At 40.1% G+C, this 115,210-nt stretch overlaps 11 protein-coding genes across 17 annotated transcripts; 5 read left to right on the plus strand and 6 right to left on the minus strand.

The window, feature by feature from the left end:
- Positions 1 to 9,313: 9,313 nt before the first annotated feature.
- LOC133153311 (SHC-transforming protein 3-like) lies at positions 9,314 to 18,733 on the minus strand. Its single transcript, XM_061277526.1, has 13 exons — positions 18,565 to 18,733; positions 18,051 to 18,473; positions 16,753 to 16,823; positions 15,007 to 15,067; positions 14,386 to 14,502; positions 14,245 to 14,298; positions 12,842 to 12,893; positions 12,636 to 12,762; positions 12,182 to 12,365; positions 11,701 to 11,773; positions 11,365 to 11,461; positions 10,334 to 10,481; positions 9,314 to 10,264 (listed from the first exon to the last, which is right to left on the minus strand). The coding sequence occupies exons 2-13, from the start codon at positions 18,390 to 18,392 to the stop codon at positions 10,136 to 10,138; spliced, it is 1,455 nt and encodes a 484-aa protein (XP_061133510.1). The 5' UTR covers positions 18,393 to 18,473; positions 18,565 to 18,733; the 3' UTR covers positions 9,314 to 10,135.
- Positions 18,734 to 20,025: 1,292 nt separating this feature from the next.
- secisbp2l (SECIS binding protein 2-like) lies at positions 20,026 to 35,640 on the minus strand. 2 transcript variants are annotated; one of them, XM_061276072.1, is made up of 18 exons: positions 35,364 to 35,640; positions 31,706 to 31,887; positions 30,130 to 30,454; positions 29,614 to 29,752; positions 28,284 to 28,507; positions 28,042 to 28,066; positions 27,842 to 27,906; positions 27,609 to 27,719; positions 27,406 to 27,522; positions 26,550 to 26,717; positions 26,316 to 26,457; positions 26,047 to 26,216; positions 25,576 to 25,708; positions 25,339 to 25,501; positions 24,583 to 24,803; positions 24,214 to 24,368; positions 23,912 to 24,128; positions 20,026 to 23,689 (listed from the first exon to the last, which is right to left on the minus strand). In XM_061276072.1, the coding sequence occupies exons 1-18, from the start codon at positions 35,382 to 35,384 to the stop codon at positions 23,049 to 23,051; spliced, it is 3,219 nt and encodes a 1,072-aa protein (XP_061132056.1). In that variant the 5' UTR covers positions 35,385 to 35,640; the 3' UTR covers positions 20,026 to 23,048. The 2 variants fall into 2 exon arrangements, with proteins under 2 accessions (XP_061132056.1, XP_061132055.1); XM_061276071.1 differs by having other exon boundaries at positions 27,842 to 27,909.
- An 837-nt stretch (positions 35,641 to 36,477) lies between these two features.
- cops2 (COP9 signalosome subunit 2) lies at positions 36,478 to 41,431 on the minus strand. Of its 3 annotated transcripts, none has more exons than XM_061277013.1 (13): positions 41,080 to 41,431; positions 40,561 to 40,674; positions 40,396 to 40,473; positions 40,189 to 40,314; positions 39,532 to 39,621; positions 39,330 to 39,443; positions 39,059 to 39,233; positions 38,790 to 38,968; positions 38,612 to 38,664; positions 37,681 to 37,778; positions 37,521 to 37,603; positions 37,367 to 37,425; positions 36,478 to 36,928 (listed from the first exon to the last, which is right to left on the minus strand). In XM_061277013.1, exons 1-13 carry the CDS (start codon positions 41,131 to 41,133, stop codon positions 36,784 to 36,786), a joined length of 1,368 nt encoding a protein of 455 aa, XP_061132997.1. In that variant the 5' UTR covers positions 41,134 to 41,431; the 3' UTR covers positions 36,478 to 36,783. The 3 variants fall into 3 exon arrangements, with proteins under 3 accessions (XP_061132997.1, XP_061132996.1, XP_061132998.1); XM_061277012.1 differs by having other exon boundaries at positions 39,327 to 39,443; XM_061277014.1 differs by having other exon boundaries at positions 39,366 to 39,443; positions 41,080 to 41,427.
- A 13,643-nt stretch (positions 41,432 to 55,074) lies between these two features.
- Positions 55,075 to 61,458, plus strand: fgf7 (fibroblast growth factor 7). The gene is made up of 4 exons (XM_061277306.1): positions 55,075 to 55,563; positions 55,732 to 56,312; positions 60,598 to 60,704; positions 60,794 to 61,458. The coding sequence occupies exons 2-4, from the start codon at positions 56,027 to 56,029 to the stop codon at positions 61,007 to 61,009; spliced, it is 609 nt and encodes a 202-aa protein (XP_061133290.1). The 5' UTR covers positions 55,075 to 55,563; positions 55,732 to 56,026; the 3' UTR covers positions 61,010 to 61,458.
- A 3,009-nt stretch (positions 61,459 to 64,467) lies between these two features.
- dtwd1 (DTW domain containing 1) lies at positions 64,468 to 67,687 on the plus strand. Its single transcript, XM_061277496.1, has 5 exons — positions 64,468 to 64,613; positions 65,071 to 65,348; positions 65,461 to 65,598; positions 66,166 to 66,442; positions 66,506 to 67,687. Exons 2-5 carry the CDS (start codon positions 65,130 to 65,132, stop codon positions 66,775 to 66,777), a joined length of 906 nt encoding a protein of 301 aa, XP_061133480.1. The 5' UTR covers positions 64,468 to 64,613; positions 65,071 to 65,129; the 3' UTR covers positions 66,778 to 67,687.
- On the minus strand, positions 67,233 to 81,464 carry nnt2 (nicotinamide nucleotide transhydrogenase 2). Of its 3 annotated transcripts, none has more exons than XM_061277492.1 (22): positions 81,441 to 81,464; positions 78,934 to 79,099; positions 77,576 to 77,805; positions 77,303 to 77,502; positions 76,390 to 76,477; positions 76,210 to 76,298; positions 75,236 to 75,423; positions 74,968 to 75,101; positions 73,803 to 73,994; positions 73,253 to 73,403; positions 72,991 to 73,152; positions 72,790 to 72,900; positions 72,552 to 72,697; positions 72,092 to 72,287; positions 70,739 to 70,972; positions 69,925 to 70,085; positions 69,590 to 69,769; positions 69,065 to 69,224; positions 68,461 to 68,542; positions 68,267 to 68,385; positions 67,898 to 68,013; positions 67,233 to 67,586 (listed from the first exon to the last, which is right to left on the minus strand). In XM_061277492.1, the coding sequence occupies exons 2-22, from the start codon at positions 79,061 to 79,063 to the stop codon at positions 67,440 to 67,442; spliced, it is 3,216 nt and encodes a 1,071-aa protein (XP_061133476.1). In that variant the 5' UTR covers positions 79,064 to 79,099; positions 81,441 to 81,464; the 3' UTR covers positions 67,233 to 67,439. The 3 variants fall into 3 exon arrangements, with proteins under 3 accessions (XP_061133476.1, XP_061133475.1, XP_061133474.1); XM_061277491.1 differs by lacking the exon at positions 81,441 to 81,464 and adding an exon at positions 80,233 to 80,393; XM_061277490.1 differs by lacking the exon at positions 81,441 to 81,464 and adding an exon at positions 79,173 to 79,292.
- On the plus strand, positions 81,447 to 85,154 carry afg2b (AFG2 AAA ATPase homolog B). The gene is made up of 10 exons (XM_061277493.1): positions 81,447 to 82,040; positions 82,137 to 82,322; positions 82,389 to 82,673; positions 82,741 to 82,926; positions 83,081 to 83,239; positions 83,487 to 83,696; positions 83,769 to 83,996; positions 84,201 to 84,335; positions 84,757 to 84,882; positions 84,958 to 85,154. The coding sequence occupies exons 1-10, from the start codon at positions 81,447 to 81,449 to the stop codon at positions 85,087 to 85,089; spliced, it is 2,241 nt and encodes a 746-aa protein (XP_061133477.1). The 3' UTR covers positions 85,090 to 85,154.
- A 111-nt stretch (positions 85,155 to 85,265) lies between these two features.
- lg4h15orf48 (linkage group 4 C15orf48 homolog) lies at positions 85,266 to 86,877 on the plus strand. Its single transcript, XM_061277499.1, has 5 exons — positions 85,266 to 85,398; positions 85,569 to 85,628; positions 85,765 to 85,853; positions 85,930 to 85,990; positions 86,524 to 86,877. The coding sequence occupies exons 1-5, from the start codon at positions 85,354 to 85,356 to the stop codon at positions 86,590 to 86,592; spliced, it is 324 nt and encodes a 107-aa protein (XP_061133483.1). The 5' UTR covers positions 85,266 to 85,353; the 3' UTR covers positions 86,593 to 86,877.
- A 1,670-nt stretch (positions 86,878 to 88,547) lies between these two features.
- slc30a4 (solute carrier family 30 member 4) lies at positions 88,548 to 95,856 on the minus strand. Its single transcript, XM_061277494.1, has 9 exons — positions 95,719 to 95,856; positions 93,638 to 93,888; positions 92,821 to 93,085; positions 92,562 to 92,708; positions 92,321 to 92,474; positions 91,999 to 92,236; positions 91,260 to 91,365; positions 91,038 to 91,172; positions 88,548 to 89,721 (listed from the first exon to the last, which is right to left on the minus strand). Exons 2-9 carry the CDS (start codon positions 93,779 to 93,781, stop codon positions 89,567 to 89,569), a joined length of 1,344 nt encoding a protein of 447 aa, XP_061133478.1. The 5' UTR covers positions 93,782 to 93,888; positions 95,719 to 95,856; the 3' UTR covers positions 88,548 to 89,566.
- On the plus strand, positions 95,837 to 99,547 carry bloc1s6 (biogenesis of lysosomal organelles complex-1, subunit 6, pallidin). 2 transcript variants are annotated; one of them, XM_061277497.1, is made up of 6 exons: positions 95,837 to 95,971; positions 96,805 to 96,882; positions 97,154 to 97,313; positions 97,461 to 97,548; positions 97,619 to 97,705; positions 97,930 to 99,547. In XM_061277497.1, exons 2-6 carry the CDS (start codon positions 96,825 to 96,827, stop codon positions 98,047 to 98,049), a joined length of 513 nt encoding a protein of 170 aa, XP_061133481.1. In that variant the 5' UTR covers positions 95,837 to 95,971; positions 96,805 to 96,824; the 3' UTR covers positions 98,050 to 99,547. The 2 variants fall into 2 exon arrangements, with proteins under 2 accessions (XP_061133481.1, XP_061133482.1); XM_061277498.1 differs by having other exon boundaries at positions 95,876 to 96,055.
- Positions 99,548 to 107,616: 8,069 nt separating this feature from the next.
- Positions 107,617 to 110,089, minus strand: mibp2 (muscle-specific beta 1 integrin binding protein 2). The gene is made up of 8 exons (XM_061277080.1): positions 109,825 to 110,089; positions 109,230 to 109,320; positions 109,008 to 109,053; positions 108,676 to 108,859; positions 108,519 to 108,590; positions 108,167 to 108,273; positions 107,978 to 108,068; positions 107,617 to 107,889 (listed from the first exon to the last, which is right to left on the minus strand). The coding sequence occupies exons 1-7, from the start codon at positions 109,848 to 109,850 to the stop codon at positions 107,983 to 107,985; spliced, it is 612 nt and encodes a 203-aa protein (XP_061133064.1). The 5' UTR covers positions 109,851 to 110,089; the 3' UTR covers positions 107,617 to 107,889; positions 107,978 to 107,982.
- Between the last annotated feature and the right edge of the window lie 5,121 nt (positions 110,090 to 115,210).

Below are 115,210 nucleotides of genomic sequence, written 5' to 3' on the forward strand. Positions count from 1 at the left end.
CCGGGCGCTCACTGTCGCATTGCTTTAAGAGCGTCTTTGTGTTTTAAGATGGCTTTACTGATCCCACTTGCTTTCTTTGGAGGCATGATTAGGGGTTAATACAATCCTCAAAGTAACGAAAATACAATAACAACGGAGTCAGTCGGCATCCGGGCCGCGCGGTCGGGTTTTGTCGGGTCCTCTCGGCTCATCTTGCGAGGTTCGACCGCGAAATTTGTTCGACCACCAAAGCATAAAAATCTCGAATTGTTTGTTCGAATTCCGATTTGTTCGAGAACCGGGACGTTCGAAAACCGAGGTTGGACTGTATATTATTGGTTCTTCACAGAGGATATATAAGATATCCCTATGAGTAATTTATATTGTCTGTCTTTATGTGTTGAGTCACCATTTGTGTTCTAATATCTGTCTTATATCTTTACCTACAGTTTCCTGAGGCACAAGAAGTCGGCCATAGTAAAAGTGAGTATAATCGTGCCATTCACTCAGTATTGATTTATATGCTGTTAATATTTACTGTGTGCGTACAGTATGTTTTGAGGAATTTGGTCCAGGCAAGTGATAGTTTTCACACAAACGGCTTCATGTCTGCCGCCCCACCCAGCAAATAAAGAGCCCGCCCGGCTGTGCTTGAGTGTCCTGTCATTCTAAAAGTGAGTGAGACCTGCTCACACACTCCTACCGCTCCTGGCCACGTTTCCTCTTTTTGCTCAAATGTTAGTTTCTGCACCTACATAACTATCCCGCCTCGTGGACTTCTTCAATGACTATGAGAGCTGGGTTCGATCGAGATAAGATATGAGGATTACCAATGAAGTGGTCGAACATTTCGTGCTGTGTGGCGGTTTTACATGAAAAAAAAAATGGTGGAAAAGCAACCACTTTAATTATAGACCACCTACCACTCACTGCAGAATACACTACTCTCTTCCTGTTTGCTGTGCTTTTGTTTTCAATTAGAACTTTCAATGTCAGTGTTAAAATCAGTGCAGGCTCTGATCCTTAAGCGGAAGAGTTGAAAAAACATTTCCAACATCAATATAGTTGCTCCAATAGTTTGTTCTATACACGTCACACATTTGGTTGGTGCTGGCCGAACTCCTTGCGCTGTATTAGACATAAACGTGCATGTGGAGTGAAAAACAAGGCCATTTGCTATTACAGTATCTTCTCTACCACTAATACTAATAATCATAGTTGAGAAAAGACTAGTAGGTGGAAGAAAAAAAAAGACACCTCAGGTTTCTTAAAGCCGCTTACCTGCTCTTCTTTTCAGACACTCAAACGGAGGGCCGCGTCCGTCGCACTTCCATTTGGTTGTCTTCCCGCCCTGTCAAGCCTAGCCTCAACAATACTGCACTACTTTCTTTCCCTCACTCTGGAAAGTCCTGCCCTCTGCAAGGCCTCTCCATCACGCCTCTAGTGCCAAGAGTTTTTGTTTGCCTCAACGTGGCCAACTGTCAGTTCAGGCGGCTTCTGATAGCAAAATAACTACCAGCTTTTTTGCATCAATGTCTCAAAGATTTCTGATATTTACTTTATTTACAGTATGGCTTGTTTGAACACCTGCAACTCCCAGACACACGTCCTCCCAAAAATACCCCAAGACCATTCCCACAAAATATAGAGGGGCAGCTCTGTACGTTCATAAATCTCAACGGCCTTCCTTAGATGTTCTCTGTATGAGTAAATCCAGTGCGGGTCAGGTGATCCTTACATACTGTTCGAGTCAAATTTGACTTATTTTGACAGCGATAAATATATTCTAAATGTCATTCGTTCACTTTAAAAAGTCCAAGTCATCTATAGGACAGTGTGAACAGTGGGTATATTTGAATTAGTCCCGGAAAGTGTCACCACATTTCACACAGTATCATGCACCTGTTGGACTTTGAAGGGTCATGGGGTGTCCTAAAACCATGAAAGAAAACAAATGATCATACAGTGCATACTACACCTAGGAAACCGAAGTCATACAGAGGTCAGAGGGTGTCTTGGCACCAGTGTAAGAAGTGCACCTGCAAAAACAAGTCTCCTGTAATGTTTTCTCTGAATTGTTGACAAAGGATTAAGCCATTTATTCGTGTCGGACATGAAAAGATCTGTAGTTCACAACTTGATACGGACAATAGTTGTGAGGATGCTTGTGTCAAAATTGACTGTCAACGTGCTTTGAAAATTAAAAGTATGGAAGGATTAGCAGGTGGTCAGGTCAAGTCAAACATTTGGAGGTATTCAGATGCCTCACCTTGTTTTTGATTTAAAATATTCCACAGAATGTTCCTAATCCACTACACATTCTGTTCTTTGGATTTGCCAAAAAAACATTCAAATTTTTTTACTATGTAAAACGTTTCATCCAGATCCACTGGAACCAAGACAATTATAGTATGATCCCACTTCAACGTTATAAATTACAGCTTGATTTGACAGATGTTGGCTTACAGAAAATACCCATTTTAACATGCTCATGCATCACTTGAGCATGTTAAAATGGATTTTTCATGATCAATTGTACTTGCGGTCAAATATGATATGATTGTGTTTCTCACATTTGAAACAGCCAGAGGGAAAACAAATCACCAGTGTTGGAATTTTACGAATCATGCACTGGAAATAAGTAATGCGGATCATCCTTGGACGAATGCATAACCATCGTTTGTAAGTTTGGCTTTCAGGGAGGGGCAGAGATACAACACTAAATTAATGCTGACTTTAGAGTCTGTGCTAATAGAGAGCAGCAATAAAACACAAATGATTGGATTTTCTTGATGGCTAAACAATATGCGAGGAGGCAGATGTGCCTCATGAAATTTAACTTGCATCCATCTTTTCAACGTGTCGACAGCTTTACGCTGACTCGCGCTCATTAAGCACATTGTTGTGCTGATGATTCATGGTCCTCATCCACGAGAAGATGTGCTCACGTAGAAGCAAATAAGACGCTAAGCAGGCCAGACGTGGCCTCTGTGCTTCCTCAGCGCAGGAAGAAAGCAGCTCCCCCCACCCCATCGTCATTCTTCCACCCCCACTCCCTTGTTTTCTCACTCCTGTTTAGTAGCTTAAGCGTGGGTGTCATTTTTTTCTTTTTTTTTTCCTCCCTAAAATGGCTGATCTTAGAATCCCGATTTAGCAAGAATGTCGCAGAGCTTTGCTGAATACTTTTATTTGAGTGCTAAAACTAAAGGTCTCCTCGCGCCAGGTTCCCGCTGGACCGTTTGAGTGTAATAAGCCAACACATTCCAAACATCCTCCTTCATCAACAAAACTTTGCATACGCTTTGCAGTCATTCTCGGCTTAATCTCCGCTCTCGCCTGTGTGGTTCTTATTTCCCAAGGCTGATCTTAATAGCTGAGATGGAGATAGTCTCTCACTGGGCTGTGGGCTGTAACCTAGCGAGACTTTCTCACACTGCGTGTTGTCTTTGGCTCGGGCCGCCGCGGTTCATTTCCTTTTGTCTTGTGCAGCACAACTTTTGCCAATATTCATGTGCAATGTTTGAAGAAAACGATCTGCAGCAGCCATCATCGTGTTTGGGCTGAGTTTCATCTGCGGTTTGTTATACCATCTCTTTCACGTACACACCCAAACACATACAGTTTTAATGTGGCAGCGCACAATCAAATATAGAAGCAGACATTTTTCTTTTGCATGCTCCTTGGAAAGCTGCTTCCTAGAAGTTATGGGAGACTACAACCAGTGACCTTCGACATACCCTTAATGATGAAGATGCTCTTTGGAGAGGGGGAGAGACAGGAGCCTCAGCGTGAGTCATCAGTCGTTTAACGAGCGTTTCTCAGCCACACTCTGCCTCTGACGTCAGCCCTGATTGGGAAACTCACAGATGGCGTTGCCTCAGAACATCTCAGACCAGTGGCAAAAGTCCTCGTGCTCTAAAATGGAGTAGAAGTACATATATATATATATTTTTTTTTTTACTTTTGTTATCCATGATGAGTATATTCATAGGAATGATGAACCGTAGACTATTAGTTTATGGTCCTCAAAGGACCATGAATGGAGGGAATGAAATATTGACGCAATAGGCAGCTGAAGCTACAAATGTTGACCTTATGGGGAAAATGACCTATAGATGCATAAACCCCTTGGCTAATGTATTAAATCTCTTCATAAACGTCTGAGAAGAAACGATTAGTGGTGTAATGAATGACACTATTTTGGGTCAGAAGCAGTCACTTCCTGTTTGTTGTAATGGTGGGAACGGATGATAAAAAAGTTAATTCACGTGAGATAGTGTTCACGTCACACAGCATTTTTATGGAAGGCATCATTTTTTCCCTACCAAAGCAACAATATGCACACATATAATCGAGATAGTAATGAAATTTTAAGGACATCCGATAATTGTCGTTATATATCATTTGTGTTATAGAACTGCACTCCATCATACTCAATAGACAGATAGATGGGTTATCTGAGCGATGGCAAGCTCGTCTCATGTCTCTTGTGTGCTGTATGCAGACAAAAGTCGCGCACACAAAGTCCGTCACCTGTTGGGCCCAGCAGACGGTCGATCTGGCTTCCATCCAGCCACATCTTCCCTCCACGTGTGATTTATGCAGCGTTCCCCCCACACAAATCTGACCATTTTAGGCATGGAAAACATTCCTTGTCGAGTTTTGTCGTCAGGGGTTTGCCGCCACCATCTGTGAGAGACACTCAGGTACAGATGTAGAGGTCCATAAACATGGAAATAGACACATGGAGCTCTTAATATACCACACACGATTCGTCAATTTGTCAGATTTGTTTGTGTGGCACTGATAATGAATGTATTGTACATTAAATGTTTGAGAAAGTCACACCAGAAAAGAAGAAACATGGGTTTGGCAAGCGCACTGAACTATAGTCTCTGAGAAATGTGTGTCAAACAAAAAAAGTGTACAGAGCATACGCAACATCATCATTGCAAAATCCATCATATTTAAGCATATTTTACATCTAACGTCATTCGAAAGGAAGAAATGCGCAAGTATGATTCGCAGCACCTGCTTTCCTTTGACATTTGACAAAAGACAGTTTTGGAAGCATAAAAGAGGTCAAACTTAAACAGAAAATCCATTTTGCCTCGATTTAATGTTTGCGCCTTACCGTGACCCAGATAACACAGAAAATCACAAAATCTTTGTTAGCATTTTGGTCATTTTTAATGATAATAATGATAGTAAGTTCAAATTGACTTCGACAGTTAAGACATTATTTGCTTCAAAATAGCAAATAATCCTGTGAGTTAGTATATAACAATTAACATTTACCAAAAAAACAAACAAAATTAACTAAGAAATTAGGGGAAAAGTAGGACTTTGTTCAGTTGTGTTGAACTTTTCAGATGGCAAATTTGTATTTATTATATATAATATAATATATAATATATATAATCTTACTGTTGGCATAAAATGTTTTTTAAAATTATCTTGTCCATGGCTACCGTATTTCCAGTACATGATGGTTATTAAGATGGTACACAGAAAGCTATTTATTGGTGGTTGCTGGCGTAATACAGTTCCTCTTTCCAACTACAACTCACAGAAAGGTGGAAGAGAAGATGGCAAAGAAAAATGAACTCGTGCAGAGAAGCAGCCAATGGAGAATTGGAACTTTGATATCTTGAGTCCGTCTGTTGCCTCGTGCTGCAACTTTCCACTCCCTTACTATCCTTCATCATACATTACGTGTCACACACACACACACACGCACGCACGCACGCGCACACACACACACACACACACACACACACAAGCACAGACACACAAAGCAGAAGCTAATGACTTCGACCTATTTTCCATTGGTGGAGCGATAAAAAAAAAAAAGACAGTGGAAAGATGGAGATTTGGACGAGGTGAAAGAACTGCGTGTGCAAGTGTGTATGTGTGTGTGTGTGTGTGTGTATATGTGTGTGTGTGTGTATGTGTGTGTGTGTGCATAAGTGTGTGTGTGCATATGTGTGCATATGTGTGTGTGTGTGTTCCCATTCCCAAGCCAAAAGTCCCTATATTGATCAGAAAATATTTCTCATGCTAGGGTGGAGCATAGAGTATGATACACACATGACACACAATGCTGAATAACACGACCAGAACATGCACGATTGATTTTTTAGATGATTCACAATCAGAAAGTGTGGACCGATTCTCTTTCAAAATATCTGTCACATCTGAAATGCACGCACACGGACGCACGCACGCACGCAACAGGCTGTCTTTGTTTTTGTGTTTGCAAAGTCTCATATGACTCCTCCTCCTCCTGTTCTCGCAGGAACCTGAGCGGGTTTGTGCCATGAGAGTTAGTGTTGCCACTGTTGTTTCGTTTCCTTCGAGATGTGAACTCTGTACGACTCTGATAACATTCAGCCGAGGAACAATTTCATGCTCTTGTACGCTGGGTCCTTTTATGACTCAAATAATTCCATGAAGGTACTGTAGAGTCTGGTAACGCTTTGTGATATTTGTAAATAAAGTGAAGGCCTCAAGTCAGTACTGCAAAAGAATCAGAGCGCAACACACCCACACGCACGCACAGTGTCATAAATTTAAGTCGGGTTTGGAGGGCGGTGAGGGTACATGTGTATTACCGTTGACATTAACAAGAGGAAATATATTCCATCACTGCTGTTTTTACTGGAGACTGTCCATCATAGTAAGTATTCTTGCGTCATGTGATTTAAAACACTAAGTAAACTCAAACCAAAAAAGTACTTCCAAGTACCATCATGACCAGCAATATTCAGTTATTTTAATGGGTCATAGATGAATGAAAGCCTATTGCGCTATTTATTATCAGTACCGTATTGGCCCGAATATAAGAGTGGGGGTCGTCTTATATTCGCCGTCGAGACATTATACCCATTCACATTGCTAGATGGCGGCAGATATCTTTAAAGCGAATGCCGAACTTAACTCCCCAGGCAAAAGCGAACCCCTGTCACAAAGAAGAAAAATCAAAATAGCGGTAACAAGGAGAAGAAAAATAAAAAATAGTAGTAAGAAAGAAAAGAGAAGAGATAACAGAAAATGTGAGGACAGTGACACTGAGCACAGTGAGGCAAAGGATGTTTGTGAGGAGTAATGTTCTGACATGACAGATCCCAGCTACTCTCAAGATTAAACCAGTTTGCATTATTTTATTGCAGTGTTTTTCCTTATTCAGATTTGTTTCAAGACTACAGTTACAGTTAGACTTCACTTTAATGGTTAATGCAGTTATTGCAATTTGCAAAGAAATTATTGCAAAAAAAACAGAAGCCATTCATTTACAAATGTGATCGCACGTTAGTTTACATATTTAAATGTTTAGATATTAACATGTAATAGACAGTTTTTGCATGATTTGAATGAGGCAAAATAGAATGCTTTTTCTCTCTAATATATTATTATAACCATTTGTTTCAGATGTGCTGTATTTATTTTCTGTATAAAAATTAAATTTGATGTTCAAAAAGTCTTTATTCAAACTTGAGTCTTGAAAAAGAGGGGGTTGTCTTATAATCAGGGTTGTCTTATATTCGGGCCAATACAGTACTATATGTAGCTTTGACATGTGGGTCCCAAGAAACAGCATTGCTAATTTGGGTATTGAGCTGAGAGTTTTGCTAAACTCTGACCTTCACTGACTCGCACTGCGCAGAAAATGGTAACATGGCAGACATCCTACTATGCAAACTATATTTTGACATGACTTCAAATTGGGAAGGGTTTTCTTATGTTTGTCTAAGACTCTTTTAGAAGAAGTTTTTTAGGTAACCCATAAATTCTTCCATATTGTTAACGAGGCTTTTTCCTGTTTTTCTTATTATTAAATTAGAGAGCTTTTGAAACAGATTTGGCACAGACACCGCATTGTTCATGAAACAATGTCAATCACACAAGTTGTTCCCCACAAGCAATGTTAAAAATGCAGCTCTTCAGTTCAAACAAGCTGTTAAAGAAAAAAAGCATACGTTTTTAATAAAGTTTGTGTCTTATAAATGGTATTAAAATTATGAGGCCAAAATGTAAAAAAAAAAAAAACTCGGGCCTAGCAGATTATAAAACCAGACGTCCAAGACAGTACTAGTAAACCTGTACATACGTAAGTAAGACATTAGCCACGTTTGCCAATACTTTTAATAGGCTTCACCAGCTTTTCTTGTTGCAAAGACATTTTTGACATGTTCAAAATTTCGTTGTGACAAGAAAAATGGTTTACAACTGTTTGCAACCTTTTGGGAATCTGAACATGCACATCTTACATGCGCAAAACCAAAACAAATACTAGGCTGGGACTTTTACATGGACCTTATTCTGGATATCAGTGATATGGAACAAATGCTCATGAGGGTTTTCCATATTGATACCCTGACGTGTTTGTGGTGACCTCCCAGTGCGTGATTTAAAAAAACATACCTGACACGCAAGCACACTGTTGTTCCTGGTGAGCGGAGCTTCGGGCGAGGTCCCTGTGACTCAGAGAGAATCCGCAGGGATGTCACAAAGCTGGGAAAGCACTGGGAGTGGAAAGAAAGAGGAGTGGGGGGGGGGGGGGGAGTAGTGAAATGCACATGTTCAGTGTTGATTGTTTTTGGATTTCTGAGTCTTAGTTTGGCAAGGACACAATCAGATAAGGCGCGGATACTATTATTGTGTTTAACCTTTGCATGACGTGAAGGACCCAGCAGAGGATACACTGCAAAGTATTGTGGGGAGTTTAGCGGGCATGTAAATCTTGTGATAATATCACAAGTCCTCAGTGGCTCTCTTTTGAGGGGCCCAAAAATAATGAACTCCATAGTTTTTGCTCCCAGTTATCTTTTACTTAAAAATGGGGGGAAATTTTGAAAATGACCGAGAGAATAGCAACGTCAGGGTTATATGGTCGCAACAAGCTCACCTGTGAAATCCCAAGGAGGGTCAAGGAAGGAAGATTTCACCCTGTTGAATTTAAAAAGAAAGACGTTAGCGCCATCCTGTGGCTGAATGAGACCTCAATAAAATTTCCCTTTGAACCACCCATTTTAACCATTTTAACCATATTAACCACCCATATTAACATGGTTGCTTAGGGACAACTTCATAGCGTAATTACTGCTATTCAAAATATGTCTATGATCAAACAAAAAAAAAACTGTTCTATCGGTCATATTTGATAAGTAAATTGGTCATCTGGGTGGGGGTAAATGTAAGGGGTGCATAAGTGATATTTAGTATTCCACTTCAAATAATATTTAGGAATCACTTTTAACACAACGGCAGTCACGTTTCGCTGTGGGACAAATATAATTCACATGACTGCATGCTGCTGTACTTCGTGCAAAGATTATTTATTTTATTCTACATAATGATGACTTTTCTATAAGACAAAAAGTATCATCAAATGAATGTTATACAAAAGACAAAGGGTGTTACAAATACAGAAATTGTGAAGATAATAAGATTAGAATCACAATACTGAATGAAGGCTATACTATTTTTAAAGGTTCTTTTTAAAAATAGAACTGTGTAAAAATGAGCTCAACTAGATAAAGTATGTTTTTAAAGATTTGCAAACTTCCTTATCCTTTGATATGTACTCAATTATAGTAAATCACCATCTTATAGTTTTTAATGGCAATCAGGCTTGCCTTCAAAAAATTTAAATTCCGTTTTACTTTCTTAATTTCATCCATCCATTCATTTTCTATACTGCTTTTTGTAATGAAATGAAAAACCAAACTAGCATGCATTTTGAATACCCAGTGAAAAAAAACGAAAAACAAATCACTGGCGAATGTGCTTAGAAAGTCAGACAGGCACAAAGTGGATGTGAGAAATACTCGACGGAGAAAGGCACATTGTACCCAATGGAGTTCCAAATTGCCCATGAGTAGAACACAAATGAATAAAGTAAACTTGCCATTTGTAGAATTACATGCAACGTTCAATTTACAAATACAATTAACATTTGAAGTAATTATGATGTAATTGGATTGTAATGGGGATTAAAACTGTGTCTAAATACTAGTACACTAAACTGTCCTACTCATGAGGACAAATGGCGTCCTAGTTCATGGACCTTGCTCTGGATATGAAGGATATGGAATAAATGTTCAATCCGCTGTCCATAGAAGTTACAGATGTAATGAGTGCCTCTGTGTTCATGTTAATGTCTCTGCAGGACTGGCTGTTTGAGGCAAAGCTGGTTGCTCCCCGTCACAATAGGTATCTGGCTGTGCATGTGGAATTGGACCAGATGACTCACATTACGAAAGACCTGGTCACAGGTTCGAACCTGTTGACACACACACAAAATCAATGAAGGTGCTGATTCAAGCTTGCGTGCCATGTTTGCGATGCCAACCTGGCCGTGTGGATCAACCAGTAGCAGGTGTCGCACCGTGGTTCCGTCCATCCCACTAAGTACATACTGACCGCAGGCCGAGCTGCTTTCTCGGACAAGGAAGTCTCCATTACAAGAGAGAAGTGACTCGGCCTGCTCTCTTCCTAACCTGAGTAAAGGATCACCATATTAAAGGAAAGCTGACCTTGATCACAGGGGAGTAAGAGTCGACAAGAGTCGATTTCAAATTGCTATTGAGAAATATAAAATCAGTATGAAAGCCTTGTAAAATATATGCTACGTAAAAACTACAATGATAAATCGACAACTAATTAGAAAATTACTTATTTTATATTATTTTATAATTACTAGCTAGAAAAATTAATCAATAGCCATTTCTGATAATTGATTAGGAAAATAATTGACTTTAAAATTGTCCGAATTTCTCACCAGTAAATATTTTGCTATTTCTGTATAGTCCTTCATTTATGCAGACTTATCTTTGTGTTGAATCAAAATAAAAATATTCCCAAATATTGATTTTACTTTAGAAAATAAATCAACATTTTTGCCCTTTTTTTCTGACAATACAGACCAAACGTATCATTGAATTTTAGTTTATTTGTGTTTTTTCAAATATCCTGTTTTTAAATAGAGATGCAAACTTGTTTGTTTTTTTAATCTGATTATTCAACAAAATAACCGGCAGATTAATCAATAATTAAAATCGTTTGTTGCAGCCTTATGCTCCATACATATTGAGCTACCCTCAAATAATGTTTCTCCACTAAATTGAACAAAAATGCCATTCATCCATTTCAGCCTACCCCCAAAACAATAATTTTGTGTTTGTTTTTAACAAGGAAAAGAACTCAATATAAGCACATTTCATACAAACAGTGCAATGTAACATTCAAATATAATTAATATAATCAATTCAATCCCCCTTCTGCTGCTCTTCTTGGTGTGTCTGCCTTGGCCACATGGAGGCACAATCATACAGTTATGTAGACAAAGCAAAGACAAAATATGTTACAAATGCCATGACCCACCTGCCATGAAACCAACCCTCCTCCTGGATCAGGTGCTGGATGTGATTTTTACAAGGAGGAGAACATTGTTTACTCCTCATCTCAGACTCCAAAGGCTCTAAAGTAGAAGGTTGAAGGAAATCAATAACAATCAGTGGTAAAAATTGATGAAGAAGTGATACAAATACATTTGTTACTGCACTTTAATAGGTTTTCAAGTCCAGTGTACTTGACTTAAATATTTATTTTTGACAACTTCAGCATGACAAGAATAACGGAATTTTGAAATTTTTGAAAGCATTATGGGCAACATGTTGATTGAAAGGAATATTTGTCGTGTATGTGGAAGAGGTGCACCTGTTGTTGGCGCATCCGTATCCTGTGATATGGAACAATTCTCATAGAGTGAAATAGAAGGAGAGGACCCAATCTAAAACAACAAAAAAGTCATTCAGACAAACAATATTCAAGATATAATAGGCATTCGTTGAATATTAATTTGTAACTTTTTTAGCTGGGTGTCATCTGAATGGTAATGGGTAGACAACAATACATTGCATAAGAGGAAATCTTATTTCATTATTTATCTTTTTTAACGATCTGTTTCTCCATGCAACATTGAATTAATCATCTACAAAGGAAATAGAATAGTCAACTTTCCAAAATAGAATTACTATTCAATTACAATTGTTATCTAAGAAGTCAACTGTTCTCACAAGTCTTTCACTCAACAGAGCTTTATTTGCTGTCAATGGTTGTAGAGAGACCAAAGAGCCCCATTGGGGGGGTTTGGTTCACCACACTCCTGTACAGCCCACCTCTGAATCGTTTCTCTTACCCTTTCCTTCTCTGCTTTTGTGACCCACAAGTTCTCTACTCCACCAAAGGGTGACATCGTCCCCGGAGTCACGTTGTAGTAGTCATGACGCTCACTGGTCACATCAACATTATCATCATCGGCATCTTTCGGGTCTGTTAAAGTTTCCTTTGGTTTCCATTTGTTGCATAATATTTGCGTTGATCTGCACGCACAAGATGAAATGAATTTCTTAGAACTAACAAGGGCAAACTAGTTTGTAAATATCAAGTTATCGTTTATGACTGTGAAATAAAAGCATCTGATTGTTTAATCTGATTAGTGTGTTTGTCATTTCATTTTCTTGGAAGAAATATTTGTCTAAGTAGCATGAGTTTAATTTTTCTTTTACTGCAGGGATAAATACACAAATTGAAAAACCAAGCAACCGACAACAGCAGCAAACAGAATCTTTCCCTTGACTCATGACGCATACCTGGGATCAGCTGAGACGAGTAACGGCGTGTGACAAAGAACCTGTTTGAACCTCGATTCAAAGGCCCAACCGATGCTACGGATCACCTCTGCTGCTCGGCCGTGAGGACACTCCAGGATGTGACATGCTTACATGCAGACCAAAAAAACAGTTAGGATACAAAGTGCAATGTTGTGATTGGAGACAAAAACAAGGAGCTGCTGTACCTCTTTGATTGACTTGATCTTTGGCTACATATGCAATGTAGTCTTCCATGTCCTGCAAACACATATGAATCTCAATGATCTCTATGATATGAACATCAAGCTATATGAATACTTGAGTGTAGTGCTTCTTAAACTCTATGCACCGCGTACCATCTCAAATTATATATATAATGACCAATATAGAGATATGGACCAGCATAGTAAGCCTATTTCATTACAAACGAGGCTATTCCTAAATAAATGTGCTGATTAATTATAAATACATCAAAAAACATATTCATCTACATAAATAATGAGTCAATTTGAGCGTATTGCACAATAAAGTGAAGTCAAAATCGGACCAAAATAAATTAGAAATCAAACGATTTTAGAAGAATAAATACAAATGTATTGTCCCTTTCGTGGGAGGTAACTTGCCTCTAAGTGTGAGTACACTAACTCACTAACACTACCAATATTATAATATCATTATTATTATCATCATACAGATTATTTTGTAGTCAACAATAACGTGACAAAAGTCGAGTCAAATTCAGTGAAGCGATAACATCCCTGATATTTTTTCAACACAGTTATTAAGATATTAAGTTGAGTGTTACAGCAACATCAACAGTACAGTCTGATGACGGCAGCAGTCAGGCGAGTAGTAATGTTCTATTAATTGGCTGATTGGAAAGCAAGATGCCAACAACATGTGATTAGTGGTTAGTCGACCTCAAGCTTTCAATCCTCATGATCAGTAGTCGAGCGGACTCGTCAGCTATTCAGCTAAACCTCTAACTCGTAAAACAATTATATGGATAAAGCTTCTTTTTTTTTTTTTTTAATTAGACCTTAAAGCTGTTTGAGATTGTGGATGTAATATAACACAACATATAAAAAGGTTAATTACATTTTTAACACTGCAAAACTCCAGCGGAAAATTCAGAGGGCCCCATCTTCTGCACTTGCTTGTCGATTTTGAAAAGACCATTTGACCGAGAAATCAATAAGCAGGCTGCATTCTCATTTGACTGAGTATTTGATAGCTGAATCCAGAAGCATTAAGCAAAATAATTACAAATACGTTCATCAAGCAGAATTTGAGCCACATGGCATGCCGCTGCTGATGAGCCATTTCGATTTGTGCTTCCAACAATCGGCCTACAGTGTAGGAAACTCGGGCTCTCCAATTTGACTCATTTGTAAATAATGTTGACTCGGACGGAACCCGCAGGATGATAGATACGAGTAATTGCTTTAAATATGAACTTTGAAAGGTGAAGACACTGCAGCTTGCACTGTTGACCTTGCAGCACCAATTAAAGGATTTAGCCAGGAAAAATCATTCAAAAGGCAGCAACATTGCATATATCAATCCAAGTAGCGCAAACTCGATATCACACGTGAAAATGAACACGTACCGAGTCTCCTCCTGAGGCGAACGAAATCGCCTGGATGGCGTGTTGGGTGATTCTCTGCAAAAGTGAGAGAAAGAGAAGGGCAATGTTTGTATGACATAAGTTCTCATGTGGGTGTACTGTGTGTCTAGTTCAAACGCTCACCTGTGAGGACGCGGCGATGAGAGTGAGCGTGTCTGGGGAGACGCTGAGGATGACTCGCCTGCCGAAAAACTGCAGGTTGCTGCGACCCAGAACACAGAACAGCTGCTTGTGTTCAGGCTGACAACAACACAGAAAAGGGGCTCATTTGTGCAAAGCTCTTTGGAAACACATTGCCAACACAATCTCACAATAGTGACACTGCCACACACACACTACATAAACACTAACACACAGCAGTAAGACGCTCACAGGTTATACTGAAACACGCTGATAGTCGATGGAAATGCTCTCACACATGAGTACCTTCGTGACTGTCTCACACACACACAAACACAACAGATACACTATGAAATCTCTGTTGCTCTCAATGCTTTCAAACTAGTGATTGAAAGTTTATGTGGTCACTACGTACAATTGCAATGCTCTCAGACATCACTAAATGTTTCTGGTTGTATACTCGGAAATGTTCTCTCGTGCTACTAAAAAACACACGTACACACAACTTAAATGTTCTCACACACAGTATACTAATGACACTCTTACTGGAAAATATCTGGATTTTCACTTCAGTATATTACGTGAATGAATTTCAGTATGATGCATGAAATCCTTGTTTCTTACACTTTTTGTTTTCACTGTGGTCTTGGTGGTGTTTCTCTTGCAAAGTCTGTTGATTGCCTCTCTGCATGACACACACACAAACAAGACATGAACACAGCCAGGCCTTGGAAGAACAAACTGTTTTTCATGAAAATGTAACATTTAAAAAATGCTACTCTAAAATATTGTTTTGGTTTCAGAAACAAACAAAAAGTCTTCAATGTTACGCAATACAATTTATGAAATAAGGCCTAGGATGACAGACAACTATAACATGATTTAACAGTGAGAGTCTGAACAATCATTTGAGTATAAGCTAAATTTGCTTCCGTTCAGATCTTTGAGCATGTTAACATTCTCGCTACGCTGTCACAAGTCATCAGATGAGTTATCATGAGGTTCCCATCCATTCCGAGAATCCGGCTCAGTCAAGAAGTTCAATCGTTTTCACATATTGTGAACTCTTAGTTTTAATGCAGACGTTTTTCCATGCAACACATTATCAGAGTATACGTTTGACTTCCCACAAGTGGACCACGTGGTACAAAGCTCCACCTTGCTCCGTTGGAAAATTCAATTCAACAGTCATGAGCCTGCAAATGTAACTCAATAATATAATCATATTACAATATAATACAGCAGAGAGAAGCCACATCTTGCTGTTAAATAATAGCCTTCACTGATAATTATTTAACATTGACAAAATGAAATTGCCTGTTCAAATAGCTTCACAACTATATAAAGTGTACACAGTAAGGACAAAACTATCCTAGTTCTTAGAATTAAATATTTTGTTTCAGTGTAGTATTTACTCTCAATATTTTACTTCCAAGAGGTCATTTATTACTCTGAGCAAGACCAAATAGACTCGCTTCCTCGAAAGAAAGTTACTCTACAAAATACACTGTGACTTGTAAGAAGGAGCAGCAGCAATTAAAGGACAGTAGATACCCCCTGACAAAAAAATCACCCAGATTTTAAGGCCCTCAGTTGGATCGTATTTTTTGAGGATGGGAGGGATGAATAGGTGGCACGGCGAAGCACTGGTTAGCACGTCCACCTCACAGTTCAGTTTCAGCGGGTTCGATTCCACTTCCTGTGTGGAGTTTGCATGTTCTCCCCACGCCTGAGTGGGTTTTCTCCGGGCACTCCGGTTTCCTCCCACATCCCAAAATCATGCTTAGTAGGCCAATTGACAGGTGGATGGGTGGGGTGAATGATTTCTGTCCATCGAGGCAATACTGTATTGTGCCTATTATCATACTCAACAAACAAGCGTTACAATTACAGATTTGTTCATTTATTTATTTATTTTTAACAAACTTGACAATTCAGCAGGGGATCAAGTCATGATTATCCCCCACTGTACGCTTTCGATTCTACTGTCAGTGTCTGGCTTTTTATGGGAAGAGATTTTCTACCCCTTGAAGACAAGTTGTACATAATGGATTTAAGTTTCTCTCTTGCTCAAACCCCCCCCCCCCTCCCTCCCTACTTCCTCTTTCGTAATAAGTGTATGCGAGATCATTAGGAGGAAATTCCCTTAATTGGATTTGCCGGCCAATTCCTTGTGCAATAATCTAGCAAACAGAGGTTGCTATGGTCATGTCAACTGATAAAACGTCACCAGGAAATAGCGAGGAAAAAGATGTCACGCATTTCATTTACTGTTACTGAAAAACATGTTTTTGTAAGAGTGCACATATGGAAATAAAAATAATGTTCTTTGTATTATTCAACATGTAGCAGTGGAGCGGGAGAAACTACCGTGTTACTTGCTTCCTTGTATCAAAGTCGAGGGTTCTCATGGATTGGGTCACCTCCACGCTACCCATATACTGAGAGAGGGAGAGAGTAAGAAAAACACAGAGTAACTGAGTCTTCTAAAACATGCAGGAAAGGGGCCCTCAAGGATTGGATTTGTACACCAGTGCCCTACAGTGTTAACATGGCTTTATATTAGTTGTTCTAGACAGAGGATAAAAAATATCTGATTGTGATTGAGGATAAATTGTCTGTCTACGTGTTTTTGTACACCGTTTGTATTCAAGCCATCGCCTAAACAATGTAACATAGATGATTAAGCTAGAGGAGTGAAAGGTGGACACTAGATGGTATACTTATACTGGACGTGGCAATAAACAGTTTGAAGCCTCTTTCTGACGGATTCTTCACTTTTTGATCAGATGCTGCGCACTGTTGCACTCACTGCCGCTAAACCACTGGTGTCAAACTCAAGGCCCGGGGGTCAGATATGCCCCGCCACATTATTTTATGTGGCCCGCAAAGACAAATTGTACGTTGAATTCATGTGTCAATACTGAAATAGCAGATTGTTTACACTATTAAATATTATTACATTATTTAGTTTTTAATATTCGAGCAGTTTTTATTAGTCTCCGTTTGTTGTGTAGGTGATACTATAAAGAATATGAGACGTTCATACATTTATTTGGGTTGGCAATTTTAATGACCCTCCGAAGGAAACGATGACTACGATGCGGGCCGCGATAAAAATAAGTTTGACACCCCTGCGAGTCTACACGGATCGCGCACCTCAAGACTGTGCTTGCATTCAAAGCAAAAGTCACCATTAAGTCAAGTCATCACTTCTACTAGTGCATGACCTTTTCTGACCTTAATCGGTGTTCACACGTACGCTTGTATTTCTATTGGCTAAAGGTAACAGAACAAACTCACCTTCACACAAACACCAGAATGTTGAATTAACGTGTGCGAATGTGTAAGTTGTGAGTGGGTGGGAGAGTTAAGGACACTAGGTGTGCTTGTTGGCAGCTGTGAGACCCACACCTAATCATTTAGTTCTTGGTTACCAGTTTCACACACACACACACACACACACACACACACACACACATGCATGCATGCGCACTAGCAGTCGAGATGTGGGGGTGAGCGCCGAGCCAGGATGAGTCACTACTGCCTACACAGAAAGCTGACTGGAAGGAGGGAGTGAAGCGTGTGAGATAGTGACTACGGAGTATAGCACAACCCCAATAGACACAATGGCCAAATAAACAGAATGGTCATGTCATGTACCTTACCCTGATGTGATGGTGGACCACTCTATGGACCACTGAAGAGCACTGCTTGCATTTGTGTCGAGTGCAAGGAGGAGAGATGGCCGTCCCGGGAAAGCTACACATGCAATGGAAGGCGATTGGTCGTTTTGGGTGATTGGTCACACTCCCCTCAGCCTGTCGATCAACACTTCCGGCCCCGGGTGGTCCAAGCGGAGGACTTTGGTGTAGGGCTTCATCAGGTATGAAGTCCCTTGACACGGATGGTGTATCGTGGAGGAAATCAGAATCCGAGCAAAGAGACCAGTTGTCCAAGGAAGTTTTTGAATCGTTGTGCAGACGGCTGTATTTAGTGCGCTTTAGCATACTCGGACTGTTGATGCATCAAACACATGCAGGACAAATAGAACGTTGGGCTGACTGCATGAGCTATACCTGGTTACTGTTCTGTTGTGTGATGACCAGTGCATGGGACACAAAAATGAACTAGAGTTAGACACAATTCAATGGGTTATACTGCAAGAGAAATGGTACTCACCAGCATGCAACTGGGACATCCCATGTAGTTTCAAGTCCAGTCAGCCTCACACCAAGTCCAAAATTTACAATTTGAAGTCACCTGTCCTTCTCTTGACAACTTTCCTTCCTCTGCAGCTTTTATGAATGAACTGGAAGCTCGAGCTCATCAATGAGTCTCTATGTGAGGATGAGCGTATGAATTGAGCAAAGGAGATTGACAGGGAGCCCCCAGGCCCTCCTCTTTCTCCGCCCCTCCCGTACCGAAAACTGCCGTCCAATCACAGCAAGGCTGAGTGACTCATGCTGTACGCGCGCACACGTATACAGACGCAACGGGACTTAATACCCAGTTACATGTTCTTTTTTTGTTTATAAAGCCAATCTTTTAATCTACTCCTTCACGTCAAGCACAACAAATAATTATTCTGGCTTCTACAGAATGCGTCCGTGTAGTATGACGCAGGGTCACAAAAGAACGTCACGATGAAATAAAACGCTTTCAATAACTTTTCATCTAAAATATGTTCTGAGACATTTTCACTGTCATCTAAAATAATATCCTGTTTTGAAATATATGGACGGAAATTAAAAGTTGTATTTACACCAGAATAGTCCTTTGGTCGTTTGCATAATCATTAGTTTATAGATACATTTGTCGCAAACACTTGCTGTGAATTTGGCGATTCATGTCCTCAAAAAAGTGCAGAAATGTTGAATAGTTGGACATTAAAATGTTGTTTTAAATTAAGTTCACTTTTAAATTGAAGATTTGTCCTGTCACCATAAAGTGCAAAACGCCCAACGTTTTAAATACTTCATGTATGATCTTATTTCTATTTCTGTCGCGTGCAAGACATTGAGCGTAGCTGAAATTAAAAATGTATTCAAATTTATGTTCTGTAAAGGGCTTTGTTACAGCGACAGCGTTTGTGAAAGACCTATATAAAAATGTATTATTGTATTGTACTGAACAGTCTCAATTCTCAACACTATACAATGGGGCCTTAGCGGCGCTTGACCTCCCTCTAGTGGCCACTCTATAAAACTACTCAAGGCCGACAATGCGAGGAGGAATCAAAACAGTCACCACAGTCGCCCTTTCATTATGTTTAAATCCTTGAATATCTGCTATAACTACACTTTAGCGTGTTTGTATTGAATTAATTTAGATAATCAAACTTTCCCCAGTCAATCCAATTCAATTAAGTCATTTAATAAGCAAATTATGTCAAGTATTCAGAGCCTGTAAAATATCCAATGCATAGCAACAATAGAAAAAAGTGAACTGTCAATGGGAAAGTGATTGGAATTGTTCCCGATGTGGGGTGTTGTGTTTCCGTGTAACATGCACACGTTTGCAGCAATCACTTAATCGTTTCAGGGTTCTGTGCAAAAGGCAAAGGTGCAGAATATTTGCGTTCCGGCCGGCTCTGATGCAACTAAAAAATCTAATTGTACATAAATGAACACAACATCCATATGAATTACTTAAACATTTTAATTATGTTAATCAACAGTCCATGTATTTTAGAGATTATGAGAAACAGCCTCTTACAATGTTGCTAATGAAGTTGTGAAAGATTCATAAATATTCATATAAAGACATCACACTGAAAAAGTACTTCATCGAACCGTTTTTTGTTCAGTTTTGTTTTTTTTGCTCATTTTAAATCACAAGACCTTTTTCTTAGTACTGAATTTACATAGTGCAAAAAATACACGCTTGTTGTCGATTAACACTTTGATGGATGTGGCAACAAAAAGGTCCACGTGGACAAAGTACCTTTTATTAAGCTACAAATACATTCCGGATCCAAAAGTGTGACACTTAAGCACGTGACTGACTTAATGCAATTCTACTTCTGACATTTTAAAATGGCTTTACAAAGTGGTTGGTTGTTTTTTACTCGAATACTTGTCGTTAAAAGGCATTAGTAGTCTGAACGACAGCCGTGCTGTCGTAAACACGGGTCTTCTGGGTGATAGTCGTAATGGAACAATTTAAACACCGGTGTTAACTGCTTTTTAACAAAACAAAAACTTTGCAATGGATTGCAAATGAGACAACTGTGGCGTATTAAAATATCATTACCCAGCCACGACAAGGCTGGGTAAAAAGGCCCAAAGCATGATCGTGACTGTTTCTACCGACATGACAGCAACACAGCAAATTCAATCTGACAACCAAGTACTGTACAGACGCTACTGTTCTGCTTCTTAGAAGTTAAATCATCTGAATGAAAAATGGGGGGGGAAACACTTATTCAACGATAATAAAACACTTCCTGCCACAGTTGCGAGAATGCTGTTGGGGAAACTACACAGCGGTTAAGCAATCCAGACAGTGTCTCCTTTCTTTCCTTCCTTCCTTTAGGGGGAAGTGCTAGCATGAACACAGTATGTACAAAAAAGGTAAAGCTCAAACACAGCAAAGTAAATGTAAGCTATGTGCATGTAAACAAACACTCACCCCCACATAGAGCTGTAAATGCGCTCCATGAATTTGGGAGCAGAGTAATCACATGCTCTCTGAAGCTTTTCGGAACACTTGCCCCCAAAATTGGAGACTGTCAACTTGGGATGAGGACACATGGAAACAAAGGTTTATTCCAAATTCAAGTTTTACAGGTTAGGGGTTGAATTGTTTTTTTTTTTTTTTTAGATAAACCTGCTGCCGCTTGGTCCTCGAGCCTCTCCGTTGCGTGCGAGTGGTCTGCACTGACAGATGCCTGAGATTAAGGGCCTGATTTACTAAGATGCCAAATGGCGTGTTGACTCACTAGTAACACAGCACATGAGCAAGCTCCGAAAAAGCTTGGTATCTATCCTGGTCCTCGAGAATCGAGTTTGGACACCCCCTGCACAGGTCAAGTGCGCTGTGAACAAAAGGGGCTGATCAAGCCCCCTGTAGACAAGAAAGGTTTTCACCTAAATTTGGGAAAGCACCACAACAAGTGCAAAATGAAGTGGTGGAATTAGAAGTGTAAGTAGACGAGGCAAACAAATGTATTAGTGAATGGTATGTATCTGCCATCCTGTCGAACATGGTGCTTAAAACGCAAAACAACGCACCACAGAATTGCTTTAGGAGAGCCCAGAACAAATTGTCACATTGTATTTTTTTGCATTGGAGTCATTTTAGCAGAGATGAACTGAGCTTTGTCATAGGTGATATGGCATGACGCCACCTTAGTGGTACGTGGGCTTCCTCTAGCGGTATGTAAACAAACACTGAATTAAATGTTGAAATAATAACTCAGTTACAATTGCTTCAACCTTTTTTTTAAATTAGTACATTTGTTTAGTGGGAGTCAGGTGTAACTTTTAAACACATTTTCATTGAATCTTTTGTAACGCTTTACTTTCAAACACAGGTACAATGTTTTATTTCCTATTTAAGTGGTCACAGATGGCATAATGTTACGGCTTACACCAATCTATCGTTGCGGTCAGGCGGAACCCTCGTTTGTGTTCACTTACCGTAATTTTTGGACTATAAGTCGCGTTTTTTTTCATAGTTTGGGTGGGGGGGGGTTGACTTATATACATATATGGGTTTTTTCACTTTTTTGGGCATTTTAAGGCTGGTGCGACTTATACTCCGGTGCGACTTATATTCCGAAAATTACGGTACATATTTTCCCACAATTTATATTATTGGTCTGTCCCCGTGCATTTTTTTTTTTTCTTCAAAAAAAAATATCATTCTTAAACGCAGTATTGTTTAAGTCCACCGTTTCTATATGAGGCATGCGGCATTGTTGCCTCAGGACTGAAAGTTTGCATTCTTTTTTTAAAGACAATAACAAGAGGCATATCACGCTAAATCAATTTTTTGAAGGTTTTATCCATGTTAAAATGCTAATTCCTCACCAAAGGGGAGACATCCGCATTCCACCCTTGCAGACTAAAGAGACAGACATTTTCTCAGAGTTATTCTGTGTATGTAAAATGACAAGAGACCATTGCTAGTATTCAGGTTTTGAAAAGGTTATTGACTGCATGAAAATGCATTGATGTTGGTGCACACGTGTACATGACCGCAAAGGTAAAATACCAAGTTGAACAATGCGGTGTTCAAGTAAGATGGCAGTTATTCGTTTCGTGGAAAACTAATGATTTGGGAATGCAAGGATTTCGCCTGACAACAATGATACTTTTCAGGAATAAAATCACGGCTTCTTCTGTTTGAATAAAAACTTTGGATCTCACACTACGTGTATATTATGTTGCTCAATCAGGATGCTTTGTGTAAAACGTTTGAGAATCATTACGTTGCTGAATAGCCAATATGCTGCATTAAATTTTGTTGCTGGTATTCAAGCATGTGGGAAAAGACATCAGGTTCTATTTGCCTGCGTTTGCACACGCAAATCTTAAGTAAATCAGGCCATACGTGTAAGATTACGTCTGGTGTAGAGTCATGGAGATGCAAGGAGAACAGCTGCTGGTTTTATGGGATGAGACAAGAGAGAAGAGGAAGACGAGGAGGAGGAGGAAAGGTCAGGCCGTGACCTCCTTGGCCACCACCTGCTCTCTGCTCTCTACGTTGGTATCTGCGATGGCGTCTGAAACAAGGCCTGACTCATCCTCGCTCTGCACTTTCTCCTCCTCCTCCTCCTCCTCTTCTTCTTCTTCCTCATCATCTTCTTCTTCTTCTTCTTCTTCTTCTTCCTCTTCCTCGTCTGTACTGTCCTGGCTCTTTCCCAGCTGCATGTTCTCCAAGGTCTTTGACACCCACGACTCAATGCGGCTGTTGAGAGTGGGTACCTCTACGGAAATGGGTTCTGGCGTGTCATCCTCCTCTTCCTCATCTTCTTCCTCTGCCTCCTCCAACATGCCGGGGACCAAGGTGGAGGTGGTGGAGGTGATGGAAGAGTTGAGCGGCCCCCTGCAGCTGCCATCCAGCGACCCTGTCTCGGTGCTCTGCTGGGAGGCCAGCTCCAGGCGGTCGTCGGCGCGGACCTCATCTCGCTCGCCGTGAGCCTGTGTCGGGAGCGGCGCCCTCTGCGGGGCAGCAGTTGTCGGGACTGCTGGGGTCTCATTGTCTCTGGGGGGAGCAATAGAAGGGGAAGGGACACTTTTTTCGGCCTCCACTGGCTCCGGAGCATCTGAAGTTTCAACCATACTTCTCCAGTTGGTTTCTGCGGGAAGCGGGTAAGGCTTGATGAACATTTTTGTATGATAAGCACGTATAGAAAACTATTACTCTGAGTAGCGGAATGAAGTACGCATGCATTATTGAGCACAAATGAAAGCGAAAATAACATGAACACACTAAAAAGAAATCATTATATTCAAGTTAGGCGTGCTTAACGGTGACTAACAAGCAGAATAATATAAGGAAAAGACACGAGGGATCTCACCATACTCCTTCTCATTGACCTCCGAGATGGGCTCAGAGATGACTGAGCAAAAAGACGTAGCGGAAGCTGCAGAGTGGTTGCGTGAATGTCCCATGTGCGAAACTTTCTTAACGTGTTTCAAAGCCTCCTCTGCCTGCTCTTGTTCCAGAGATGAGACCATGTCCTTGTAGGCCTGCCTGGCCTGTTCTGTTAGTGACACCAGGTGGTCAAATAGACTCTGAAAGAAGCAGATAAGATGCACTCTATTCTATGAAGAACAATCATAAGAAAAAGTAATAAAGGTAAAAACCAAGGTAGTGTACCTCAGCTCCAGAATAGTTAAAGATGCCAACCAGACTGACGGCCACAAGTTTGTTGACGCAGCGTCCGAGAGCTTTTCTGCCCAATGCAAACACAAACGGGATCCCCTGCTCTCTGGCCATGGCAATTACATTGTACAGAGCTTCATCCAAACCACCTGGAAGCAAAAGTCACAAAAATGCTTCAAATTCGAAAAAATAAACGAGCTTTCAAAAGTGAAATGACACTTGGGGGCACAGTTCTACTTGATCTATCTGGAGTACAGCACTGTATCAAACATTGTCCCTCACTAACAAAATGGATAACTGACTGACAATGTAAATTCATAATTGTGGTTGTATGCTACAGTGAGGGCACAGCTTGGTCCCTACCTTTGGCTTGGATCTTTTCACAGTTAGGAGAGATGATGACGCATTTGATCTTTCGCAACTTCATGTGCTTGGTAACCTCCCGGAGGCCCATGACGAGGCGGCGTTTGGATTTGGCCTTGTTGGGGTCCTTGTGGTAGAAACGGTCTTGGAAACGGACCAGCTCCTGTAGCAACAGTGTCGCACTCTCGTCAATCTCCTTGTTTAGGACTTGGCTACAGTACCTGAGGAGGGCAAAAACATGACATGGAAGAATGGCAAGGTTAAGGAAAGAAGAAATGTCGTTAAGAAATTTTGCAAAACACTGACAACTTGAAGCCTAGTATAAGATGTGATGTTTTATTCATTTACTTTGATGTTTGGGATGATCATTGGTGGGTTTGAACAATGCTAAAAAGAAGTCAAAACAGGATGCAGGCTTTAAGCTGTTGTTGTGATGACGTAGGGAGCTGGTGGTCACAGGAGAGGAAGGCAAGGAGCTTAGCTGCAAGGGCCATTTGGAGGCTATCAATGCAAAATGTGTTAGAGAAGGCTGGGCAAGTACAATAGGCCTACAGCGGAAGACACAAAGATAGCTTTGTGGCTACTTGCATACATTTTTGCTGAGGAGGCACAATGTATCAGACATCTGTGCCCTCCTCTACAATTCCGTATTGTACAAGGGCCCCCTGAGAAAAAAGACCCGCTAATTTCTAGACGTTTCTCCCATCCAAGGCTATTTTTGGGTGGGATAACTATTCGCAAGAGTGAGTCACTTACTCTCTGAAACGTCGACTGTGGATTATTGTGAGTGCGTTTGAGGCCATTGGACTCCCAATGCCGGAGCTCGAAGGAGAACCCTGTGAAACGGGGGTGATGCTGTATGGAGAGTTCTGACTGGCTGGGGAGAGGGATGTGTCACTGGGCACACACAGGCCATTTTCTGTGACGTAAAGTGAAGGAAGAACTGTTAACAGGGATTTGATTTGGGGAGTACTTGTATTTAATTGATCCCACCTTCTTGAGAGGCAGGCTCTTGTGAAAGATCTTCAGTAAAATGTAAACAATCATCCCTATGCTCTTCTTGGCTAGGCAACTCTGGTGCCGAGCTTATTTTACCCATTTTGCCTTCTCTCTCCTTGAGAATAATCTAAAAAAAAAGCAGATAAAAACAGTCAAAACAATGACAACAAAGCATTACAGTGATCGATTTTAACAAATCAAGCAACCAAAACCAATCCAGGTGTCAAGTACACCCCACGGCATCCATTAAACAAGAAAATAGATGGTAGTTTCACAAACTTTTCAAGGTTATTTTCACCCCTTTAAATTGATTATGTTAAAAATAACACTATGTAGAGACAGATTATTGTCATTCAAAGATTACATATTTCGTTATAGGGCGTGTCGCCGGACAGCGACAATAAAATGCAATGTAAGGCTTTAGTGTCCCCGCTTCTCTTGAACAATTATCATCAACCCATTAACCTTCTTGAGAGCCGTTGGTCGCTTGACTTTGGGTATCTCCCGCTCCTTCCCTCGTTTTATACGTGGAGCAGTGGAATCCAAAGTGTTAGGGGAGCCCAAGTAAGGTTGAGGATGACCCTTCAACATATCTGTCAAGCTGCCTGTGCTGTGGAATGGCATAGTTGTTCCAACTGCGGAGGAACAGAACTACGTGAGTAGATGTGTAGAGGAGAAAAAAAAAGTGCAGAATTCCAAAAGAATATTAAAAGTGAGCGGTGGTGTTGGAGAACCTGCAAAAGATAGTGGCTTGGTATTGGTGATTTGTTTGGCCTTCAGTGCCAGCTGCTGTTTGGCCAAATCTGCCAGCATGTCTCCTAAGTCCAGCGTGACGGGAGTTTTACTCTTCTTGCCTGCTGCCTTGGTGAGTGCCTCCTGTTAAGAGGGAAAAGAAAAGAGAACAGGATCACTTGACTAAAACAGTTGACTCCAGATAAACATTAAGTCTTGAGTTCCTAACACAATACCTGTAATTTCTGCTGTTCCATACTAATCTCCGAGTATTCCTGAGCAGTGGCCACGGCAGCAGCCAGGGCCTTCTTCCTCTGGCTTTTGGCCCTCTTGGGAACCGATGTGGTAATGGGGATCGGTGTCTGCACAATGCTGATCGGGGAGTTGTCTGCTACGTTTTCTAGCTGAAATAAGGAATAAAACATGAACTGTTCAGTTGCTTTGCAAAAGAATCAGCACAGAGCCAGTTTTTCACCAAGTGGAATACTTTGGTTCAGTTGTAGAACACTTTTTTTTTCCCTGTTAAGAGGTACTCTTTTATTGGAGTACCACCTACTGCTTTTGTATTTGGCGCCGGATAGTCATTATAGGAAACAACAGCTTAGGAATAATAAAACAACGTTACAACTGCAACCACTATTCTAAGGAATCCTGAATGGCGGCCAGAGCATGTTGTCATTTGGAATTCCCATATTCACGCAAGAATATTCTATTGAAAATAACATCTAGCAAGATGCTGTAAAAATGTTAGATGTTTTCCACATCAAACAAATTTGGAGAGTTTACCAAACAGGAATAACCTGTGAACATTTTTGAGAAAAATGTTGCAACATCCTTTCAGTTTAAATATCCAATACACATTCCTGGTTGCATGCACACTGTAGCCTATACAATGTAGACTGTCTACATGATGATTTTGAGAATACCGTCAACCTTTTGGAAATTAACTGTAAACCCCTTTGCATCCGCTACATGTGGCAAAATAAACAACATTGTTTAACGCTCCAAATCTATTACAACCAGGCTGAACCTTAGCTGAAAGTAACTTAAGATATGTTCTGATAACGGTCTACAAATATGCATTTGGCCTACCAGATTTCGACACAGTTTTGGCTGCATTTGAGTCTGAGATGGCGCGTTTGCTTTGGCGCAGCGCTGGACACCATTTCCAGTGGGTAAGTCTGGGAACTCATCTCTCTCATCTTCATCCTTGTGTGTATAAAGTATATTTTATCGTAAGAAATAAAAAGGGGAAAAAGTGTAATAGTACATCAATAAGACAATCGCTTTCCCACTTCAAAGTAAAGGGGCTCCGTTGTGATCTCGTCACGTGTGACCAGTACTGGCTGCAATCTCTGTTCCGACTGGTTTGGACAACCACGCCCTGGACAGGAACTGTGAAAATCCTACAGAGAAAAAAAGCAAACGTTGACAAAGACACCATTGGGGAATTTACCGGATATTCTGTTAATCTTATTATTATCTATTAATAAAGGCAAGTAATCAACTCCAGTAGTCTTTACTGCACCTGTGAGAAGTTACTCTGTTCAGGATTCTTCCTCTGGTCTGCTCTGTGGAAATTTACCCATGTACCTGCTAGAAGAGACCAAGTGCATTCATTGTAAATTTCAGTTCATAATTGAGGCCATGCAAAGATAAAGCTTCACCACTACAGACATAGTAAGTACTAAAAAGAAATGGACTCATAAGAGCAGCATTTAAACTTACTTGTCATTACTCCAGTCTCAACCACCTAAAGACAAAAGAAAAATTGCAGTTAACATCAGTTGATTTGACAGTTGGAAATGTGTCTAATGAAATTGCGACACTTGAACTTAAATAAAAACTTTAGATTAATGGATACATCTGAAACGTTTAATGCCTGTTCTGCCGAACAGAACAATATGGGCAGCCAAGTCAACAGCGTTAAAGAAATAAAATAAAATTTAAAAAAAAGCCTGTTGCCATACGGTGCATGATGTGGACGTCTCTACTGTTCGATGTGTTAGTCCTGCTGCCTGTTTATGTTTGGGGCTACAGTATCCACTGTCGCTGTCAATGTCAGCTTCGCTGGTTCCCTGATCGCTGTAGCTTTCAGCTGCATTGGATGTCTGTTGCCTCTTTGTTCGGTTCTTCCAAAGTAGCGGACTGGCAGGCTCCCCAAAACACCGCCCAGATACCTCACCTGGAAAATCTAACAAAGAGGGATCAGATTAGACACATACATTGATACAATATTGTCATACATGTACCATCACAGAACACTTCATTACCGGTAGTTATTTCATCATTATGACAAATGTGATATTTAATTAAAAGCATAGTCAAAACAGCAACAACTGTCAGATTCAAGTTCTTACTTATCACCCTTCATGATGTGAGGCGTAGACTGCCAATTAAGCCACCTACTAGTGTTAACAGCTCATCTGTGCTTTGATGCTTTTCTAGTACATCAATAAATATATTTAACATCCCTGTAAACTACCTTTGGGGTACTCATCAGAATGACACAGTCATGAAAATATAGCAAACAGGTAATCCTCAATTTATTAGGACAATAGCTTCCAACAGGCTGTAAGTCGATTTATTTGTAAGTCAAGACACATTAGATTTTAAGAAATAAAAACAGATAAAAACATTTTTTTTAAATGTATGAAATAATCTATATACAGTGTATGCTGTTGACACATATCTCTTAACAAAATCGATGAGTTTTTGAATGAAAACAAAACAAGTTTTTAGAAATGTCCCAAATTGTTCAGAAAACGCTGATAAAGTATCTGTTCCTTACAGTGGACTAGGGGAAATGCAGGAATAAAAAAATCCTGAAAAAACTTGACATTATTCAAAAGTCATTTATTTGGCCTGGAACCTGGGGTGGCCACAGCATATTTCATAGGAGTTTTTATCTTGATCCTACTGAAGTGGGGGGGGGGGGGGGGGGCATTCATGTTGATGGAACTGTCTATGTTTTCAAAGGCATACAATGGTCATTTATTTTACTAAAACCAGACTCAGTTCATGTGACATCATGACTTGCACAAAAGTAAATACCCCAACTGGAATCTCTACATTCTCTTTTTGTTCAGGAGCCCAATCATTTGCATCATCAACCAGTACAACCAGAAGGTGCGGTTATTGGCTATTGGCAGTAGGCTTAACTTCCTCACTAAAATGAAAGTAACATACTTTCAAATAAATATTTTGTTAAACATTACCATCTTTTACTGCTCTGATAAACACCTAAGATAAGAGTTTTAAAGTTACATCCCTAAAGCAATGAAGGAGGAAGATGCTTACCTGTCTGCTGGGCAGCATCCACCAGTAGTACTTTCTTGGTCCAACCATCATAACCATTGTTGCAGACTTCCTTCTGCACAGCCAAAGTCCTGCTTGGGGGACGGCGACCCCTCTGTGGCTGGCAAACACCTAAATGTTGCTGTTTTATATTAAAATGAGGGAAAGACAGTTTATTATTATTTGGAAAAAACAACATCACAAAAAGGAGGGCAGATTTGGAATCGACAGGAAAAAAATCTCATAAGGTTTTCATGCATCTCTGATTAACAAAATTAGCAAAAATGTGTTGACCAGTATTTTCAATATTTTCTAGGGTTTACCATCATTTTTGTCCTGGTATTTTATTTTTTTTTTTTAATAATTCTGTTGAACCACAATTTCAAAGCAATGTCTGTTTTTGTTTTATTTACTTATTACTATTAATATGTTTCTTTTATTATTAGTATGTTATTCATTAAGACAGGGTTTTCAACACTTATCTGTGTATGTGCCAAGTGAAAGAGCTGACAATTTTACCTTTGGCATATTAGATCGGACCATGCCTCTTCCTCTGGGATTCGCTATCCCATATGCCGGCCCAACAGGCAGAGGCCTTTCGCCAACATCTGTCGAGACTGGGTTAACAACTCCAGGCTGCACTGGTCCTGCGTAGGTGCCAGGGAATGGCTGGTAAAAGCCCATCATAGGTGGGCATGGGGCAGGCATTATCTGGTAGTAGGTATAGTCATTGGAAACAGGGGGCTGAGGGGAAGACATGATTGGGTAGGCCAAGTAAGGACCACCGGGGCCAGGGTTGGGCTGATGCCAGCGCAGATCCCCGCCATTGTACACTGGATGCTGCCTGTAAATAAAAAATGTTAAAAAGCACAGGATTATTTTGTTGTCTTGATCTTTGGGAACCCTGGAAAACTCACCACTACCACTTAACGGACCGAGTTGGCCAAAAGGTTCTGTTACCAGAATTACTAACAAACCAATTTAGACTTTTACCACCCAGTTCATATAACTGTCATTAATATACAATCATTAAGGTAACACAGCACAGAAACCGTTACACAGAAATCTACTATCAAAATGTAATTGTTTTTTATCCTATTGCTTAGAGAAAAAGGAAATAACATTACAATGATCCCTGGCATAAACGCAAAGCAATACCTTGGCGCCATCTGTGGCAACTTGTGCATGGGAACAGTAAAGTAAAAGTATGACTTTTCGCTTCTCTTTATGCGGCTACTAAAAGCACAAGTAGTCTTAAGTTACTTTTTGTTATTGAACATGTAAGCAACTTTTTTTGAACAGTCACAAGAGGGATTGGAGAAGTCTCTAAAAAAAAAACCACTGAGGCATACTTTTGTGAAGTAGTTCCTCTCTGTTCACAGCCATGTTATTAGTGTTAGCAGTGCATGTCAACGAGGATGCAGAAAATCCACAAGTTGCTAAAAAAAAAGATGACAAATCCAGTCAACTCGATTAATAAAACTGATTGATCACGTAGCTATATTCTCTGATCTGATTCTGAACATGAAATGCATATCTTGAAAACAACCTCAACAAACACAAGATGTTGCTAAGGGCTTTGGAAAGGCCTTTAGAGGAAGGAAGATGATTGCATCGGTGGCATCACAATGAAGTAGATGGTGCTGGTGTGGTCATGCTACAGAATGGTTGACGTTTTCACAACCAAACCGTTATAGGAGTCATTTCCTTGCATTGAAATAGCACGGAAGGCAACAAGTGCGGATGTTTGCAGGATACGGAAGATCACTAGTGTGAACAAAGAGGACCTCCTGGAAACTGGCTATGGTGCCATGTCTTTTTCTCATGGAGGCACTTAACTAGAGAAGTGGGGACAACGGACGTCATCACGCTCATGGAGAGGTCTGCTCACACTGGTGCCGTACAGTGATGGGAGGGGACAAGTCAGTAAACGAAGCAAGGCTATTTTACACGAGAGGCTTCTTCCATTCAAAAGGTGTTGTCTCGACATGAGATTTAAACTTAAGAGTGAGAAAACCATGCACTCCACATAATCACTCTAATGCGGTGTGCCGTATTAATTAGCGGCGACATTTCCCAGCCTGTGACACAGTACCTGTTGGGTTGGTTCTCTTGAACAAAAGGGTAGCAGGTGATGAGGTAACTCGGAATGGGAGCAGTTTCCACTCCTCCGTTGCCCCCTCCCGGCTCTCCAGATAGACTCATGCTGACCAGGGATCCCTCAAGACCTTTCGTCTGTGGGATGAACGGTTCAACTTCAGCTGAAAGTTTTACATCCTGTAAAAAAAACAAAGCATGATTACTGGTGGAATGTGAGGAAGGGAACCAAATTAAGGGATTAAAATGACCAAACTAACTGTGAAGGCTGGGGTATTCAGATCTATATACAGTATGGTGGACCGTGGGCTGACCTCACGCCAAAATAGTTGTATGCCACCAAAATGGTGCCTGAACAGCAAATGGCAAATATGTGGTGGTGGAACAATTATCTTATTAGCTCAAACATAAAAACGAGCCACATTCAACAGTTAAATGTGTAGGAATGATCATACTAAAATTAGGGTTAGATATTCAAGATCTACATCTGCTCCACCAGGTAATCACCAACATGCAACAGTAGGAAATACTACATTACATTGACATGTAGTTACCCCACAAAAACTCCCACAGACATAATAAAAGGTTTTCGTGGGAAAACTAACATCATGTGTGTAATAACAGCCCATTAAATGGCTGACATTAATTGGTCCAACCCAAAAAACAAACACTTGTGGTATGATTGCAACACATCTAGAACTTTTACCTGCTACACTGGCTCGTTGTTTTTCCGTGAAGGCAAACGTCACCCCTTTATTTTGTGTGTGTGATTACATTGCCAAGGCATTCGGGGAAACTACTGCTGTTGACATTTTCAAGAATTGGCCCCCCAAAAATGTAATCAACTAATCAACTATCATCAAGTCATTTGTTTGTTGGAAATACTTTAAAACCAGTCCTTGTTGTCATCTTTAAGATGTGTCCAAGATAGCCAATTAAAAAAAGAGGGGTGAGCAAGTTCAGCAAACAAAGAAGACAGTGCCGCCTGTAACACAGACAATCCACTGTGTCCCACTACCATTGGCGGTGGGTGGTTCCCACCGTCACACACTTTTCCTTCATACATCAACAAACGTCATCTTGTCTGAATAGAAATGTAGCAGATTAAGCCTATTTAACCAATTCACAGAAACTAAACAGCAATGTTGACTCTCAAGATGTGGTTGCAAGTGATTGTTTTGTAGCGGTGAAAAAGCCTGTGGTTACAATTAAAAATGAAAAAAAAAAACTAGACCCTATAAATGCACATAATGCACATAATGTAAAATAAACACGGATCCAAAGTTTCCCACTTAGTAGGATTAGTAGATCTTAAAAGGGCAAGTCAACCCCCAATTTTTCTTTGTCATATATTCTGTGCAGCCCAACTAGTCAAAACACAGTGTTAGGGTTATTTTATTTCTTTTTGGGAGTATGAATTAAACAGGCAAATTCCGCCTATTTTTATTCATCTCATGGTGCGATCATTTTGCCACTTGCTGTCGACTGAAAATGACATCACAGTTTCTCAGGTCTGAGGTCAAAACCTTTCATGCATGGCTCAGTTTAAAAAAACTGGTGAGCTGCAATTGGTTGTGACCTGAGGACTTAGCAACGGTGAAGTCATTTTCAGTCGACAGCAAGTGGCAAAATGGTGTTTGTCTAGTGGGGACACATACAACATATTGTGAAGACTTTTTGGGGGTTGACTTCCCCTTTAAAACACTGCAATCGCCCTTGATAGGAAAAAGGCTCCGATAGCAGGCTGTGACAGGATTAAGCCTGAGAGGATAACTAAGACAGCGACACAAGATAAGCTAATTACAATGCAAGGAACAGCGTGGAGAGACTGACTTTGTGCATGTGCGTGGAGAATAGCTGCAATTGTTAAAGTTGCATTGAGGTCACAGACCGATGAGCATCCTTTGGTGATGGTAGAGCCAACACTTAGATAGGGATCCCTTGAAGCTTTTGTTTTGCTAGGATTAAGCATCTTTGTGTCAAACCACTGTCATTTATCATTTGAATCATTAGTAAATGTCACTTTTCAACATTACATACATGTCGTGTGTCTGTGCTGAGTGTAGTGGGTGGACTGAAGCGACTATGGAAAGCCATTCAAGAGTCATGTTTGTCATGCAGAGCAAAACCACTACCACTGCATTGCAATATATCAGATCAATATCTGATCAAAGGCCACATATGAAAATGACACTGGTCGCATTTGAGAGAGAAAAAAAAATCTGATCCAAATATAAACGTACAATTCCATTAGGAAATTAATGCATGTCTATCAGATAGGCATAATGTGACTGAAATTAGAAGATTTTGACAACTTTAACACAAAAGCACTAAATGGTTACCTTTATTAAAACGACCATTTGATAAGAGATTACGCATTCATTCATCTTCCGACCCGCTTATCCGGGGTGCTGGAGCCTATCCCAGCAGTCTGAAGGCGGTAGGGCAAGGCACACCCTGAACTGGTTGCCAGCCAATCGCAGGCCACACAAACATCATTCAAACTAACAATCAAACCTCTGGCAAGATCAGGTACATCTTTAGTTAAACAGACCATTTGATTCCCTATTCCTGAAATTATTATTAAATATGATATAACCAGCATTTGGTTCAGTTTTATTTATTTTTTTGCATTTTCTGAAAAAAATAAAAACAATGACAACCATTATTTTAGGAGGGTGAATCTATTTTAATCAATTTTATTTTGTTTTAATGAAGGACTAAATCAGAGAATATTACTGTGGAGATGTTGCAATAAAACCAGTTGTTCATTTGATGATTAGTTGACGGTTAATTGATCAATTTTGAAAATTGTAAATTGATGGGATAATCGGTCAAATAATGAATTTTAAAAATATTTCGATGGTTGCAGCCCTACATTACATATCCAGTGCATATCCATGACACAGAAGAAGTGCTCCAACTGAAAGCTGTTTGCACAGTTATCAAAGTTGTGACGTAGGATGTTATGGCAGTTGTTTTGTTTGTTGTGTGTGTTTTTGATATTCACCCTTTAACGATCGCCACACCTTATGACGACACATGCCAAAACACCGTCACGCCGAATGTCTTTGCAGTCGTCACAGACACACATACACGCACGGAGAGGCGGTGGAATGTCAGAAATGCTGAAGAACCAGACATATTCCTCTCCACAATACCTCTTAAAGCCTAACCTAAAAGCACTCGTACGAATCCCTAGGAATGGCTGCATGAGAGTTTATTGACTTTTTTTCTGCAAACATCGATCGGGACTGACCAAGTGAACTCAGCTCAGCTGTTGCTGCTTCTAACCAGTGACAGCTGAGATGTTTTGGCTCATGTAGCCAAGTTAGCATCAACATAGACGTCGTTTCTCATTGTATAAGAAAATGATGACGAAATATGGAGCATAACACCCTCAACTGGCGACAAAACCAATGTTAACTTGTCAAATAGATTTTATTTTTTTAAAAGAGACAGAAAAACAAAACCAATATCAATGCATGATTGCCGTTATGTGACAAAAGCCCTTGCCGTTAGCTCTCCAGACGATGCTAGGCAAGAACTGCTGAGCCTCCCATCTCAAAACAAAGTGTGCTTTAAACGTGATCAACTACACATATAAGTTGAGTAACTTGCAACATTACAAGGCAAAATTAAGAAAAGCCTATTACCTTAATGTCACTTGCATCCATGTCAGTCACCGACACAGCGTCTGTCCGTCACTGACCCCACAGTGGACGTCAGGATGTAGGCCTTTTTAATTTCTTCATGGTAAATATTAATACCAACGATCCCTTAAGCTTGATATGTACACTCGGTTTCTGACTGGGTATACTAACCGGCTTAGAGACGGAGATACGTCCCCTTGCAGTGCGTTAGCTCCAAACGTTGGTCACTGGCACACTGCGATTGAAGCCAAGTTGACTCTCGAGTGAGAAACGGGAGTCACCTGAGCGGAAGTAGTTGAGGCCCAGCGACGCTCCTATTGGCTGGATTGTGCTGTTTCGTCCAATCGCGTCATTTAGACACAGTCTCTTTAATAAGTGACGTCAGCGACGGTAGGTATGGTGAAAGTAAACACTCCCTGTTCAAATGATTTTGTGATATACTTTCCACCAACCAGTACTTTCTTTTAAAGAGGGGCAAATAGACGTGAAATTAAAACGTGCACACCTTCCTACCTATAACTGTATTTGGAATGAATCAAGCACATTCAAACTCAGGTCAAATGGGAGTCAGCTCTAAGCAACAGTTAGTCATTAACCTCAAATAAAGTTCATTTTTTCTGGTAGGCTTTTCCACTGTGAATAGATACTTTATTCATTCAGAAGGGAAATCCACAATATCCGTAGGATAGAAAAGCAGAAGAGGAAGATCTAAGAAACCTACATTTAACCTACGTACATTTAAATTAAACTAAACGCTTGGGGTGACTGGAAAGGCTGCCAGCATTGAGGATCAATACCATTGATTGATGTATAGGACATACCTCAATATACTTAATATCCAGCTGAAAGTCCATATAAGAAACTTTTTGCCAACACTGGCAGGACAACGTTACAAGATTATTGACGATGATTGTGTTTGACTCAAACTATTCCCAGTTGAATTTTAACATCAGTGGTAGTACTAGAAGCATGCAGCTGTCAGCTGGTATGCCAACATTGTACTACTAGTGAGAACAAAAGGCATACATGGAACTTGAGCTGGATGTCAAGATGAAATCATTTCCATAGCTAGGTGTCTCTTGTCATGATGAAAACACTCCATTCCAAATTGAAACCATTAAGTGCTGACAGGCCTTTATTACCAGGTGGCAACAGTATACATTAAAATACTGCATATGTCTTCTCATACACATTTATACAACCAATATATCTGCACATGGAAGGATCTGCCAATCTGGTATATGAAAAACAACAGTGTCAGTGATTTCCTCTCGCCAGGACAAGTCAAAACATTCTCAGGGCTCTTCTTGAACATCGGTGGCGTTTTTCAAAGCGTGTGGCGTCTCGCTCGTCTCCGAAGCACGGAAGCATACTTGATGTATTCAAACATGCCATTTTCTTGTCTCTTGATTTTTCAGTGGCATCATGTGAGCTTGCTCACAATGGCCTGGTTGAGAGAGTTCAGCTGATTAGTCCATTTGTCTAAAGCTGTGTAGCGAGCACCTCCCCGTTTCTGGTAGTCGAGTTCTAGTAGCTGGTTGACTTGGTCGATTCGCCCGTGGATTGTGCTGCGAACACCACAAAAGTAGTTCAAGAACGGCTGTACGCAGCAGTAAAATACAATACACTCTCGGCCACGAGGATATTAATCCTCATAAGTAGTTTATACTACGTGCTTATCGTTGTTATGATTTTATAATTGGCATAACCTCAGGTACCTGGATCGAGTCTATTAAAAAAAGAAACAATTCTAATTGGGGTTTGCAGATAACGGATGGATGGAGGCTATCTTCATAGGATTTTGTCACCTGTAATAGTAAATCACTTGGGTACACTTTTTTTCTTGCTAAAATCTGCATCCAAAATTGTATCTTCTCTTTAAATAATGTTGAAATAGAAATTGCAAGTCATAGTTGAACACGCCATTTTCCTTGACATCTAATTTCAAAACCAGTTATCCATCAATTTATTGTGTGGCGAGGTAATGCTATATGGTTGACACATACTTATCCAGAATACACTGCACCAGTAGACTCTCCACATCACAAACATCGATATTCAGCTCCTGAAACGCAAAGCAAACAGACAGTTGGAGATTATACTTGGCTGGCTAAAACATAAAACATGAACCTCCCCAAAGTTGTGATCCGATAGTCTTACCTTAGAAATGAAGGGGATGTGTATTCTTGTATACGGTTTGATGAGTTTGATAAGTACTTGAGTTCTAATATTGCGCAGCAACTCTGCAATAAATAAACAGAAGGTGCATTTACAAGACATTCTTGGTGCACCACCAGCAGTCACAGTCACCACCACTCACCCTCTATGTGCTCTCGGATAAAGGGGTCGTCCATTATGTTACTGTGATTTGTTTTTAAGATTTTCTCAAATTCAGTGATGTCATTATTCTGGTAGGCGCTGGGGAGGGGGACAAACAATCAATGTTATTAAAATGCCACACTTGATGGTTAAATATCTGATGAAAACAATTCTAGATAGCTGTCAATGTTGATGCAAAACTGATAAAAAAAACTATTTCACGCTAAGTGAATTTTCTCTTTTTGTTTATACAACAGATACACGTGTATTACATCGCACATCTCTGGTGAACCATTTCTACAATTTTCAGGACGTACGTATGTATGCTTCTGCAATAAAAATAGATTTTACTTTAAGGTTTTAACACCTCTTGGCCAAGTGGGTAGATAGATATTAAAATAAGCCTACCAGAGCCTTTGCAAATTGAAAATTCCATTCTAATTCATTGCAATGTCAATTTGCTTAATTTTTTTGGCCCTACAGTCATCTTCCTCTGCAAAACAAAGTCAACGTTGTGTCGTAGTGCAGCTTACTGAGTCACTTTGTTGTGAAACTCTGTGTGTCTGCATGTCTGTATTATAATGGCCCCCGGTGAATAAGCCACGCACACCAAGAGGTGCACAATGTGGAGTTGGAATGGATTAACGGCATTGCCATTCATTTTAAAAAGGAAGACAATTTGCAATACAAGCATTTTAAGTTAAGAGCGCGGACATGAAAGGAATTAAACTTTTAAATGAAGGCGTCTTGATAACAAGATGTCACCAGATGACCTTTTGAGATAACAGAAAAAAATCTGCAAATCTCTAACTGCAAATGTGAGGGATTCATTGTTAAATGCATTGCGTATTTCACTAAACTATGTGAACATAGTGCAGTTGTATTTTAGAGGTGATGAACGAGGATTGACTCCAATAACAAAACAGTCTTACCTTACTAAATTTGTCATTGCTAATATCTCTGGATCATTTTTGTATGGTTTGGCCTTTGAAGGGTAAAGAAAAGGAAACATTAGTGTTTTAAAAACAAACTCTTCCAGACAAAAAAAAAATGAATCAAGAACATTAGGTAACATCAATTATGAGATATGAGTTAAGTAAAACATGGCACCTCTTGTGAGTCAAAGGGATTGATTCCAGACTTCATTAGCATATTGGCGAGTACTAGGTACTTCAGACACGTCGTTCTTCTCGGACTTCCAGATTCGTCATAATTTTTAAAGGCCTCGAAGAAGTCTGTGTGAGCTTTCTCAAACTCCCCCTCTCTCAGGTGCATTTTCCCGCCGCATTCTGTACAGGACCAAACAAGCACCCCGCTTTCATCAGGAAGAAGCTTTGGCCACACGCGATGGAGAAGTTGCTGAATACGCGAGCGCTTACCTCGGATAACGCCCATTATAAGTGGATGAGGAATGGCAGATTTAATGTGGAGCGACTGCTCGTACAGGGCTTTCAATTTTTTGTTGTTTTTCTGTGCTGTGTACATCTGGATTTCCAGAGCATAGATCTCCAACAACTGCGTGCCTTTCTTCAGGTCATCCTCCCCATCATCGGTCTATGACAAACAAGAAAAGAAGCGAGGACACTATGATTATGGGTGCAATTCATATTCGGAGAAGGAATTTCTATTCAATTACAAAGGACGTACAACCATAGCATTTGACTCATGTGCTGGGAGTCTTGTTACCTGGCAAGACTGGTGTAATTGCCTCAGGATCTTCTGCAGCTTACCATACTCTTCTCGCTCCAGGTACAACTTTCCCAACTAACGTGACATAAAGCATTACAATTGACTTATTTTAGTGCAAGTATAAAGTGTGTTGATGTTGAGCACCAGAATAACCTTAAGGTACCTTTGTGTTGGTTTTAAACCAAAGTCTGTCATTTTTTGCATCTTTTAAAGCATCCAGAGTAGTTTCATAGAACTCTTGTAGAAGGTCCATCTGGAAACATAGCAAATAGAATATTAATGGGTTATTTGTTTATTATTTATTCATCACTCATTTTATTTATTTATTATTTAGTAGTTATTGTTTGTGCCTTCTTGTTTTTATTTTGTCTCGTCTACTTGTATGTTTATCGTGTACTGTGTCTCGTCACCGTGGGATGGAGGAAACGGAATTTCGGTTTCTTTGTGTGTCTTGACATATGAAGGGATTGACAATAAAGCTGACTTTGACTTTGATATGACACACATACAGCGGTGGCTTGGAAATTTCCCATGGTTAGTTTTGTATTGCATTCTTTGATGGCATTTAGCTAAAAGGGCTTTTGAAAGCCTGTGGCTATTATACATACAAACACTCTCTTGCAATTAATTTGACCGCAAACATCAACTTGAAGCCACCTTTTAAACAATTGCCAAATTGCTGCTTGCTACCATACTGCAAACACACACACACACACACTCAAAAGCCTAACAACAATTCACATAATTGTCAGTTGGGTGACTCATATCTCGAGAAAAACAGCATATTCAAATGTAAGATAAAGTGGTTTCCATACTGCACCTGTTTGGACGTTGAGATGTAGTCCAGAATGGAGTTGATGGACTTTTCTGAGTAGTTCCTCGTTACTGCACTTCTTATGTACGTCAGCAACTGTTTGTATCTGTTCATCATCTCTGGGAAATTAGTCTGCAATAAGACATGTAACACTTAATCAGAGTGGTCATGATAATATCAGCTACATGTTACAAGTCAGTGTTGGTTATTTACCAGCTTAAAGTTGATTTTAATCATTTGTTTCAATGCCTTGAACCCCCATTCGCCTTTCTCGCCTTCTAATTCCAAGACCTGATGATGAAAACAGGACAGTGAATACTATGAATAAAATAATGTGTGTGAAACTAGCACACAACTTTGAGTTGAGGAGCATCTTACCTTCTGGAAACTGCTGAGCGCTGCTTTGGGATCATCCTCCTTCAATGCTTTGGAGTTGTAGTACTGATTCTCCAGGTCAACATTTGGCTCTGAATTGCTGTCTTCAGAGTATTCCTGAAAGTTCCAATAGTTCAAGTTGCGAGCATGACACAAGTTTAGTAGTTCAAGTTGCGAACATGACACAAGTTTAGGGAAGCAAAGCACATGATCTCTTCCTGTGGTATTCGTAGCTTCTGCTAAAGTTAGCCAACCTATTGCTTAACTAGTCTGCAATGTAATGCAAAGATCGAGTCAGAGGAGCTTGCATGCAAGTTTCACTAAACTATCCTACAAGGTTGTTGTTTATTTTTGTTAATCAGCTCTGTGGGAATGTGTGTATCCATGCGCGTGGCCAGCTATTAAACTATATTAGCCCAACACGCTAACTACGAGGCTAACGCTAGCTAGCTCTCATTATCGCTGCTTTCCAGTTCTGCTAAAGATAAGAGGTGGGAGTTGGGTCGTTTTAGATAGAAATACCAGGTCGTAGTCCTCTTCATCGTCACACATGAAATCGTCCTCCATGTCAGACATTATGATAGTCCTTGTTGTCCTTGTTTAGAGACGAATAGTTGGCCCGGCCTGCGCTGTGTTTTGCGGCGATGGGAAGGAGATGGTGTGTCAGGGTGGCAAAGAGATGCCACGGCCGACCTCTCGTCACTAGATGGCGCTATTGGATAGCCTATCCAATGTATTTTCTGTGTGTATTATGCCCCATTTCTCCCCGACGGTATCTACGCTGCTCCACTCTGCTTCTGCTCTACTCGACTCAGCTCTACACCCAAATACAAAGTTTCCACAGCCACTGCGACTAATCCGCCTCACCATGCTGGTGACGTCATCTTACAGCGACCGTCGCTTGTGCGCAATGCACGCACACACCGAAATAATCGAGTGCAATGGGTTGTTGTACCCGGCGCTTGGTTTGTGGCTGTTTATTTCAGCCAGAAGACATTAAAGGGATGAATGAACGAAATAATTAAAATGCAAAAGAATACATGCTTAAGTACCGCAGACCTTTTTGTTTTGTTTTTGAAAACACGGAACACGAGACATTGTTTACATGGCTATTATTAACTTTGCAGATTCTAACTTAAAATCATTTGTTTGTGTATGCAAGTAAACTATTGTCTCTGACCAATCTTTGGCCTTACGCTACGTTTTAGATAGTGGTTACGTTTTTGGAAGCAGAATGTAGGCAGTATCGAAAAAAGCGAGAACAGTAGAGGTCTAAAACCGGTGGAGATACCAGATCGGGTCGGGGGGCTGCGACTGTGTATGACGTCACGCTACGGCAACTGCATTAAGACAAACTACACTAAACCCAAATATTTTAGTCAAGATGCACTCGGGTTTTGTGTCATTTATCATTATAATACAGAGATTGACGGTACTATAACATCGGCTGCAATATTGATAACTGAAATGTAATACTGAGCCTCAGTAAATGATAGTCATGCTGTTTTCTTGACATAATTGTTAATACAGATACAATACAACATAAAATGTAAGAAATGTTATTTTTTTCTATCTAAAAAATGTACTCAGGAAAGACCTTTATCATTAGAAAAAAGCAAATATATTTTTATATGTTCTTTTTAAATTCATATTTCTCAACAAAACATGCATTATCTTATTAATTGTAGGAACACACACTAGCAATATTTCTCATCTTTATAAGCTAATTTGAGTCTGCATATTATTTTGTCTATGGCGTATTTATAGATATCTGGGATTCTTTATTTATTGGCCCAAATATCAGTTTTACCGCTCCTTTATGATTCTAAACTCTAGAACAAAATGAATATTTTGGGGGGAGATTGCTGTGTTGAAAAATCCTGCAAAGAGTTGATGTCATTGGTTTACTAGAAAAACAAAAACAATATCTGAAGAGTGTGAGTGAAAAATAGAAGTGTATCATGGTATGAAGTGAATTGGACCATAATATTTATAATATCCAGTCATAAATTATAAATACTAGCATGAGAGGGAAGAGTGTATCCACAGATCCTCATCTGACTGCATTCACATAGAAACCACAATATGTCTGCACATGCTGCAGCCGTGCTCCAATTTGTTCACGCCCTTTTGTTTCGTGTGTGAGATGAGTCATTGGAACAACAGTGCGTGCTTCGTGTCTATCAACAAATGATAAATTAATTCGATGATGATGATTTTATGAACAATCAGATCAACATAAAGACCTAATAAGCAGCAATCAGCTTGTCGTTATAAACAACAACAGCAAAAAAAAATGGATGGGGGCAAGGCTGATACCTCCGCTTTGATTTGTCATGTTTTACATGCTTAGAAATTACTTTTACACTGTTAATTAACAAATTTGTCAACACACTAACATGCTCAAAAGAGAACTGATCCGTCATTTAGGATGTAAAAGTTAAGGTTGCGCTTCACAATCAAAGGATGCTGCCATTCAGTCCATAACTTGAATTTCTTAGGCATTAAAGTGCCAGAAGTAAAAGTACAGACACACACAAAAAAAAACCACAAAATGAACTGGGATTGACTGTATTATTATATTATTAAAGGCAAATATTTATTGCATGTCATAAAATTGTACAAAATGTTGTGGCGCCTTTGAATAAGTGAGCCAAATTGAGGGTGTCCACATATCTAAAAAATTACAGATGTGAAGTCAGGCACGTACGTCTGTGGTTTCTGACGACTAAAATACCAGAAGAATTAGACATAATGAAATCACCTAGAAGAAGAAAGGAAAAGCAATAAAGACGTCCAGTCAAGGCAACACAAGGCAGTAGAAAGTCCCTGCTGATGAGATAATGCATGGCAATCTATCAGCTGCCCCTTTCCTATCCTGTCATGTTTTAATAGTGATTGTCAAAAGTGGAATAAAATCATTGCCCCACCTGTGCCCTACTCCTGTAAAACTTGTAAAAACAAGCATGATGGCATCCTTCAAATATTCTGTCTTTACCCTCGAGCTATAATCTGTGGTGTCATTTTCGCAAGAGTGATTTACGATGCCGTATTTATTAATGTATTCCCAATTAGGGGATGATATGACAATAAAATAAATATGTGTTACCGCTTGTTGTTATTCTGCATTTCTGTGTGATCCGCGCGTTATACAACGGATGATGCAGACTGTTAAGTCATCATCTTACACATTTACTTTCGTAATAGAAAGGGAAGAAAGAAAAATGAAAACCTCCACAAATATACGTTTGTATCTTTAATGGGGTAAAGGTCAATCGAAGCACAAGCGGTGACGCAGGTACTTTGTCAACAATGCAGGCAGGCAGCATAAGACCTATTTGTCCAGCATGTCTCTTATCCCAGCATTCAAATACAAGATATCACATTCATCCATTAAGTCCCGCTTTGTTTACGCCTCAACTCGTGATTCATTCGCTTTGAGCTGAGGCTCTTAGCAAGGAGCCATGAGAGATTCTTCCAGCCGCTCGCAAACAGCAATTTTCCATTGCGAAAGGCCGAGGTTCACACCGAGATCGCATTGATACGTTTACGAGTGGCATGTCAAATGGCACCAAATTACAATTTTGGCAAAGAAAGAAACCTCGAAATGGGAAGAAGACATCTTTATCACATTGTGGCTCAATCTTTTTTATGTATGTATGATTTGATACAGCAAGTGTCTGTGTGACTGCTTTCATACACACCCGTGACCATATCCATCAGGCAGCTCACTAATTGCTCAAATACATCGAACGCCTGAATATATGTGGTTCGGCATTTCCTAGTTGCGCTCACGTTTCTTCCCGTTCCGTCAACCACATGTGCCAAACCATCTTCAATTTGGGCGGGGGGCAATTGTGCAAGAGAGCAGCTTCAAGAACTTTAGAAGAGTCATATAATATACAAATCTGGAGGTTTACAATCTGTAAAGAATTAAGGGGCGACGGAGAAGCGGACTTACAAATGTCTCTGGGCATTTTTCCCACAACGGTGGGAATTCCATTCAGCCTCATCAGTCTGGAGTTGTTTACCCTCAAAACGTTGGGGCATGCTGCAGTAACTGTGTCAAAGTCAGTGGATGTGTGGCCAAATGAGAGTATCGAGTTTCGTGGGTTTGCCCGAGGATAGGACCTTTGGGGCGGGGTAAACATGATCAGACTCAATTTATTGTGTGGTCACTTGACTAGAAAATATCACCACATTCTAGCAAATAGACAAACACAGACACATGCACCAGGTTTTGGAGATTACAGCTTAGCATGCGAGCATTGAACAGATGGCTCGTCTAATGACTGTTGTGTACAGTGCTGGTGTGTGTGTCTCTGTGTGTGCGTGCGTGCGTTTGTGTGCGTGTACTACTAGACCCCAATGCATAAATCTGGCTTTCATTTGCTTTATGTCTTAACTGGCACTAGCTTGAATGACGCAGGTGGTTAGACGGGAAAAATAAAACAAAGTTGTATTGTGGTCTGCACTTGCTTTTCATGTGAAGGGAAGGCCTCATCACTTGTCGAAAAAGATCCGAAGTTTCTCATTCGTGATGTTTAGTGCCTTTAATAGGTATCATTATCTGCTTAGTCCCAATGTTTGCATACCTTTTTTCTCTAACAGAGCATAACGAGATGAAAGTTTTTTACTGCTAGTGACGAACAAATAATAATCCCCTGAGAAGAGTTTTTAAATGACATCAGTGTGATAGCGTGAGAATTGGGGATAGAGTGCAGAGGATCTGTTGTGATTGATGTCAGGGAATGATTGTTTTACAATGATCTCATTTAATGATGATCTGATTTTTAAAAATATATCGCTTTACTCTCCTGTTCTTAGAGGGCTGTAATTCACCTTCATAATCGAATTAAACCCCCAAATCATAAATATATTCAGAATTAATATATGATTATCTTACCTGATGAGATAATGACTATTATACAAAATCCATGTATTAAATAAAGAGTAAAACCAATATTTTTTACTTAATTCTATATTTGTACAACTGTGTTGCTAAATATATTTCATATTCAGGCGGCAGACATATTATTTTATGAGTCACTGTGCAAACATTTCACCACAGAGGAGCAAATCAACCAGCTCCAGGAAAGTGTTCTGACTTGGCACAAGCCTGGAATCTCCTGAACACTCATTTAATTGTTGACTTAACTGTTCCATCCATTATTGATGTTTTATTTTGGTCCAAGTAACACCTGGAAACACAAGTTATCTCAAGTTTTGACTTTCGATATGAGGTAACTCCGCAGCTCATCTCTCAGGGCAAACAAAGAAAATAAAGGTATACTTGATGTTGTCATCAGAACCACATCATTTGCTAACAGCAGAGATGAAATCCTAAAGTTACTCCACCGGATCATCTCTATGGGTCCTATTTTGGTGGATTGGTGCGGGTACGCTCAGCATGAAAAGAAGCATAACTTTGTTTTCGTGCAACTCTATTCTGATATGTTTGGGGCTGTGTTGCGCCTCTCTGTGTTTTCCCGCATCTTTCATTTTGGTGAGAAAAAGTAGGATGAGATTTTAGACTACCTAAAAGGAGCGCTATTGTGCAGTGCAGGTGGCGTAATGGGATTTCGTTGTTTTTGATTGCAGGCAAATGTACTACGTGGTAGATGTCACCGGATTTCATTCATAAATACTACAACTGTCCAAAAGTTTACAACTGCCCACGTAACATGCACGGCCGATTACATAATTCGCAAGGGGAGATCTTGCAGTTTACCTGCCATTACTCCAGTGAGACTATTTCTGTTTGTCTGTTCCTGAGTCTATAGCTTTATCTGACTTGTTTCCTACATCAAGTCTTAAGACATGCCAAATTACGTCTATTTTATAGAGCCAAACCAGCAATACAAATGAAACATTATATCAAGGCACACTCACATTTATACACTTTTACTTTTATTGCGGGCTTCTTTGAAGAGGCAGCAGTCAGCAGCTTGCTCAGTCTCCTTATGCGTGACCACACTTTTTGCAAGTTGGTGGGTCGGTGTGGAATAGACAAAGAAGTGAGGTTTATGCGCAAGACCTTCTTTACCTTAACCCTGTCTTGCATGCAAAGGGCGGTGTTTCAGACAGGCATGAGGAGACCTTCAGATGGACTGATGGCCTCTCCAATTGCCTCACTTTGTGGGGGCGTCTTTGTTTCTGTGAAACCAAACACATCCACGTGAATGACATATGGGGAGCTGGCTGTAATTGAGCCGTCTGTCGGCCAAGGCCTGTTGAACTTCTGTTAGTCTCGATTCTCCGTTTCGCACGATATTGGATTGATGGTACCGCCCCTGCTGTTGTGCCTGCACCATCCCAAAAGTCTATTCCATTGTCTTTTTGTGAGACAATTTGCTACAAGATGCAGAATGCACTTTGACCAACACAACTGTAATGACTTTTGGATTCTTAACTTGCCTGAATCTGTGCCAGACCTGAAAATGAGTGGGAACCAAAAACTCCGTTCTGTGTAAAATGTTTGGATGGTTGTCACTGAGTATATTTTCTCAATTGCTTTTCTACGTTTCTACACTTTGTTTACTTTGGGTACCATTGAAGTCGTTGGGTGAACCTGTAATGTCTAGAGTCAGACTATCTTAAGATCTTAAGTTCACCGTTTAATGCGTGCTTCCCCAATTGATGTCATTCATGTCACTTTTATTTTGTCTTGCTATTGTTAAGGAACTGTGATCAATAGCTGTCACTCCTTTGTAAACAGATAATGGCTCAATGGATTCTTGGCCACGTGCTCCTATGATGGTGTGGTTGGTGTACAGCCATAAAATAGGAACAGTCTATAATAGTCTTTAACCGAGAACACACAAATTCAATTTGTCAAAATGTGTGCTTGAATGTGCTTTGAATATCATGAACAGCACTCTGCAGGCGTCTAATCCCAAGTCGGATGCAAAATGTGTATGCCAGTGTGAAAGGGGCTTTGCAGGTGTTTCTTCAGCCCTAAATCTGCACTAAAGGGTGGTCTCTCTTAGCCGAGTGTTTGATTGGAAGCAGACATTTTTGGGGTTCGTTCTATGCACAACTACAGTACAATAGTGACTCACAGGTGTGTAATATATACAAAATTCTCACGCAACGCAAGATACGACTTGAATAAAAGCACATTTTGAAACAGGCCTCCCTGCCCTTAATAGGTTAAATGGTGTGATCCCTCCCTCCCATTTGGCTAGGACCGTTTATTTTGTGTCGCCAATGTCCTCTGTGACTAATATAAAAAGAACATTTGTCAAGACAATAAAATTGTGTTTCCTGGAGTGATAAAGTTGAAATGCCTCACCTCCTAATTTAGGGTTCATATGGTAAACCCAGACAATTGATCGTTTCTTGTATTTTAAAATATTATCGGAAAGTGTCTCTGTCATAGTAGCAGGAATAGATGCCATACAAAAATACGATCCATGACCAGAAGACATGTCATCAGTTATTGTTAAGTATCCAATTAGAGTACTAATTGCTCTCTCAATATCGGGAAAAAATATCGGAAGAACAAAATTCAATGAGGGCTGCAGCCAGATTAGTATCAGGAAGATTGTGGTTCATGGTCACACATTAACCGCAGAATTATGGGAAACATTTTAAAACAATCACTATTGTCAGGTAGCATCTGTCATGCATGTCTTTGCAGCGTGGGAGGAAACTGGAGCACCCGGAGAAAACCCACGCAGGCACGGGGAGAACATGCAAACTCAACACAGGAAGGCCGGAGCTGGAATTGAACCCTGTGCCTCTGAACTGTGAGGCTGACGAACTAACCATTACTAACCAGTACTTCACCATGTCGCTGAGTTGTAGTATTTTACTCCAATATGTAAACCATTGTTTCTGTGTGCTCCAAAGCATAATGTCAAGTCAAGCAAATGTTGTACATGACTAATTCTCAGCAACAGATGTCACCGGTAAACAGAAACAGATGTCTGTCTCCCTTTGGTTCAACCATTTGCTTTGTTCAGGCAGACAACAGCAGCACGCCGTCAATTAGGAACTACAAAGGGTGTTAGGTCCACACTACAACAGGAAAAAAAGATTATGGTATTAAACTAATGATAATCTGTTACTGATATCCATTTTCAAGGACACTAATATTCATAAAATAGTATTTTTTCCTGTTTTTGAGTATTTTTATGAAACTCTATATTTCTTAAACATTTTTTACCGCGACTTTTAACGAGACCCCCAAAACGTCATGTTTTTTCGACATGGCATTATGAAAGACAGCAAGGCATTTGCAACTCTTTTGATTGGACAATTATATTTGAAAAACTAAGACCCAGACACACATGTGGACCGAAAATACTGTAGATTTGTGAAAAAATATTAAATTTGCCAAATTATCTATTTATGCACACAGGTTCTGGGTTGATGCCAACTAAATTCTTCTTGCTCACAGTTAGGCTGCACTCCCCTTTGAAAAGTAGTCAATCCAAATAGAACTACGCTATCACATGGATGTGTGTACCTTTTAGTGAACGTACAACAAGAACTCATTTGATATTTACATTTGAAAATTGGAATTGTGGGTGTAGGATGTATTTGCCTTTTCCCAACGTCATCTGGCATAGGTTCCAACTCCCTATGAAATAGCTGGAAGGGTTTTGAAAATATAACACAGCAACACTGTACTGTGTCTTATTGAGACTTTTCATAACACATTGCACACATTCCTTTGAGGAAATCAATGAATGGTTTGAAAAATGTTCACTAAAGCCAGGACCAGTAACTACTTTGAAAAGATTAAATAAGCACCAAAAACGAATCATGCCTCAGAAGGAATCTTAATGGACTCGGCCTGGTTCATGAGCTGTGAATTTTTTTTTTTACTGGAATTATCTTTACACCTCATTTTCAGGTGTATGTCATTGTTATTTTCTTGAACCAACATCATGCGTACAGTATTTATTTTGTTTTGTAATGAAGTAGCTCAAAGCTTTGTGACATTTCACAGTGTGTCCATGTGACAGGTTACCATTCAACTTTGATTTTTTTGGATCTCATGTGAGAGGCTGCCTCAGAATCGAATCCCAAATTTCCCTGTTGAGCGTTGACCTTCCTGGCTTTTTTCGAGCTTGGGACGGGCACTGAACTGAGGCTTGATTTGATGTCCAATTAATCTTTTGAAAAGTTCAATTCAATTCAGTCATTTGTCACGAAATGTTTGTAAGTCTGCTTTATAAAATGACATATCACCATACAACTTGTCACACATACGCAACACTTTGTAAAACAGTCATGCTGCTCATTTTGAGATGCAGGCTTCATTGGGGCCTCATTAAGCGCACCATTTAGCCAAGTGAAGCCACACACGGCTCTTTTCAAGTCAATATAGTTACTACTCGTTATGCGTTTGAACCTCTCGAGTCTTATTATCACTGCACCCCGCAGTCTGAAACCCCCTTGTGTTTTACAGTTGTTAAATGCACCACCACAATTAACACTGGCATATTAACAGCATTTGTTGGTCTCTTTTGAAAAGCATGTGCGAGTTGGGCCTGGATGAGGGAGGTGGGGGGTGTTTCAAACAATCTGCATGCCAGCTGAGTGAAGAAGCACACGCATGACGTTTTTGGAAGAAGATGTTCAAGAAAGAGGAGCGGGACTGAAAAGGAATCAGCCACTCAAATGACGCTAAGACATTCATCTGGAAGCATTTTGTATCAAAGAGAAGTTACAGTGGAACACTAAATGGCCAGGACAGCAATCTCCTCCAGTTCAAGTTCACATCTTTCCTTTAACAAAGTAGTCTTTCGATAACAAAGGTCGACTATGTGGAGTCATTTCATAATATTGGTTTTAAATGAGAGTCCAAAAACACAGCAATGACTCCTCTTAGTCAACAAAGAAATTCAGCACGTATGAAAATATGTACGACTCGGAAATTCAGAATTGTAACCAACAGAAAACATATATAACATTTATCTTTCTTGTAACCAGTATCAGTATGACCTTAAAATATATTTACAACTTTTTTTTTATAATGTTTTATAATGTTTACCCTGGTTTAAACCTTTTCAGTTCACGCAATCTCTTCAAGACCATGGGAAATACAAACACACAAAGACGCCCCTTCTTTGGGGTCATGTATTATTAGGAAAGGCAAGAGTTTGTACAATACTGGTAACACTTCCCAGTAAGATGAAGCGCTGCTGTAACCTCAAACCAGGCCCATATTACAATTTTACACCCCTCAAACTGTCAATCAAAACAGCTGATTCAGCTATTCTTATATAGTATTTATTGTATCATTGTGCGGTTAGCCAACTATGTTGTATTGTAAAAATTCTTAAAAACATGTAAAAAAGATGATACAAAAGCCCCACCGGTCATCCGAGCCCATGATTACAAACAGTCGCAGACTAAAGTTTACTGGGAGTAAATGATTCACATATGCTAGTGTTGAAAATGTCATCTTATTTAGAAACTCCTGCCACAAATAAATTAAAACGGCATCAACTATCCCCAAATTACAAAGTAAACAAGTCTAATTGCAAAATTATACAAAATGGCCTACATGGTTGCAAACAATCTATTGTTCTGTGGTTGACCTCTGTTCTGTTCTTCTTTGGGGGGGAAGAAAATCATTTCCACCATCCTCTCTAACATCCACATTGTCATTTTTTATTTTGTTTTCTCTCTAGCTCTAATTATCCGATTTCTCTTTGTTGCAGAATGTTGGTTTGTGTGCAAGGGTCAATTGTGAGTCGCTGACTGTACTCTGTAATTGGCCAGTTTGGTCGAGTCAGGGTCTATGTGGCAGGTATTGCACGATAAAGCCATGTACTGTTTGCCAAGCATTTGTTGAGCAAAAATATCCTGGCCAAAACAGCATATTGTACACTCATTGATTAGTATTATAAAATGAAATGTAGAAAATGTCCTTTTTTTTTCTTTAGAAAAACACACTTGTTTATGACCAGTGTGTTGATACAAGAATGGCTTCTTGTACATGAACAAATATGGTGAGCAGTTCAGAGCGAGATCCCTGACAGCTGTTCGTGCATTAAATTGGATCAGGGTATTCCCGACAGCTAAACACAACACCGCATTTAACAAGTCCAAATACAACCAACCTAATACACCGCCTGCAGCCATTTGACATTTAACTTCTAACAATTCATAACTTGTTAATATTCACTCCTTCCTCTTCGGCAGTGGCGTAGCCAGGAATTTTTCCAGTAGGGGTGCGCGCCCAAAGGAAAAAAAAAATCGAACATCACCCACGCCGTTCGGTGCTCGCTAAAACAACATCCGGGTCCGGGAGGCAAACGGTGAATGGATAACATCGCGCACATAGAATGGCACAAGCACATTCGCGCAAGATTGAAAGAAAAGAACGGCATAAAAATGAAGAATCGAAAAAGTTCTATTTTTTTCAACCGGGGCGCAGGGATTCCTAACCGGGGCGCCGCCCCGGCTCGCCCCGGCTTGGCTACGCCACTGCTCTTCGGGATATTTAACATCGTGTTCTTCTGAGGGCAAAATCACTTTGATCTTTGTACATCATTTTAAAGATATAGTTTTATTTTTATTACTGCCGAGGCATCAATAAACTAGACTTACCTTGGTTTGCTATTTCACAAATTCACCTTTGTCATTTTTTTAACGATTTAATACATTCACTAAAATTGTTTGACTGAGGAACCGTACATTTCACTGACTATATTTCACACACAACACCGATTCATTCACTCAAAGGAAATAGTAAAAGATAAATAAAGTTCATGCCCCAGATCAGACAGATGCTGAGGTGCGACCATGTGTTATTTTACTGCGCTAACACCCAGGAAGAGGCGCTTTAAAGTGTGCAACCTCGTGTGTACTTATGTACTGTGTATAAATCCTGCTGTCACACGCCAACCTGCATTATTTCTTTGTCCAAGTTCTGAATGAAGCTTAATGTTGTTATACACCCTCCTAAAACTGGTGTGGCAAAAATAACCAAGTGTATTTTTTAAAAGCAATTTGTGAGGATGAAATGCTTGAAATGTAAAAATATTTGTGTGGCTTCTGCCACCAATTGACCATCAGCTCTTTACTCACACATTTTGTTGTCTCTCATCTAGTTTAATGTAATTCCTCTTTGGCGGCGGTCAATCTGCTCTCGATCGCTTATTGTAAGTGCAAAATTTAGCTGCCAAGTTGTTAACTGGAAGCAGTCGTCGTTCTCACGTTAGGCCCTGGAGTTGCTTTTCCCTAGCTGATATTTAAGTGTAAAACTAATTTAAAGCTATGCAGCTATGTTTTTGTAATCTTTCCTTTTTTTCCTCTCAAATTGTGTTGAAGCTTGGTAGTGTTTTAAATAACAACTTTTATTCGACTATAGACCCCTTTCAAGGTTTATAAAAGATGTGAAGTCATTTTTGGGGTGTGCCTAAGCTGGAATCAAAAACATCCAGCGCGCTTGCTTGAAAACGGCGGTTTGCATATTTCAATAGGAATGGACGTGAAAAAGGGTCATTTACTAAATGAATTTGAGGAAAGTCACTCTTCACAACCATAAATAATACTTTAAAAAGTTGACTCTTATGGATGGAATAATATTCACAGACTCCTACGCCCCTTACTCACTGGATGGCCAGATATTTATACCAACCTTTGAGGAAAAGATGCCTATATATCATTAAAAGCCTAACTACATCTAGAATGGACATGTTTAAGATTTACAACACATCTTGAGTGACAACGTTTGCCAACTTTTGTGTTTGCGTATCTCCTCAAATGTCAGAATCTTCTCTTCTCTAGAAACCTTTTGTAACTGCGTATTTTAGAAATATAAACAACAATTTACGTCATTACTAACTTGTATAAGATTCAAGCATGCAATTTCCTGGAATGAGTCAATAAACAAGACCGCTGCTAATTTCTGATTTGATTCGCCTTCTTGCCCATCTCGGTTACGCTTATAAAACCGAACTCATTTTCTGCAAACCCCTGTCTGTTTAAAAATTGTGTTACTCTGTCTGCGTGTGTTTACAAGTCAGTTATTTTTAGTTGGCGCTAATGTTGTGAGCCCAAGAGATCCCCAATTATCATAGAATTTAGAAAGCAAAAGCTGAACCCCAACAGTCTAAAATGGTGCTACGAATAGACAGACCCTGAGATAATTCATTCACTCTTCCGACGTGAATACTATTGCAAGGAGACACTGTTGGAGGCTGATGTCTCTGCAGTAATTGTGGAAATGATCATAAATGTTTAGACAAGGCTTTGAGGACTAACTCTCGGGGATTCTTAAGTTGGTTGTTATTCACAAAGCAAATATTGCTATGCCTCATAGGAAACAAAAACTACATGATTGACATTCAGCCTTCTCTTGGGATGAATTAAGACAAATGTTCACAGAGCAGAGTTGCTGGCTAAAAATTCTATGCGGTAGACAAATTACAAAAATGTGTTTGTGGTGTGCAGCCTACTGGAAGCAAGAATCCGAGAATGGGAACTGAGATGGGAATGAAGTGAGCTTGTGAGCTTGCGTATTGCACTGCAATGATCCTCCTCTGGTTTCAGTATCAGCATACAAAACAAAGGAAACCACTAAAATCATTCCATATTCTCAGCAGTGGCGATTTGTGCGAGGACCCCTCGAGTCTGGGAAAGAGAAATTTAAGATTAGAAAGGTTCCTTTGGCAAGGTAATGTTTTTCTGGGCCAGAAAGTGTCAAATGGTCAGGCAATTATGAGGAGCCATGAGTTGTCCTCTCACCTCTTCTTGTTTACTAGACGGACCAAATCTGCAGGATCACTTTGTAGGTGTGCCGCTTGAAAAAGGAAAGCTCAAAATTTGGGCATGAAATATATCTGTTGTGAAACAAGTCCTGGAATTTCCCTGACACATACCCCAGAGCACCAGTGGAATGTCACAAGCAAAAAATAATAAGAAAGGGCCTTTTCTAATATGCCCAATCAGAATTTAACACTGACGTGTACGCTTTGTACACTCTCACTGAGAGTTAGACTTTGAGATATTCAGCCACCCAGGATGAACAGAACTTTTGATCCACTTGCCCGCAAGAGGAGCCTTGACTAATACAAAGTGCGACTTTCTTCGAACAGCCTACAGCAAACATCCCATCAACGGACGGAATTTAAAATTTCAATAGCAAATCTTAGGAACGCGCGTTTCGTCTATGAAGTGAAATGTCCAAGTGCACGGACTGGAGGGTGAACTGTCCCTGAGGTGATTTAAGGGACAGACAAACTGGCCGGAGAGATCAGATATTTACGACCGTTAGTTAAGAGATGAGAAGGAGACCTGCTCCAGCCAGAAGTCCAACTCTTTCAGGCTTGCAGCCCTGACCTCCCCAGGGGAGCGTGTCATTCGGGGACCATATAAACTTTTAGAGTATCCCCACTTGCAAGTAAATGCCAGGTATGTAAGGCAATAAATTGTGACGTTAAATACAAACACGAACAGCAAAGGCGTGCACGACCCATGACACTCGGCTGATTACTGAGCGGTTATGTCTTCTGTTTTCTCTTCTTGGATGGATACCTGCCAGCCATAACTTGTTTTTCTACACACAATAAGAAGGAACGCCGGTGCTCATCTTTGAAGCGCTTTCACGTCAGACGGTAAATCCTTTCCAGGGATTTGCTTTGACAAAGAAAACAACAGTAAGAGTCGCGTTTCAAATAAATCCCCGTGGCATTTAAAAACAAAAAGCAATTGAAAGGCAAGCTGTTGCTATGAGAGGCTGCTATTTAGTTTATAGCTCCCTCTCATGTTTTGAGTGTGTGAGACCGCGAGAGGCGAGCGGAGGGTGTTCCTCCCTTGCATCACAGCCAGGGACAGCTGACTGGTTGGGATGTAATTGCTCTCAAGTGAGGGCAGCGGGAGACATTTATCTCAGCCACAGCCGAGGATGCACACGCACAGTGAGTCTGCCAGGAGCAGTCAAGCATCCATCGGAACAGACACAAACTCGCAGCTCTTTCTACTGCTCAGCCAAATTGGTGCTGCAAGGGATTACAACTCTGGCAATTCCTTTCATCACATGTAAGTCATTTCGCAACTACACAACAGCAGTGACATAACGTTGGCACATGGCTGTCAAATTACACCAAGTAATTGTATATTTATTGACGAGAATTTTTGCTTTAGCACGTTGTGTCTGAGAGAATATTGAGGATTCAATTCCTGACATGTTATGATGTTCTTTGATAGACTTATGGTCTCGGGGATGGAGAAGACAATATGTTGCATCACTGAAGATTAAAAAAGAATCCCCCAGTGGACGCCATCTCCTGTTCTCCAGCCTCTTTGAACTCCAACCAACTTTCAGAAGTGTTCCCTCCACAAGTAGTCTGACTCGGGACTCCCTGCTGCAAGAACACGGACCCTGAGGTCGCAACCGGAGCGACGAGAGTTCAAGGGGGTTCACTTGGGCTGAGGGATAGGGCGCAGATCTCGTCTCTCGTTTCAGTATGTTTTTCATTGATCCCCACTGCATTGTATTATAATGCGCAAATGGATGCCGACATGGAACCTTCCAAATCTGTTCTCGGGACTCTACCTGCATGCCGTCTTCCTATTCAGCAGTGTGTGTGTGGCCTACAGTGACTGCACTCCAGCGCAACTCGCTGCCATCATGAACTGTTCGAGACACGAGCGACACACCAGGAATTATGACTACATGGAGGGAGGAGATGTACGGATCCGACAGCTATTCAGCCGCACTCAGTGGTTCCTGACAATTGATGACGAAGGCAACATCAGTGGGACTCAAGACCTAACCAATTGTTACAGTAAGGATGAATATTTTGTCACTTAGTATAATACAAACTTAATCTTCAATCTAAGAGCAGCATTCAGACAAAATATTCTAACTTGGGCTGCCCACAAGACCAAATGATGTTTATTGATGTTATGTGTGCTGACTTGATTTTGCGTGCCGCTTGACAGATAAGTGGATGATTTAAGAAAATGTCTTATAAAGTTTTAGATGTTGAATTTTGCACAAATATTCTCACATTATATTTCAGTGGTGTCAGAATGTCCAGGCTTGTGATGCGTGGACTACGTTGAACCCCTCATCTGTACATTTTGTTAATAAGGCAATTGTGTGTCGTAAAAAAAAAAAATCACAAGACCACAAGAGAACATTCATTAAATTGAAGTGTGCTGATGCAAACTCAGGAGTTTGAGTCAGCCCTTGGCATTTTACTGTTTTACACAGAAATAAGCCATTTCAAAAAGACTCTTACTGATTTAGTTTTTACACAGAAATGAGGTCTTCTTCATCTTCCTTTTCTATATATGAATATATAATATATGTAGATTCATCATCAATGCTGTTAATGTGGGGAACATGTGGCATGAATTTAATACTGGGTGATAATCTCATGAATTTATGGCTGTAAAGGAGGACGTAATCATAATCACCATCCCAAAAAAAAAAAAAATGAGGCGATGCGTCAGCTGTAACTTTTCAAACTTGCCACTTCAATCAATTTCTAAGCATCTAATTAGACTATGCTGATGTCATCCTACACTCACCTCATATTTGAGGATTGCTAAAATACAGTATGCTGTGATGTATTTACCAGAAGGTCATAGACATTTATTCATCTGGCAGCAGCATTGATATTCATCAGTATTCATGCTTTTATTTTCATTTATTCTGCAATTTATAAATGCCGCCAGTTAAAACATGCTAAGACGAATGTAAAAAAAGTCAGTACTGTTCGTTTCCGCTACGTAAAGGGCCTTTGACCTGTGAAGGTGGCTGGAAAAAAAGTTACCTACAGTTTGTGCGGCCACTCGCCAGAGTGACAGCGGTAAAACAAAGCAGGTGGTGTTGCCTGTCAAACCATAACAAGACTGTCAGGAAGTAAAATGAAGGTCTGGTTGAAAAGTGCGTCTGACCTTGCACTCACACACTCACACTCGCGCATTTGTTCTGCCTGATTTACTCTCCTCAAAACATATTGTGAAAAGCGGCTTTGAATAAATGACCCAAACAGAACCTCTAGACAGGACACATTTCAGTAATATGTATTAACTAAATGGTGTCAGTAATCACTAGCTGTGGTGGATCCAAATAAGAAAGACTTCTGAATATTTGTAATTCTGTTGTGATATTGTACTTTTGAGGACTACTGCAGGGTACTCACGGGTGTTTTGAGACGTTATCGTTTCCTCCTATCTGACATCGCAGCTCTGGCTGGAATGTTGGTATGACAGCAGAAGAGCTAAGAAAGAACAGGAAAGATGTTTGTGCAATGGCTGGCAACAAAATAAAGCAACAATGATTCAGCCTTTTGTGCATGCAAACACAGACATTCAACGCATAAGCCTTTGATTCAACAAGCAGTGTGCAATAAACTTGAAAGTATAGTAAAAGCATTGTTGCATACAAAACAATAAGAAACAAATGAAACCACAATGTGACACTGCACAGTTTTTTTCCCTACACTCCAGACTGGAAGCATGCCTGTGGTGCATGTTTGACTTTTTTTTTTTTTTTTTTTTAAACATTTCCAAGAACCTCGATTGTTATTTAAGTAGCTAATTTGCTGTCTTGCAGTTACCTTGGGATTCCAGGAAAAAAAGACAGCCACACACTACAGCAATCAATATATACAGATTTACAAATAAAAAACATTGTACATATATATATATATATATATATATATATATATATATATATATATATATATATATATATATATATATATATATATATATATATATATAACACACACACACATATACATATATAAAGTACACACTCATTTTCCTGGGGAAAAAAACCACAGTGCGTACTCCAAAAAACAAATAAAGTGATGTAACACTTAAGATAACAGCTGGTTTCACTTTGAACAAACTAGTAAACAGTAAATGTCAGTACATACACATTAAAGTGAAACTCCATGGGCAGCGCTTATAGTGAGTTTGCAGCAAATATGATTGTGATTGCAAGAAAAAAAAAAAAAGCACACATTCCGCTGCCAGGTTGATTGAAGAAAAAGCAAACCACAAAAGGCCAAACATGAATGTTATGTATAATCTAGTTTGCGGTGAGAGTGAAGAATGACAAAATATACCATTGGTGTCTGCGACAATTTAATAATATGTACTGTCACATCAAAATGCAGATTAATGTAGGCAATGAGGATGATGTTTCGACATTTACTTTTCACAGTCAGTCCATCCGAATTACGCAGAACAGCATTGCAGTAGAATGCCCAAATATGTACCAACCGATGAAACTGGCAAATCGGAGGTTTTTGTTTTAAAGGAATGTCAAATGTGACTACAGTTCTTACATCAAAATGATACAGCATGCAGTACAAGTGTTTCATCTTTGCACAGTAGACCTTACTCTTAAACTGTCATATATAACACACAGTCATGGGAACATACTGTGAGAACATGACATTATGCTTTCGGACAATAGAAATATATTGACGCTATCCCACTATTAAATGAATAATAATTAAATAGTAAAAACTGTAAAAACCTCAAATAAAGATGAAGAATTTTGAGACTGCCTACATGACATGTCTTGATGACTGCTCAGCAGGCACTCAAGGGGTAGCAATGGTGAGCCCAAGAGTGCTGAGCATAAACAACATTCCAAGATTGGGAGACTGTCATCTGTTTGTGATCTGGCCAGTGAGATCAACACTGCATGCTCAGTGTCAGTGTGGAAAGCTCTTAATAGGGGTCTTCCCTCTTTCCTCCAACTTTCAGGTGCAAAATGTCTGGACGTTTAACTTTCATATAAAATGATGAAAAAAATGACTTATTAATCTGCATGATGTATTGCTGCCATGCAATTGTTGTTTATATATTTGACTAAAAAATAAGCAACTGTTAAATTGTCTTATACATGAACATTAGGAACACATACAGCATTGATTTTGGATGTTCACTCAACTGAGAGAGTTGCTAATATTTTGCACCTTCCCATATCTAAATAAAACCATAATATCAGTTTTACAATATTTGTATGTGAGTAAGTTGTAATATCACCATTCACCACTAGATGACAGTCATGGTTTAGTTGCACTTACAATGCCCTTTACTGCACACGAGTAGGGCTTAATATTTGTTTTGTGGATTTGGAATGACATGCAGGACAAACGTAGTGCCCCAATATTATTGACATTTTGAGTGAGTTGAGTTTTGTGGGAATTTCCGTTTGTTCGACAGTTTAGTGCCGTCCTTAAATTGTAATATTTATGCATGAGTGCCCTTTGCATGGAGAGAAAAGAAAATCTTGATATGTGTCGACTACTTGATTGTTCAAACCTTTTGTTGTTTATTTGAGTTAGCAGTCAGTATGAGAAGTTAGAAAGCTATTGTGTTAAAGAAAATAAATGGTGGGATTAGAATTAGAACATTGTTATATAGTGGACCTCTTCATTGCACATTATTTACCACAACAATAAAGGTTGTTAAATAAATATCCATGACAGTACTAATAAAAAATGATCATGATCACCTTTGTAAAGGTAGTTAATACATTTTCAATCAGGTCCATAAATACTTCTTGAAGTGCACAATCAAAGGTCATCAGTCATAAACTGGCTTTTTGTTCAACTTCACCATTAAATCTCTGATGCTTAACATTCACAGTACATGTTGTTTCTGCTGTCAACAAAACCTCCAGATGAGTGTACTGCATACACTGACATTAATCACTTGTTTAAATAAATAAAAAAATTAAAAAACACTTTTGTAATGCACGGATTTGCGTAATTTTGAAGAGCAAGTCTTGACTATAGTGTGCAAAGCTCACGCAAGAAGGTAGTTTTCTCAACCCTGTGTGGGGAATGAGCCCTAATCTGTCTCCCATATGTGCTATGCCATATCAATTGGGGCTTGTGTAAAGGCCAAGAAGGTCAACTAACAATTTTGAATGAAACCAGAGAGGCCACGTTCTCGTTAACCGCAGGAACTTCAATCTCCTTCTGATAATGAAGACAAATGTTGCTGGGGGTGGAGGGGAGCAAGTTCTGGAGAGAAGGCTGGATATCAACATCATCTTACCTGTTCTGTTCTACGTCTGCATTTGTTTGATAGGCATCCTCGAGATCAGGACAGTGTCCGAGGGCGGCATACTGGCTATCAAAGGCATAAAGAGTCAGCATTACATCTCCATGAACAAAGCTGGACAGCTGCAAGGAAAGGTAAATGTCAACGTCAAAGCATACAATTGCACAACAATCACAACAGCACGTGGCTCAATTCAAGTTGCCCTTCTTGTGACCCTTTGCAGAGGACCTACAGTGAAAACTGCGACTTCAAAGAGGTTTTCCTAGAAAACTACTTTAATGCATACTCCTCGGCAAAGTGGACTAAAAATGGCAAAGAAATGTTCATAGCACTGTCTCAGAAGGGGCGGGCCATGCGGGGGAAGAAGACCAGGAGGGAGCACGTCGCGTCGCACTTCATCCCCATGAAATGCAGGGAAGAGGAGAGGAGGGCGGATTGAGACTCGACTCGCTCTGTGTACGAATTCACTTAGCAAATATGTTAATGGACATGTAAACTCATCCCTGGCTATGCACCGCTCTTCTCAAGGCTACCATCAGGTTTGACAGTTTAGGATTTGCAGTCTTTCACAGCATATTATTCCTGTGGTGCAAGAGAACATTTCCTCAAACCAACATCCTCATAAAGTCCAACATTTTGCAGGCAATCTTCCCAGAGACGGACGGCTCCTATTTTCCCTTCTTGTTGATATAATGGCCATGTGTCCCAATACTTTTGTCCAAATCGCATATGTGTCAGCTGGTATAACAACAAACCAATACCTTTAAATATCTTGTCTTCAGACAACGCTACTCAAACACAGACAAGTGGTTTGACTTGCATCACCTGCTTTTTACACCACAATTCAATATTATTATTTTATTAATAAATATTATATTTCTTTACAAAGGTTTCCTGTTATTTCTTATTTCTTACTCATACCATTGCTCACACAATAACACACACGAGTGCATACAAAACAGATGAAACTAAATGACTAAATCAAGACTACAGCTTAATGCAAATAAGTTGTTTTAAATTATGGACATTATGATATCAGCCTGGATCTGTTTCTACGAAACAGAATTGAGAGTGTGTCTAAAGTTTTGACTGTTAGACTTAAAACTTGAATCTGAAAATTCAATGTCAACATTATATGTCATATTAAAGGTATTTTACTATTTGCACTCCACAGTAAAATACACAGCCAAAAAGTACATGTTCCATTTCTTTGGAGCAACACGTGTATTTGATTATGTTTAAAATTTTAGTCCACGTATTTTTAAGAATGTACCGTACATTAATAACGACATGTATGATATTGACTTGCCATTTGATGAGATGTGAAAGACAAAGGGAACATTTCAGAACCCATCCAACCCCTTTTTTTTTTTTTATTATTCTATCACTTATTTTACATTATAAAAACAAATCTACATTTCTCTGGAGGGATTAATAAAATTTTTCCACCAGATTAGTCAAAATAATCCAATAATGATAATGCTGTTAATGTTTAGATAACAATTCAAACACTTAGCAATGAAACATTTGGGAAATCATTTCAGCCATGATGACAGATGACACGATCCAAAAAAAAATTGATAAACCAATTAGAGTATAACCCAATCACGTGGTGTTTTAATGTAATTTGAATTCCTCTGAGTTTTGATGATGATCACAATAACAGACATATTAGCAGAGTTCCCACACTTTCCAATCTCATTCATGCATGAACACGCACGGACGCACACACAGTTTTAACTCTGTGGGCTGGGTGCACATCTGGATCCCTTGTCAGATACAGACTGTCAAATTGAGAGAGCAAACCCCCTGGAATACATCTGACCCAAACAACATGGGAGCAAGGTAAAGCTGCCTGCCAAGTCACGCAAAGTTAGTTTTAGCAGATAATTTGTAACATACTTAAAATGTAAACACATTTCCCATTCAAGGTTGTGTATTCTCAGCGGACACAGCACCAATGAGGAGACGACAGGCACAGTGGCATCATTAAGACACCCCACATATGTACTTGATTTCATTTTGAAAGAACATCTTAAATGTTGAAGAGGTCTAATTCTCTCCATAATATGATATCGATCAAGTTGATGCTCAGGCTCACTCTCGTGGTACTTAAAGGAATCTGTAACGTTAGATAACGTTTTAGTATCGGTATCAACATTTTTACAGTGAATAGTTGGGATTAATTGAAAACTAATGATTGATAAATACTTAACCATACTGAAATTTAATCGGTTTTAATGTTACTGTGGTTTGATTATTTTTGTTGAAATATTACTTCCAAAACAATTAATAGTGGTCTTGTAAGTCTGGAACAAATTATTTCTATCTCTATTATTTGCTATGGGAAAAACTGTTGTACGTCCTGGACTAGTGTTCACAAAACTGTACTTCTGTCAACGCCTCGCTTTTGTCACCTAAACCATCCAACTAAAAAGTGCTTGTCCAATTTAATTGTATTTTGTGGTTATATTATGAATGTATGGCAAAAACACATTATTTGTTTTAATGGTTTATAATCTGTTTGATTTCAGAAAATCACATGTGGTCCACATTACCAAGTGCACATGCAGACATTGGCACTCTGACAAATTGAACAGCATCTTGGGAAAAGACGTGGAGGTGGGGGGTGGGGGGGGAATAAACCTGGCGGCTGTTGGGGGGTTGTAAAAATTGGAGAGTAAAGTTCAACTGTGTGGAAGGCCACAGGGTCTCGTGCGATGGCGGTGGGCTTGGGCCAATGGGAGAAAAGTGGAGGGTGAACTGCCAAAAATCTTATTTTTGTTCAAAGAAATCTATGGTTATGAAACCGAGGGCGATTCTATGTCTGCAAAACACCAAAGCATTTTGAAAGCAACAAGTGACGTGCCACAAAAATCCGCCGTTGCCCCTTTGTGTGGGAAACCATTCGGATGGCTTTTCCAGCAAGTCACGCAAGCACTTGCAATTGGTGATTTGTGATTTGAAGGATTACATGGCAGCTGTATAGCATGGCTAGAATTACAGTAATCCCCTGTGAGTAGCCAGACCAAATCCAAGCAACCCAGCCCCGCTGCAAATAGGGAAAAATGCGAGTAAAACGACACCATTCCCCCTTAATATGTTTAGAATTGTTGCACATTGATGCACATGCAGAGAAGACTCTCTGGATCTTCTACTCATGACCCAGGCTGAGGTCAGCTCCTCCCTGATATATACTAAAGTTTGTTTCTCGGTCGAGTTTTACCACTTCAACACGCACGCATGCACTCACCTACTCCGAAGTTGGTGACCTTTGGAACTGTAACAGAGAATGCAAGTTTTAATGTATAGTATCAGAGGTGCTCCAATTAATGGAGTTATCAACAAGTAAACAATTACCAAATTATTCACAAAAAAATCTCATTGATTAATCATTTGGAGACATGGTTTAACAAATAATTATCAAATTATTCACAAAATATTTTTCTACTTGATTAACCATTTGGAGACATGGTTTAACATAAAATTGTCCAATTGTCCTCAGAAAGCACAATAAATATTCTTCGATTTCTGAAGCCCTCCTTGAAAGCAGACTGACTGTCTTTGTGTTAAATCAAAAACATCTGCTTTCACTTTGAAAAACAATAGTCAACATTTTCCCCTGCTTTCGGACATGTGAGGGACCCAACCAAACTGAATCTTAGTTAACAAATATTTGTGCATTTCCATGCTGTCAATTTGATATAATATACTTCTTTTTTTTTTTAAGAAACAGGTGGAAAGTGGGTGGGTGGACAAACTCACCAAACTATATTAAAAAAAAATAGAAGGAACTTTTCAGTCACCATTCCATGACCTCTGGAGTTGACACGATTGTCCAAGGTGCAAATGAATGGGTCATCTTCAACAATCTTTCCACATTCAATATGGCGGAGACGTTTACGCACTTTGTCGTTCCAAGGCGAAATCTATTACTACGGCTGCAAACCGGAAAGACGCTGCTGCAACGCTGCAGTAAAGATTAGGCGGTTAAAAACATCCTGGACCATCAATTTTGACATTTCTTGATTAACCAGTGATCAGTAAGTGAAATGCACTTGTCAGAGCACACGCAGCTAATAGTCAGTTGGTGTGCACAACTTCACGTCATATTTTCAGATCCATTCACACGTGTTATGCGAAATACTGTTTTGTTCTGACGTGCAAAACTAGTCGCATTTTACTTCACTAGTAGTACCAGTGGTCAACTAGTGCACGATCTGGCCGCATTTGTTACGTAGTTGTCTTACTGGTATGCTTAGAAAAGCATGCACTACTAGTACTACGTGACTACTAGTGTGTGACACGTACTGATTGGGTCTTGAATATTCTGCATGCAATTAATATCATCGTGTAATAATTTGGGGGACCAGACTAAGTTATTCCTGATATAAAATCTGTCAGGCCTTTTTTATTATGTATATTACGGTATTTTAATTATTGTAAGTGTACAAAATATAAATCTCATAACTCAATCCAAAATGTGTCCCTGTTGTGCAGCCAATAATATCTGGTCCGCATTCTCTCATCTGGACTGTCAACGTTAACCACAAGCAAGCATGAGCAGCCTGGAAGAAGGCTCAAGCGATTCAGCACACACTCCCGAGCTGTCCAAGCAGCCTCTTCAAGGACTGAAATTGGCATCGCACGCCGTGCTGGAGAAAGTGCAGCAGAGGGGCAGGTCAAAATGTGCTAAATGCGGAGGATCAAGGATGTTCTTCTGCTACACATGCTGCCTATTAGTGGACGTCAGTCTGCAAGAAATCCCCATTGTCAAGGTCAGTATAAAGGTTTGGGATCGTTTGTTCTTTTCGTCCTTGGGTTCAAGTCGTTGTGATGGTTATAATGTCGTTTTTACGAAGTGTTATGTTTTTTGTCTTCTGCATACAGCTCCCAGTGAAGATAGACATCATTAAGCATCCCAATGAGACAGATGGCAAAAGCACTGCGGTTCATGCAAAGATCCTGGCGCCCAGTGACATCACCATTTACACATACCCCTGCATTCCTGAGTATGATCAAGACAAGGTTAGCTCAAGATCACACGCAGCTTGGTGCTCCGTGATTTGATGTTCAAAATACCGTCCTTTTAGTTACAATTATTCAAGCTACACATTTGGCATTGAATTCTGATCCTTGGAGGTCTGTGATAGTTTCAGATTTTTTTTTTTTAACAAAAACAAATTAATCTATATTACAATTAAAAAATACACTGATTTATTTTATACAATTGTTCAGATCTTTTAAGTTAGTCTTTAAATATAGACCATGAATTAATATAAAATACATTTTATCCACCATAATTAGTGTTGTTAACTTACTAAACATGTTTTTTACACAACGTTTTCTAAAAATAAAGCATACTAACAAAACGCACAGTGGCTGCTGAGCCTTGACTTCCAGTCACATGATTGGAGCAGGAAAACGCTACAATGCATAATTTCTCGATGAATTGGTTTCGGTGTCAAATTTACTGCTAAGTCATGGGCAACTATTTTCAAATTTTGAACTTCTAGGCAATCCATGGAAAAGTATTATTGATACATCATTATTATTTGGATATAACTTCATACATTCTCACCTGTCGCCCACCAGGTTGTGTTGGTGTTCCCCGGTCCAGGCGCTGTCACAGTACAAGACATGATACGCTGTTTGCATGAGAGGAATGAGAGCAGGTCACGTGGCCCCTTGTTAAAGAGGCGGAAAATAGAGAAGCCTCCATCTGCCTCACACCCTTCAGACGATCCGGGGTCAGGGAGCCCTGATGAAATGAAGGACTACAAATCAAGGACGCATCCCCTCCAGAGGGTGGTCTTCATCGACAGCACGTGGAACCAGACCAACAAAATCAGCACAGATGATAGACTGCAAGGTACTTACCGAGTTTTCGTTTTTATAGCCTCCACAATTTAACAAGGTCACTCTGACATTTCAGACCTGCTCCAGGTTGAGCTGAGGACAAGGAAAACGTGCTTCTGGCGCTCTCAGAGGGGCAAACCAGACACTTACCTGGCAACGATCGAAGCAATCTATTATTTTCTCAAGGACTTCCATGAGCAATGTCTTGCTCAAGAGTACAGCGGAGAGTATGACAACCTTCTTTTCTTCTACTCTTACCTGCACGCAGTCGTCAGAAAGTCGAAGGAGACCGGAAAGAAGGAAGCAGAGAAGAGACAAAAACAGCAAGAGACTGAAACACAATTGTAAATCCAATTCAAGTTTCATTTTTCCGTTTGATTTTGGAAGGGAAAGTGATATTTGCTTGAGTGTTTGGGATAAAATTTAAAGTGTATACAATGTGAAACGCTATCTTGTCTCATGTCAAAAATATTTCCTAATCGAGTTAAAGCTAGTATGTTAGTTACCAGTCATACCACGTACAAGTCTTAAAGTCCCTGTGAAGTGGGAATAGGTATTATCAATTTGACACACTACGGAGGAATGTTTTTAACAAAACGTCAATTCAGAAAATTCCAAGTAAATACAATACGGCCTCAAAATTGTAAACAAGCCGTTCTCACCACTTGCAAACAGCCACGCCATCTGACTAATCTTTTGTTCTTTAAAGCAAAAAAAATAAAAGAATGATATTGTCAGCATTAGGCAGTTTCCTGAAATGTATTTTTTTTTTACCTTAAAAGCAACACAATAGGAGTTAACAGTGTTTTTAAATATCTTTATTTACAAACTAGTACACAGGGCTTTGATTTCCCCCCTTTAATTAAAACTCATTTATTATTGTACAGCTTTAGGTCGTCTCGTTATATTTCATTCAGACGTAAATATCTTGGATCTTAATCCAACTGAAACCAAAATGTGTATTTTGTACCAAGAGGCTCCATGTAGTCAGTCAGCTGGTAGTGAGGAGCCTAGTAGAAGACCTCTCTAATCTTTGCTTGAAGGCTATCACATGTCTTTTTGGCATCTCCCAGCAACATGGATGTGTTGGCTTTGTAGAAAATGGGGTTATCCACCGCAGCGTAGCCCACACCCAAGGTCCGCTTCATCACGATTACCTGGATAAATGGGAGAAAAGGTTCCCGGACATGTCTAATACGGTGCCATCACTTGTATGTGACAGAGGATAAAGAATAAATGCCTGTGTATAGTTAATGTCTACATGTGTAGATCCACCATTTGTGTTCAAACAGCTATTGGTTATAACAACATGTAATTCTCATTGTGTTACGTTTAGTTTGACAGTAAACGTCTGTCAGTGCCAATTTACAACTTTCTTCGGGGTGGGGAGGGCTCAGTTGCTTTCTGATTTAAATTACGGATAAAAGTGGCCATTCACTGTATCATTCAAAGAAAAAGCTGGACTAACCTGTTTGGACTTCCACACCTCTAGAACAGGCATGCCGGCAATTATAGAGTTTGGATCTTCTTGAGCTGCAGAATTCACTGTGTCGTTGGCACCAATCACCAGCGTCAGGTCCGTTTCTGACATTTAAATGTAGTCACAGGAGACAAAAACAAAACCTGGTTTTGAAACACACTGAATTTCCCAGCACCACTTAGCAGTGCACCATCATAAACACAAGCATGTGTCTCAGGGCGTACGCTTGATTATCGTGTCAAAACAACAGCAGGCTGATCAAAGTAAGTGTATGACGTGATAGTTCAGTTCTTGTAATTTTCCTCAACACCTTGCAGCTAAAGGGACAGAACTGTTGTATTCCTGGGAAAAGCGTACCTGGAAAGTCTTCGTTGATCTCATCCATCTCCAATACAACATCATATGGTACACCGGCCTCAGCCAAGAGCACGTTTAGCTGGCCTGGCATACGCCCGGCCACTGGATGGATACCAAACCTGAAGAAAACACCGAATGTATCATTTAGTATGTGACTTACGAGAGAACGTTCGAGCAAATGCGTTGACAGTTACCTGACAGTCTTGCCTTGGTCCTTCAGCATCTTCACCATGTCTGCAATTGGATACTGGGCTTTTGCTGCACACAACCCCCAGCCTATGTACACACACACAGAACTTTGAAATCAGAGCCATCATTTTCCTCAATACCATGTACTGTAGGGCACCAGTTTGACTTTACACTGTTTCTCATAATCAAAGCCGTATGGTGGACCCCACATCTGCCCATGGTTGTAAAAATAACAACAAAAAAACACTTGAGCAAATGGCAGCCATGTGTATCCCAAGTTATTCTTTGAGGTTGATGCAGGCGGCAAGAAAACTAGTAATCTTGCATGAGCTGGGTAGAACCACACTGTACTTGACTATGATGACGAACATTTGACCTACAAACATCCATCGATACGAGCAAAGCAGTAGCGGAGCCTGAAATATGCTTTGAAATACACCTTAATTGATTCCATATATAGCCAGTGTTGAGACCTCAAAAACTGTGACTTAAATACATAAAGATCCAAATAGAGCTACGGGAAGTGCTACGACCTGAATGCATGCGTCAAAGACATACGTGATAGCTAGTAAATATTGGTTTTATATGTACATATGTGTTTCTAAGTACCTGGCGTGATGATAATGCTGTTGGCTTCCTTGATTATGTCAATGGTCTGGTCCACGTTGACCTCCGTGTGGGTGCCAACAATCTCCATGGGTTTGCCACCTGCCGTGGAGGTGGTCCCATAGCCACCCAGGATCACATTAGGCAGGGAGCGGTTCATCGCCTTGGGAGAGATGACAAATGTCGTTGTCGCACTTTCAAAAAGGGGGGAGGAGTAATGTCGATTTTTCAGGTACCGTAATTTTCGGACTATAAGTCGCACTGGCGTATAAGTCGCACCAGCCATAAAATGCCCAAAAAAGTGAAAAAAAACATATATATGTATATAAGTCGCTCCTGAGTATAAGTCGCCCCCCCCCCACCCAAACTATGAAAAAACCCGCGATTTATAGTCCGAAAATTACGGTATCTATTCTGTACTTCTGACGACATATTTTCTTCCCAACATTTAACATGTGCATTTTCTCTTTTGTAACACATCTGTATTTTTTATTGAAGTAGAGCCTATGTGTATTTTGGCGTACTCACCACGCACATGATGTAAGAAAGGATCGCGCCAGAGGAGCCAATCAAAGCGCCCACGATGGTCATAAGATTGTTGTCCAGTAAGAAGCCTTCAGCGCAGAGTGCCCAGCCAGAGTAGCTGTTCAATACGGTGATGACCACTGGCATGTCTGCTCCTCCGATAGCTGCTGTCAGGGTGACCCCCTACCATATTAAAGGACAAACAGAATTGGGACGTGAATGTTCACCTCTTGACAAATTTATCATTTGGATTATTTATCATTGATCACGATAGTCCATGAGAACATTTGTCAATACGTACTTTTTGAATACCGTACTACCTGTTAGCGGAAACTCACCATTACAGTGGACAGCCCAGATACTCCCAGTAAACAGCCCATTCCAGTACCGTAGCTGGAACTAAGCATGAAGGGCACCATGCCTCCCATTGACGCCGCCATGAGGCCAGCATTCAACATGTGGCGTCCGGGCAATAGGAGAGGCGCAGAGTTCAGGATGCCTGCAGACAAGTCGCACATATTTCAATTGGAAAAAAAAGTTTGGCTTTCTCTCTGTTTGGCTTCAGGGAAGATCATGATGAGACAAAACATGTCACACACTCTTCTCTTTCGTGTCTACAAACACTAGGAGAGTCTAGTCAACTACAGAAAGCAAACAGTGAAATGGTGGAATTTGAAACATGCCCGAGAGCTGTCTGGTTTCACAATTGCATAACATAAAGAAGGTATTTATGATGTAGCTATTTACTTTTTTTTTTTTTTTTAAATAGCGTATTCTCCTTAACATTGAAGAGAACTCTTAAATGAAAGAAATGTCCTTAATAAAACATTTTAAAAGATCAGTTTCTGATGATTTGATTGGTGGTCCAAATTCCCCTGGAACACGCATATGCATGAAAAAGAATAGTATGTGATGGTTAAAATCACTCCACAATAAATAAATGTGACTGGCAACGGCAAGGTCAAAATTCAGGGCTGAATTTGCTTGAGGATCATTTTGACTTTGGAATGATCAAAGACGCAATCAGGAACTGACATGATTATGATGATTATCGTATGTCAAAAATCCAAAACTGCAATCATATGTGAAAAATGAGATCTTCAAAACATGTGCTTGTCTTTCTCCAAATGCTAGTCAGGCTACGTGAAGTACCTTGCAGCTTGCCATAGGCGACCAGTGATCCACTGAAGGTGACGCCACCAATGTACGTGCCCAAATAGGCCACCGTCTTGAGCACGCCGGCGGCCGGGTGAGCGTCAAGGTGGGGGAATTCGATCATGTACTCCGCCACGCAGGTGAGAACCGCCGCCAGGCCCACAAGGCTGTGGAACGCCGCCACCAACTGAGGCAAGTCGGAGATTTCGATCCGCTTGGCTATGGTCAAACCTGCATAATACATTAATATGCATTACAATAAACATTATGGTTCATGACAATAATGTGCAAATGTGGACTGCCTAAAGCACTGAACTTATCTAGAAACTATAAATATACATACAAAATAGATAAAGGCCACCGACTGAAATAAAGCAATTTTGTTTTCTTGAAAATTGAGCTTTTGCGATACTGCATTCTACTACGTTGCAATATTGATTTTAATTTGATTAATGGTTCAGCTCCAATGTGGAGCGATTAACACAAACCTTCTCAAGCATGTGAGCCAACATTTGGAAGTAGAAAGAAAAAGAAAAGAAAATACCAGTCGCCTGTTTTATGTTTCTCTACTCTGAGCAATTGGGCCTGAGCTTCAAAGGGCAAAACAACCGTCAAAAGTTTTAGTCCTCCACCTCCCCTCCCAACAAAACATGAACAATCAAAGCCAAGAGGGTTTGTGCAGAACATCATTTATCATCCCTATGTTTTAAATGACCTTTACAATATTACACGACGGTGCTGACAGTTCTTCCAAACGGATTTGATACTAAGTAAATCAATTTGTTCATGAACTGTGAAGAGATCATTATTATTTAAGTATCCATATTCCTTGTTACCCCGCGAACCCCGTGGGGACAAGCGGTATAGAAAATGGATGGATGGATGGATACTTCTTGTGACATTTCTGTTAGGTGGTGGGTCTTGAGATTTTTCTAACGTGACCTGGATGCCTTTGTCTCAATATACGTACAGTACGTTCCAAAGCAGGTCAAAGTGCTGTAAGAGATCATCGGAAGTGCTGCAGGTAGTGGTGTATTTTCACTCAATTGGTCTGAAAGTCATTTATAAATTTAAATTTGGGGCACCTCTCTCAAGAGGGCGCATTTGACTCATGCATGTGTGAATTATTACAATGATTGGCACTGAAGCATGGCGATGCAGAGCTTTTACTAGTCTTGTTATGCATATTTTTAGTGCACAGTCATTACTCTCGGCATCAAACATCTGGTGCCTCTTTGCAAATAACAATTGGGATATGCCTTCGAGTCAGAAACAATAATAAAGTAAACATGCAAAGTCTGTTAACAGCTCGAAACACACATAGTGTGTGTTCGCAAAGAAGCCACCTACCCAGAGTCCCTCCAGTGGCCATGGCCAATGACATCTGTGACAGCAGCTCTGGAGAAGGCTTGAGTGCACCCAGGGTGGCGGCGATGCCCCCTGCAACTCCCATCATGCCCAGCGCATTTCCAAGCCGACTGGTGCCCTGAGCGGAAAGGCCTGCCAGTGCGCCGACGCAGCACAAGCCGGAGCCCAAGTACATCATCTGAAGAACACCACAAGCAAACAAGTTTCTCAAACTGTGGAGTTTACAAAGTTTTGAGAAGCAGACAGGACAGAAACACAAAACACAATTTCTCTCTAATTTGAACTCAACTCATGTCATCATAATTCATTGACACCAAGATGCCACAAGATGGCGGCAAGCAATATTTTGGGGCTAAATGAAACTTCTCAACTCGCTTCAACGTAGTTTCTTGGCACCGTGATGCTACAAAATGGCGGCATGTTGTGTTAAGTGCCCTTTCACCTGTTCAACGCTGTAACCAGCTGCCACAGATGCGCCATATCCACCAACAAATGCAGCCCCAGGTAACATGTACAGGTAGTTGTACTCCGGAGGGTCAGTGGGGCGCTTGAACATGTCCAACATTCGCTGGGTGATAAGGAAACCACCTGAAGATATGACCAATGTGCTTATTATTTGGCAGGTTGGTAAAAAAAGCCAGTCATTTGTTTTTGCACAAATAGAAAAAGGGTAATCAGACCAGCAATGTTGATGGAGGAAATAAAAGCAGCTGCTAGGGCGAGACTCTCAGGCAGTGAGGATGGTGTGAGACCCCCGCCCATCAGAACCAGACCGCCAACCGCTGTCAGACCTGTTGAAAAGCAGCATAATAAAAGTGGAAACTATTTTAAGTTTGGACCATTTTTTTTTTCAAATTGAGTGCCGAGGCTCAAATCATTACCCGAGATGGCGTTTGTCACGGACATTAAAGGTGAGTGGAGCGCGGGGGTGACGCCCCACACGGTGTGGTACCCCACGAGCCCGGCCAGGCCGAAGGTCGTTACCATTTGCGTGAACGCGGCGTTGGGCGAGATGAGGCCCAGAGCCAGACAGGTGGACAAACCTGCAGGAGTCAGCAAAGCACAACTACTTAAGCTGTCTAACTTTTTAGAAGTTAAGAAGTGTTGGCATTAATGTTTCAGCTTTGCATGTCCTCCCCTAACCTGAAGTATAGATGCCAGCATTAGTCATTGTGCGTTTGAAGGGAGAAACTCCAGCCACTTTCTCAGCCGCCAACTCTGCCACGGATTTCTGTTTCACCGGTGGTGGTGGGACGGTCTTGGGAAGTGGCGCCGGGAACATATTCTGTCCATCCTGTTGACGCACAAAACATATGCAAGATTGTGAGAACGGATGACAGAGTTACATCAACACAATAACGCAGCAGTTTTCTTGCATTGTGGTAGACCTCCGACTCCAAACGCAAATTTAAAGGTTTATGGCATGAACAAACAGCAATCAAGATATACTTACTAGTAGGTTTAACGAGGGCGAAACTGATATGTAACATCGAGGTTGCACGCTTTGCCTTCAATAAACAATGTGTCAGAGCTAAAGATTCCTGGAAAAGTCAATTATGAAGCGTTCATAACATTCTTATTGGTGGAGCAATTCAAAGCCGGGCATGGGGTTCTATAATCATTTGGAAATCAACAAGCTCTGATACCCAGGAGGCAGCAATGAGTGCCAGCAGAGTTTACAAATCAAACCCACCTTCATTACAAGGGTCCCGCGGATCACGTGGTCCATTGTTCCATAGTCAAAATCCTCTTTGGGTTCATAGTGGAAGTACTCCTTGTCGGGGCTGATGGCTTTCAGAAGCTTCAGAACGTTGTTGGAGTACAGAGTGCTGGCTTGGGTGGCCATGCGGCTGGGCAGGTCCGTGTAGCCAATGTGGGTCACGTTCTTATTCAAGAAAACAAAATTAGAGCATTTGGGAGAGGGGACAGAATCATTCACACTATGTACTTAACTACAAGTACAGATACTTGAGTTAAAAAAAGGTCTGGTAAATATATTAAATATATTAAATAGATTAGGTAGGTAGGTAGGTAGGTAGGAAGGTAGGTAGGTAGGTAGGTAGGTAGGTAGGTAGGTAGGTAGGTGGGGGTTGGGTGGGTGGGTGGTTGGTTAGGTAGGTAGGTAGGTAAGTAAGTAGGTAAGTAGGTAAGTAGGTAAGTAGGTAAGTAGGTAGGTAGGTAGGTAGGTAGGTAGGTAGGTAGGTAGGTAGGTAGGTAGGTAGGTAGGTAGGTAGGTGGGTAGGTGGGTAGGTGGGTAGGTGGGTAGGTGGGTAGATGGGTAGATGGGTAGATGGGTAGATGGGTAGATGGGTAGATGGGTAGATGGGTAGATGGGTAGATGGGTAGGTAGGTAGGTAGGTAGGTAGGTAGGTAGGTAGGTAGGTAGGTAGGTAGGTAGGTAGGTAGGTAGGTAGGTAGGTAGGTAGGTAGGTAGGTAGGTAGGTAGGTAGGTAGGTAGATAGATAGATAGATAGATAGATAGATAGATAGATAGATAGATAGATAGATAGATAGATAGATAGATAGATAGATAGATAGATAGATAGATAGATAGATAGATAGATAGATAGATAGATAGATAGATAGATAGATAGATAGATAGATAGATAGATAGATAGATAGATAGATAGATAGATAGATAGATAGATAGATAGATAGATAGATAGATAGATAGATAGATAGATAGATAGATAGATAGATAGATAGATAGATAGATAGATAGATAGATAGATAGATAGATAGATAGATAGATAGATAGATAGATAGATAGATAGATAGATAGATAGATAGATAGATAGATAGATAGATAGATAGATAGATAGATAGATAGATAGATAGATAAAAATATAAATAATCACCTTGTGAATGTGCAGCTCTCCAGGCCTGGTGGTCTCTATGTTACCACCCGCCTCGGCAGCCAGATCCACCACCACAGAACCATCCTTCATGGACTCGACAAATTCCTTTTTGATCAGAATAGGAGCCGTCTTTCCTGAACGCAAGACAACAATCATGAGAAAATGAGAAGCCTCAATGCAGACCAACGTATGGACCACTTTTTGGCAAGACAGCCGGGACGCATGAAAAACAAAATGCAGTGCCAGGGTCAGGGTCAGAGTGACTGACCTGGAATTAAAGCGGTGCTGATGACAATGTCGACTTCTTTGCACTGCTTGGCAAACAGCGCCATCTCAGCTTCAATAAACTCCTTTGACATTTCTTTGGCGTAACCGCCGACCCCGTCGCCAGACTCTTTGACGTCCACTTCTAAAGGCTCCGCCCCAAATGACTTGAACTGTTCCAGAGCTGCTGGTCTGATCAACACCAAACAGTTCATGTCAAACCATTTGGGCATTTATGTATTCTTTGTTATCCATCTTTAGGCCGTACACTAATTTTTTTCATTGGCAAGACAATTCAATGCACACGTAAAAGGACCATATCAGTTGTTTTGTTACTCCTCTAGATAGCACTGTTGGTTTGAATAAAAGAGTCCCTGTGCTTTTAGAATGTTAAACAGAGGTCACCATTTACAGAAAATAATTTGAAGCTTCATTTCATTTTTTTCCACCACTGCCTTCCTTTGCTATGTGACATTTCTGCTCAGTCAAAGGGAGCACATTGCTTTACTAATAAGGTTTGTTCATTGCTGTAGTAGGTCAAAAGTGGCACAAGTAGTCGAAACATGTTAATAGTGACAGTAAATAAAGTGGCCATAATACTAATGCACAGTAGCCATTCTACTAGTATGCCAAAGTTCTCCTAAAAGTCAGAACAAGGAGCATACTCATCCATCCATACATGGACCTCACACTGGATATCTAGGATATCAAATAAATCCTCAAATAGCTTTCGTAAAAGCCGTTTATTAGATATCCTTGATGTAAGACAGTTCAGTATACTCGTCAAACCACAAGGGTGCACGAGTAGAACAATTTTATTTTTCCGTACGCCTAGAAGTGTCTCTAATGCAGCACCACGATTAAATTGCATTCTCGTAGGCTTAAAGTGCCATTACTAGTGATAATGAATGTTAGTAGTAAGAAACAATGGTTCTACTAGTGCACCCTAGTCAGTCTTACAGGTGTGAAAAATTCTACCTCGTGTCAAATCCTCGGACAATGGCTCCCATGGATTTGGCTGCCCCTGCGGCTGCCAAACCGGCTACTCCTCCTCCAATCACCAGGACCTGAAGTAAGCACATTTTACTTTTGAGAGTGGCAACAAGAAAACACACACACATGAAAAAACATATTTAATGATATTAATGAGGATTTTACCTTAGCTGGTGGCACTTTTCCTGCTGCTGTGATCTGGCCAGTGAAGAATCTACCAAAGTGGTTGGCAGCCAGAACAACAGCCTTGTACCTAAAAAGAAAAAAATCCAAGATGTTCTTGTCACTGATAGAACCACTTGATCAAAAAGTATCCTAAAAGTAGCCACCTGTACAGAGATACGACATATAAGCTGCTCAAAAAGTGATATGAGAAATTCTATTTCGACAAAATTAGTGCTTTTTCACAATTAGCTGGCATCTTGGTGCCCAGTAACTATATCGAAGTGAGTATATTGAGCAGCTTCCTTCAGAGCTTTGCTACCATCTTGTCGTGTTTTAGATGTATGTTTAAGTGAATTGAGGAGTTTCGTTTCAACGATAATAATACTTAGCTGGCCTGTTGGACTTCAAGAGCTTCATTTGGTCAAATGTTGTCCTTTGCCATTATTATTGTGTATTGAAGTCAGTTGAGGAGCTTTTTAAAACAAAAGTAATGCTTTACCACCATCTAGTGGAACTATGTGGAAGTCAGTTGAAGAACTTCATTTTGCAAAAAAAGTAGTGCAATGCTGCTACCTTGTGGCATCTCTGTTAAAGAGTTGAGGAGATTAATTTAGATAAAAGTAGAACTTTGGTTCCATCTTAGTGCAAAAGTATTCTGTAACAGCCTTGATTTTCTGAGATGTTTCCACAATAGTAGATGTAAAACTGTGAATTCAAAGCAGATAAGTGGGTCCAATGTCAGCTGCCAGGGTACATGCACCCTGGGCTTGTGGACAAAAAATCAATCACACATCACAATTAGACAACCATTCTCATTCACACTGCCGAAACACAATACGGCCAATTTGTAAAATAATTTCTATTGGACCACAGCTGCAGCCACCACATCCATTGGATTTCTCTCGGCCCTCACCCGGCAATGTTGGCCATGGAGCTGAGTGCGTCATAGCCTTGCGCAATGGTGACTCTGGGCACCTGGTCCATAGCCAACACTGTGCTCCTCCTCTCTGACAACTTCTTCATCAGCTCCGGATTCTGAGCCGGATAGACGAAGCTCACCAGGGTGGACATTGGCTTCAGAAGGTCTGCCTCGCTCAGACTGGGTGCTCGAACCTACAGCGGAACATGAGCACTTCAATTATGCTTAATACAGACCCAAGTGGTGGATGGTCAGAGCAGTGCAAACCTTGAGGACCAGGTCTGATCCAAGGGCCCCTTTGACGTCAGTGATGCTGGCGCCAGCATCTTTGTATTGCTGGTCAGAGAACTTGGAGTCCTCACCAGCTCCACTTTCCACCTTTACACTGAAGCCTTGCTTGACCAGCGCCTGCACCCCAGCAGGAGACAGCGCCACACGCCGCTCGTTCTGGAAGGTCTCCTTGGGAACGCCAACCACCAGCTCCTTGTAGAGAACACCTGCAAATCAGATGAGCACAAAACATCTTTATTTGTTGTGGTTCTAATAGTAATGCAAAATTGCAGGTTGTGGTTTTATGAGCCTTTTCATGTTTGTCCCCACAATCCCTCCCCTGCTGCCCGATAAAGATTAGCTGAGGTGTCATGCCGCAGATTAAAACCAGCATTTTCTAAAGCAGGGATGTCCACCCCTTGATGCAGGCCGTAATTCATTTTATTGCAATATGCGGCGGGACAATAAAAAAATCTGGCTGAACAATGGACATCTTTCTTCTAGATGCTCGCCAGCTGGATGTTTTCTTCCATCTGTGAGGCTTCATTAGGCTTTCGAAACTCTTTTCTTTGTTTTGATTCAAACTTTAAAACAGTCAACCACAGTCATAATTGAAATCTAGTGAGTGACAAACCATTTGAAAAAATAAAGCTAACGACGCCAAAATAACAAATATATACAAATAAAGGAATAAACAAAAAAACAAAAAAAATTAAGGCATGGTTATACCCATTAATGATACATAATATGGATCATAACATGTATCAAAATATGCTGACTTGTGAATTTTTGGGAAACAAAAATAAACTGTTTTCCAACTTTACACCAAGTGCCAGCTAAAAATCGCACTTGGTGTAAAGTTTGAAAACCTCTAATGTTAAGCAAATGACATTTTATTTTAAACAGACAATACACTGTCGTTTTTTTATTGTTTCTCCAAGCACTAGAGTACAACCACGTGTGAATGGCTGAGTGCAAGTATCAGGTTAACATTTCTCTCCATAAATGGCGCCGTGACCTCGGTTCCATGGCGACACGAATAGCAGGTGACTGGCAGCCGGCCAGCGTGGCTCAGGCCAGTTATACTCCAACACAGATAGCGCTGCTTGGCAACTTTGAAAAAGTTGCTATGGAAAAAAAACTTGCACAACTCTTCTTAAACATGGACTTACAGACACTTTGAGGGTGAACAAATCCGATCCTTGATTTATTTTTAGGTGAGAATTGTCCAGAGTCAAGTTTGTATAGGTCACCTTTATCTGACCTCTCACATGTTAGCAGTGCAGAAAGCTTTTCCATTTGTGCAAAGAAGCCTCAATATTGTTTTTTTTTTAAATCCTATATTGCTATCCTACCTTTGTTGGCCTGTTGGTCCCATAACGCAGGGAAAGTCCTAAAATTCCTCCTTGCTGGTATCTTCTGACGGACCCCTCGGTGGAGCAAAGTGAGAGACGAGCTGGAGAGGCAGTGCAGGAGGGTCGACATGGCCACGGCGCGTCTGCCCGGAGACTCCTTCTGGGTCTGTCATGGGAGTTAAGATTTAAGTTAACACAAATTTTACTGATGAGTAACACAAACAGGCCTCGACATACACCTTGGCTGTGCGTCCCAAGAGAGCTAGCAGACGTAGCAGAGTGACATTTCAGCTCGACGGGACACGCAAACGTCCCGGACCTGATCTCTCGCACACTGCGGCTTGTTCGCGAGATCTGGAATTATGACGGCACAGGTGGAAAGTGTGCCAAGTGCGTTCCGGCTAGTTGAGCAGGCAGCAAGCGGAGAAAGTTAACCAGGGACGGCAAATGTTTTGAGGATTAAATGGGGTCATTAGGACAAACAGGTTGTAAGACAAACATGTGATGTTTGCAGATAGCGGTTTAGTGACGCAAGCGTGGTGAAGGAGGCATGTTTTAAATGGTGTTTAAATATTATTAACTGTGCTTTTTGATATGTAGTCATTCCTCTTTTACTGCATAAACTTTTTAAACCAAAACCAGTTCTTGAAATAAACAGGAGGGTTGTGACCTTTTTGAAACTGAAAGCTATGTACATACGTGAAAGGCTAAAATATTTGCTCGTATTTATATTCCGCTGAGTACTTTTTTCTGCAATTCATCTATTGCACTTTTATCCCCCTCTCTCTACCTGGATACTTGACACACCCAATTCAGGTAAACTGGGAAAGAGGATGCAACTGGCAAAAAAAGGCAATGAAGGCATGAGTCATTGAATCCTGAGGCTGGCTGGAAAATAATTATAAATCATGATTTAACAAACTACAAACATTAAACTATAAACATTATATATAGTGTGTACTGTCTACTAGAAGAAATTTATGATTTTTAATTCTTCAAATTCCAGTTGGTTTGCAGTCTATAGGGTGTACAAAAACGTACATTTAGAAATACTATATATTCTCGTATTGTTTTACAGTTATAATAAAGTGTTTCTGCAGAGGAAGCTTACACCTGTTTAATTCTAATGTAGTAGGTATTTCATGATCAGCAGAGGTTATCACCACTGTCTCAAAATTGCATTCTTCCTATACTCCATTGGAATGCAGTAATGCTTTAAATTACACTTTTAGAAATTGGGAATAATGCATGAAATGTCCCCCTTGTCCAACAAATCCTAAATAAAGTAAGATGACTTGCCTTTTTTAAGATTTCCACCCTTGTCAATAGTTCAATAGTCTGAGAAGCAGGTAGAGACGTGCAACTGTCCGCATTCAACCCAAGCACCTGCCACCTGGCTCCTGCCTCCCGCACGTCCACGTACACACACGTACAATCTAGGAAACGACCTTCTTCTAGCTAGATCGCGCCGCGCCTGCATTACTATTTATGGATAAATAGGAAACCATGTGACTAGTACTCATGACCACTCTGGGTGAAGAAGAGCTAAGCACTTTGCAGACGCCACTCAAATACTGCCGGCAAATCGAATTAAAGGTTTAGGTTTAGTGAGTCAAAACCCAGACAAACATTAGAGGACATTTTCATTGTATATGCCACAAGCACTTCTTGCAATCAAGCAAAGATTTGTGCATATTTTCAGAAAACTTTTTTCCATTCAGTCATTTCCTTCTCTGTACACGTAGGGGCGCTAAATAGACAGTCAAGTGACATAAAATGTTGGCCAACCATAATGCATCATGGTTTGAAAAAAATGATACTGGACTGGACTAATAAGGAATAAATAGGCTAAAAGGGTTCAGCAACAGGTGTAATTATTATTTTATCCTGCAACGTCATGTATTACAACGAATGGGGAATGATAGTGATTGCAATAATAATAATAATAATAACAACAATAATAATCATTATTATCATTAAAATACATATTATATTAATACATATAAAATAATAATAAATAATAAAATAATTAAATATATTCATTTAATATCATTATTATTATGATTGGTATTTGCAATATGATTACTACTATTATTATTATCACATATGTTAATGAAATAAAAGTAAAAAGGGATAACTTTTCAAAGAGGACACTCGTATTTTCAACAATTATTTGACGATTCTACAGTTTTATTGTTATAGTCGCAATACGGAAGTCAGACAGGAAAACGTTTTGGTTGGCCACCTTATTTTCATGCCACATGGCTATTGTAAACATGACTTTCTCGCCGTCTCGTAGCTTGTACGTACATCATAAATACGGTACGGAAATGGGTTACACACATTTATTTATTTGAAGCGAAATGATAGTAGTTTACGTGATCACGACTCACCGGTGACTTTTAATCCGTAGCTACTAGCTAATAGCATAGCTGACATTAGACTTAAATACGAGCATCACGTATTTCTTCTCTGGACAGTAGAAATGGACTGAAAGTAATAGTTACTTGACGATGACGTCTCTGAAGCTGTTGCCAGTCGAATCATCAGACCGGGGCTCGCAAAGATGCAGGCTGGGTCCAGGTTTGATGGCGGCGCTGGGCTTGACTGCGGGCTCCCCGGTGCTGGTGTCCCTCCCCGAGGGAAGCTGCCTGTGCAGCGCGTGGCCCAGGCCGGACCTGGCTGATGGCTTCTTACAGTTGGACATGAAGTCTTGCTCGCCATATCTCATCAGGCAACCCCCTTCGCACCTCACCCTGGATCCCGAGCAAGTCACATCCATCCCGTGTCCAAAACTGAAAGGAATGAAAATAAGCGTGGTCGTCCAAAGTGTTGCTTTCAAGAGAAACAGCCCACCTCGTTTTATTCATGAGCTTGTGAAAGACATGCTGAAAGGTGCCTTAGTGCATAAGGAGCATGTCATAAATCTGGAGGATTTTGATATGGACATTCGACATGTTGTCATTAAAGACATCTATCCGGATTCTAACGCAGCTGGACTTGTAACTTCCAAAACTAGTGTGGATATTGCTGATATCCAAACTGTCAGGCACTTCAAGAGCCATCTGCAGGGTCAGGTCACTGTACCTTTGGGGGGCCTGGATGAGGTCAGCTTGCATTCATTTGAACGAGGAATCTTGCCAAGATGACTCCAAAGCACTCAATCTAAAACCAAAACTTTTAAAATCCCTTTTCTTCTCTAGGTGAGTGCATCGTTACGAGAGATGTTGCAGCTACCCCTTCTCTATCCAGCCACCCTTGATTCTCTTGGGGTAGCGTGTCCCAGAGGTGTCCTTCTTGTGGGCCCTCCGGGTGTTGGAAAGACACAGCTGGTTCGCAAAGTGGTTGGAGAAGTCGGAGCCATCCTTGTGGTGGTCAGAGGGCCAGAGGTAAAGTGATTTGAAACCACGACAGCACCTGTATGTCTTGTCCATCTGTGGGATTGAACTTTTCAGGTTGTCCGTTCCCGCCCGGGCGAGAGCGAGGAGGTGTTGCGAGGCGTCTTCGCGCAGGCTCGTGCTGCAGCAGAGGAGGGTCCGTGTGTACTCTTCCTGGATGAGTTGGACTCCCTTTTTCCGAGAAGAAGCGGCTCGTCCGCACCGGAGAACCGCCTGGTGGCTCAACTCCTCACACTGATGGATGGGGTGGATCGATCAGATCGCTTCCTCGTCATCGGTGCCACCAACCGCCCAGACAGCTTGGATCCGGCCCTGCGCAGGCCTGGAAGATTTGACAGAGAAGTAAGAGAATATAGATAAAACACTCAAATGAATGTTTGAATCATGACAGACATATCTTTATCTTTAGGTCATCATTGGGCCTCCTACCTTGTCCCAGAGAGCAGCGATCTTGTCTGTTCTGTGCGAGAAGATGCCGGTGTGTCCCAGCGTGGATATGACGGAGCTGGCACAGAGAACCACAGGTTATGTCGGGTCAGACCTCAGCGCACTCTGCAGGGAGGCGGCCATGGATGCTATGCGGGAAAACGCAAAGGTGAATCCAACGACGCGGCATATGAAACAGATTGTTGTTTATGTAACGTGATCATTCTTGCGGACATTGTAGATACAAGGAGATGATGGTTTTTGGTCCTGTCTGTTTTCATGTTTTGTGAAATGTTGAGCTACCTTGTTACCTTTTCACACAGGGTTCAGGGGAGCACATGGTGGCCCTGAAACATTTCCTTGAGGCTCTAAAGTTGGTGCGGCCGTCCTGCCTGCGGAGCAGCCTGGGCCGGACGGACCTCGCTCCTGTGGCCTGGGATCAGATCGGAGGTCTTGAAGACATCAAGCTGAAGCTCAGACAGGTGTATTTTTATTTGGTGATAATATAATCCACAGTTAATATAGTTTAGCATTTTGATCAGTACTCACATCTTGGATGAACTGGAGGATCATTCACACCAGTGCTATCCTTACTTGACATGTGCTACAGAATGTGTGCAAAGCACTACTTTTATCTAAATGAAGCTCCTCAATTCAACTTAGTTTCTTAGCACCAAGATGCCACATGATACCTTTAGTACCTGTGTGTTTCCGTACGTATGTTTCTAGAGTATCGAGTGGCCAATGATGTACCCCGAAGCCTTCTCCCGCCTGGGTCTGTGTCGCCCCCGTGGCGTCCTTCTCTACGGGCCTCCGGGTTGCGCCAAGACAACACTGGTCCGAGCGGCAGCCTCGGCCTCAAATTGTACCTTCCTGTCCGTCAGTGGTGCTGACCTCTATTCGCCCTACGTGGGAGACTCGGAGAAGGCTTTGTCACAGGTACTTTGGCGTCACTCTGTATTCATTCTTCTTTTTTTTTGTTTCATCCGCAAACTCACCTCTGTTGGTCAGCTGTTTCGCCAAGCGCGGGCTTGTGCTCCCTGCATCCTTTTCCTGGATGAGATCGACTCTGTGATCGGCTCACGGTGCAGCGGTCAGACGGTCAACAGTGTTCAGACTCGACTCTTGTCCGTGCTCCTCAACGAGATGGATGGCGTCGGCCTGAAGACGCTAGAAAGGAGGGGGACGCAGAAGATCCTCCAGGTAGAGGGAGCAGAGGCAAATCACACTACAGACCAGGTTAGAGCACACGTGTCAAACATGCAATGCACAAATACTATAATGTGTATGACTTTTGTCTGTTTATTTCCCTACACTCTTTTATTATGCAATTGAATCTATTCCTGTTTCAACCAAAGATTTATTTGCCATTTTCTTAGAAATATATTTTTTAATTGACATGCATGCAGAGAAAAGAATTCCTGCATTTGTGTTCTTTAACAGCTGGACAGCCAGGAAGTGTGCAACAAAGACGTGATGGTCGTAGCAGCCACAAACCGACCCGACTGTTTGGACAGCGCCCTTCTGAGGCCTGGAAGACTGGACCACATTCTCTATGTGCCACCACCGGACCTGCAGGTTAGAATTCATTCAGTCACACATTCTCAAAACTGAAAGATCATTTGGCGAAAGAGTGTTACAATTCTTTTTTTAACATAAAGAGTCAATAGCATCAAAATTGTATGGCTGTAGTAGCTCCATTCCATAAATATTTATCAAACATTCCAAGGAATCCATTTTGTGGTGTTATGTTCTTGATTTAAACACCAAAATGTGATTTATGAATTTAGGCCACTGATTTAATCCTGATATATAATGTGAAATGTTATATACAGGCTAATTAGCATAGAAGTTGCAATAATTACAGAATAATCCTTTAGTCAACTGCAACCTATCTGGATTTGTTTGGAATATGCATCATTTTCTCCAACCGATTTATGGTTTTATCATACTGAACACTTTCTTATTTAAAAAAAAAATTGGGTTGTCTTGTGTTTAGGCTCGTCTTGCCATCCTGAAGGTGTGCACAAAGTCTATGCCTGTGGCTCCCGGTGTGTGTATGGAGGAGCTGGGTGCCGCCACTGATCTTTACTCTGGAGCTGACCTGGAAAATCTTTGTAAAGAGGTAAAAGAAATTTTACACGCTAGGAATTTTCTCGAAAGGGGCAAGTATCTGAAAACTTCTGTTTTTGTCAAACAGGCTGCTCTACTGGCATTAGAAGAAAATATGCAGGCGTCTAGCATCATACAAGAGCACTTCCTGCAGTCTCTCAAGAAAACCAAGCCGTCCCTTACAGCCCAGCAAATCCAAACATACCAGATAGCGTCTTAGAAAAAAAAAAAAAAAAGTTCCACCAACATTTCTTTTTTAATAAAACAACAAAAACCTGCACTTTGGTGTCTTCAATTTTCCCTCCTCTCGAAATGAGTTCTCCCTTTGGGTTGCAAGGGGGCGCTGTGCACTATTGAATATATTGATCTGCTACTTTAATGGTTGGCAAATCCTCCCTTTGGTGAATAGCAGAGCAGGAAGCTGTGTCTACGTGCCTGTTACCTCGTCGTTGCAGCCTATATCAATCCGGAGTAGGCGGAAGGGATGCTCCACTGTCTCACAAACCCGAGAGCTACTCCACAACTGAAGGTGAGAGCTGCTATATGCTGATGACACTGCTGGCAAAAGTTGGATCTGTTCAATGGGAATAAGCCAGGAATTTATTTAACTGATGATTGGCTCTTATGAGGGAACTTCCTGGAAATTTACCAGAAATTTTCAATATAGCTAATGGAGAAATATGGCCTGTTTCTCATCAGGTATCAAAGGACCGGTACAAAATGAAGGGATTTTTCCAAATGTTAAAAAAGAAAAAAGAGGTGAGTCGGGCTGATTTTTGTGAGTGATGAAAGCTGAGGATGGTGTTATTTTCTAAAATAGAAATATGTTTTTAAATAATATAAAGAATATACTATAAATGTTATTTAATGATTATCCCTATCCAATTACATGCAGCTGATTCCGCTGATCGGGTTCATGGCTTTAACCGCAACAGGAGCCACCACAGCATCCTTCTACTTTCTTTTCACCAAAACGGACGTCATGTGAGTAGCAGGAGTGCTGTGTTTGGTTTTGTCTTTTATCAAAGGTTTGATTGTGTTGCATTTGTATTGTTTTCAGTTTGAATAAGACCTCCAATCCAGAACCATGGGAAAGAGTGGATCCATCCAAGCCCCAAAAGGTGAAAACATTTAGTTTTGTTTTTAAGCAATTTTGGTTGAATTTGGAGCTGCGATGAAAATCGAAGTTTCCTAAGGGCCTGTGAAAGCTGCTGCGTCACAGAGGAAGAAATGTTATTAAATAAGTCAGCCTTCCAGAAAAATTGATATTAATGCGTGCGCCTGCATGCCAATGAGCGAGTCTGCTTTGAGTGCCCTTCTATCTATCCATGACCACACTCTGAAATCAATAGAAATGGCACGACACTTTATTTTACTTTTAAACAAAATCGAGACAAAATAATAATGAAGACAAAAACCCTGGTAAAGTTTGTTTTTCTGTTATATAAGCACAGTATTATGTTACTTCACTTGCAATTGCTAACAAAAAGAATTAAAGACCTTGTTTAGTGAAAATAAATGTCCGGTAAACTTGTCACACTACTTCTAAGAGTGCTATTAAAAACCCAAATTTTAATCCCTGCAAAAAAAATCAGAAAGTATCTCAAAATTAAATCATGCAATGTGATCCTTGTTCTGTCTGGCCCCCTTGCAGCTTATCACCATCAATCAGGAGTGGAAGCCAGTGAAGGAACTGGAGCTGGTGAAGAGTCTCATCAAGTGAATGGCGCTCTAACCTCTCGTGACCTCGCTCCCCTCAGCACCCACCCATCAGTCGAACAGAATCCTTTCCGCACGAGCCGGTTTGTTTTGATGTCATGTCAGTGTGCGGAAACGCTTCTGTTCCTGTCTGCTCTTTAGCTGCGCGACCGCAAAAATCATCTCCAAACGTTAGTATGCTGACAGGAAGTAGCTTGCACTGCTCCTGTAAATGTACAAATTAAAATGGGATGCCGGTGAATAATCTACTGTACTATATAAGATTGCTAATAAATTATGTTTATCGCAACGGTGACTTTTACTAGCCAGCTATGTCAACACCACTACACTTTTCAAGCCTAGGAAATGTTTATAGACTGTGTAGATCATAATTATGTGCTGTAAATGACATATTTCTTAGGTTTATTGTTCATCTATGTAAACAACTACACTATCAAGGGCTATGTATCTATCTATTTTCTGTACCGCTTGTCGCCACGGGAGTCGTGTGGACCTTCGGCCCTCCCTGTGTGGAGTTTGCATGTTCTCCCCGTGCCTGCGTGGAGTTTCTCCAGGTCCTCCCACATCCCAAAAACATGCTTGGTAGGCCGATTGACCACTCCAAATTGTGGATGGTTGTACGTCTCTGTATGCCCTGGAATTGGCTAACAACCAGTTCGGGGTGTCCCCCACCTACTACCCGATGACAGCTGGGATAGGCTCTTGCACGCCTGCGACCCCCATGGGGACAAGTGATACAGATAACGGATGGATGGATTTAGCTACGTGAATAACTACACTACAGATTCATTGATAACAGCTCTAGACGAGACATCATCAATGAACAACTACTCCCTTCCAACCAGTTTATGGATAAGTGAGCGTCCACCTACACCAACAATTTTCTTAATAATGGAGAATGACCCACTCAATGTTGTGTGGCACATGCACGTGGTTAGACACAGCTCCGAGTCTTGCCTCATCAATGATTCACGCATCACAATGACTGAGTGTGGGCAAGGGTTCAGGATATCACGTTCATCCTTGCATTATTATTTTTTTTTCCCTTTGCAGTGAAGCGTTGTGTTGATAGCTGCCTCCAGTCGTGTCACGTCATGTTGTAACAAGGCTCTGAGATGTCAAGGGTTTCTGTATCTAGGGACGTCCATTATGCTCTACCGGGTGGCGGTGAAAGGTTATTTAAGGAAACAATAGCAAAGGGGGAAGGATGTAAAGTGCTGGAAGACATTTGCAGACAAGACTGTGTCGAATGCCTCGCAACATATAAACAACTAAGGTCAAGACAATTATTGACTATTGGTTACTTATTTGAACAACTGTGTGAACAATGTGAATCAATACACTCCCAAATTCTATTATTCCATATATAGATGTCATAAGACTCTTGATTAGACCGGTGACACATTCGAATTTAGGCAACTGAATACTGTCTTGTTCACACAACATGACGTACAACATTTGAGTTTGTAAGTCACGTAGGCTTGGTGTGTGCAAACACTTTCACTTTTATGGTCACACAGGCGCTGCCTAGAAACCCAGGCACACGCCCTTTTATTTTTCACTTGTCATGTGAGGTTAAATACCTCGTGGCAATTATTTTAAAATTTGTGATGCATTCTGCACACATTTAATATGGACTCATCAATGATGCCATCATTTCATAGGCTAAAAGGTGCTAATCCTTTAAACCAAGCTGCAATCAGTAAATGCAGCTATCCTGAAGCTACATTTCAGTTCAGTATTACTATGCTGTATAAGTGGACCACCATGTGGACGGAAAAGGACATAACAGTCTACGCGGTGTGTTTGTCGGTCTTCACTTCATTATCACTCTAACACTGTCATTGTTGAATATTTTTCAAAGTGTATTCTTCAAATCCTGCACGTCCTATTCAAGGCAAATAAATCAGCCACGACAATACATAACCAAGTTTATCCCCTCATAAAAAAACGGAGTACTGTGGCTGAAACAAAGTATTTTATTTCAAAACAAAAGTGATCATGATGTGTTTCGATGATTAATACAAGCAATATGAACAACATTACTATTTGTGAATGCCAAGTCACGTAGAAAACAAATAAGTTGGCTCAGCGCTATAACACTGTCAGTCATCATTAAGGTACAGCAGCTATCATGGCACAACTCCAAAGTGACTCCAAAGTCGAGCGCTTTCAGAATTTAATTTGAATACTAGTGTGGATCATGTCCGCATTGTTGTTTAATATAAAGTGACTTTGGTTAGTACTGTGAGGTGTATTAACTGATTCACTCAGCCGACTGGCCACAGCTGTACATTGCTGGTTAACTTAGGAAAGCTGTTTGAGCTTTATTAAATATCATTGACATCCATCTTAAGGTCCACACTAGAAAAATAAAAAAATACAAATTTGACTTTTTCCACATCTCTGACTTTACTAGTGGCGATGGTAGTGCACACTAGTATGCCAAAGGATGTCAAATAGTACGTGCCCCCCTCCTACTAGTATGCTAATTTGTAAATTTCACAAGGTAGTGAAATTACATTATTAGTAAAGAACCATGTTGTGCTGCATTGTTTCAGAAGTGAGGACAAATAGTGCATTAGTACACAGACCTCAACGCTGCATATCAAGGCCATTAAATGCTCAAACAGCTTTCCACAGATAAAGTAACAGAGTTTAAAGTCACAATAACAAAAAATATACACCGGTCATGTAAAATACAGATAAATAGGCCTTAATGGTGAATGAAAAGATTGTGCTGAAGGTTTACCTTCCTTAACTGAATACGTCAAAGGTCAGTCAACATTGTCCGAAGAGCAGTCAAGTCACGGGCAGCGGCAATCCTTTCACCGAGAGGGTGTTACTACTGCTCATGTTCCACGTCATATTTGGTGAGTGGAACATCCAAGTGCCTTCTGCCTGAACTCGCCAACACATGGCTCCGCAGAAATGCATAAAGAAGAAGAAGTGAAAGCAGTCGAAAGCAGCCAATGTTTTTAAGTGCTGAGCTGCTCACAGTGTGCACAGGTGCGCACGGGCCTCTGCCTGTGCGTCTGGACCTGGACCGTGCATCTTGTCAGACTGTAGGTGTGAAGCAACAGGTGACGAGCCTTTGCTTGGACATCCTCCCAGTTGCTGGCACTTAAGGGCTCTGACAGCAAAACAATGCAACATAAGATTGGAGAAGCAAACTGTCAAGTCCTCTAAACTCCAAGGAGTGGCTAGCAAAACCAGACAAGTTGTTGCGGCTACATCGATTTAGGAGAACAAACAAACAAATAGGAGAGGCACTCACAGGCATATATTCTTTATCCTCTGCACAAATAGTAATAATATTGCAGCTTAGTCTTCTGTTCTTTGGTTGAGATCTACCCTGTGTAAACTCATTCTTTATTTTTCTTATATTGGTATAGTACTGGTTTGTATTAGAGTTTGAATTTTGAAGTCAACTATGGAACAAAAACAAGATCAACTGGGGTTTTGGTCATTATAAGGTCATGACCAGGATTTTAGAGCGTGAATATTTCTGTTCTGACAGCTTCAGTGACACGTCACGCTTTGGTTAAAAGAGGAAGAACCGGACTGGTGCTTATGTTCAACTGGCCTCAGGCTTTCTTGGGTTTGACTTTGTGGAGTTTTCTTTTTAACACATACAGACAGTCAGGCAATTCTTCTTTTACTGTATATGGATTTTTAAACTAAGATTAGTTTTTTTCACTAATGTACATTAACCATCCATTTTCAAATTTGACTTTGCTTGAAAAACTGTGCCGGTTGTGAAACAACTACAATAATTGATCTGGATAAAAAAATACAGTATTTTCTGTACAGTAGACTACCTCATTTTTGTAGACAATATTTTATTCATTTCTAAAATCAGTAGAGGGCACTTCAACTTCCAGTTTTAAAAATCATAATTGTGTCATTCATTGTCTACACCCCAGCAAGTTATTATATTGTGATTTATTCATTTTAGAAAGAAAAGTAGAGGAAATCACCCCCTGATCCAAATATTGATCAATTCTGTAATACAGTCGAGTGTTGACTGTATTAAGAAAATCAAGTGTTGAATATGGAATGAAACTTGTATTACTCCAAATATGTCCACTAATTCCACTTAAAAAAGTTCAATTAAAAATGCAGTTTTCATGGCTTTCCATTGCTCAAATGTAGCCACCTTAGAACTTTAGAACACAAGAACATAACTTAAATTTAAAGACTTGCACCTGGAAATGACAAAAATAGGGGGAAAAAAAAATCCCCATCATAGGGTAGTTTCATTTGCATTAACACAGCTAAAATGGTTCAAGAAAAGGGAAGCGGTTGACAATGGCCAGGAGCAGAGTTTTAAAAATAGATTTGAGTCACGTAACCAAGCCAAAGCACATTTACCTCACGTTCCAGGGAATTAACAAGAAAGTATGTCAAGTAATATCAATATGTGCATATGGTACTGAAGAGACTCACTTAGTTGAAGATGCACAAGTGCTGCGGTTTTATCTGCAGTCAGCGCCCAAACATTTAACTCGTCCACCGACTGCACGTCCTCCAACTTTAGGAGATCCTCTTTGATCTGCACTGTGTCCAGATGCCTCGGCACACCTAGGCAGTGTCCAAAAAGGAGAAAAACACACCATGAATCATTATCTAAGAACAGGTTTGCACACTTGCCAAGAATCTGACACTTGCCTTCCAGCACAATGACTGTTGTGTCACGTATGATGCGGATTGTGGTGAACAGAACCAGAACCGAGAAGATGTAGGTACAAATTGGATCCGCAAGTTTATACTCGGGCTGAAGAGATAGAGAGGTGATATCACGGTGACAAACTGCAAAAATACAATCCAATCATAGTATGCAACAACGGAAGCAAGCGGTTTAACGGCAAATTGCTGAATTTTTCAAAAGTTTATACATTAAGAATTGAATTTCCAGAAGATTTCACACAAAAGTGAGTACACCAGTCACAACTTGGTAAATCTTGTATATCTTCTTATAGCTTAGGCCATCTTTTTTTTTTTCCAGATCATCCAAAAGCTGCCATACTGAATTTCAAGTAACTAGTATGAGTGTCAAGAGGGATCTTTAAATACACCCGCTCCCTATTCACATCTCAAGCCTCGCAACACAGAGTCACATGACATGAAGCCTCAGATGCAAAATTGCTAATTGGGCCCAAATTTGTCATTTTCACTTTGAGGTTTACTCTTTTGTCTTCAATGGGTGAGACATTCAAGGCTATCAAATTTAAGGGGACATACCATTTTCACAAGCTGTACAACAAAATGAGACTGTGGTGAAAAAGAAATCGATTTGAAGGCCAGATCATCTAGCCCTATTTGCTCGGCACCATAAAATTGTGTTTATTGCGTAATAAAACCCAAGACTTCATATAAAACTGGCCGCAAACAGAACAAAGCAAAGCACCTTGAAGCGGACGATGTATGCAGCTATGAGAACCCCGAGGCTCTGGAGAAGGTCACCCAAAGCGTGGATGAAGGCGGCTCGGACAGCCAAGCTGCCGTGCTGCCTCTGGTTGTGTCCGGACCCCGCGGACTGTGACCCCAACGTGGCTGCTGTGGCACCGTGAGAGTGACCGTGGCCATGAGAGTGACCGTGGCCATGAGTGTGAAGATGACACCCTTGGTTTAATAAGAAGCCCATTCTAGATTTAAAAAAAAAAACATTTTATGCTGCGATTTCGACTGTAGTCAGTCTCTCACAGAGAGAAACACGCCTTCGCACTCACACGACGTTGACAGCCACACCCACAGCCGCTGTAATGATCATGACATCGCCATCGATGTTGAAGTCTTGTTTTATTGTCCTTTGAATGGCCTCAAAAAGCAGTATTCCCGTCAGGATGTAGATGAGCACCACACTCAGGACAGCTGATATCACCTCTGCATCAGAAACGGTTACACTACTACTCATTCCACAGCTTGCAGTCATATCTCTGCTTTGACTCTTCATACATCAGTTTTGCTTACCAAGCCGATGCAGTCCAAAGGTGAATCTCTTGGTGGGAGGTTTAGTGGAGAGCCACAGAGCCAGCAGAGAGAACAGGATACCCACCACGTCAGCCAACATGTGCAGAGCGTCAGTCATGATGGCTAAACTGTTCGAAACATATCCACCTGAAAGAACCGTACAAGGTAGTATTCAGCGACATATACAAGATCGATTTAAAAACAACAAAAACGTTTTTACAGGCCTCCATAGCCATACTTTTTTCACCTCTCTGCTTACCTATGATTTCAGCCACCATGAAAAGAAAGTAGAGCACAGCCGCAATGACCAGCCTCTTCATCACCTTCCTCTGCTTCATTGTTTCCCTCTTCTTGGTGCAGCTGTCACATGGGTCCATGTTCAAGCCTGGACTGCCCACGCTGGAGGAAGAGTCCAGCAAGGAGTCATCATCTTCCCCATGACCCGCCACCACCAGCGTGTTGACCGCTACTCCATTGGACTGAGTCCCGCCAGAGTATTCCGACATCTCGCCGGAGACCACCACCTTTATATGGAAAGGCATTTGGACATTTATCCGACATCATTAATATCCATCTAAAGGTCCACTAGTACATAAGTGTAAAATTTTGACTCATTTTTTTTCATGTCACTACTGCAGCAAACCTGACTAATTGAGAAGACCAAGTAGCAGAATATTCTGAGTTTGGTTTGGGAGCTTAAATAAACATGGTTATGAATGTGTTAGTACAATTATGTGACAGGAACAATAAATCCGGAATGCAAAATGGCAATGGTGTGAATACATGTGACTGCGAAGATTTTATGATTTGACTTTGACTTGCATATCCTAAGTAACAACAAATGGTGCCTCTGTAACTTGGGACTGCCTTGAAGTCAGTCTCCGCACATTTTTACAAATTATTGACCGATCTTAAGTGTTGAGAATGTCATGCTCTCTCTGACAATGTAGTTAATGGCTCAGCAAGCCTTTTTTGGTTTTCTGAAAAGATCTGGAGATGATTTTGCTCAATGCCAGCTTCCTTGTGAAGACAAGCAAGGTCTATGCATCAAGGATATTGAATCATTGGCTCCATACCTTCAGCTTGTTGAATTTGGGCACTTCGTCTTCCACCAGCTCATCTGAGAAGTCGAAGGGTGCCGTGTCGCTACTCATGTCCCAGTCGTTACGCTCTTTCCTGAAGGCGGAGCGCACTTTGCTCAACAGGCTACCACCCGACATCTTTTAAAAGTATCCCGGGCCCACTATGCAGACAGGACACTTTCCTCCTGGGTCAATCATTCACATTGCGTAGCTCCGACGAACATGCAAGTTTACTGCATCGGGACCTGAAACAGATGAAAACAAAAGCTAATGGACACCACCCACGCTTTATCACAGCTTGTATCTTTAACCCTCAAGCCATGTTCTGTTTTCCTACCCCTTCATCTTCCATGGTGATATAGGCTGTAATTTTTTGGATTTGTTTCTACTCTTATTGTTGTACCATGTTTTTAACTAACATTCAGTTTTTTTGATGAGTATAAAGTTCAACATTAACTGTGTTGGGTCACAAGAAGATTACTGACTGATAGAGTAAGCATCGATTTTGTATATAAATGAGGTGAAATCAAAAGATGGCTTGAGCAAAATATAAGTCTCAGAAAATCTAAATTTGTACTTTGCCATGTTCAAAGATAGCTATCCTACCGGGTACTATATTTGCTTTTTAAAATAGCTGTAAAAAAGTTGATACAGCTGGTGTGACCATTTTTCTTCTGTCCCTCCCTTGGAATAAGGTACCGTTTTTTTCCATGTATAATGCGCAAAATTTAGCTAATTTATTGTCCTAAAATCTGGGGTGCGCATTATACATGGGTACAAAAAAAAAAAAAATCTCAATTTTTTTTTTTTTTTAAATCCGGATATCATACGGAGGCCGCCATTACAGATGTGCTTTCTTCTCTGCTGTTCACTTCAAACACACTCCATACGAACACAATGCTCTCGTATCAGACGCTTGCTAGATCACCTGCTCGTTTGCTGTCACAATGTACCCTACACAAATCCGAAACATTTCTTCGCTATTGAGTATGCTAGCGCATGCGCAGTGATACTGACCGGCAGAACATCCGGTTGTTCACAAAGATGATCTTTTTTCTGAAATAATTTTACGTTCACGGACTTAAGTAGGAGTCAAAATCTGGGTGCGTATTATACATGGGTACAGGCTTTTTTCCAGCATCAACATGCCATTTTTAGGGTGCGTATTATACATGGCGGCGCATTATACACGGAAAAAAACGGTACTTTAGTTCTCTGACATGCAAATAATTAGTGGGACTCAAATCAAGTCAAATCTACCAGTTTGTACCATCTTTCCTTAAACTTTGTGGAAAACCTTTTCAGTACATTGGAAAGCACTGTTTAAACTGAATTCACCTCCACTTTTCTGTTGATGTCATCACAGAATACTATTTTATTTCTGACGTAGCCTCTAATAGTGCCTCTGGAGTCAAAGGTGGGATTGAGGCACCTTTCAAAAGCATTTTTTTTGTTTGTTTTAGAACTCCAGCCACCTTTCCTCCAATTGTCATTGCACTCGGCTAGTGGGAAAAAGTTCCCACGCATAAAAAAAAAAGGAAATAATCTGAAGAGAGCATCATGTATGACACGTGTGACAAAACTTCTGCTATGAAATTTACTAATTGACGTCCTTGTGCAAAAATTTATTTAAAAAAAAAAAAAAAACATTGAATAAGGAATTTGTAAAATGGGACTTTCGTGGTTTTCTGTTGGACAAAAGTTGCCAGGATAGAACCACATGGTCACTTTTATTCTAAAGAACAGTATATTATTAATACACAGATTCGAAGATGCAATCAAAATCAGATAAAAAATTACCCATCCGTGCATTAACGCGGCGAAAAAAATACATACGAAACACATAAAAAGGATGTGAGGTAGAAACAAAAGGCCAGTATTTTATCCCAGGTAGTCAAACAGATCCTGTCATTAGGGAGAGAGATTGTAAAAAGCTCAAAAGTCCTCTTCAATGAAACAGCTGTGGCTAAACAGTAACAGGATAGCTCGTAAATGTGATCGAAATGTTTGGTCGTGTCAGCAGGCGACAATCAACTTTTCATAAAAATCACATGACATAAACAGGGCTAACTCACCTGACAAAATATATCCAAGCGATGTCTTCGGTCAGCTCGGTACATCTCTGGAGTCGTCCAAACTCTGTAGTGGGAAAGAAAACACGAGCAAATTCAACTAGCAAGTTTGGTGGAGAAATCCACAGTCACGTGACTGGCCAAGTCATATGACGTTGGTCATCCGCAAACAACTCAAAATGCTAATCTCGTCGTTGTTTTAGCCGCGTCAATTTTTACCATACCTGCAAACGCCGCGGAGAAGAAATCGTAACGGGTAATGTTGTACACTGACTTTTCACGCCCATTCGTTGGATAAGCGTCTCTTTAAAAAAAACGGTTGGACGAAGAAGCAAGTAAGGTGATTAGCCTTTGGTTTTGTAGTGACATGTGACGCGTCACGAGATACGCCGTCTGATAAACTGGTAAAAGATACTCGTTCAATGTTTTACAGGTTGCCGAGTCTAGGCGTTTATGGTGGAGACTACTATACCTAACTAGTACGATACGCACTATTAGCATACCGGTAGCACAAACTACCCTGTATTATTTCTGTCCCACTCATGATATGATGTGCGACGGGCATGCCAAAATTCTCCTCCTCCTGTTCAGAAATGTCATTTAGAAATTAGATGACCTTACTAGAAAACCAAGTCAAACTAGTGCAACTGTCATTATAGCTAGCTCGATTAATTTGATTTTGCTCCAAGTTGATGAGTGCACTGGTCGAATGACTGACTAGTAAAGTGTTTGAATGGTAATATTGAATTGAGGTAATATTATTTGTGTGAATATGCGCATAATTCTCAATGTACTCGTGCTAGGATGTTTCTTCGACTGCAATGGTCGCTAATGTGATTGATGAACCTCATGTGAAGGTTTTTTGTGTGCCAAATAATTGACCTACTCAGTAGAATCATTTAATAAACTCATGATAGTGTGTACCTGTTAGCAGCTGGTAGCATAACCTTAACTGTATGATACTCTCCATTTAAAATGCTTTGTCGCCTTCTTCTGGAATACTAGTATATGCACAATTAGAATTCCCGGGCGTCAAATATTTGTAGTTTGCTGAAGAAGGACCATCTGATGCCCTGGCATATTTTACAGGTTGCAGAGTCTTGTTGTTTATGGAGGGAATGGAAGATGAAGGACCCTCATCACAGGGTGAACCTCCACATATCGAAGGTGTGGAATTTGATAACAAACCTGCACGTGTTTCGCACGCTTGACCTTGCGAAGTGGTCCAAATGTTGTCTGATTGCAAGGCCTCGCAAGTTCCCTTTTTTGTGGGGGGCGGGGGGGGGGGGGGAATTAAATCTAGACTCGAGCTTGGACTTTGCATTTTCTACTTGTGAAGTAATTCTTCTCTTGGGTCGGATGTAATAACAAGAATAATAACAATGGGGTAAATGTTGCACAAGCAATGTAAATTTGTACATCTGCTGTCATCTTTCAGATGTGCAGCTGTCGGCAGAGGAGCTGATGTATTTGGAGAGCTCCGCCCCTCTAGAAAATGCGTGCGAATACAAGGAAGCGGTGCACAAGCTGACAGAGGGCTTACTTTCCCACTACTTGCCTGGCCTTCAGAACTCAAAACGTACTCTCCAAGAACTCACGTGAGTTGATCGATGAGCCCTGATCATCATCAACTTGCCGTTACGTGATGGAGTTGTATATTGTATACATTTGTGTGGTATAGTGCTGTGTTTTTCAAATCTTTTACATCAAATACCACTCATGTGTATTTTCTCATGCTCTTTCAGACAAAATCAGCTCATATTGTTGGACACACTGGACCAAGAAGTCACCAAGTTCCGAGACTGCAACAGCTTACTTGACCTGAATTCCCTGGTATGAATTCACTTACGCTTAAACTAGGTCAGGGGGACATGTTCCCTCATCCTGTATATTTGTTTGACAGTTTACAGAGGCCAAGGTTTACCACAACAAACTGGTCAATATCAGGAAAGAGATGATTTTAATCCATGAAAGGACAACAAAATTAAAGGTAAAGCATCGTCCGTGGATTTAGCTTTTTTAGCCGTCTAACATCTTATTTTACTCATCCAAGACCAGCTTCTTGCATCATTCCTTGTGTATGCACATGTATAATGACATTTTGGATGTACTTCTTATACTTATCTGTTTTTTTAGTTGCCCTCTGGGATTCATTTAGGTTTATCTTCTCCTTGCGACAATGACAAGCCCCCTGATTGCTTCCTATGGTTTCAGAAAAGAGCTTTAAAGCTGCAGCAGCACAAGCAGAAGGAGGCGCTGGAGAGGGAGCACCAGCGCGAGAAGGAGCTGGAGCGAGAGCGGCAGCTTATTGCCAAACCTGCTAAAAGAACATAAGCTCCTGTGGTATGATGGTTTTGCATGTTTCCGCCCATTTTCTACCAAAATACAATTTTACGTGCAACAGCATTTAAGAAAACGTAGTAAGAGGCCAAAGTATGAGTGTCATTCAGTGGTTATGACAGTCATACATTTTCTGGTTGCTAGTCTGCAACCACAAGAACACTTTAGAGGCCTTACACCGTCGAGTGAGTGAATTTTTCATCAAATATTTCGCCCCAAAAACTGTCGCAGCATGAACACCTATTTGTGTACAAGAGTGAGCAATTCTTCAAAAGAGGCTTCAAGATGAGATAAGGTTATTGTCCTACTAAATTCAAAACAAAGAGAAGCTTTGCCCTCAGCAAGTTAATACAAGATGCCATAGATGGGCTATTGCATAGTGATTTAAAGGCAGATGGCACATTATATGTAGACAGACAGTATGACAATACTCGGAGGCATTTTTTCTTTCTCAACAGAGAAAATTGATCATTATTATTATTGCAGTTTACTGTGCTGTGTCACAATATGGATTCAACTTGGATCTCAAGGCATCTCTGTCCACGTGCCGCAAATACAGTAATGGGAATTTCACCGTTAAAGTTTGACCACTTGCAAAGAAAGTACCAGTCTCAATTTTTACGTGTTTTATTTATTACAGTAATAGACACTGTTAGTTAAAATACATTTCAAAATAGTCTAAAAGTGAAACAGTATTGGTCATTTTATTGGATGCGGAAAGTGTGATCCAGTACAACTCTGCTAGAATTCTGGCTCCCACAGACTAACTGCTCACGTAGCTTGCAGCTGTGCACAAAGTAAAAACAACATTCCTTAACTTTTATACTGCTTTTATTAATCCACAGTTTTCTTAATACCAAAATAAATAGCAGTAAAAGTCAAAGGCTCATCATTTCTTGTGATAGTCTAAGTACAAATACTAATGTCAAAATATTCCCCCTACTGTGCACTTCTTCTCATTTCAGTTTCATTAGTCCTCTAAGACGCAAATCTAGTCTGAATTCCCGAAACAAGAAACATTCGTGAATGATCTTAATTAACCGGTACAATTTGTTGCTATTTTTTGAAAGAGACAGTTTTACATAAATTGTATTCCAACTGCCGAGCTGACAGGTGTCTTTTCCCTTTTTTTTTTTTTTTTTAAAGATACTTGTGTTACAATCACAAATCTTGTCAAATGAGTGGTTCCTGGTAAAATGATTGTTTGTTTTTTTAAGTCTAAAGTTTCATAAACAGGAGATATCCCGTCTGCTCATGTGAAATGCATTACGATGTAAATGTGCTCCAACATGCAAAACAGTGCGATTATTTATACCGGTGAGGCTTAAACCAAAGATGGCGAGTTCCCTATTGTTGGTACTTTCAGATGTTAAACTCTGCATTCAAGCATAATCCTGTTTGCTTTCATTGTTGTTGAAATAGTGTCTATAGAATTGCTACTGGGCATTGAACCCGTCAGTTGTTTCACGTTATAAAGTCTGTTTAAAAAGCACTGCTGTGTGTCATATTTGACTTGAGTTTGCCGTGCCCCAAAAGGATCTATACAGTCTACACTTCCTTATTTCTTTTTTGTTTCAGGTATAATTAGACAGATGTGATCTGTAAGAAAAACAAGGTGAGTCCGCTATTTTTATTTGCAGTATGATACATAGAAATAATTTCTGCCATCTAGTGGAAAAACATAATTGTTCTGCCCGTCATGATACGCTGCTTAAGATAGATTTTGTTCTATTATTTGCATTAAATATTTTTGGGACCTGTTGTGTGAAAGTTGATTGAATGAATAATTTCCTGTAGCACACTAGGTTTTTTACAGCACAGTTTCCCCATCCGGATTCAATAGAATGTAAATAAGTGAGTGTTTTTTGGGAAGAGGAATATTCTATTTAGGTTTCAAGTAGATGTTAACCTTACTGAAAATTCCAATGAAACATCCCTGCAGTGGATTTCTATTTTCTATAACAAATATTTGAAAAAGTTGCATTCAAAACTTAAGGACTGCTGCACCTTTGTGGACTTACAGAAAGGACTGTTTGATGCAATGACAATGTGAGCCCAGAAGATGTCAGCATGAGCATTTAAAATATTTCCTCAAAGGCGCTTCAGTCCTCTGTGTTGATGCTGATATTCCGCTTTGTTTTGTTTTCTTTTCACTCCACAACAGAAATGCTACTTTTAGGATCGTGGCCTTTTCACCTGGTAATTTTTCACTGACTTTTATTCTATTGCAGTGATAGGAAGTAACAGAACTGCACAAAGATACTTATTGAAAAATTTCCAATATTTGAATTAGTATGTATTTTTCTGATGACCTTTTACGCTCAGGCTTTGCTTTGAAAAAGGACAAGGTATACAGTATGTAAAACCGAGCTACTTCTTACTTTATTAATAGACTCATTACTTTTTTTTCAACATTCTCATCATGACATAAAAAGACAGAGCCAGGTCCATTACCTTATTCCAGAATATCATTTGAAAGAAGGCAAGTAAGGTGTTGAATTTTTTTTCGGTTGTTATCAAACAAGCATTTCACAAAATCAATGTAATTGCCAATAAAAATGCTTTTCAGTTTAATCTTTGTTCTTTCAGTACAGAAGTTGAATGGGTACTTCAACCATTCTTTTATGACCTTTAAGTACTGTGTATCCTTTCACCACCTCTGCAAACTTGTCAGACAGTGGTTTTCAAAATAGTCAACTACTTTCAGCCACCATTGTTTTCTACCAGCTAAAAAAATGTATATATTTTTTCTGTTGACAGAAAAGTAGGTTAAATTCCTATGCATCCCAAGTTGGAGCCCTGCCAATTCACATAAAGCTCCAGTTTTATGCCCCACTACTACGGCTGGAAACCACCATTGCGTGGTTCACAGCGCAAACTTGCTCGGGGCTAAAACTGCACTACAGAGTGGTCATGGAGGGGTCCAGACTAAGGAAGTAGCTATCTAAGTCTGTGCTGACCGAAGCGAGGTGCTGCAGTGAAAACTGCCCTTTAAATGTGGCCGATTTTCTACATTTGTCTGTGTATTTTGACATGCACCTCGATGCACCTTTGGGGAGCAGAACAGGCATTTCCATTCATTTTAATGTGGAAAGACCATTTGAGAGTCTTTTGAGTTATTAGCGTGGTCACTCAAGGCACCCACTTTTGAGTCCCAATCCACTTGTTGAGAATCATTGGGTCAATTTATTCTTAGACGTTGAAAACGTCATCAGACAGTAAAGGAAGGACAATAACTGTCCTGGTATGTCTACTATTCCCAAGTGGGGTTTTTTTTCCCTTATAAAAACACCACAGGCTAGAATTAGTCAATTAGACAGTCTTCCTGGAGGCATGGGTAGATGGCATCCTGAGAGGTAGACAGTCTGGGTTGTGCTTCTCTAAGTGTTTGGTTTTAATTCTTCTCAGCTTTCAGAAAGCTGGCTGTCAGAAAAAATACCCACACAAGGCAACTTCTTTCACAAAGCCGCAGACACGGACATGATGATGTTGTAGCGGGCAGGCCTTCCTGTCTCTCTAAACACTGATTCAGACGGACGGCTGAGGAGTGGGAGGCTGTGGTCTGCTTCAGACCGGCAGCGCCAAGCCTCTCCCAGAGCCACCATAACAGGATATGGTCCTCAGGCCCACACTGATGACGGCTGCGTGGTGTCATTATTTCCCTCAGGTTTTTACCATTTTGGTTGGTTGTTTGGCCATGTGTAGACTTTGAGCAATGGCTCTGGAAAACATAGCGCTTTGTGGTGATTTTGCTTTCCCCAACTCTTCCCCACCTCGCCTTACGTAAGTTCATACGCACATCTGGCTTAGTGGACTGGGAGAACATTAGTAATTAAGTGTCCGTGACTCAACAGATGCTTCAGAAATAGAAATTTAATCGAAACAGTTTGCGATGTCACCAATGGGATTTTCCAAAATAGTATAAATAATCTACAAGCAAAAACATTACATTTTGTAGTGCAGTAGAAATTTGAACATGGGTTCTTGTTTGTTTTTTTTGGACCGCAATTAGCATTCATTTTACAAGCATGTTTTTACAGCATATAAAGAAGCTATTTTTGTGGTCTTTAAAGACCATTTTAAAATGATACATAAACGTAATATACTGAGCCTGAGCAAGAGCAATGGATAAGAAAGTGCGACAGTAGTGTGCCAATTTCTCGGTTTACAATAAGCATAATTGTTTTCCCCCAAACTAAAAAACTCATCTCATCATAAACATGAATAATTATGACCCAAGATGGACATTGTATAATGAAACTACAACCATCACTTTCTATAGGTGTAAAAAGCAGGATTACAGAGGCTTTAAAATCATATTGAATTCATCCCAATATACTACAGTAAACTGCAGGCAAAACAAAGTTGAGTTTTAAAACTCGTACAAAATAACAATCATCTGTAACGAGGTTGCACCTAACACATTAAAATATATCTTTAAAAAAAGTGTGACAAAGATGGTTGAGCTGGGTGAATCAAATTACATAATGGTTTATTTAAAAAAACTATCAAATAATTGCTTGGTTTGTTGCCTAAATTGTTTTTCTATGGCAATCTATAGAATACAGAGCGACTGATCTAGTCTGGCCTTATTTGACAGATACTTTATAGTTTAGCTACTCATCATGTTTGAATGTCTGATTCTTGTTGTGTTAGTAACGTGGCCTATTTTCTCCCAAAGGCAGACAAATTCAGTGTAAACACAGACATTTGTGGTCAACCACAGGAGGTGAAGAGTTGTTTTTTTCCTGACAATCCAGCAGGTGCAGCGCTAGGTGGCTCTAAAGCATGGTGGCCTGGCCATGGTCATGTTTTCAAAACAAGCCTGTGCAACAACTCCAGGTTTTTACTGCGCAAACCACAGATTTTCTCAGCTAGACTCTAGTAAAAGATACAAATATAGAAGTTAAACAACAAAGTGCGCTTTGTGGATTAATCAGATGCATGTGCCTTGCATACTTTGAGGTTAGACTATATGCCACAAAAACTACACTAATCTCTCTTGATGTCTTGCGCTATTTCTAAATTTAAACTTCTTTCCCAACCGCCTTGTTATGTATGGCACATACTGCCGACAACAAAATGTTTTTGTCACACTACAAAAATGAAACAAGAGCATAAAATAATATAGGGCATTTTTAGACATATAAAGTTGTAACTTGTGAATTTAATTCCATCCATGACCAAGATCATAAATCTATCAATTTTCAGCAGTGAAATCATTGGAAATGCCAGGAATCCATTCCATCACCCCCAAAACCACCACAATGTTTTTGTTGTGTTTATTGTCGACAAAATAGCACTGTATTGCAGGGATTGGCAATTCATATGCTGGACCACATAGGACCTCACACCTCCCAACCTAATGTATGACAAAAACACCATTTTAAGTATATTTAAATACCTGCACATGTGCAAAAAAGTTCACTTAATATATTCTCATTTCTGATCATACATTTTTCAATGCATGTATAAGAAATCTAAAAATATAAAAAGCCTTATCAAACAAGTGTTTTAAAGCAAACACCAAAAAACTACAATCTGTAATATTTAGTTTTCACTAAAACAAATGGTTCTTGCATAAAATGACCTTATGAGCTGTATTTTGCATTTCAACAGGGAAGTTGATTCAAAGATATTGCAAAAGCGCAAGATAAATAAAAATGTATTGTGTTGTAGACATAGATGAGGTGGGAATTCAGACAGTTATATTATGATCAATGAAGGCCTTGCTACTTAATTGAATTGTATGTTGCTCAGATTAATTGTAAAGATGGGCCCTTCGATGCAAAAATTTTGCTAAATGACTCAATGACCATACATTTGACACATACTCGTTATAAAATGCCTTCCTCAAACACGATGATGGAAGTTTGGTTCCCATCCCAGTCTGTCCTTCAGCAAAATGCTACTACGCCATATGTGCCCTATGATTGACTGCTGACCAGTCTAGTGCCAGGTGGGATAGGCTGCAGCTCCTCGCAACCCAAAACAGAACACGCAGAATAGAAAATGAATGTTCCGATGATCTGATTGAGTAAGAAAGAAAGACTGAAAAGGTATGTAGCCTCCCAATGTGCAAGACAAGTCAGTCTGACCTGAGGTATAGATGTGAGGTCTGAAGGGAGCAATTACGCTGTTGTTTATATGCTCTATTTGAGTTCACCACAGCAGACTGTTGCTTTCTTTGCTCCACTATGCCAAGTGGATAGGGCAATAGTGTGCAGAGAAGAAAAAAATCCCTCACATATCTAAACAAAATCCAGCAAGATCTAGTACTGGAGACCTGCTTAGCCCTGAGTGGTTATTCCAGTGGTTGGAGGAAAAATGCAAGCTTTGTTATTGTCAAGAGACAACAGTGGTGTCAAAAGACCACAGTTGACAAAAGTACTCACACGCTGTTGTTCAGTGGAGGTATAGATACTTGTTTGTTAAAAAAAAAAAAAAAATTAAAAAAACCTGCAATTTTTATTTTTAACAATGTTTTTTTTTAATTAGCGAAATAGCACTTAGTGAGTGTATTGTACAGTACAAAATACACAGTCACAACATTTACCCGGCACGTAACTTACAAATGCAGAAAATGTTAACACAGAAGACAACTGCAAGTGTAAGTAAAAAACATTCATATTTAAAAATGCATGTCCATTGTATACAAGACACGTTTATTACGTCATACAACTCAATGTTATTGCTTAGTTTTTCTTTTTAATGAAGAACTAGCGAGACTGTGTTTTTTTATGCAAATTAGAATTTTTGTACAGAAAAAGACAAAAACTTATTTGCCACAAATAATTTTTGGATAAACATTTCTCTCATCCATGAACGGTAACCTTGACTCTCCAAATCTATTGCTCTGTTAGAAACTCTCTTGTATAACAATGTCAGAAAACGAAATGGAGGAGTACAGGTACCTGAAAAACGGACTTTTTCACAGTCCCAAAGTATTTGAACTTTGTGACTCCTCACCACTGCAAAAGACAAAGCCTTCTGTCACCAAGCGTTCACACAATATCCGAAGACAGGTTCACCACAATCGGCTCACTTCAGCAAAGTGGCACTATGCTAAAAATATGACGTCTCTTTTGGGAACTTCTGCTGACCATTGGACCACGTTGTATAAACTCACAAACAAACACACGAAGAGGTCAATCATTTAGAATTGGACAGCAAGACCGTAGTGCAAATCTGGGACAGTCTGATCCCTTTTCCTCTCTTCGTAGAGGGGAGCCAACAGCAGCAGTGGAGTTATGTAACCACTTATCTCACACATTCAAGTTTACTCTGACCAGCTGGCAAGCCGTGCGCACTAACGCCCATGTTAAAATAAGATGCCTTTGCGAAAAGCTGCAAAATTTTTGTCACTGGTGCTGAGCTAAAGTAAATAAAGGAAAATTGTGACTATGATTGTGACGCAGGGTCTAACCTGAATTTAACGGACACAGTATTATTTTGGCAATGTAATGAACTTTACCCGAACAAATGTGTTTACACAGCCTGGCAGCTCAGCTAACAAAACAAGTAATAATAAAATGAATAAAAAAAACAACTATGATAAATATTTAAAATTAATAGTAAAACAAAGCATTTAAAAACATAATACAAATTAATAACAACCAACAAACCTACTCTAAAACCGGATTAAAATTAACAGAAATTTAAAAACAAAAGTCAAAACTAAATAAGAAACACAATGAATGAATAAATAAAAGCTTTTCTTTTTTTTAAATATCCAAACTCCAGTAACCCCATATCAGACAGACCATTAACACATTTAAACGCATCTATATTTCATAATTTGATGTCAACTGTTAGAGTGGTGCTCACTCTAATTTATTTTGCAAGAACCACTCGGAGACAAGTTAGTCGTTTTAGACACCTGCAGGCGGAGAGTTCACTCGTCGCTGTGCTTACAGCGATGGTCCAATGAAGTCTGACTCTCGCTTCCCACAAGAGCATCTTTATTAAGAGAAAAAGGGTGGGGGTGACAGCGGACTGAATAAACAAGTTAAAGCTGTTGACCTCTCGATTAGCAGAGCAGGGGATGTTTTACGACATTGTGTAGGATGGGACAAGCTAAGTTATTTATTACCGGTTACATACCAACATAAGCATAAAACTAATCTACCTAGGTTATTTATTACCGGTTACATACATTCCAACATAATCATAGATCAAGATAGTTTGGAAAACCCTGACATCAACAATTACAAAGATATTCTTGGATTCACTAGAGTATGTATGCATGCAAAATGAACAGTATTAAAGTTGAAGAACACAATAGATAAATGAGAGCAAGCATTTGACTATTTGTTCTGGGGAAAACAAAAGTAGGTTGCAGGATATTCCCCTAATGATTGGGATTGTAATGTGGTCTCTGACTCACTGCTCCCTCATTCCCAACTCCAGATCACACCAATCTCCATAGAATAACTTTAAACCCAGTAAACCCACGTGTCTTTTGTGTGGTGCTGCAGATGGCCTGGGTGGACTACTAGCATATCTTTAGGACCAGTCATGTGACCACATTTTAAGTGAATGCCAACCCAACAAGATTAATATCTTGCCTTTTCTCTCAAAAGGCTGCTCGTACTGAATTTCATTATGGTCAGACGTTGAAGCAGGAAATTATGGCTTTCTAACATACATCAAGTATTGACCTACTTTTGTGTCTTCACAAGACCAAAAGAAATACATATGCTTGCCAATTTAAGCACTGTATGAAATGCCTTGTGGTTATGGTTTTTATATTCAACGTTACATATAAGTAAGGATATTGCTTTTAGATACTGTAGTGGATGATTTCAATGTCAGTGAGTAGATGTGTTATGCAACATATGTAAGGATAAAGTAGAAAAAAAAAGGAACTTCACTCCCTCTGAGGCACCTCACAGGGTTGTGCAGCTTGTCCCTGCAGTTGTTGTACGTACATTTATCAAATCAAACCGTCCCGTCTGCTATTATAGATAACAGGCCTTGGCACGCACTCTGATCTATGTGGAAATGGAATCAATGATGTCAGAGTCTAGGTGGTATGTCTTGCAAAAAACAGCTTCACCTCATTTACACCTGCCAAAGCTTTCTGGTTATAATTTTTAAGCATAAAGCTCTTGACACCAATAAAGATAACCAAAACACACTGGATCTTTTGGGGCAGTATTTTAACAATTTTTCAGGTCCAGCAAATAATTGCCAAGTTGCATTAGGTCTGTTAAACAGCATGCAGAGCAATTTGTGAAAACAGTTTACCAGCATTAGCATGAGCAAAGGTCGCGTCAACTTTCTCGGCTCGCCACGTCAGACAACCTCATCGTCATGCCTTTGGTGTCATGATGGCGTTTTATTCTGACGAAACTGAAACCTGTCTAAATATAGATAAGGCCTGTACTTGTAATTAGAGGTGATTATATGGGGGGCTCAAACTTGTGACTCCGCTTATCACTTGTACCAAGAGCAGCATCGCCCCTGATAGTGGGCATCACATGCTTAGAGTGGTACACGAGTACCATTTTGAAAACGTCTCATGACAAGATACTTTTCAGTTATCACAACAACACAAAGTTGGATTGAGGATAATTTATTGACGTATGCATCCATCCTCTGAATATATCCATCCACTCTGCGTGGTATAGGCCGTATAAAGCAATAAATAAGCTTGATAGAAAAATCATGCCAGCATTCAATGCCGCCAGTTACAAAGTTAAACTTTTTTTTTTTTTTTAGTTTAAAGATAATAGCAGTCAGCTAAATATGCTGCCAGGAAGAAACTTAAGGCGAGCCGGACTTTAAGCAGGCTGGGCTGAATACGTGCTTCTTTTTAGCTGATCAAGTGACCTGAAATACAGAATGGTAACAAATGTTTATTACCAGATAAACATTTACATGGGGAAAGATTGTCTTTATACTGTACAATAAAAGATACCTTTGTTAGAAAGAATGTTGGATATTATTCAGGATGTCTCCATAGACAAAGTTGAACAGTTGTTCCTTTGACTTGGTTCCATCTAGCTGCACTGTAGTGACAAAGAAAATTAGCACCGATGCATTTTTTTTCTTTTTTCCCCCCAAACAAGGATTTTTGATTTCGTAGGAGATGAGAAAGGACACTTACAAACATCAACGCCCATCCTCTCCATGATGTTCTTGTGTTTCAAGTACATGGGCCAGACGTGGCCGTCAAAGAGGCCGGGGGGGTCTGGCACCGTGTAGTTCCTTGAACTGTAAATGACAATAAGTGTAAAATTTGTCTTAATTGTCCCATTTAACTTTGAAATTTTGGGAGTTTGTCAAATAGTTCCCAAGATTGCTGTATGTAAAATATATTTATATTTGAACATTTGTGAATGGGAATAGTTGCCAATACGCCTGAATGAGCTGAAGGTCACAATGTCTTCATTTTAAAGTCTTACTTTTGAAAATAGTTCCTGATTACTAATAGTAATACTAACTAATTGGACACTTACCACCTCCTCTTTTTGCATTCTTCATAGGGGATGGAAAAAAAGAACCTCTGGTTCAGCACGTCGATCAAAGGTCTGCAAAAGAGCAAATTCAGCGAATTCCTCTTACCCGCCAAGAGAAGTCACCGGACAGGAATGTAAGTGAGAAATGTGTCTTTACTGGTAAGTGTAAAGCAGGAAGCCCTCCACAATGAGGATGTGAATTTCCTCTTTCTGGTCGGACTTGGGGAGAATCGCCGTGTCCAGGACGTTGTTGACACCGTGAGACTTCTCAAACTTCACCGGGTCCTCCAGCCATGCATAGATGGTGCTCATCATGGCGTCCATATCCAAAGCAGTAATGACTAGAAATGGATAGGAAAAGTCGAAAGGTGGGAGGAAGGAAGAAGAGGGGAATGCAGTGCACATATGAAAACCTGATTTCTCTACAGTCCACAAAGCATGCATATTGTAAATGAAAAGACACACATATCCTTACAAACACAAGCTTACCATCATACTGTTTAAAGCCATCTTCAACTGCAATCTGATCTTGGGGCTGAAACATACATTGATAAAATGTACCAAGGTACATACACTAGTGCTATATGCTAAATGGAGGGCTTTAGAATTGGAATTCAATCTAGTAACACTTTGGTAATTGCCCACCAAGCCGTGCAGGTAATCCTGATCTTTATACCTAACATTTAAAGAAAACAAAAAGTTTCAGCTCACCTTGAAGAAGTCATCTTGGTGTACCACACAGCAGTTGGGCAGGCTCTTGATCAGCCGGTCGGTGAGGGTAGTTTTCCCTCCATTTGTTACGCTAAATCAAAAAAAAAAAAAAAAAGGTTACTGATGAACCAAAGATGAAAGATTAATAATTAACATTTCAGAACTATAAAAAGTTGGCAGTTTATGAATCGTATGATTCATTTTCTAATTTTGATGATCAGAGATCATAAACATGCTATTCTGGTTTCAAAAATACACAACTGATAAGAAACAATTCCAGTTCAGTATAGTCAATTTTAACATGCAACTTTACATTATGTATTATCTATTGATGCTGAACACCATTAGGATCAACTCGACAATGGGAAGGATAACCAACGTTGATTTCCACGCATGATCATCATTTTAACTCCGGATAAACACCTAACGAGAAATGTTATCAATCGTGCAAGCACAATGCAAGGCTGAGCTACATCCAGAAGATGTCACGACCGCTCCCCCACGTGTCTTGGCATCTTTCCGGCCTAGCAGCTGGGCTAAACTCGGCTAGCTTAGCAACCCGCCCTCCATTCATTCATTCATTTGCTTTACTCACCCTCCGATGCCAATGATGTACTTCATGATTTCCGTTGGTGGTAAAAAACAAGGTGCCACGAAGTCAAAAACGCCAATAGACAGGTGATAAAATGATCGGACGGAAGAAAGCTTAAAAAGAGAAGGTTACAGGAAACGTCAACTACTCGACTCATCCATGGTACTTGATTTTTTGAGTGTGTAAAGTCAGCGAGGTGTTGCTCGGACGCGGTCTTCTACCGAGAGAGGACCGTGAGCTACTTGACACTTCCACACGTACTCCACGGAGACAGGCGATTGGCTATTTAACCACTTGCTCTGTGGCGACGAAAGGGAGCTCGGCCAATCAGAAGCTTCTACCAACCGCAGACCCCTCCCTCTAAAACACCGCCCTCATTCACACGCATGGAGCTGCAAATTTCCAACAACAATGGGTTTCTAACTTTGAAATTAGCTTAAAAAAAAGGGGTTATAATTTTGAAATTGAAAAAAAAACCGGCTCTCATTTTCATCACTTGAATTGCTTAAGCATTACAACTACTCGTTACCGATTGCGTCTATTATATTTCTGACCTTTGTTGCCTCCATACTGGTTAATTTTACCATGCAAATATGTTATTTATTGTTATTGACGTCCTGCTTGTGGCGTCCAGCTTTAGGTCCACGTACTAGTTAGTTTTTGTCTCCATTCGTAAACCAATCCAGCAAACTAGTAGAACACTTTCTTTAGACCCCCCCCCCCCCCACACACACACACACATACACACTGTATGAGATTATGCATACCAGAAAGACATCTGTACATATTTGGTGGGGCAGAACCGTGCACGCATTGAAACCTTAGAACTACTAGTGAAACACTCAGGACTCAAGAATGTCAGAAGCAGTACTAAAAGTGTTGCACCACTAATTAAAAGTACTGCTGTATATACTACAGTAACTGGCAAACATCTCTGTCACTCTATTGAAAGAGAATGTTTTCCATTTTGTTGTATGAAAATGATAGCACAGCTCAAAATTGACTCTTTTATTATTTTTCTTAAAATATTAGCCTAATTTAAAAATGAAAAAAATCTAGGACAATTAATATTTGAAGGTTTTACTTTATCGTGCAGTATAGTTATAGAGTAAATGAAGTAAAATGTGATTTATTTGGTAGTTTTAACAATAGGCACTCAAATTTGTGCCACCCATTATGGCATTTTTGGGGGGTTGTACACTTGATCACTCACCTCAAATACCAACATTATTTTGGTGCTGCACACACAATTGGTTGAAACTAATTAATTTCAGATACAGTATTGGTATGACATACAATCTGATGCTTTTTTAACATTTTGAAGACTACAACCAAAAGAGAAAGCCATTTCCAGCTTTTCTTCAAAGTGCTATATAAATTCCTTATATATACACATTATTATCCACATTCAATATGGCAGTTGAAGATAACAGTACATTGTAGAGCTGACTATATTTAGGCAAATGTTCTCAGTTTATTCAAAATATTGTCCTTACATCAAGCTGTAGAATGCAGATACACTGCAGAAAAATAGTGGTTCGTAGAAGCTTATCTTGAGAGAGAGAAAACTTGCGTCATTATTAAATGGCAAGAGGCGCGGCACAAATTCATCATCACTCTGTTAAGTATATTAAAGAATTTGAGAAAATAAATCCTTTTTGTAATATTTCATCCACTTAGAATGGGATTCAGGAACTCAAAGATGTTGATATTGGAATTGCTACATTTTAATCAATTCCCCTCCGTATTTATTGTACCATTCATACAGTAGTCACATGTAGGCCAGAGCAAAAAAATATTGAACACCCATGCCGTGAAACGATTTCAAGTGTTGCGTCTTACATCACATGTCCCACATACATGAGAGATAGTACAGGCACTATTAACCTACTTGACAAACTGCATCACATAATCATCTTTCAGTCTCTATGTTCTAACTGTATTTCACAAAACTTTATTCGGCACAATTAAAGTGCACGTCGTTTTGATGTTTCTTGTGTTATTATGTAAGTGTGCATTCTATTTGAGAGCACATCATCCACTCATTTTCTCTGCTCTCAAAGTAGAGCAGCATGCATTTGAATTCTAAGAAGTCATATCCATTGGCATATGGATGAAGTAAGTAGATCAATCACACACAGATACACTGATAACATCTGATCTGGAACCATCTATTGTAAAGCGTCACTACTGTACTTTGACCATTCTCAGAACTACTGTAAATATTCAAGTCAACAAGAGGCCATTTGACCATCTCACGTGGTTTGAGATTGAGAGGATTAGATTTTTTATTTAGATGCTTAGTAACATTGTGACTTGGCTTGTACAGTAAAGAATAAAGAACGTTTCCACTCACTCTTTTTCTAAATGGTTTGACTGCCACCAAGTGGACATTCAGTAACATCAATTTTTGGTTATCAAATTTTACAAAGCAAAGTAGTGTCTCTCCTGTGATCACATGGAATCCAAACAAGTTTTTAACTGTCTGTGTCGTCCCCCCCGAAACATTCTTGCCAAACACACATAAGCTATTATTTTCCAAATTCGACAAATATATCTTTCTGTCAATAACAGTTGACATGTATGTTTAACGGGATTTATGGAAAATGGGCTTTTCAATTGTTTGCAAACAAATAGTTGGGTCTCTGGAATACTGTATCTGTGTTTGGTGATGTGCCTGCTGCATGTGCACTGCACACCACTTGACAAGTGTAATTTAGTGGGTTGCTGATAAAGTGCTGACTCCATGACGGAAAATCAATGCTGTCTTTGAGGGGCCTTGCTTCAGTTTGCGCTTACTTTTTTTTTAAAGACCCTTTTTAAGACACCCTATCTATCTATCTATCTATCTATCTATCTATCTATCTATCTATCTATCTATCTATCTATCTATCTATCTATCTATCTATCTATCTATCTATCTATCTATCTATCTATCTATCTATCTATCTATCTATCTATCTATCTATCTATCTATCTATCTATCTATCTATCTATCTATCTATCTATCTATCTATCTATCTATCTATCTATCTATCTATCTATCTATCTATCTATCTATCTATCTATCTATCTATCTATCTATCTATCTATCTATCTATCTATCTATCTATCTATCTATCTATCTATCTATCTATCGATCGATCGATCGATCGATCGATCGATCGATCGATCGATCTATCGATCTATCGATCGATCGACCTGTCTGTCTACCTGTCTATCGTTTGGCCCTATTTACAGCAAGCACTGTATCTATCTATCTATCTATCTATCTATCTATCTATCTATCTATCTATCTATCTATCTATCTATCTATCTATCTATCTATCTATCTATCTATCTATCTATCTATCTATCTATCTATCTATCTATCTATCTATCTATCTATCTATCTATCTATCTATCTATCTATCTATCTATCTATCTATCTATCTATCTATCTATCTATCTATCTATCTATCTATCTATCTATCTATCTATCTATCTATCTATCTATCTATCTATCTATCTATCTATCTATCTATCTATCTATCTATCTATCGATCGATCGATCGATCGATCGATCGATCGATCGATCGATCGATCGATCGATCGATCGATCGATCGATCGATCGATCGATCGATCTATCTATCTATCTATCTATCGATCTATCTATCTATCTATCTATCTATCTATCTATCTATCTATCTATCTATCTATCTATCTATCTATCTATCTATCTATCTATCTATCTATCTATCTATCTATCTATCTATCTATCTATCTATCTATCTATCTATCTATCTATCTATCTATCTATCTATCTATCTATCTATCTATCTATCTATCTATCTATCTATCTATCTATCTATCTATCTATCTATCTATCTAGCTATCTATCTATCTATCTATCTATCTATCTATCGATCGACCTGTCTGTCTACCTGTCTATCGTTTGGCCCTATTTACAGCAAGCACTGTACATGGATGTACTTCCATGTAACAACACATTGTAATTGAAAACACACTTTACTGACAGCATGTATTTAAAAGTAATTCTTCATTTTTGGTTGACCATACATTGCAAGAAGGAATACTCTACATTTAAAGGGAGGTCATTATCTAGTTTCCCTTTTATGACTTTTAGCACGCTCAGCATGGGAAGGCTCTCAGAGGAAAAGACAATATCATTGAGTCACCTTGCTGAACCCTTGGCAGCCCAGAGGCAGGAATCCAGCTGAGATTATATACTGCAGAGGTGCACTTGTCTATGCATACATATACTGTAAACAGAATGTGTATTCTTTTGTGTGGGTACATTAATGTGTGCATAAGTACTGTTGCTGATAAATCACAACAGGGTCAAAAATAGAAAATCGGAAGAGCTGCGACATCAGATGGTTATACAACATTGAGTCTGGTTAAGAAGGGTCGAAAAAAGGCCATAATTGATTCATGCACATAATCTTTATTAATGTTGCACAATTACGATTGACCTTATGCACAGAACTGCCATTGATCGGATGTTAGACTGTCGCAAAATCAGCCATTATCTGTACATGTGTAACACATATTGGATAAATAGCCTATGAATCCCATGACTGCTGACCGAAACCTACAGTAGAAGTTATCGAGTTTCTTCCTGCACTGAGATGCCCCTTATCCTATTTCTTTATACAAAGGATATACCGTAAACAGAACCAGTCAGGATATATAGGAGATGCTGCGCTCTGCACTCACAAAGCCCAAAGTGAAATGAAGGGGCATCTCTGGTAAATAACACTATTTAATGCAGTGTAAGCACATGTCAGGAAAGGCTCTCTCCTCCAAACAACACTACAAAGAAGATGATGCAGCCAAAAGCTTCTCTAACTGAATTGTACACACTCATTCCCTTCCTGTTGATGTATGCGTGCATGTGTTTTAGAGTCACCCTGTAGAAAACAAACAAACAAACAAACAAACAAACGATATGTTTGGCGTAAAAGCAACACAGCTCATCACCCTGAACACACCATCCCCACTGTCAAACATGGTGGTGCCAGCATCATGGTTTGGGCCTGCTTTTCTTCAGCAAGGACAGGGAAGATGGTTAAAATTGATGGGAAGATGGATGGAGCCAAATACAGGACCATTCTGGAAGAAAACCTGTTGGAGTCTGCAAAAGACCTGAGACTGGGACGGAGATTTATCTTCCAACAGGACAATGATCCAAAACATAAAGCCAAATCTACAATGGAATGGTTCACAAATAGACGTATCCAGGTGTTAGAATGGCCAAGTCAAAGTCCAGACCTGGATCCAATCGAGAATCTGTGGAAAGAGCTAAACTGTTCACAAACGCTCTCCATCCAACCTCACTGAGCTCGAGCTGTTTTGCAAGGAAGAATGGGCAAGAATTCTAGTCTC

This window comes from Syngnathus typhle, linkage group LG4 (genome assembly GCF_033458585.1).
Source record: "Syngnathus typhle isolate RoL2023-S1 ecotype Sweden linkage group LG4, RoL_Styp_1.0, whole genome shotgun sequence".
NCBI classification, from domain to species: domain Eukaryota; kingdom Metazoa; phylum Chordata; class Actinopteri; order Syngnathiformes; family Syngnathidae; genus Syngnathus; species Syngnathus typhle.

Excerpts from the sequence above, each read along its gene's own strand:
- cops2 (XM_061277012.1), bottom strand. The coding sequence starts at position 41,133 with ATGTCTGACATGGAGGACGATTTCATGTGTGACGATGAAGAGGACTAC. Across the intron at positions 40,474-40,560 it reads CGCTCAGCAGTTTCCAGAAG|GTCTTGGAATTAGAAGGCGA; the intron begins GTAAGATGCTCC and ends TTTCATCATCAG. Across the intron at positions 37,426-37,520 it reads ACATCCCCTTCATTTCTAAG|GAGCTGAATATCGATGTTTG; the intron begins GTAAGACTATCG and ends TTTGCGTTTCAG.
- slc30a4 (XM_061277494.1), bottom strand. The coding sequence starts at position 93,781 with ATGTCGGGTGGTAGCCTGTTGAGCAAAGTGCGCTCCGCCTTCAGGAAA. Across the intron at positions 92,475-92,561 it reads CTTTGGACTGCATCGGCTTG|AGGTGATATCAGCTGTCCTG; the intron begins GTAAGCAAAACT and ends TTTCTGATGCAG. Across the intron at positions 91,366-91,998 it reads CATACATCGTCCGCTTCAAG|CCCGAGTATAAACTTGCGGA; the intron begins GTGCTTTGCTTT and ends CTATCTCTTCAG.
- bloc1s6 (XM_061277497.1), top strand. The coding sequence starts at position 96,825 with ATGGAGGGAATGGAAGATGAAGGACCCTCATCACAGGGTGAACCTCCA. Across the intron at positions 96,883-97,153 it reads TGAACCTCCACATATCGAAG|ATGTGCAGCTGTCGGCAGAG; the intron begins GTGTGGAATTTG and ends GTCATCTTTCAG. Across the intron at positions 97,549-97,618 it reads TACTTGACCTGAATTCCCTG|TTTACAGAGGCCAAGGTTTA; the intron begins GTATGAATTCAC and ends TTTGTTTGACAG.
- fgf7 (XM_061277306.1), top strand. The coding sequence starts at position 56,027 with ATGCGCAAATGGATGCCGACATGGAACCTTCCAAATCTGTTCTCGGGA. Across the intron at positions 56,313-60,597 it reads AGACCTAACCAATTGTTACA|GCATCCTCGAGATCAGGACA; the intron begins GTAAGGATGAAT and ends TTTGTTTGATAG. Across the intron at positions 60,705-60,793 it reads CTGGACAGCTGCAAGGAAAG|AGGACCTACAGTGAAAACTG; the intron begins GTAAATGTCAAC and ends GACCCTTTGCAG.
- mibp2 (XM_061277080.1), bottom strand. The coding sequence starts at position 109,850 with ATGAAGTACATCATTGGCATCGGAGG. Across the intron at positions 109,321-109,824 it reads TACATCATTGGCATCGGAGG|CGTAACAAATGGAGGGAAAA; the intron begins GTGAGTAAAGCA and ends TTTTTGATTTAG. Across the intron at positions 108,591-108,675 it reads TTCCTGCTTTACACTTACCA|ACCTTTGATCGACGTGCTGA; the intron begins GTAAAGACACAT and ends GCTCTTTTGCAG.
- dtwd1 (XM_061277496.1), top strand. The coding sequence starts at position 65,130 with ATGAGCAGCCTGGAAGAAGGCTCAAGCGATTCAGCACACACTCCCGAG. Across the intron at positions 65,349-65,460 it reads AAGAAATCCCCATTGTCAAG|CTCCCAGTGAAGATAGACAT; the intron begins GTCAGTATAAAG and ends TTCTGCATACAG. Across the intron at positions 65,599-66,165 it reads CTGAGTATGATCAAGACAAG|GTTGTGTTGGTGTTCCCCGG; the intron begins GTTAGCTCAAGA and ends GTCGCCCACCAG.
- afg2b (XM_061277493.1), top strand. The coding sequence starts at position 81,447 with ATGACGTCTCTGAAGCTGTTGCCAGTCGAATCATCAGACCGGGGCTCG. Across the intron at positions 82,041-82,136 it reads CTTTGGGGGGCCTGGATGAG|GTGAGTGCATCGTTACGAGA; the intron begins GTCAGCTTGCAT and ends TTTCTTCTCTAG. Across the intron at positions 84,336-84,756 it reads TGCCACCACCGGACCTGCAG|GCTCGTCTTGCCATCCTGAA; the intron begins GTTAGAATTCAT and ends TCTTGTGTTTAG.
- lg4h15orf48 (XM_061277499.1), top strand. The coding sequence starts at position 85,354 with ATGCTCCACTGTCTCACAAACCCGAGAGCTACTCCACAACTGAAG. Across the intron at positions 85,629-85,764 it reads TGTTAAAAAAGAAAAAAGAG|CTGATTCCGCTGATCGGGTT; the intron begins GTGAGTCGGGCT and ends AATTACATGCAG. Across the intron at positions 85,854-85,929 it reads TTCACCAAAACGGACGTCAT|TTTGAATAAGACCTCCAATC; the intron begins GTGAGTAGCAGG and ends TATTGTTTTCAG.
- LOC133153311 (XM_061277526.1), bottom strand. The coding sequence starts at position 18,392 with ATGCTAAAGCGCACTAAATACAGCCGTCTGCACAACGATTCAAAAACT. Across the intron at positions 16,824-18,050 it reads TGGTCCACCATCACATCAGG|TATATGGGTAGCGTGGAGGT; the intron begins GTAAGGTACATG and ends TCCCTCTCTCAG. Across the intron at positions 12,366-12,635 it reads CTCGTCTCAGCTGATCCCAG|ATCAACGCAAATATTATGCA; the intron begins GTATGCGTCATG and ends TTGTGCGTGCAG.
- secisbp2l (XM_061276071.1), bottom strand. The coding sequence starts at position 35,384 with ATGGATGCAAGTGACATTAAG. Across the intron at positions 29,753-30,129 it reads TCCGATCTAATATGCCAAAG|CAACATTTAGGTGTTTGCCA; the intron begins GTAAAATTGTCA and ends AATATAAAACAG. Across the intron at positions 24,369-24,582 it reads TGAAAAGATCCAAGCCAAAG|GTGGTTTGGATGAAGCTCTG; the intron begins GTAGGGACCAAG and ends TTTTGCTTCCAG.
- nnt2 (XM_061277492.1), bottom strand. The coding sequence starts at position 79,063 with ATGTCGACCCTCCTGCACTGCCTCTCCAGCTCGTCTCTCACTTTGCTC. Across the intron at positions 72,288-72,551 it reads CTGGTTACAGCGTTGAACAG|ATGATGTACTTGGGCTCCGG; the intron begins GTGAAAGGGCAC and ends GGTGTTCTTCAG. Across the intron at positions 67,587-67,897 it reads AGGTGTGGAAGTCCAAACAG|GTAATCGTGATGAAGCGGAC; the intron begins GTTAGTCCAGCT and ends CCATTTATCCAG.